This window comes from Pristis pectinata, chromosome 7, assembly GCF_009764475.1.
Source record: "Pristis pectinata isolate sPriPec2 chromosome 7, sPriPec2.1.pri, whole genome shotgun sequence".
NCBI lineage: Eukaryota > Metazoa > Chordata > Chondrichthyes > Rhinopristiformes > Pristidae > Pristis > Pristis pectinata.
Genome location: NC_067411.1, coordinates 45,991,945 through 46,136,123, shown reverse-complemented (window position 1 = coordinate 46,136,123; position 144,179 = coordinate 45,991,945). Strand labels below are relative to the sequence as shown.

The 144,179-nt window shown below is 41.0% G+C and overlaps 1 protein-coding gene across 1 annotated transcript; it reads right to left on the bottom strand.

Annotated features, from left to right (window-relative positions):
* Positions 1-59,819: 59,819 nt before the first annotated feature.
* Positions 59,820-130,772, bottom strand: LOC127572680 (choline transporter-like protein 1). Its single transcript, XM_052020190.1, has 16 exons — positions 130,548-130,772; positions 105,804-105,893; positions 103,128-103,270; positions 99,268-99,404; positions 96,234-96,321; positions 93,138-93,304; positions 88,778-88,867; positions 87,584-87,717; positions 84,256-84,442; positions 82,851-83,016; positions 73,430-73,586; positions 73,235-73,318; positions 70,608-70,745; positions 68,685-68,921; positions 68,072-68,140; positions 59,820-62,972 (listed from the first exon to the last, which is right to left on the bottom strand). The coding sequence occupies exons 1-16, from the start codon at positions 130,569-130,571 to the stop codon at positions 62,949-62,951; spliced, it is 1,935 nt and encodes a 644-aa protein (XP_051876150.1). The 5' UTR covers positions 130,572-130,772; the 3' UTR covers positions 59,820-62,948.
* Between the last annotated feature and the right edge of the window lie 13,407 nt (positions 130,773-144,179).

Below are 144,179 nucleotides of genomic sequence, written 5' to 3'. Positions count from 1 at the left end.
AAAACCTTGGAAGGAGGGAGTAATCTCCCTCAGCAAGCTACCTAGCTAAACTCCTTCCTGGCCTCCTTGCGATTGGGATCTCATGATCATCAACCTCCCACAATGTGTATATTTCCCAATGATGTTCAACCTTCAACAATGCTTAACCCCCCCTCACAATGTCCATTACCCCTGACATACAACTTCCTCCCACATCATTCAGCATAGCTTGCAATATCCAAATGCCACACCTCCCACCTCTGTATCCAACCCCATCCCATGACACCTAATCTTTCCCCCACCAATTACTCAAATTTCACTTCCTGGATAATTTCTACCTAATAGGCAATCCACTGGATGTGCCAACACAGAGAAATAGGTTGTGTAGTTGTCTATCTTTGGAGCTTATTCAGCATCCCCAGGATAGAGAAGGTCACCTCTCCCTGAAGGTGTGGGTCCAGTCACTTAAGGGTTGAAGGTGTCATCAACTTCTGGGAGGGCTGTTGGTGAAATACCTGAGTTTATTTGGTTGGGTGTGAGTGGCATCCAGTACCTACACTGGGTGTCTGATACCTGAGTGGGATCTGATGGGCAGGCACACATAGTGTAGTGGTTAGCGTAACACTATTACAGTGCCAGCGTCCCGGGTTCAATTCCGGCCGCTGTCTGTAAGGAGTTTGTACATTCTCCACGTGTCTGTGTGGGTTCCCTCTGGGTGCTCCAGTTTCCTCCCACATTCCAAAGGTGTATGTGTTAGGAAGTTGTGGGCATGTTATGTTGGCACTGGTAGCGTGGCGACACTTGCAGGCTGCCTCTAGAATATTCTATGCAAAAGATGCATCTCACTGTGTGTTTCAATGTACATGTGACTAATAAAGATATCTTGTCTTATTTTATTGCTGCAAGTTAGAGCCAATATATGTGGGATGGTTACAAGATCCTTTGAGGAAGGGGGTGGAATTGATTGTCCAATAATTGAGGGACTCTGAAACCTGGGTGTCTTGTACGCAAAAAAGGAGTCTAGATATCTGTTAGGAAGTATGGGGCAATCTGGAGGGTCATCCAATATCAATCCTAAGAGGTCCAATCAAAGGGGGACAGGCTATTTGGGTCCTTGATTTGTGGTTGGGCTGGGAAACAGGTTTTCCTGGGAGTGGTGAGGGAGGTGTGGAACACCATAGGTTTCCATGGCCTACAACCAAGCATTTATCTCTTCCACAAATTTGTCCTTATTGGCCAGATTTCACAAGGCCAGGAAAACACAGATAGCCAGATTAAATCTAAGGAACACAATTTGTCATAATATTTAAGTGGCTAACCCATCTCCTGAAAGTGAGTTGGCCTGCCATACTCCCTCACCCACTCATTCTGTTCCATGCCTGATAAACCAGAAGTGGGTGATTTGAAAGTGAGTTTGAGATTGTTAAATAACCCATTAGAAGCCAAACTTCCCACTTTCCTGTGTTAAAACTGTTCCTCTCTCTCTAGACTATTTAACCAGTCAAACAGACTGCCCAGTAACCACATAACAAGGCCTAACCAGAATGGAGGTGACTGGACAATTGCACGGTAAGTGACCAGTACTAATTACTGTACAAAGTTTGAGTTATCTAACCAGCCTCCACTTGTCACACTTGCTGGAGTATTTATCCTATCATACACAGGAGAGGAAACCTGTTTCAGTTAAGAGTCTGGAAACTCCAATAATTTCAAACCATGTGATACTCTTCTCCAATTTATTGGCTGACACAGTTTCACCAATATCCACACTGAATAAGTTAATCTGCTTTCTTACATCTAAGCCAGATGAATTCAAATTGGTCTAAATTAATGAGCCAGGCTTGGCAGTACTCCTTTCAGGTTCCCCTGAATTAAACATTGACTTAAACCATCCAGTAGAACAAGAAAGCTGACATGAAAATTAACAAGAGTAGCTATACTTCTGTTTAAATGTTTCAGCAAAGACAGAGCAAAACACTGCTGGAGCAAAACACTGCTGGAAGAACTCAGTGGGTCAGACAGCATCTGTGGAGGGAAATGGACAGTCGGTGCTTGACCTTGCCTTAACGGGACAATATATCCTAAGATACAACGTGGAAGCAACTCCCATCTGAGTGGTCTAATTCCTTCTCTTGGTAATTGCAGAGCTACTAAACAGGATGCTATGTGAAAGCTTGCGTAAAATGAAAGGAAGGATAGTTGTGAAAAATTTTAAAAGAATTACTTTATTAATGCTGTCTGAGATGTTTTGATAGAAGCCATCATTTTCTCTTCTCTCCTCTTCCATTAAGCAGAAGATACAGGAGCCTGAGGGCACATACCACCAGACTTAAGGTCAGCTTCTACCCCATGTGATAAAACTATTGAACGGTTCCCTTATACGATGAGGTGGACTCTGACCTCACGTTCTACCTTGTTGTGACCTTGCACCTTATTGCACTGCACTTTCTCTGTAGCTGTGACACTTTACTCTGTACTGTTATTGTTTTTACCTGTACTACATCAATGCACTCTGTACTAACCCAATGTAACTGCACTGTGTAATGAATTGACCTGTACAATCGGTATGCAAGACAAGCTTTTCACTGTACCTCGGTACAAGTGACAATAATAAACCAATACCAATACTTGTGGCAGAGACCCTTAAGTTAGAATCCTTGCTGCTAGTGCTAAGCCATTTGACCCATTATGCCTGTACCAGCTCTTTGGAAACGCTATCTAATAAGTCCCACTGCCCTGCTCTTTTCCTATAGTGTTACAATATTTTCTTTTTAGGCTTACATGCAATACTCTTTTAAAAATATTCACTGAATCTTTCAGGCAGTTTATTATGGATTGTATCATTCACTATGTACAGCTAAATTCTTTCTATTTGCTTCCTGAGAAATTACATATTACAACATATGTAATAGAAACTGGACTTCAATGATTAATTAATCTGGGTGTTGATTTTAACACAAAATCATTTAAAACCAATGACTTTAAACATGTTTAAACAAAGTTTTAGCTTCAGTATTTTAAACATCTCTTGACTGTATTACTACTGCAAATGACTTCATGAATAATTTATTGAGAAAGAAACAAAAGATTAAGTAGGGATTTTAAGGATGCTCTGTAATTTTGGACTTCTGTTGAGAGTATATTTTGAAAAACCTGCCATAATGGCAATCCAGTGGCTTCAGCCATGGACCAGAGTAGGGAAATTTACGTTAACTAAATATAAAATCCAGAATGAACAGCTAGTGTTGACAACAGCAAGCATGAAACATCAGATACCTTTAACAGGAAAATAATTTACATTTTACAACCTTGAAAAAGTCCCATGATAATGTAAGTAATGAAGGTGAAATGACCATTGAGTGTATAAACTTAAATATTCTGCCAAAATCAATACAAGGTTCTTATTATGTGCTTTATGCTCCACCATAATTTTCCTCCATTAGCAGCCAACCGTGCCTCTCTGGACCAAGGATGTAATTTGTTAACAGAGACACAAGAAATTCTGCAGATGCTGGAATCTGGAGCAATACATAAAAAGTGCTAGAGGAACTCAGCAGGTTAGGCAGCATCCATTGAGGGAAATAAACAGCTGACGCTTCGGGCTGAGACCCTTCATCAGGACTGGAAAGGAAGAGGGCAGAAGCCAGAATAAGAAGGTGGGGGGGAAGGGGAGGAGCACACACAGGCAGGTGATAGGTGAGTTCAGGTGACAGGCGAGTCCAGGTGAGAGGGGGAAGTTAGTGGGTGGGGGAGGGAGAGAAGATGTAATAAACTGAGAGGTGATAGGTAGAAGAGGCAAAGGGCTGAAGAGGAAGGAATCTGGTAGGAGAGGGCAGTGGACCATGGAATAAAGGATGGGAGAGGGGAGGGAAGGAGATTGGTAGGTCAGCAAGGTGGGGGAAGGGAGCCACAGGAATAAGGGAAGATGAAGGATTGGGGGTGGGGTGGGGGGGGGGGGGGAAGAAAAAGAAGGGGTGGGGTTGCCGGAAGTTGGAGAAATCAATGTTAAGGCTATCAGGTTGGAAACTCCCAAGGCTTTCTCTATTTCCCCTTTTTCGTTGCAGTGTACCTTTCTGTCACTTTCCTGCCCTTGTCATTTGTTCTGGATTTCCCTTTGATGATCTACCCCATAAGCAATCATTTAATCAATTTCATGCTTTGACTTTGATCTAATTGTGCTTTCTGCCCTTTAACGCTTTCCCACTTTCACCTTTTCATATAAAAATTCCTATAGCTCATCATAAATCAACAGGATAATAGAAAAGAGAAGGACATTTATCACATACCTGTGGCAGCTGAGAAACAGCTGTCCAATTACTCCCATTTTCCTATCCTTCACCAAAGTTTCTGAGCAATTATTTACCTAATCCCCTTTTAAATGTTACAATTGAATCTGTTTCCACTACCCTAGTCAGGCAGTTCATTCCAGTTCACACCAATTCCCTCTGTAAAACAAATTCTCATCTCCTCTATGGTTCTCTTGCTAGTCATTTTAAATCTATGTCCTCTGGTTTCTGATTCATCTGCCGTAGAAGTCAGTTTCTCTCTGCAGATTCTATGAAAATCTTTCATGATATTGCATATCTCCTTTCAATCTCCAGTTCTCTGAGGAGAAAAATGTTGGCTTCCTCAGTCATGTGTGGCTCATCATTGACTTAATGGGGATGGTGGCTAGTGGTTGTACAGGACTAGTATTCCGGAGGCCTGAACCAAGAATCTGGAGCTGACATAAGATCAAATCAATTCATTAAAAATAATTACTTTTTTAAAAAAGCTGGTGTTCATAATGGTAACCATTAAACTACCCCATTTTGATGTTTTAAAAATCCTAAGAAGTTCTTTGTTTTTCTTCAGAGATGAAAGTTGCTGCCGTTACTTGATCCCCATTATGAGCAACTCCAGACCCACAGCACTCTTAACAGTATTATGAAATAACCTGCTAATCCACTCAGTTCAAGGACAGATAGGTATGGGTAGTTAATGCTGGTGAGCCTGTGGATGCCCACACATTTTATCTTGATTCTTTTTAAATGCCCTTGGGGATGAGGCACTTGGCAGACTTTCTGAGAGGGACTTGCATCCCTCTATCCCCACTGATGCCAGAGTTCAAGTTCTCCCTCAGTGACACTTGCTTTTTCAAACTTCCATCTTTCTGGCCTTTGGTTCTCCATTCATTAAGTCTCCTCCATAGTTTTCAGTCTTCTCAAGCTATCTCATTTCTGTCATAGATAATCTTGACTGCAGCAAAGTCCTTCCTTTCTCACAATCTGCTTTTTTTCCCTTCATGTGGGAACTATCTTCACTTAGTGAACTCACAGCCGAGACATTAAGCATATCTGGCACTAGACCTGATTTAAAATCAAGCTGGTAGGGTCCAGCATTGCCAGCAAACTCTTCTCACTTTATTCACCCAAGACAAAGGAGATCTTTTCTCCCAGGACTTTACCTAAGGATCAGTTGGCAAGTCTTCCCTTTAAATGAAAAAGTCGTCCATTCAATTATCATTCCAGGTGAGCACTTAATGTTGGTTGACAATGCAGTACCACAGGGGTATGGCATTCTCTGAGGAACCATCTGTCATGTGAGATGTTAAAATACCCTCTTCAGTCCCTACGAGCAAATGCTGTGCCATAGTTTGAAAAAGAGAAGGAAATTCTCAGTGCCTTTGCCAATGCTTATCTTTGAATCATGACGGTTTATTTAGCCGTTAACATTTTGCTGTACATGAGAGATTACAACAGTGACTACAGTTGAAAGAACATAATTAGTTGTAGAGCACTTCAGAATATCCAGTGATTTGAAAGGTGCCACATAAATGCAAGTGTTTTTTACTGTTTCATTTTATAATTTTAAATAGAGACAGTTTATCTTATTCATATTACAAAACTCTCATCTCAAGTGGTGGAGAAGGGAAGGAGGAATATTTCAGATCAGTACACTTTTCATTGCATGTTTTAGGGTTGAATTATCACTTTGAACTCACAATCATTCTGAAATGAACCTAGATTTCTCTGAGATGAGATGGCTGAAAGCACCTACTACTAAAATAATCCACTGTATGTACTGTATACTTGCACTTCTGCATTGAAGTTAAAATTATCAACATTATGTTCAAATCCAGGATGACTTCACCTTTATCTCAACTGTATTCAGCCCTTGGATTCTCTGTGCCAGTTTCTTGCCTCCGCCATTTGCTATTGCCTCCGCCAATCTGACATTTAGTCATTTGTCAGTGACAGAGATGTGTTATTGTTAGTTCCTTATACATAATTTTTTTTATTTTCCTTTACTTTATAGATCTACCTTGCTGACCAGACTTTCAGCTGGTAAGATGGTGCGTCCTTCAGTTCTCCTTCTCCAGTTTTCTTTCATTCTTTAAGATGCTTCTTAATATGACCCCCTTGACCAATCCCCTCCGTATGTAACCTTTTGTAATTTGCTGTCAAATATTTTCTGCTGATCACTTCAGTGACGCACCATGTAATATCCTACTACATTAATGACATTTGATAAATCCAGATTGTTGCTGTTGAGTGTTAACTTGGATACTGGATGCAAATGTTAAACTGGATGCCAGCTATCTGTTGTCGCGAAGAAAGGAAGGCGGACTTCCATTTTTCACACTAGTTTTTACAACCATTTTATGACATGTCCAAGTGTTTTAAGGCCAATAAAGGATTTTAGTTTCAGAGACTGACAGATTTTTGGATATTCAGAAAATCCGGGATATGAGGTTATTGCAGGAAAATAGGTGCTGAGGTAAAAGGTTTCCACTCCCGCTATATTCATGTATTCTATTTGCAGGTAAAGGAAGTGTTCCTCACTTTAGCTGATGATTTTCAAAGACAGAAACTCTTCTTTGTGAATCAGTTTGGGAGAGCAGATTAAATGGGTGACACAGTAACACAGCCAATAGAGATGCTGCATCACAGTGCCACTGACCCAGCTTCAATCCTGAACTCTGGTGCTGTCTGTATGGAGTTAGCATGTTTTCCCTGTGACCACATGGGTTTCCTCTGGGTGCTCCAGTTTCTTTCCACATCCCAAATGCATGCAGGTTGGTAGGTTAACTGGCCACTGTAAATTGCCCTTGGGAGTGTTGATGGGAATGCAGGGAGAATTAAATAGAGGGATGGGGTTGCCCTTTTCAGCTGGCATGGACTCAGTGAGCCAAATAGCTTCCTTTATGTCACAGGGAAATATGGAAACACGAGTCACAAAGAAAATCAGGTCCATGCGCAGGTGAGGGAGAGGGAGCACGCGGTATCTGCGGGCACCCTGGTTGAGTTCAGTGATCGGTGGGCCCCTCAGGCGATCGCGTCTGTTGTGGACAGTGTGAATGGGATTTTCATCTGAAGTAATGTGTGTGCATTTTGCAGTTGTTAGCGTTAGTTTGCTGTAGTTAGACTCTGATTGCATAGTTTTTTCTTCTTTTTGTATTAGTTGTAGTAGTTTTGACAATGGATGTCCTTTTGTAGTGCTTTTAGCGAATAAACATTTGTAAATTTAAAAAAAACAAAGAAAATCGGCAAATCTCCAAGGATCATACTGTTACTATTGGAATTAATCAGGATGCACTCTGTCATGTTTCAGTGGCGCTGTGATTGAGACCATTTCCTATGTTCTTATGTTCTCACTGCTGTTTTGTAAACACTCAGATAGCAGTATTTCTGCAGACGTATTTACATAGTAAGGATGCACCAGGATATAGGAAGTAAAAAGCAGGCATTTGTACCCAACACAATAGAACATTTAGCAAGCACTGCAGACTGAAATATGGTGTCACAAGTTGGCAGACATGCACTGATACCAACACATCAGGAAGCTGGTTTATAATATATTTGTCCTAACCTCCATTTCATGCAGTACCATTCAATACCAAACAATCAAAGGGCTAGCTCCTGGAATACACCATAGTTTAAACTCAGATTTATGCCAGCAATATGGGTTTCCTTCCCAATTCGCTGCAATTTTCTGTCCTCATCACTAAGACCTTCATTCCATCACAATATGGAAGTGTGGAGGTTGGGGGAAGAATTTCTGCATTTCTGATCTCAAGTAATTTTCCACCATGGTAGATTGAGAATGCATAGGCCTGTGATATAAAAGAAAGGGGCGAAAATTGGCAACCATTTTAAAAACAGCTGCAATAAAATTACAGCATAGGAAACCTTTGCTTCCAGTCCAATAGTAACATTGTTATTTCCTGAACATCTGCTGATGCAGCCAATCAAATATCGCTTTCATTGAGCAATTGGGATTATCTGTTCTGTCGACACATACTCAAGGTGGTTTCCTCAGTGTTCATCCTACCCTACCCCATGTTTCCCCACTAACGGGTTCATCTCCTCAGCACAACTGCCTCCCCACAACCATTGGAAAGCCAATAGATCTTCTATCACCTGATTGGATAATTCTTAACATTCAGTCAAGACAATGTTTCCTCCCCATTTCTAATACTGTATTGCAGTGCTCAAAGAGAATGAAAAAAAAATGTTTCTTTTGTTTTAAACATACATGTGATTTTCTCCTTGATTGCTTGAAGCAGTTGTGCTGGATACTGGTGCTCAATCCCTATGGTCCCCAACCTCTTCTGACCCTGACTTAGAACAGGCTGCAGAAGTTGGCTTCAGCAGCACTGCCTCTACTTCAAGGATTAATTTTTAACAACTGCTGTCTTTTTGTTCTACATTTCTAAGATGAGCAGTTGGCTGGAAAAAAAAATACATTTTTTAGCCCCCACCCCCCTCCAGCCTACATTAGAAATCAGTCTGCATCCAGAAGAAGTCCTTTATAAGTTCAGGAATGAAACCACTGTGGGAAATAACCAGTAAAAGTGTTATTTTCTTATCAGCACAGAGCTAGAATGAAATGATTCAATGCCTCAAGGAGTAACATAGAAACTAGAAAGGGAGTTTACAATGTTAAATCCAACTTCCCTTTAAGAACCAGCTTTGTTTGCCTCCTATATGAATTATATCATAATGTGATTGGCTTCAAAAGTACCTGTACCTCCTTGCAGGCTTGTACTAGATCTGCTACAACGGTAGAGTTTGACGGCAGTGAATTATCACATCAACAGAAATGAAAACACCTTTGATTTTAGAACTAACCAAAATATCATTCCCTCTGGTAACCCTTTCTTAGAGTCATAGAGATATACAGCATGGGAAGAGGCCCTTCAGCCCAGCTGGTCCATGCCAACCAAAATGCCCCATCCAATCTATTTGCCAGTGTTTGGCCCATAACCTTCTAAACTTTTCCAGTCCATGTACCTGTCCAACTGTCTTTTAAAAGTTGTTATTGTACCTACCTCAACCGCTTCCTCTGGCAGTTCATTCCATATAGATGAATATTTTGTGTAAAAAAGTTGCCCCTCAAGTTCTTATTAAATTTTTCCCCTCTCATCTTAAATCTATGTCCTCCAGTTCTTGATTTCCCAACCCTATCTATGAACCTCTTGATTTTATACACCTCTATAAAATCACCTCTCAGTCTCCTATGCTCTAAGGAATAAAGTATGAACCTGTCCAACCTCCCCTTATAACTCAGTCCCTCTAGTCCTGGCAACATCCTTGTAACTCTTTTCTGCACTCTTTCCGGTTTAGTAACATCTTTGTTATAGCAGGCTGATTAAATCTGAAAACAATACTCTAAGTGCAGCCTCACTAGCATCCTGTACAACGGTACCATGACCTCCCAACTTTTATACTCAGTGCTCTGACTTATGACAGCCAGCATGCCAAAAGCCTTCTTCACCATCCTGTCTACCTGTGACTCCACTTTCGATGAATCAGGTACTTGTACTCCAAGGTCTCTCTGTTCTAAAACACTCCCCAGGACCCTGCCGTTCAGTGTGGAAGCCCTACCTGGATTTGACTTTCCAAACTGCCACATCTTGCACTTATCCAAATTAAACTCCATTTGCCATTCCTCAGCCCACTTACTCAGCTGATAAATATCCCCCCATAATTTTTGATGACCTTCTTCATTGTCCACTATACCACCTGTTTTAGTGTCATCTGCAAACTTACTAACCATGCCTTGTACATTCTTATCCAAATCATTGATATAGATGATAAACAACAATGGGCCCAGCACCAACCCAGGTACACCACTAGTCATGGGTCTCCAGTCTGAGAAACAACCTTCCACCATCACCCTCTGCTTTCGACCGTCAAGCCAATTATGTATCCAATTAGCCAGCTCTCCCTGGATTCCATGCGATCTAACCTTCCAGAGCAGCCAACCATGTGGAACTTTATCAAAGGCCTTACTGAAGTCCATATAAACCACTTCTACTGCCCTGCCCTCATCGACTTTCTTGATTGCATCATCAAAAAATTCATAAGACATGATCTCCTCCCCACAAAGCCATGCGGACTACCCCTAATCAACCCCTGTCTTTCCAGACGTATGTATATCTTATCCCTCAAAATTCTCTCCAGTAACTTATCACAGATGTTAGACTTACTGGTCTATAGAAAATAGAACATAGAGCACTACAGCACAGCACAGGCCCTTCAGCCCACAATGTTGCGCCGACAGTTTATCCTGCTCCAAGATCTATCTAACCCTTCCCTCCCACATAGCCCCCTATTTTTCTATCACTCGTGTCTATCTAAGAGTCTCTTAAATGCCCCTAATGTATCTGCCCCCACAACCTCTGCAGGCAGTGCATTCCTCACACCCACAACTCTCTGTCTAAAAAAACTTACCCCTGACATCCCCCTTATACCTTCCTCCAATCACCTTAAAATTATGTCCCCTCGTGTTAGCCATTGTCACCCTGGGAAAAAGTCTCTGACTGTCCACTCAATCTATGCCTCTTATCATCTTGTACACCTCTATCAAGTCACCTCTCATCCTCCTCTCCAAAGAGAAAAGCCCTAGTTCGCTCAACCTAGCCTCATAAGACATGTTCTCTAATCCAGGCAACATCCTGGTAAATCTCCTCTGCACCCTCTCTAAACTTCCACATCCTTTCTATAATGAGGCAACCAGAACTGAACACAATACTCCAAGTGTGGTCTGACCAGAGTTCTATAGAGCTGCAACATTACCTCAAGGCTCTTGAACTCAATACCCCGACTAATGAAGGCCAACGCTCCATACGCCTTCTTAATAACCCTATCAACCTGCATGGCAACCTTGAGGGAATCAGTTCCCAGGTTTTTCTTTGCCTCCCCCCCTTCTTCAATAAAGGTACAACATTTGCTACCCTCTAGTCTACTGGCATCTCACCCGTGGCTAATGCTGGTGCAAATAATAGCCAGGACTCCCACAATTTCTCCTCTAGCCTCCCACAGTGGGATATACCTGTTCAGCCCCTGAAGATTTGTCTACCTTCATACCTTTTAAGACATCCAGCACCTCCTCTTCTGTAATGCAAACTATCCCCAAGACCTCCCCATTTACTGTTCCAAGTTCTGAAGTCTTCATGTCTTTCTCCACGGTAAAAACAAGGAGAAATATTCATTAAGGACCTTGCCCACCTGCTGCGGCGCCACACAAAGATGTCCCATTTGGTCTTTGAGGGGCCCTATTCTCTCTCTAGTTACTCTTTTGATAAAATCTCTTATAAAATCTTTTTGGATTTTCCTTAATCTTCCATAGACCTTGCAGCCCGTGCTGCAATTGCATCAAGCATAGATAAACAGGGTACAGAGGTGGTGCACCAGTTAAGTTACCTGACTACATCATTCAGGGTCTTGGACTACAGTCCAAAGGGCTGAGTTTAAAACCCATCACAGTGACTGTGGAATGTCAATTCTGTTAATTATATGGAATCTGGAAAAACAAGTACAACAGTTAGCTTTAGGAAAAAAATCTGAAGAATTACTGGATTGTCATAAACAAAAACATCTATGTCACTAACGGCCTTCAGGGAAGCAAATCTGCCATCTTACATGATCTGGCCTATATGTGACCCCAGACCCACGAATATAGTTAACTATTAAATGCTATTTTGAAAGGACCAGCAAGCCACTCAGTTCAGGGGTGATTAGGGATGGGCAATAAATGTCAGCATCACCAAGATCCCTTCCAAAAACTGAACAAAAAACATCTTCCTCATGAGCGATAAAGAACGTCGGGCAAATCCTCTCAATAACAGAAAACCACTATGAAGGTCCCAGGAGGTTAGTGAGGGTGGGGGTGCAGGAATGAGGAAAGATCTGAGGAGCTGTTAGAGTGAGGTGAGGCACTGAGGGTGGATGCACCACCCAATCCACTACCCTGCCAGCCCACCCCCTCCCAGTCTTCATCCCAACATCCTCCTCTCCAACATCTCGATACTCCCAGTCCCTCCGCTGGTCTTTACATTTCCTCGCCTCACTCCCCCACCTCACAATCCTCCCTCCGCTATCCCCTCTCGGTCTTCGGACCATCACATTATCCCCATCTTCATCCTTATACATTGCATTCATCTCCCTCCATTGCTCCTTCAAAATAGCAACACAGATGGATAGGGTAGTAAAGAAGGTGTTCAGCTTGCTTGCCTTCATAGGCAGGAGCATTGAGTATAAGAGTTGGGACATCGTGCTGCAACTGTTACAAAACATTGGTTAGGTTGCACTTGGAATACTGTGTGCAATTCTGGTCACTGAGCTATAGGAAGAATGCAGAGGCATTCGAAGGAATGCAGAAGAGATTCATCGGGACGTTGCCTGGAATGAAGGGCTTTAGTTAAAAGGACGTCTTGGAAAGTCAGAGTCAAAGTCGAGTTTATTGTCATATGGACAAGTACGTGTATGCACAGGTGCAATGAAAACTTACTTGCAGCAGCATCACAGGCAGATAGGCTGGGATTGTTCTCACTGGAGTGCAGGAGGTTAAGGGGCAACCTTATAGAGGTTTATAAAATTATAAGGGCATAGATAGGGTAAATAGTCACTGTCCAAGGGTAAGGGAGTCCAATGCTAGAGGACATAGATTAAAGGTGAAAGCGGAAATATTTAAAGGAGATCAGCCGAGCAGGCACAGTAGTGTAGCAGTTAGCGTAACGTTATTACAGCACCAGCGACCCAGGTTCAATTCCCGCCACTGTTACGTTCTCCCCATGTCTGCGTGGGTTTCCTCCGGGTGCTCCGGTTTCCTCCCACATTCCAAAGACATAGGGGTTAGGAAGTCGTAGGCATGCTATGTTGGTGCCGGAAGTGTGGCGACACTTGTGGGCTGCGCCCAGAACACTCTACACAAAAGATGCATCTCACTGTGTGTTTCGATGTACATGTGACTAATAAAGAGATCTTATCTCTTATTTTTTCACAGAGGCCGGCAAAGCAGATGGTAGAAGGGGGTACAATTACAGTGTTTAAAAAACATTTGGACAGTTCATGGATAGGAAAGGAATAGAGGGAAATGGGCCAAATTCAGGAAAATGGGATTAGGGTTGATAGGCATCTCAGTTAGTATGGATGAGTTGGGCCCAAGGGCCTGTTTCTGTGCTGTATGACAGGCAGCTCAAACTGGGCGTGTCCTCCACTCCCAGAGGGGAAAAAAGGATAAGAAACAACCAAGCTGAGCCAATCTTACAGATAGAAATCAAATGATCTGAAGTTGTATAAGTCAATACAGAGTCCAGAAGGCTGTAATGTGCCCAGATGGAAGGTGAGCAGCCTATCCTCACGTTTGCATTGGGTCTCACTGTAACAGTGCAGGAGGCCACAGACTGATAGGTCGGGGGTGATGAATTAAAGTAGCAGGTGACAGGAAACCAGGGTTGCACCTGCAAACTGAACACGGGTGTTCTGGTTAAAGTGGAAGAAGTAAATTTTGATGAATTACTGGTAAGGAGAGTTACTTTGTTGATCTCTGTAAGTTTCTAATAAGATGTAGTTAATAATGAGCAGATTTGACTGTATTTTGGATAATGCAACAAGGTCATCTTTCTATTTAATGCCAAATTATGTCACCTATTTCAGGATGATGCCAATTTGTGTTTTGTACATTTTGGGAAAGAAAGTGAATAATTGATGGAGTCTCCATGCCATGCACGAAGGTGACCAACATTACCTTTGAGCCTTGCACACTTCCTCTCTCCTTCACCTGCAGTCTCTTGAGTAAATGTCCTTTTCTTCTTTAACAAGTACCTTCATTGAGAAGCTATAGACTTCACAAGACACCGTTATCAAAAGGGGCTGAGTTAACTGCAGGACATAATGGTGAGAAGGCATCAAGCTGGATCCTTGACAAAGCCCAGTGATATTATGAGGAAAACAAAACATAATTAAAAGACAGTTATAACAGCTTTCAACATTTGTAGAATTATGAAGGTAAATATCCAGAAATAAAAATCTATACAACAATAAACAACCTTGTGTTGAATCTCTGAGCTGGAAAGAGTAAGGGCATGCGGCTAGTTGCAGCTCCAGCAAAGTATCTGGAGTGCCGCATTGGATAGCGGTCTTGCCTTCGAACCAGAAGGTTATAGGTTCAAGTCTCATCCAAAGATCTGATCACAATTATTTAGGCTGTCATTTCAGTGCTATGCTGAGAAAGTGTTGGAAATGCTATCTTTTGAATGAGGTGTTAAACTGAGGCCTTGTATGTCCTCCAGGGTAGGCAAAAAAGATTCCACAGCACTACTTAGAAGAAAAGCAGGGGTCTTCTTTGTAGCATCCTGATCAATGTGAATCTTCCAGTCAACACCATAAAAAGCAATGTGGCTGGTTGTTATTGCTCTGGTGTTTATGGGACCTTGCTGTTCTCAGGTTTGCTGCTGTTTTTCCTATTTCACAACACTTCAGACATGCTTCAATGGCTGTAAAACAGTGAGGTAATGAAAGGTGAAGTGCTAAAATGATAAGAACAGCTAAAGTGCACTGTTCTATATTCTGTGTTCAATGTTTTATTAAAAGTGCCATGTAAATTCAAGTAGTAATTATTGCTGTAAACATAAAATATACAAAGCCAAAGTTAGAAAGCATGGGGATAACTTCAAAACTAATGTAGGAAAAATATCCAATCTCCATTTGGAAACTAACATTTTCCATGTAACCCAGCACCCTATCTTGGTTCTTTAACAAGAATTAAACCAACTGGGGTCCTTTTCTATGATACTTTACAATGTATTAAATGCAATGATTGTGGAGTTCTCTGAGGAACAAACATTTAGTAAAAGTAGGCACATAAAATATTTGGTCCAGTAATTAAGATAAGGTATCTTTATTAGTCACACGTACATTGAAACACACAGTGAAATACATCTTTCGCGTAGAGTGTTCTGGGGGCAGCCCACAAGTGTCGCCACGTTTCCGGCGCCAACATAGCATGCCCACAGATCCTAACCCGTACATCTTTGGAATGTGGGAGGAAACTGGAGCACCTGGAGGAAACCCAAGCAGACACAGGGAGAACATACAAACTCCTTACAGACAGCGGCCAGAATTGAACCCGGGTCGCTGGTGCTGTAATAGTGTCACGCTAACCACTACACTACCTTATACAGTGCTTATACTGTAAATCCTCTGCTTAAGCTCAAACAACTTGATCAGTTAAAAAGCAACAAATATGTAGTCTTACTAACCACCAACGAAAGTGCCAAGCATTCTTTAAAAAAGACTTGCTTTGGGTAACACCTTTATAATTCCTTTCAGATTTTGTAAGGACCATTTCAGACCTCATGACAACCTTTGTCCAAGCAACAACCAAAGAGCTGAATTCCTGGGATGAGATAAGAGTGATTGTCCTTGACATCAAGACAGCATTTAACAAAGTGTGACAGCAAAGAGCCCTGGAAAAATTGAAGTCAATGGGAACCAAAAGGAAGGTACTCCAATAGTTGGAATCATACCTCACACAAAGGAAGATGGTTGTGGTTATGGAGGATAATGATCCCAGGACATCACTGTAGGAGTTCCTCAGAGCAGTATCCTCGGCCCAACCATCCTCAGCTTCTTCATCAATGACCTTCCTTCCTTATAAGGTCAGAAGTGGGGTGTTCATGAAGATTGCACAATATTCATTTCCATTCACAACTCATCAGCAAATGAAGCAGTCCATGTGCGAATACAACAAGACCAAGACAGCATTTGGGTATGGGTAGAGAATGATAAGAAGCATTTGCGTCATAAAAGTGCAAGACAATGACCTATTAGAGAGAATCTAACCATCTACCCCTGACATTACCAAGTCCTGCACCATCAGTATTCTAAGCATCACCAATGTCCGAAACATCAACTGGACCAGAAACCAAAATCAAAACGTATCACAGCTACAAGAACAGAATGAGTATCCTACGTTGTGTGACTCACTTTTTGACACTCCAACGATTTTGCAGAGTGTGATGGAATATTCTTCATGTGTTTTACTGAGTGTGGCTCCAACAGTTCTCAAGAATCCTGACATGATTCAGAGTAAAACAGTCTGCTTGATTGGAATGACATCCACACCCTAAACATTAATTCCCTCCACCACTAGCACACAGCGGATGTGGTGTCTACCATCTACAAAATACACGGCCATTGCTCGTGTTGACCCCTCCAACAGCACCTCCCATCCTGTGAACCCTACCACAAGAGACAAAGGCACTTGGAACACAATCATCGGCAGATTCCCTGAGTGACACACCATCCTGATGTGGAAATATATCACCATTTCTTCCTTGTCACTGGGTCCAAAACCTGGAAATCCCGAGCCAACAATACTATGGGAGCACCTTCACCAGAAAGGCTGCAGCAGTTCAAGATGGCAGCTCATCACCATCTTCTCAGGGGAAATTAAAAATGGGCAATAAATCTGATCCCAATGCAAACACAAGCAAACCCACTCCTTCCCAAAGTCAGTCTCTCTCACTACCCCTGACCCCAATCACCACATGCATGATCTCTCCCCAGCCTTTCATTCACAATATCCTTAACCTTTGATCTTCCACACAGGCTCCCTGATTTTCAGACTTTCATTTACAGCCAGAAAACCAGGAAGTTAAAAGATCTGATTTTAAATAAGTTTTCAATCACATTACAAACACTGCAATACATACACAGATTAAGGTAGAGACTGAAATATCATAAACAAACTTAAAAAACGCAAAATATTTAGAAATCCATGTAATTTTGAAATTATGATTCTGTGGAAAGAGACTCCACAAATACAGATATAGTTTTCAAGGCCACAGAGGTTATTCAGTCGCAATAATAGCTTAATAACACAGTAACAATCTTGGTTACAGTTCATTCAATAAGATTTAACGTTGACATTCTTTTCAATGTGAAAATAGATAGCAAAAAAACTTGAAGGACATCAATTCAATGGTAATACTGTGAGTGAAGACTGCAGCAGTACACCCTAAGCAGGTAAGCAGAAAATCACCAACAGCAACTTCTGGACTTCAACATTTAACAGCCAATGTGCATACTCCTGAAGTCATTGTCACATTTCATTATAAGCCTGGGGCCTAATAGCCTCACCACTATTGTCATTTCAAGTTCTAAGCCACAGCTTCTCAGGGAGAGGGAACAAAGAAGGAAGTACTTCTGATACTCTTGAAGATCAATAACACTGAACCATCTTTGGTGTATCTGTGACAATTTTGTCCAATTTTCAACCAGCTGAGAATGTCAGTGATAAGTACTCATGAAACCCAACAACAACCCAACAAAAGAACCAGCAAATACAACAAACTGCCTTTAAGATGTTGTGCTCTGCCAGCAGTCCACTCAGATAGAACACCTATTATCTAAAATTGGAAAAGTTTAAGCTTGGCAATGGCCACATCCAATTTGTAATAATTATTGGATGTTGCCTGACAAAATTTATTCAACCTGGCAAAATACTTTCCATTAAAGTTTCCCATGGAGCTACAAAGCATTGATATGTTGGGACCATTTTAAAGAAATCACACTAAATGCTTGAACTTGAGGCTGATTAATTTTGATGTAGTGCCCTTATGTGTATAATTGGCACGTGCCATATCTTCCTGATATTAAACAAATTATGTGAAGAGGAAAGTAGGGCGGTGGCCATCTACCATTAAGAGTGATTAGGGACGGTTCTCAAAGGTTGGCTTTGTTGGTGTTGGTCACATCCTGTGAATGCATTTTTAAAGCACTGTGTGTAAGGGGGTCACAGACTCTGAAGCAACCACAGAGGGTGTATCTCCTGCAGTCTCCCTCACAGCAGTTCAGAAATAACCACACAGCTGTTGAGGAAGAGTAAATGAAAACATAATGGCAAATAGTTTACCCAGCTTGTGCCTGCATGAAAAATTGTCTTTGATTACAAGGCAGTCAATGACAAATAAAAATAATTAACAACACTTTAGCACTTGCCAAAAATTGTTTGTTTTTGGACAAGGCAGGGCCAATTTTACACATTAGCTACTCCTATGAACAAGAACGTTACTCTCTGCAAAAGTAACACCAATTCCCACACACCCATCGCCACATTTATTAACGCACCTTATCCCTAAAGACTACCTGCTACCCACTAGCCCTGCATTTGATTATCTATATTGGTAACTGATCCTCTCCACAATACACACTGAGAACTTGTTAATTATCAATGCCAAAATGTTCCAAAATCAAAAACAATATTTTGCTGTTCATTGATATTTTACTCTGGAAGTTGCTCTCACAATGCTGAAGAAAGAAACATTCTGTGCAGTTGAAGAAAGCTGAATTCAAAGTGGAGCCAAATGATGCCCATTTCTGGGTCTCAGGGTGCCCAGGGAGAAATTCCACACAAACCTCTTGTTGGGATTTCTGTTAGTGCTAGAATAGTTCTGATGTAAAATCAGCCCTGGTGATGTCAGACATAGGACAGCACACGTTCTTAGCCTTCCATGTGATTTTCAGCCTCACTGATCTGAAATAAATGACTGTCCTTGTTTACTCACAAACAACCAGCTTTTACTCATCATGTTTTCCTGACATTGCATCATTTAAAGAGCCAACACTCAAACTGTATTCCTTGCTCGACTGTTCCACAGCATGTGGCAGCCTCAGTTACCCCTACACACTGCTCACAATTAACCTTCAGCCTTCCAAGTATCTTCAACAAATTTTCTTCCTTCTACACTTATTTCTAATGGGGATGCGTCTATAGCTAACATTCTTCTTATTGGATGGCATGGACTGAACATAGGACTCTGATGTCTACAGGCACTCTCCTCCACCCCCTCCTGCTTCCTCTCCCCCTCTCCTTCCTCTCCCATTTTCCTCTTCCCCCTCTTCTCTCTAACCCCCTCCTCCTCTTTTTCCCCTCCCTTCCCCTCCAGCCCTTCCCTCTTTCCCATCCTCCTCCCCTGTCCTTTCTCCTTCCCCTACCGTTTGTCCCCTTTCTCCACTCCTCATCTTCACCTTTCCTTTCCTATTTCTTCCTTCCCCTCCCCTAATGGCTGAGCACAAAGATCTTATCCACTCAGGGTCCAGATGGATCTACCCTCATACCTTGGGCTTCTCTGAAGAATGATGTCAAGGAATAACAGAATACAAAGTCCGTCTGCACTGAGGTCAGTGCTGTCTGACGTCAACCATGACATATATATATGTCTAGACTGCTCTCACAGTCAAAGTCACTCTCGACATCATAACCTTAGGATCATTTTAGGATGTTACATCCAAACCTCACAGCATGCTTTGCAGTTCTGCATTAAGGAAGTTACCCAGGCTCTATATTGAAACAGAGAAGACTGCATCTATTTCCCTTTGGGCCAGAGGAGCAGGCAGAGCAAACATGAGGATATACCAGCACTGCAGGCTTCCCTAAGTTGCAGGCACACTGAGACCAAGTAGTGTGGCCGAGTGGTCTAAGGCGCAGGATTAAGCTCCAGTCTCCACGGAGGTGTGTGTTCGAATCCCACGGTTGCCATTGAATGCATACCTATTGGGCAGGCATGGTAGTGTAGCAGTTAGTGTAACACTATTACAGCGCCAGTGACCCAGATTCAATTCCAGCCACTGTCTGCAAGGAGTTTGTACGTTCTCCCCGTGTCTGTGTGGGTTTCCTCTGGGTGCTCCAGTTCCTCCCGCATTCCAAAGATGTACGGGTTAGGAAGTTGTGGGCATGCTATGTTGGCACCGGAAGCATGGCAACACTTGCGGGCTGCTCCCAGAACACTCTATGCAAAAGATGCATTTAACTGTGTGTTTCGATGTACATGTGACTAATAAAGATCTTATCTTATCTTATAAGAGTTTCACCCCCAGCAGAGATTGATCAAGCAACCTTAGAGTCATAGAGTTATACAGCATAGAAACAGGTCCTTCGGCACACCAAGTCCACACTAACAACCAAGCACCTTCCTGTAGTAATCCTATGTTTTATTCTCCCCACAACCCAATCAATTCTCCCAAATTCTACACAAGGCGGCAATTTACAGCTGTCAATTAACCCACCAACCTGCATGTCTTTGAAATTTGGGAGGAAACCGGGCCACCCTGTGGAAACCCACATAGTCATGGGGAGAATATGCAGATTCTACACTGGAGATCAGGACTGAACCCATGTTCCTAGAGCTGTGAGACAGCAGCTCTACTAGCTGAATCACCGTGCCTTCCTTTTGGCAGGACTGCCTGGCCGTTGTCTTGGCTAGCCTCCATGTACCCTGGGCAGACAGAATCTCTCTCCTGTCTATGAAGCCCTCAAATGAAAGTTCCGGGTACCTGTCAGTGAAGGTGGCACACATTGCTTCCCCTTTCCCAACTGTCCATCATTCTCTTGACAGCACCATTTCCACACAGCTGTGGTGCTGTGTGATGCGTAAGTGTGCCCCTTTAACGGTTGACTTGAAGACACCACTGTGCTGCTAAATGCCAGCAGCTGCACCACATTACTATAAAGCATTTCAGCTGCATGTGTTCAAGGTCATAAACTGCATCATTTCACTACCAAACCTGTCAATACATCTTAATAATGTTTGCGCTAGAAGTTCTCAACTGTACTGGCACTTTGGAGAAGAGCATTAATGTACCACAAAGTAACACTCCCAAATTGGAGCAGAAGATTTTTTAGGCCATACTGTTTACCTTTGTTTGTGTTTTGTGCTATGTTGCCTCCTGGACTATCAATACATTGATTTTGAAATTCTTCCCTCATTTTCAAATTGTTTCATCGCCTTGTCTCTCCCTAACTACCTCAAAGTCCTTAAGCTCCTTCTTCCTCAAATTTAATCACTCCACTGTTGGCTTTCATCTGTCTTGGTCCTAAGATCAGGAATTATCTCCCTAAATCCCACTACTCAGGCTTCTTAAAGCCTAATTCTTTGACCAAGTTTTTGACCATCCCCTGGTGTCTCCTAACATAGATTTATGCCAAACCCTTTTGATAGTGCTCCTGCAAAAAACTCTGGGACACTTTCTTTCCCTGAATACTTCATATAAATAGAAGTTACTTTCCTCTAATATTTTTCTGAATAAATATATTTAAGTGAGCCTGTCAAAAATCAAGGGGATGGCTTCCAATTTTTTGGTGTGTGCACCTCCTTACAATGATGAAACACGAACTTGGGAATGCACTTGCTCAGCATTGGCCTCACCTTGAGTTGATTAAATGAATCATTGGCAAAGTTGGTGGGTTTGCATTGACAGCTGTGCCTTTAATGTGGAGGTAGTGTTCCAGCACTACTTAGGTATCAATATGACAACAGCATCCCAGTGACGATCAGACTCTGCTTTGGTAATATTTGTATGCTGATGAGCTACATGATTCCATCACCCCAGTACTTTAATCATCTCTTCACTGCACAATACAGAGTACAAAAAATGGCAACTCCAACCTTAAGGGCTGTTTCAGTTCCTCCTCATAAATAACACTCAAGCTTATTTAATTGCCTTGTACTGAACACATTTTTGGCATTTTCAGAAGCAGGTAATAATGAATAAGCCTCACAAGCTGCTTCTCTTTATATAAATGCCATTCCTTCACATAAATTCCCATTCAATGAATAAAACAGGCTCAAAATAAGACACAATATATTTTTTGATAATGGTCAAATATCTACACAGACAGGTTAGACAATAAGGAGGATATTACTCTTAATATTTTGTAGGGTTATTCTTGTTTCTATCACAAGGATTACAATAAATAAACATACCCTTTTTCTCTTCAGGGTTCCTTCATTAAAACTGAGTTACATCCATAAAAGGGAAACGTACATTTTTCCCATTAACCACTAAGCACATTAATGGCTCCGAAACACATATTTCATTACGTCTCTTATTTATACCAGTGAATCAATCTGATCCAAAGTAAACCTGACATTGTTTCCACAGAATCGCGGGCTGCCCTGAGTAGATGACAACTCTGATTCATCAGATCCCATTTCCCACCCCATCCCCCCCGAAGCGCAAAGACAGATCTGAAAGTGCTCAGCACATGGCATGGGACATGAGAACCCAGCCCTTCAATATTGAAACTTAAGATGTTGCTGTTACAGTTTTTTACACAGATCTGTCAAATAGACCACTCTGGACTTTCACTCATCCTGCCATTAGAAATGCCCCTTATGCAAACCTATTAATCGTGTGCAATCACAGTTTCATGTTGCAGTCTGTCAGATTATAAACAGCTGCCACACTGCAAGCCACAATCAATCCACTATTGTCGGTTTGCTGGCGGTAATTTCATTTGAAATTAAGTGGAGTTAAATAAAGCTGCTTCATTATTGTTCTCCCTTCCTCTGCTCAAGGAGATTGATCCATAGACACGTGGTTCTTCAAGTCAGGCACGGTGAGTGGTTCCAGTCACCTTTCACTGGGACACAAAGAGGAAAGGGAGGGAAGAGAAGGGAGGGGACAGGGGAGGAGGATGGGAAAGAGGGAAGGGCTGGAGGGGAAGGGAGAGGGAAAAAGAGGAGGAGGGGTTAGAGAGAAGAGGGAGCAGGGGAAGATGAGGGAGAGAGAAAAAGGAGAGCGAGGGAGGGAGAGAAGCGGGAAAGGGGAGGGGGAAGAGGAAGGAAGGAAGAGATAGAAGAAGGAAGGGGAGGAGCTAGGAGGGAGAGAGGGAGGGGAAAGGACAGGGAGAGGAAAAAGAGGGAAGAAGGGGAGGGGGAGAGAGAGGAAGGTGAGGGAGAGGGGACGAGGAGGAGAGGGAGGAGTGAGGAAGGGAGAGAGGACCAAGAGAGGCAAAGGGGAGGGGGAGGGACAAATGAGGGAAAGAGAAAAGGGAGGGAGAGGGAATGAGAGGGGAAAGAAGAAGGTGGGTGGGAAGGCAGGGAAGAGGAGGGAGACAGGGGAGGAAGGAAGGAAAGAGAGAGGAAAGGAAGGGGACAAGGAACAGGAGGCAAGGAGGCAGCAAAGGAAGGAGATAGGGGAGGGAGAGAGGGAGGGAGAAGGACAGAGGTGGGGAAGAGAGAAGAGAGAAGAGAGAAGAGAGAAGAGAGAGCTGGAGAGGGAAGGAAATGGAGAGGGAGAGAAGGGAGGGAGAAGGAAAAGAGAGAGAGGGAAAGGAGAAATAACAGAAAAAAAGGATTCAAAAGGAGTTAAAGGGAAACATGGATAGAAGTGTGAAAGGGAAAGGGAGAGAAGGATGGAAGGAGAGTAAGAAAGATGGTAAGAAAGGAGAGAGAAGGAAGGTGAGGTAGTGAAAGTAGGGAGCAAAGGGATAAGAGTGGAGGGGAAGAAGGAGGAATGGGAGGGAGAGGGAGAAGACGCAGGAGAAAGGAAAAGGTGGAAGGCAGCAAGGAAATAAATGAAAGCAAGAAGAAAACACTTGAAATTATTCCTTATCTTTTATAAGCTCTGAATATCCCATGATACTTCCAAACCAATTGCATTGATGCTGATGTTGCCATGTTCCCGCTGCCTGTGTCCTTCCAGATGTTGAAGGGTAGGGGCAAAAAACAATCTGCTGGAGGAACACAGAGGGTCAGGCAGCATCTGTGGAGGTAAATGGACAGTCGATGTTTCAGGTCAAGACTCTTCACCTGGACCAATCACAGATGCAGCCTGACCCACTAAGTTCCTACAACAGATTGTTTTTTGCTCCAGATTCCAGCATCTGCAGTCTCTTGAGTCTCCGTTGAAGAGGAGGTGTTGGGAGGTGCTTTCTGAAAGGCCTTGACAGTTGCTGCAGTACATTTTGTAGATCCCAAATGTAATATATCTTCAGGTATGGACCATGCTGTTTTCTCTCCATCCCTATGTGTATTTATATTATTATCTTATTGGACAGTAAAGTCAACTGGTGTGTCTGGTTCTCAAACAATATGTAACAGTTTCATTGTTAAACAAGCATGTAGTTAAATGTCAACGAATAGAGTCAGTGGTACCTGACCATCAGCATTCACAAAGAGCTCTATGTGTACATAAAATCAGCACTTAGTTCAAAATTTTTCATACCAAGTTGGATTAACTCCTGCAAGGAGTGAACCATTGCTTATGTAACCAAGGTGATCTGTTGATTGCCATGAGTTCACAGGAAGAAAATTTTTTGATTTTGGAGGAGGTGTTCAGGAGATTACAGAAGCGCAATGTGAAAATGAAGCGAAGCAAATGCACCTTCCTACAGTGAGAAGCATTGTGCCTTGGTCTGAAGGCTGATACCTGTGGTCTACAATTAAATAAGGAAAGAAGTAACATCACATTATTCCAATTAGTAACATCTCATTGTCACTACCCACTGTGTTGGCTGAAACTTGAGCTACAAGACCACCCAGAGGATGGTTACAATCAGGACTGCACTGCCTGAGGGGAAGGTGGAGGAGGTACTACGACAACATTTAAGGAGCATCTGAATGAGCACTTGAATTGCCAAGGCATTGGAGGCTATGGACCAAGTGCTGGGAAATGGGATTCTTGTAGATAGGTACTTGATGGTCAGCATGGACATGGTGGGCCAAAGGGCCTATTTCTGTGCTGCGTGACTCTATGACACCATGACCCATAAAACTTCTCTTCAGTCCTGTTGTAGCAGAGCAAAGGGGAGTACTCCTTTTCTATCTGATAAGTGAATCAGATGGATTTTATTTCTATGTTATTGTCATTCAGTTCTCCGGGAAGGACAGCATTTCTCCTTTGCAAATTAAAGGACTTACCTTTACATAGGTCTTTTCAATGCTCTGAATTGCTTTACAGCAAATCAAATAATTTTTGTTGAGATGTAGGAAAGAGAGGGGCCAATTTGCACCCACAAGCTCTCACAAATGATGATGTGCTGACAATCAGATAATCAGTACTAGTGATATTGATTGAGAAATGAATAGTAGCTTCGAAGCCCTTCAATTTTGTCTTCAAAATAACACAGCTGGGTGTTTCCCGCCCACCGAGACAACAGCCCACTGAGGCAGTTTAATGCCTCATCCAAGGATGGCACTTCTGACCATGCAGCACTCCTGCACCACTGCACTGGAGCATCTGCCAACCTGCCGGAAATGGTGGTGGAGGCTGATACGATAGGCTCTTTCAAGAGACTGTTAGATCGGTATATGGAGCTGAGTAAAATAGAGGGCTATGGGTAAGCCTAGTAATTTCTAGGGTAGGGACATGTTCGGCACAGCTTTGTGGACCGAAGGGCCTGAATTGTGTTGTAATTGTTCTATGTTCTATGTTCTATCTTTGTCCTTGGATTGCCTGATACCAACAGGTGCTTCCCTAATCTGTCCCTCCTCATCCTCCCTTCTATTCCAGACGTCCTTCGATTCATGCCTTTGCTTTCCTTCCCCCCATCACTCCACCTCCACATCTTTCCATTTCTTTTGTCTTCTCCATTGTCCATATTTGTACCCTCCCCCCATTAAACATTCATGGCTTTAACTAAACAGAGCCATTCTGCTCAACTGGAAGAGGCATGTGAACTTTTAACCTGTACCACATTGTTTCATTGATAAGGATCACTATCAATCCAAGTGATCTTCTCATCTCCCAGTCAGGAGACAGCCCTGAAAAGCTTAGTAGGAGATCACAGTCAGAAATTTATTTTCTGTGTTGTGGCAAGTTCAAGATTTATTCTCCTCCCTAAATTGCCCTGAACTAAGTGACTTTCTTGATCATTTCAGCAGTCAGTTAAAAGCCATTTACGTTGCGGGGTGCCTGAATTCACAGATAGAATACAGTGGGTAAGGACAGCAGATTTTATTCCTTTAAGGATATGAGTTAACTGACTGGGTTATCTACAACAGTAAAGTACTTTCATGGTCTCCATTGCAGATATAATCCTTTAATTCCAGATTTATTTAATTAACTGAATTTAAATGTCCCAATGAATTGAATATCTCATGCTGTAGATAAGGCTTTAACTAAATAGTGGGAGGAGACTAAGTTAAAGAGAAAGAACAAGATGATAGTGCAGGAAAGCAAAATGGGCAATGATAACCATGGTGTGTCAGAAAAGGACAGTGCATACAACTGTATGAGTATACCTCCAGATAGAGTCAGAGTAGGAAGAAATAGTCAAAGACAAAACTGAATGTACTTTATCTGGATGCAGGTAGCATTTGCAACAAGATAGACTAATTAATGACACATATAGAAATAAATGAGTATAATTTTACTTTATGCTTATGACGCAGAAGGAGGCCATATATCCCATTGAAAAAACTATGATGCTGGAGGAACTCAGCAGGCCAGGCAGCATTTGTGGAGAAAAGCAGGCGGTCAATGTTTCGGGTCAGGATCCTTCTTCAGGACTGAAGATAGGAAAAGGGGAAGCCCAATATATAGGAGGGAAAAGCAGAGCAGTGATAGGTGGACAAAAGAAGGGAGGTGGGGTGGGCACAGGGTGGTGATAGGTAGATGCAGGTAAGAGAGAATGATAGGCAGGTGTGGGGGAGGAGGGGAGAACAGATTCACAGGGGGATGGGTCAAAGGTAAGGAGAGAAAGGAAAAAAAGGGTAGAAAAAAGGAGAGAGAGGCTAGGAAAGGTAAGAAAAGAAGTATGGTGGGGGGGCATTTGTTGGGAAGGTGGGTGAGGATGACTTAAAGTGGGAGAATTCAATGTTCATGCCATTAGGCTGCAAGGTTCCAAGATGGAAAATGAGGTGCTGCTCCTCCAGTTTGTGCTTGGAATTTTCCTGGCAGTGGAGGAGGCCGAGGACTGACATGTCAGTGATAGCGCGGGGGGGGGTGTTGAAGTGACTGGCAACAGGGAGATGCAGATTGTGGTTATGGACAGAGCTCAGGTGTTCTGCAAAACGGTCACCTAGTCTGCGTTAGGTCTCACCAATGTAGAGGAGGCCACACTTGGAGAATCGAAAGTAGATGATATTAAGGGAGGTGCAGGTGAATCTCTGTCTCACCTGAAAGGATTGTTTGGGTCCCTGGATGGAGGTGATGGAGGTGATGTAGGGGCAGGTGTTGCACCAATGGGGGGGGCAGTGGAAAGTAACTGGAGTGGGAGCGAGATGGGTGGGGGGGGAGGAGTGAACTAGGGAGTCACGGAGAGTGTGGTCCCTGCAAAAGGCAGAAAGGGGTGGGGAGGGGAAGATATGCTTGGTGGTGGGGTCCCATTGGAGATGGCGGAAGTGGCGGAGAATGATGTGTTGGATACGTAGGCTGGTGGGATGAAATGTGAGGACAAGCGGAACCCTATCCCTTTTGGGTCTGGGAGGGGTGAGGGGTGAGAGCAGAGTTGCGGGAACTTTCAGAGATATGGGTGTGAGCTCTTTCAACCACAGTCGGGGGGAAGCCTTGGTTAGAAAAGAAGTTGGACATCTTGGATGTCCTGGAGTGGAAGGCCTCATCATGGGAGCAAATGTGGCAGAGGTGGAGAAATTGAGTAAAAGGGATAGCATCCTTGCAAGAGACAGGGTGGGAGGAGCTGTAATCGAGGTAGCTGTGGGCATCAGTGGGTTTATAGATGTCGATGGATAAGGAATCTCCTGAGATGGAGATGGAAAGATCGAAGGAGAGAGTGGTGTCAGAGATAGTCCAAGTGAATTGGAGAGCAGGGTGAAAATTTGTGGCGAAAATTATGAAACTGTTGAGTTCCACACAGGTACAAGAGGTGGCACCAATGCAGTCATTGATATAGTGGAGAAAGAGTTGAAGAATGGGGCCAGAGCAGGCTTGGAACAGAGACTGTTCAATGTAGCCAACGAAGAGGCAGGCATAGCTGGGGCCCATGCGAGTGCCCATAGCTATGCCCTTGGTCTGTAGAAAGTGAGAGGAATTGAAGGTGAAGTTGTTAAGGATGAGGGCAGGTTCAGCCAGGCAGAAGAGAGTGTTAGTGGAAGGGGACTGGTTCTGTCTCTCGTCATGAAAGAAACAGAGGGCAGTGAGGCCATCATGATGGGTAATGGAGGTATGTAGGGACTGGACGTCCATGGTGAAGATGAGGTTGTTCATGCCAGAGAACTTAAAGCAATACAAGAGTTGGAGAGCATGTGATGTGTCATAGACTTAGATGGGAAGGGATTGGACCACAGGAGACAGGATAGTGTTCAGGTACGAGGATATCAGCTCCATGGGGCAAGAACATGCGGAGAAAATGGCTCTGCCAGGACAGTCCTTCTTGTGGATTTTGGGGAGGAGATAGAAGCGGGCAGTCCTTGGTTGTGGGACTATCATGTTGGTAGCTGTGGGAGGGAGACCTCCCGAGGTGATGTATCTCACTGGGCCATTGCATTTACGCCAACTCATGTCAGTCCCATTCTCCCCTTATCTCCCCATAGACTTGAAACTTATTGTCTCTCTCTCATATCCATTAACTCCCCTTTTATTCTTTTGCCACTAACCTACGCAAAGGAGTAACTTACAGCAGCCAATTAACTTACCTGCATGTCTTTGGGATGTGAGAGGAAACCGGGACACTCAGAGGAAACCCACATGGCTGTAGAAAGAATGTGAAAACAGTACATAGACAGCATTGGAGCTCAGGGTTGATCACAAGTTGCTGGAGTGGTAAGTGGCAGCACTAACCACTGCGTTCTATCAAATAGCCATTACAGAGACATGGCTGCGATGTGACCAAGGTTGGGAATTAAATATTCCAGGGCGCTTAACATTTGGAAGAGGTAGGCAAATGTAAAAGGTGGAGAGATTGTCCTGATAACAAAGGATGGGATAAAGGCAGTGGAGAGAAATGATCTTAGCTTGGAAAATCGAGAAGTAGAATCAGTTCAATGGAACTTAAGAAGCAGAAAGGGGCAGAAAACACACAGGAGTTGTCTATTGCCCCTCAAACGACTGTGGTACATAAGAAGCAGGAACAAGTGGAGCCCAACCAGTCCCTTGAGCCTGCTCTGCCATTCAATAATATCATGGCTGATCCAGCCATGGCTTCAACACTACTTCCCTGCTCTCTTCCCAGGCTCGTTGAATCCCTTATCATTCAAATATCTGCCAGTCTGAACATATTCAATGATTTGCCTCCACAACTCTATGAGGTAGAGAAGTCTAGTGATCTGTGATATTTACAGAAGCAATTCCTCCTCGTATCTGCCTTAAATGGCTGACCACTTATTCCGAAACTATGTTCCTGCTTCTGGATAACATCCTCTCCACATCTATCCTGTCTATTGCTCTCAGAGCCATATGTGTTTCAATAAGACTACTTCTCATTCTTCTAGACTCTATTTAGTACACTGGTGCCTCATATGTAGGATGCAACGCTGGGTACAAGAGCACCAATGGCATCAGCACTTAAAGGAATCATTACAGAATTCGATGGAGAGGGATGTGTTACTGACAGCTGTACTGTGGCAGGAACCCAGGGCGAACCCCTGCCTTCCCATTGCTGTGTGCTGCTGTGCTGGGAACCTGGTGTAAATCCAGCAGTGAATCAGGCTTTGGCTTGGTTTCTGTGACGGCTGGTGTTGGGCAAGGCAGAGCAAGTGTTGTGGCCAGTGAGACATTATCAGGCTGGGGAGGGTGTGCAGTGAAATAAAGAGAGTGGGACAAAGCAGGTTCCACTGCCTATTACAGGGGATAATGAGCGAGACCGTAGGATCTGTGTGATCTGTTCACACATGGAGCAAGTGTTGCCGGTTGCCGCAAATGGCCACACTCACTGTACCACCCCTAGTGCAGCCCCACACTGAGTCCCACATCTCAACGTGGAGTGGCCACACCACTTGCCCCTGCCACCCAGCACCACCCCTCAGGGCAGCCTCTCCACATTGAGCCGCAGGGCAATTCATTGCTGCAGGAGTGGCAGCAGAGGGCAAGGATTCACACTGCAGCCACAGCCTGAGCAGAAACCTTTCTTAAATTACCAGGTATGTACCTGTAAGTGTTTGGACTGGAGGACTAAGAGTGTTATAATGGATTGGTGCTTTGTGGGGTAGCACTAAGTGAGGTGCCAGTATATCGGGTAGAAGATACAGGAGCCTGAGGGCACGTACCACCAGACTTAAGAACAGCTTCTACCCTACTGTGATAAGACTATTGAACGGTTCCCTTAGACAATGAAATGGACTATGACCTCATGATTTATCTTGTTGTGACCTTGCACCTTATTGCACTGCACTTTCTCTGTAGCTGTGACATTTTACTCTGTACTGTTATTGTTTTTACTTGTACTACATCAATGCACTCTGTACTAGCTCAATGTAACTGCACTGTGTAATGAATTGACCTGTACGATCGGTTTGTAAGACAAGCTTTTTACTGTACCTCAGTATAAGTGACAATAATAAACCAATACCAATACCAATATAGACCCAACCTGCTCAACGTCCTTTCATATGCCAACCTCTTCCTGCCAGGAATCAACCTGGTGAACCTTCTCTGCACTGCTTCCAAGGCAAGTAAATGCTTTCCTAAATGAGAAAATCAAAACTGTACGCAGCACTCCAGGTGTAGTCTCACCTCTGCCCTGTAAAGTTGCAACAAAACTTCCCTACTTTTATACTCCACATCCCTTATGGTAAAGACTAACATTCCCTTAGCCTTCCCAATTACTCACTGTAACCACATGGCAACTCTTTGTTTCATGTACCAAATCCCTCTGTAAGGCAACATTTCATTTAAATAATAATTTGTTTTTCAAGTGGATTACCTCACATTTTTCCATCTGCAAACCTTTTTTAACCTCAGGAGGTTCATTCCTCTCATTGTGCCTTCCTTTCTCGCTGGAATATATCCTTGCTGAAATTTACAGAATAGTTGCATTCAAATGAAGCCTTTCATGATGTCAAGACATCAAACACTTTCCCCAAAATGCACTCCAGAGTCATAGTTATCATCACAAATCTCATTTTCCTGGACTTGTATTTATGACATTGACTTATACAGAAGCACTTCTCAAACTTCTGAAGACTCAGGATGCCAGTGAACTTGTTCTGTAATTGCCAGGTTTCCCATGTTACAACAGAACTTGGGGTGTAGCTGTATCATAATTAACACACTGAACTACTGATCCAGAGATGGGCATTTGAATCCCACCATGACAGGTTAGGAATTTAAATTTAAGTCATTAAATAATCTTGGAAGTAAAAATTAAATCAGCAATGGAGACTGAAACCCACCAGCTTGTTATAAAAATCAATATCCAGTAATGTCTTTTGAGGAAAGAATTCTGCTGTCCTTATGTGACTCCGGACCTCGTGGAATGTGGTTGACCCTTAACTCCCTACCAAAATGGTCAACAATCAGTTCAAGGGCAGGATTGGGCGTTTAATGGCACCATGGCCAGCAACGTCTGCCCCCACACCCATCACCCCATGAGCAAACACAGAAAAACAATGATGTACTTCAAAATGCTTTGGGACATTCTGCAAGGGATGCAAGAGGTGCTGTAGCAATGCAAGTCTTTCTTGAGGCTGTCAAAATCTCTTGCTAGCTGCACCAAACAGGAACCTAGGGTGAACCCTAGTCTTCCCAGGGCTTCTGTGCAGGGAACCTGGTGTAAATCCAGCAATGAATCATAGCTTGGCTTGGCGTCTGCTCTGGTGGGACATGTGCTTCTGCAAGTTCATCAGTTGAACACCCACATCCAACTACTGGCCCAGTCACGTGGTCCCTCAAACACGTGGAAAGTAATCGAACTCCAGAACCCCAGTGGATGTTTCTTGACTGACAAACAGATTTTCTCATTCATCTCCAACATTAAGACGGAAAGCATAAAACATTTTGCTTTATTTCCTTGATGATATATTTTTTTCCTTTAATTCCTGGAGGGTCATCAGCTTCCGACTGAGGGCCAACATCCCCTCAGTGGATTGCTCCAGTGCAATCCTAGTAGACACAGTTTGAATAAAATGTCTTCAGGTTAATCCCTTTATGGCTGCAGAAGTTGAAAAAGAGAGATGGGCTGAATGGCCAACTCTTACATTGTTAGTTTTCTCTCCTTCTATGAGCTAGACCAGGCTATACATGAACACTGCTCTCATGAATACACCCTGACAGGTTGTGAAATTGGCTTTGACAGTATTAAGCTCTGGTGGGAAACCATCATAACCTAGACAACATCTGGGTTCAATAATTTATGTCATGATCTGCAGCTTGGCAAGGTAACAGCTTCTCAAAGTAGAAAACAATAAAAATTTGAGTCCTTACTTAGGAAGGCTTAATTTTTCCTGGGTGGAAGCCTGTTTCTCACATCACCTTCCCTTGAATAAGTATTCAAAGCAACAATTTTATAAACTTCAGGGCATTCCATCCAGACTAAATAAATGATCAATTTGAGTAACTGCAAGAAGGCTCAGATCAAAACTTTTTGCAACCGAGCTGAGAAGATGACTTGTGGGGTCGAAGTCAAAGCAGTGAGAAGTATAATGGGTGTGACGGATCAACAGTTCGAGGTTTATTTGCATTGGCCCAGAATTTCATTCAATGGCTCACATCCACACTCCTCTCCCCACCCACTCCCCCCTCCCCCTCCCCACCCCACCCACACTCTCCCCTCCCCACACACACACTCTCCATTCACCCACTCTCCTCTTACTTCCCTCACTCCCCCTCCCCACTCACACTCTCCCCTCCACCCCACACACACCCCCACACACTCTCCCCTCCACCCCACACTCCCCTCCCCACACACACTCTCCCCTCCACCCCACACCACCCTCCCCACACACACTGTCCCCTCCACCCCACACTACCTTTCCCCAATCACTCTCTCCCCCCTCCTACCCACACACCCCCTCCCCACCCACAGACCCCTCCACCCCACACTCCCCACAAGAAATCCACTGGACCCCACAAGAAGTCCAACGCCAGAGCCCAGTAGATGTTCTGGACTCTCTGCGTACTGACCCACCCTAGTTGCCCTGAGAAAGTACCTATGCATTTCACAATAGGGGCAGCTAATAGTGATGTGGGGTTGGATTCATAAATCGGCCAGGTATAGACAGATTCTTTCCTTTCCAAACAACATCAGTGAACCAGTTGGGGTTTTTCTGCAACAATCCAGTTGTTTCATGCTCAATATTTTGTTTCAAGTACTTCTTCTTAAACTGAATATAAATTCTCAAACTGGCATGGTGGGTTTGAACATTAACCACCCACACCACCACAGCACAGTGCCTCACAATGGGAATGGGCTGCCTGACCTATAACTGCTGACACTACACAGTCTCCCAACCAATACCTACCCCTTAATTGCAATTCCATATTTTTGTATAATATTGGAGACCATTCAGTTCATTGAGTTTATGCTGGCTCTCAGAACTTCCCCATCTTCTCCAGTTATTAATAAATTACAATGAATAAATTATATGTAATTTATTCCATTTCAAGTGCCCATCACCTCACTCCTACTTCTCTCACCGCCCACCTACATCAGGGCCAATTAATCTATAGCGCATCCGTGGGATGTAGGAGGAAACTGGAGCACCCAGGGGAAACAAACCCACACAGTCACAGGGAGAATGTGTAAACTTTCAGCATCTGAGGTCAGGATCGAAACAGATCACTGGAGCCGTAAAGCAAAAACACTGGCAGCTACCCTGTGGTGCTGCATGAGTTACTGACATCGATCTCGCACTCAACGTCAGCAAGACCAAGGGATTGCTTGTGGACTTCAGGAAGGGAAAGTCGGGAGAACACACACCAGTCCTCATTGAGGGGTCAGTGATGGAAAGGATGAATAGCTTCAAGTTCCTGGGCATCAACATCTTTGAGGATCTATCCTGGGCCCAACACATTGATGCAACCATGAAGAAGACATGGCAGTGCCTCTACTTTGTTCAGAGTTTGAAGAGATTCGTTATGTCACCAAAGACTCTTACAAATTTCCAGAGATGCATGGTGGAAAGCATTCTGACTGGTTGTGTCAAAGCCTGCTATGGAGGCTGCAGTGCAGAGGATCGCAAGGGGTTGCAGAGGGTTGTAGACTCAGCCAGCTCCATCACAGGCACAGCCCTCCCCACCATCAAGGACTTCTTCAAGAGGCGGTGCCTCAAGAAGGCAGCATCCATCACTAAGGACCCTCACCATCCGGGACATGCCTTCTTCTTGTTACTACCATCAGGGAGGAGGTACAGGAGCCTGAAGACCCACACTAAATGATTCAGAAGCAGCTTCTTCCCCTCTGCTATCAGACTTCTGAATGGTCTATGAAACCTCATTATTCCTTTTTTTGCACTGTTTATTTATTTTTGTAATTTATAGTAATTTTATGTCTTTGCACTGTACTGCTGCCGCAAAACAACAAATTTCATGTCATCTAAGTCAGTGATAATAAATCTGATTCTGATTCTGATCCCATCAGTACCCACTGCAATCAAACCCTGGTTGAGAAATGCCCACAGTCTTTCAGTACCATTCAAAGGGTCACCACTTGGGGCCTATGGATGCAGCTGGCTGCTCAGTAGGACATCCTGTCACTTTGCCCAGCTGCCAGGCAGGGCGTATCATGAGCTTCTGCTATTAAATTCAGCAGGTTGGCTGCATCCCAGGATCTTTGGCTCCCCTCACTCCACTCCACACTCCCTACTTATCTGTTAGTATTGAGACCATAGTCTCTGATTACTGGCCTAGTGATATAGCTGCTACACTCTCCATTAGTGGGAATGCAAAGCACTGTTTCTTTCTCCAAGGATGCTGCCTACCCTGCCGAGAAGCTGCAGCATTTCCTGTTTTTATTGCAATCTCCATTAAAATTACTGGAGATGTGCAGGACAGGTTTTTTTTACACAGAGAGTGGTAGGTTCCAGGGACAGGCTGCAGGGGTAGTGGTGGTAGCAGATACAATAGTGGCATTTAAGAGGCTTTTAGATAGATACATGAATATGCAGGGATGCAGGGATATAAATCCTATGCATCATGTTCAGTACAGACATTGTGAATTGAGGGGTCTCTTCCTATGCTGTACTGTTCTATGTTCCATATTCTAATTATTGCCGCACTTGATTGTCAAGTTCATAGCTGCTGAAATAAAATTATTGACAAGACAACATTCTTCTGAAGACTTGTCTCCCCTCCTACCCAATGCCAATTTGCACATCATTGGTGTCATTTGGTGCCTGAAACCATTGTACATTCTGGGAAGGAAGGACAACATCTCAAGTTACTTCCATTGTTGAGGAAATTCCACTCGACAGTTTGAGCAAAACCCAATAGGAAGCTCTTCCTGTTAAACAAAGGTGGCAAAGATTGCAGGAGCAGTATTAAATCAAGGGCCGGCTATGATCTAATAACCTACATATCAATAACATAAGCCATTCAACCCATCACATCAATGCCAGCTGCCAGCAGAACAAACTCATCAGCCCCATTCCCCCTCTCCTTATTTCCCAGTAACCCTGTAACTTTCTCTCACACTTGCCCATCAACTCCTCTTTGATTCTTTTTACAATTTACCTCTATCAAGTGGTAATTTACAGGAGTCAATTAATCTACCAGTCTGTCCAAGGGACCTGGGAGGAAAGCAGAGCACCCAAAGGAAACCCACAAGGTCACAGGTAAAATGTGCAAACTCCACACAGGCAGCACCCAAGGTTAGGATCGATCCTGGCTCCCCGGAGTCATGAGGCAGCAGCACCAACGGCTGCTCCACAATGCAGCGCTGTACAATGTTCACACATGCCTGAGACCCTGAATGGCCAGCTTAAGCTCCATGTCCTATGCTACCATGATCTGCACTCTGGCAGGCAGGTTGCCCTGCGATTCATAGGGGTAGAATTTCTCGCTACAACATAACTGTTCTCTGAGCTACACAGCATTCTGAACTCGACAGATTATGGATGACACTGCTACAGTTACGTTGTGCAGGGGGTTATGAATCTTCAAAACTTGCCCCAGATATCTGTGGGTTCTCAGTTTTTCTCAGTTTTGCTGCGGAACTTTGGCTGTCATTGTACAGTTAAATGATGAAACGCGATATCACCAGCAAACATGGCAAAATGTAATGCTGCAATAGCTCCATGTTTTTGGATTAGGCAGAGAGGATTCTGTAATAAAATCAAAAATTGCTGGACATACTCAGCAGGTCAGGCAGTATCTTTGGAGAAGCAGAGCTAATCTTTCTTATCAGAAAAGTTTTTATTTCATATTTCTAACATCTGTTTTTTTTTGCTTTTCAATGACCTGCTCTATAAACTGCTCCTCATAGTCATACACAGCAGTTTTTATTTTCCATTCATGCATCAAATAAGTCAAAGTTGAGTTTATTGTCACATGCACAAGTGCAATGAAAAACTTACTTGCAGCCGCATCACAGGCACATAGCATTAGAGACACAACATTCGCAAGAAAAATATAAATTAAATATAAATTATACAAAATTATCACAAGATCACAAGATCACAAGATAAGGGAGCAGAAGCAGGCCATTCGGCCCATCGAGTCTGCTCCAAGGAAAAGGGAAAAAGAAATGGGGTGGGAAAAAAGAGAGAGAAAAAAAAAACTATTCTAATCCCATTTGCCAGCCTTATCCCCATATCCCTTGATACCCTGACTATTTAGATATCTGTCTATCTCCTCCTTGAATACCCCCACTGATCTGGCCTCCACTGCTGTGCGTGGCAAGGAGTTCCACAATTTCACCACCCTCTGGGTAAAGAAACTTCTCCTCATCTCTGTCTTGAAACTGTACCCTCTAATTCTAAGATTGTGCCCTCTGGTCCTGGACACGCCCACCAAGGGAAACAGCCTAGCCACATCTACTCTATCCTTACCTGTCAACATTTTAAATGTCGCTACGAGGTCCCCTCTCATCCTTCTGTACTCCAGCGAGTACAGTCCAAGAGCCGACAAACGCTCATCATACTTAAGCCCTTTCATTCCTGGAATCATTCTCGTAAATCTCCTCTGAACCCTCTCCAACGTCAGCACATCCTTCCTAAGATGCGGGGCCCAAAACTGCGCACAGTATTCCAAATGAGGCCTCACTAGCGCCGCGTAGAGCCTCATCAACACGTCCTTACTTTTATACACTATACCTCTCGAGATGAATGCCAACATAGCATTCGCTTTCTTAACCACCGATCCAACCTGGTGGTTAACTTTTAAGGTATCTTGTACGAGTACCCCCAAGTCCCTTTGTACTACCGCACTATCAATCTTCTCTCCTTCTAGATAATAATCTACCCGCTTATTTCTACTTCCAAAGTGTACAACTGCACATTTCTCAACATTGAATCTCATCTGCCATTTCCTTGCCCATTCTCCTAAACTGTCTAGGTCCCTCTGCATTCTTTCTATTTCCTCTATGCTCCCTACTCCTCCACTTATCTTGGTGTCATCCGCAAACTTAGCCACACAACCATTTATTCCATCATCCAAATCATTGATGTACAAGGTAAAAAGGAGAGGCCCCAACACCAACCCTTGCGGCACACCACTAGTAACCGGTAACCAACCAGAACGAGATCCTTTTATTTCCACCCTTTGCTTCCTGCCAACCAGCCAATTCTCCACCCATTTTGCTACCCTTCCCATAATTCCATGACCTCTCATCTTATTAATCAGTCTCTTGTGAGGCACCTTATCGAAGGCCTTTTGAAAGTCTAAATACACAACATCTACCGCCTCTCCCTTATCCACCCTACCTGTGATTTCTTCAAAAAACTCCAATAGGTTGGTCTGACAGGACCTCCCCTTCACAAAACCATGTTGACTAGGTCCTATCTTGCCTTGCGCCTCTAGGTATTCGGTAACCTCCTCCTTGAGGATAGACTCCAATAATTTTCCCACCACTGACGTCAGACTAATAGGTCTGTAATTGCCTTTGTGCTGCCTCCCACCTTTCTTATACAACGGAACTACATTCGCTACCCTCCAGTCCTCCGGAACCATGCCAGAATCTATCGATTCCTGAAAAATAATCGCCAACGCCTCCGCTATCTCCACAGCCACCTCCTTCAGAACCCGGGGATGCACCTCATCCGGTCCGGGAGACTTATCAGCCTTAAGCCCCTTTAGTTTTCCAAGCACCTTCTCCCTATTAATCTCAATTGAACTCAGCTCCAATTCGTGAGACTCCTGACTAATGGGCACATTGCTTATGTCCTCCACGGTGAAGACCGATGCAAAATATTCATTCAATTCCCTTGCCATCTCACTATCATCCATTATAATACCTCCTGCACCGTTATCAATTGGTCCTATGTCAACCCGTGTCTCTCTTTTATTCCTTATGTATTTAAAAAAACTCTTAGAATCCTTCCGAATGTTGTCCGCCAGCTTCCTTTCGTAACTCATCTTTGCTTTCCTAATGACCTTCTTAGTTTCTCTCTGCAGATTTTTAAAATCGTTCCAATCTTCTGTTTTCCCACTAATTTTTGCTACTTTGTACGCCGCCCCTTTTGCTTTTATTTTATCCTTCACCTCCCTCGTTATCCACATCTGTGCCTTTTTTCCATTCAAAACCTTCTTTTTTCTTGGAATATATCTGTCCTGCATTGTCCTTATTTCCTGTAGAAATTTCTTCCATTTTTCCTCTGCCGTCCCTTCAGCTAACTTACTCCTCCAATCAATTTGGGCCAACTCATCTCTCATACCTTTGTAATTTCCCTTATTCCACTGAAATATCGATACACCAGTTATCAGCTTCTCCTTCTCAAACTTGAAACTAAACTCAATCATATTGTGATCACTTGTTCCCAGTGGTTCCTTTACCTTTAGTTCCCTAATCACCTTGGGTTCACTACACAGCACCCAATCCAAAACAGCCGATCCCCTGGTGGGCTCCTCAATAAGTTGCTCCAGAAAAACATCCCTTAGACATTCCACAAACTCACTCTCCTGAGTACTACCACCTTGCTGCATTTCCCAGTCCAAGGAATTATACAAGGAAGAACACAATTAAAACCAAAAAAAAACCCACTGTAGTGCAAAGTGGTCAAAGTAACAAAGTTCATTGTAGTGCAAAGGGGTCAGGGAGGATGCAGTGTTCAATGCAGAAGATCAAAGTAAGGAAATTCAGCATTGGATATTTCATTGGATGCTACTTCACAAATTTTTCCACCAGCACCTCTATTTCCTCAGAAGGCTAAGGAAATTCAGCAGGTCCCCAGCGACCCTCACCAATTTTTACAGATGCACCATAGAAAGCATCTTATCCAGATGCATTACAGGTTGGCATGGCAACTGCCCAAGACTGCAAGAAATTTCAGGAGGTTATGAACACAGCCCAGTCTATCACAAAACCAGCCTCCCCTCCATTGATTCTTTTTTTTACCAAAATAAACTTTATTCATAATAAAAGACAAACCATATACAATTATAAAACAGTGGGAGTCTTCACATTCTTGTACAGATCATTCATTAGTGTTACCTTTTTATATAAAAAAAACAGCACCGATGCTATATGTGTGGCTCCCTGGGGGCTACCCAGTCCCATATTTACAATGTTTAGGGGCTTTCTTGCCTGACCCCGCCCCTCCCTCTCCAGTGGCAGAAGAACCCTAAACTGTAGTCCTTCCCCACCGAGCCCTTGCGTTGGCTGCACCCAGCTTCAGTGTGTCCCTCAGCACATACTCCTGCAGCCTGGAATGTGCCAGATGGCAGCATTCCCCTACGGACATCTCTGGAAGACCAACAAGTTTCAGGCAGACCAAAGGGCGTCTTTCACCGAGTTGATGACCTTCCAGCAGCAGTTGATATCCGTCTCTGTGTGTGTCCCCGGGAACAGCCCGTAGATCAGAGAATCCTCTGCTATGCAGCTGCTGGGGATGAACCATGACTAAGAACCTTGCATCTTTCGCCACACCCTCCTCGCAAACCCACAGCCCGCAAAGAGGTGGGCGACCGTCTCATCCCCAGCGCAGTCCTCCTGGGGGCAGCACGTGCTGGGAGTGAGGTTCCAACCACACAGGAAGGATCTGACTGGGAGGGCCCCTCTCACCGCCAGCCAAGCGAGCTCTTGGTGCTTGTTGGTGAGTTCTGGCGATGAGGCATTCTGCCAGATGGTCCGGACAGTCTGCTCAGGGAACCACCCCACAGTATCCATTGAGTCCTTCTCCAGCAGTGCCTGCAGGATGTTCCATGCTGACCACTGCCTGATGGACTTGTGGTCAAATGTGTTGGTCTGGAAGAACTTTTCCACGAAGGACAGGTAGCGCGGCAGTGTCCAGCTGACTGAGACGTTGTGTGGCCACGGGGCCAGGCCTATCCTTCGCAACAGCAGGGACAGGTAGAACCTTGGTACTTAGTGACACTTGGTGCCCATGTACTTGGGTTCCACTTACAGCCTGATGCAGCCACAGATGAAGGTGGTCATCAGGATGAGGGCGACATTGGGGACACCTTTACCCCCATTGTCCAGGGACTTGTGTATGGTGACCCATCGGACCCACTCCATCTTGGATCCCCAGATGAACCGGAAGACGGCACGGGTGATTTCTAAGCCAGAGGAGTGAGGAACAGGCCACACCTGCGCCAAGTACAGCAGCCCTGAGATCACCTCACACCTGATGACCAAGTTCTTCCCAGTTATCGATAGGGAGCGCCATTCCCACAGTCCCAGTTTCTGCTTCACCTTCCCAATCCGCTCCTGTCTACATTGCTCGCTGTCTCGGGAAAGCAGCCAACATAGTCAAAGACCCCTCCCACCCCTGTCATTCTCTCTTCTCCTCCCTTCCATCGGGCTGAAGATACAAACTCCTGAGAACATGTACCACCATGCTCAAGGACAGCTTCCATCCCACTTTCATAAGACGCTTGAACAGACCTCATGGACGATAAAGAACTCCTGATCTCTCAATCTACCTTGTCATGGCCCTTCAACCTTATTTGACTAGCTGCACTGCACTTTCTCTATAACTGTCACGCCTTATTCTGCAGTCTGCTATTGTTTTTCCTTTTGCGTTTCCTCAGTGTGCTTATGTACGGAATGTGTATGAAAACAAAACATTTTACTGTATCTCAGTACATGTGACAATAATAAACCAATTACCAATTACCATTTGACTTTCCAAGCTTTGTCAGGGTTATTCTGTAAGGACTGAAATGGACAGACTTTTGTCACATGCAATTAGGGGGTATAGGGATTGTGTGGGAAAACAGAGAAGCCACTGAATTACATATGATCTCTCTGCTCAAGGGCCAGTAGTGCCTTCCCCTCCTTCATGTGCCCTAACACTGGCAAAATACAAATGAGTACAAAGGCTGTATGGCCAAGTAGGAAGGGTTAAATTCTGCGCAGACACTCTTTGAACAAGATAGACTGCATGGAGATGAACTGAAGAATGTGTATTAAAAATGGAAGCAGGAGTGGGCCATTCAGCCTCTCGAACCTGCTCTGTCATTCATTATGATCATGGCTGACCTTCTACCTCAGCCCTACTTTCCTGCACTAATTCTGTAACCTTTTATTGCCAAAATATACAACCATCTATCAAGCTGTGTCTTGAATATACTCAGCGACTGGGTCTCCACAGCCCCCTTGGGTAGAGAATTCCAAGGATTCTCCACACCTCTGGGTGGGGAAATTTCTTCTTACGTGGCCCTTTTTTTGTTAGAAATAAACTGCATAAAGAGAATCAACCTCACTCTTAGGACCCAAATGCAATGTTATCCAAGGCTGCTTGGGAAATGCACAAGCACTGATTGATTTGAATTCACATGGATATGTGCACTGACACCACGAGAGGGCAGAAGAGCATCCCTACCATTTGTCAAGCACATTATTCTGAAGAGACATATGATATGATTTCAATTATAGCGGTTCAATGGCTTTTCTATGACTTGCATTATACCATAATTTACGCCCTTATAGGAATGAAATACTAGGTAAATTCATCTATTATTGTCATACTTTGAATGTTCTTTTCCTTTGTGTTGCTGCACTATTAAGTAGAAACTGCATGCTCACTGACTGCTCTGATAACACCAGTTTGGCAACATCCTTGGCTGTTCTCCTATCAGCTGCTTTCTTGTGGTGTCTAGCTTTGGAAGACAATGGAGCCAGTCATTTGTTACTTCAAAGCTGATGCATGCCAATAAATACCACTCAGAGCTGGGAGCGGGCTAACGCCTTCTAAGGCAAGCACTATCAAAAACTTTCTCATCAAACAGCACTGACATGTTTTCATTTCGTTGATTGATGACTGAAGAAAACTGTGCCTGTGGTGAACAAAGCTCTATTCTGGCAGGGAGAAGGTGATGTGCTCAAAATGACCAGGTTCCCTGCCCTGTGTTGCCTTCCCCATTCAGGGAAATGAGTAATTTTCTGAAGCTTTTCAAGAAAATAACTGTGCAGTCATGGAGAGTGGCAAAGGGACAGGAATGGAGCAATGCACCATGCTGAGAGTCTTTAAGTTAATAATTACAGCCCATTATCAGGTCTGTCCATGTTATTGCTTCATAGAGAATCCCTCCCACCACGATTCACCCCACCCTTTCATTACATTCGCCTTCACCTGCATCTCCATAAATCCATCAATGCTTGGTGAATCAACTAGTCCATGAGGTAGTATGTTCCATGTTCTATCCGATCTCCACGTAAAGAAGATTCTTTGGAGTTTCTTGCTAGATTTATTAATGATTTATTTATGTGTCTGGCTTTAGATTCTGCGCATCCAAACATTCCCCACCCCTTCTCCCGCCATCTGCATGGAAATATCTTTCTCCATCGTCCCAGGTGGTCCCACAAGATTGAGGATGATTTGCTTCCACTCCAGTTCTGTGGGATCTATGGTGACTGTTGAGGTCAATAAAGAAATTGCAGACTCTTCCATAGATGGGGTAGGAGAATTTGTGAGTTGATGTGCTCTTTCCATAAGGCCTCTGTGTACTCCCATTGGATGGCCTCAAGGTTCTCAATACCATCCCAAGTGCTCCTTCACTTTGAACAGTTATGGGCCAGGGATTCCCAGGAGTCAGAGGGAATGATGTAATTTTTTTCAAGACACTTTGAGCAATCCTTGCTCTTTGCATCCGTCCTCACACAGCTTTCCCTAATTCTAAATGGCAATTGGATCACCCTTCCTGAGAGTTATTCCATTGTTATGATCCATTAGAACCCTTTTTGTACTCTCCAGTGCTTCTACATCTTTGCAATATTGAAACTGGAACTGTGCACGATTCCATTCCCAGTCTGTTATAAAATGCAGCTAGGAAGGAAACCTTGTGTCTGTAGTTCTGGATACCCCAGTCCATCTTGCCAGTCACTACTTAATTGGCAAAACAAAAACTTGTATAATTTGTAAAAATAGCTCCTCATGAACTCCACCCATGTGTGTGGTATACAGAGGCAGTGGCAGGGTCTTGATTCAGCTGAGTGGAAAGGAAACATAGATAACCAACTTGTGCCTTGTTCCAGCTGTTGATGACATTATTGCCACCCCAGGAGTAACCATTTTGCAACACCTCCCAGTCCATGCGTTAATCTGAGCACATTTGACAGCATGGAACGCACCAAAAACATTAACCCACTTTGTGCAGAATGATAGGACAGTTGAACCATTGTAACCATTCAGGCTCTGTAGAAGAGTTGCTCTTTCCATGTCCCTCCCTTGTCCTTTCATCCATTGTCCTGCTGGCCTTTCCTGCTAAACTTTCACCACTTCCAGAGATTTATTTCAGAAACTTTGGCCTAACATCAACAAAAGTGAATTATTGCTGCCCTCCAGTGGATTGTTGAAGCCATATAGAAATACTATTTTAATAAATTTGTTCCAACAAGATAGAAAATATCTACAGCCAATTGTACACAAACAAAACAATGAATAATTTCAGCCATTCAGAAATTTACCCAAAAGCCCAAACCTGGTTTTCTTATTGGAAAGTTCCTGAGAGATTTCGTAGAACATAGACATAGAACATAGAACAGTACAGTGCAGGAACAGGCCCTTTGGCCCACAATGTCTGTGCGGAACACGATGCTGCATTAAACTAATTCTCTTCTGCTTCTACACAATTCATATCCATCCATTCCCTACATATTCATGTGTCTATCTAACAGCATTGGAAACGCCATTATAGTGTCTGGTTCCACCACTCCTGTTGTGAGTGAGAAAACAGATTCGATGGGTCTCAAAAGCAAGGACTCTGAACACAGTCTGGCAGTAAATTATTTTATTTACAAAAGACGAGCATGGGAAAATGATAACGGGAATAACACACACATTTTATAGCAAGCATGGGAAAATCGCACTGGGAATAAAATGCACACACACATACACAACGAACTAGGTACATACAATCAAGGATAAACAATACGATACCTGCCACCCCTTGATTCAGTGCAGGCATGGCTCTATGCTACTAGGGACACTAACTAAAACGCTCCCAAACCTTTAACTGTGCACACCTCACCAATGATTTCTCCAGTGCCGTTCCACAGTACTCGGCCTGGAGTGAAGCAGGGTGGTCCCTCGAAGATGTCAAAAAAGAGTGAGCCGAGCACACGTGGTGCCCTTTATAGTGCTGGAGGGCTGGGGGATCCAGCCCAGGTAATTTACAGAGGGCCACTGGTTCGGTGCCAGCAAGGACTAATTGAATACAAAGGCCAGTGGTCCAAGGCCAAGTACAAAGGTACCTAAAGGGGCCAATGGTCAGGTGTGTGCTGATGGGTGGGGTGGGGCCAAACCTTGATTGACAGTGGTGCGTCTTCCGACCAGGTAATGGGCAGTGCTGTCACGTGACAGCCACGACCCTCCACAATACAACTCCCTACTATGCTCTGTGTAAAAACATTTGCCCCACACATCTTCTTTAAACTTTCCCCCTCTTACCTTAAGTGCATGCCCTCTAGTACTTGACATTTCTCTCCTGGGAAAAAAAGCCTATCTACCCTATCTAAACTTTTATAATCTTATAAAGTTCTATCAGGTCTTCCCTCAACCTCTGATGCTTCAGAGTAAACAACCAAAGTTTGTCCAACCTCTCCTTATACGCTCTAATCCAGGCAGCAGCCCGGTAAAACCCTTCTGCACCCTTTCCAAAGCTTCCACATCCTTCCTGTAATGAGGCGACCAGAATTGCACACAATACTCCAAGTGCAGTCTAACCCAAAGTTTCATAAAGCTGCAATATAAAGAGCCATTGTTTCTTCTCTCTTAGACTGTCCTGTGAGGTTGAGGATGACTTGCTCCCACTCTGGTTCTGTTGATTCTAAATTGACTTAATGTGGGGTGTGGGGCAAGGGGAAGGAGATTGTAGGACATGTGGTGAGAATAGGTTACGAGCAAAATTAGTTGGGGATTGGAATTCCCCTGAGAGCTGGCATAGACTCAATGGCTGAATAGCCTTCTATGTTATATGTTGACACCTCTTCGGCTTCACATAGTACCTTGACCTGCTCCATAAGATGAACATATTTCTGTGCCTTTTCTATGTGAGCTTTTTCCAAGTAACCATTGTTATCTTCAAACCTCATTGACAATCACAGTGATTTCACCCATTTTAAAAAGAATGCTGGGGATCCAACAACTGTCAAAAGGAAATATGACTACTGAGATCTGGGTGATATTGTTTCTGAAGTATAGACTTCATGGTTGAAGTTTTCCATTAGTTCTGGAAATTAGCTTCAGTCTAGCAGGAGGTCTTTGGAGGTGATGCAACACTGTGGCAAGAAAGATTGACAAAAGTGTTGTGGTGATGATGGAGCCTTGCTTGGCACTGGTCTTCACTGAGATTAGCTCTGCTGTGGACCTGTTGGTTAAGATCTTGGGTCTGCATGGCATTACATACAAAATGAAAGGTGCAGATGAATTTCCACACTCAGCAAAATTTGAGGAGAGTGCTCAGAGGGACAAAGTCATTAATGCGGTTGAAAAGCACCATGTATAGTGGTTGGTGCTGCTTCCTGCATTTCTCTTGGGGTCATTGCAATGGTGAAGGTTGCACTCATAGATGAGATTTTGTGCATTAACAGTGCATTTTAAAGAGACAGATGGGTGGAAAATTTTAGGGAGGGAGTTCCAGAAGCTACGACCTGAACGGCTGAAGACCAGTAATAGGGCAAAGGAAATGGAGGTGTGCAGGAAGTCAAAGCTAAGAGAATCAAAAGTTATATCACTGACAGGTTACAGAAATAGAGGGGCAAAGACATGATGGGAATTGAAAAGAAGAGTAAGGGTTTTTGAATTGCACGAGAGAGCATAATTTAATTGACCCTGTAACTTCCAGTATAAATCCTTAGTTTTCACATTACCAGTCAATACCCTGCACCTTTGATTTACTGGACAAAATGAGATCAGTTTTAAATTATTCACTGATGAACATTTCTTTTTATTTTGGAACAAAATCACCTATGAGTGGTAAGACCACAAAGTTCATGTTCATGCATCTGGACTCCATCCCTTTGAGACCATGAAGTTCTAGTTATGTCAACCAATAAAAGTTGGCTCACGAATTCGAACATACTCTTTCCTGTTATAAAGTCAATTATTTCAGCATGCTAACACAAGACTTTACAGTTTAAAAAACTCATCAGCAGTAACATCAATTCCCTCGTCATGTTTCCTTGTCGTGCTTCTTGTTCCATGTCATTTTAACTCTCCTTCCCTCTCCCTCACTGGCTTGTCTGTCCTCAGCCTTCTCCATTGCTGCAGAGTGGCCAATGCAGATTGGAAGAACAACATCTCATAATTCCAATGATACAAGAGACTGCAGATGCTGAAATCTGGAGCAAAAAACACTCTGCTGGAGGAACTTAGCGGGTCAGGCAGCATCGGTGGAGGGAAATGTTTTGGGTTGAGACCTTTCATCTGGACTGAAAGATAGAGGGGAGACAACCAGTGTAAAGAGGTGAGGAGAAGGGTTGGAGCAAGAGCTGGCAGGTGATAGGTAAATCCAGGTGAGGAGGGGTGATGGGCAGGCAGAGGAAGGAATAGAAATGAAAGGTCTGGACCTGAAACATCGACTGTCCATCTCCCTTCACAGATACTATACTGCCTGACTCACTGAGTTCCTCCAGCAGTTATTATTATCTCATATTCCACTTGTAGCTTACAAACCAATGGTATGAACATTGAGTTTTCCAATTTCAGGTAACCCACACCCCCAGTGTTCTTCTCTCTCACACACTCATCTGTCCATCTAGTTTTCCTCACCTTACCCATCTCCTCCCCCTACTTGGTTTCATCTGCCCATTATCCCCTCCCCATCTGGTTCCACCTATCATCTATCAGCCTCTATCCCACTCCCCCTCATACTGCTATGTACTGGCAATCTTTCCTCTTCCCTTTTACTCCTGATGCAGGGTCTCAACCCAAAACATTGACATACCTTTTTTCTTCCACAGATGCTACTTGATCTGCTGAGTTCCTCCAGTGTTCTGTTTTTTCTTCCTTGTCACGTCCCTTCTGTATGGTTATCAGTGCAGTGCTGATTGAGGGCTCCACTACTGGCAGTGCTGTCTTTTGGATGAAACATTCAAATGAGGCCCCAGGTTGCTCCATCAGATGGATGCAAAAAATTCATGACACTATTTCAAAGAACACCAGGGGAGTCCTAAACATCAAACCTTAGGACAAATGGCCATTGTCTCAACACTATCCATGGGACCAACCTGGGCATACATTGATTGCCATATTTCAATGGCAAAAAACATGACTAAACCTCAAATTTACTTCATTAGCTTTTGGATATCCTCAGATCAGCAAAGCTGCCAACTACCAGCAGTTTTTTTGTTGTTGAATGTTTAGGTGAGTAATGATGCTAAAAAGTAAGATAACTATTTCAGTGAAGTAGGTACATTACCTTCTCCCTAAAACACTTAAATAGACTGCATGCAGAATCATACAGTTTTGCACAATTTGACAGTGACCAACTTCGATCTCTTCCTTCACAGAGCAGTAGTAATCTTCTCCTTGCATCAACAAGTGCTACAAACCCCCTATTTGCTTTAATTTTGAAGCACATTGCAATAAACGTACAGTACCAACATCTCGCTGAGACTTGCGGATGAATGAATTGGAGGTGTGGGCTCTCAGCTCTTTGAAAGACCTTAAGTCTTGGACTACTATGCTTGTGCTTTCAAGCACCGAGGTCCAGCAATGGCACAGAGGGTACTGCATCAGTCACAAGCAAAAACAGAAAATACTGGAAGCACTAAGCAGATCGGGCAGCATCAGTGAAGAGAAATAAAACAAAGCTAATGTTAGGTAAAATACCCTCCAACTAAAACCTGCCACAGGATTTCATTAGCCCCCTGATTTCAGTTGGTATTGCAGATCTGTACATTACAAGGCAAAGGGGTACGCAATTTATTATTTTGCTTCAGTTTAATGTTCTGATTACATCTATGGGTTTCATATGTTTAGTAAACTTTAATAATGTATTTTTTAAATTATTTACTTTAAAGGGCCAGAAAGTGACAACCTTCAGCCCACGGCTCTGTAAAGAACCGTTTGCAGTCTGCAGTGGATGGGTCCGTCTGTTCTGAACTTCCTCACCAACACAATGCATCCTTATCAGCAGAAATGAGCAGGAGGCCAAATGCCAGTGCACCTGACCTTCCATCCACCACCCAGCTCAACAGAGAGTCCGCGGGCAGTGCACAAGTACCTAGATTTGAAGGGCAGGACGCAATGCACAAAGGGTTACTTAGCTTCCTACCAGGATGGCTGGTGTGTGTAGTGTGACTGGCCTTTGTCTGAAAAGGAAAGCACAAGTGAGTGGTTTGTTTTTGTCCTTTTTTAATGTAATGTTTCTAATGAGTTATTATTACTTAAGTTTATTGAAAAAAACATCTTTATTTGTTCATCTTTAATTATTTTTCATTGTTTTATTTAAATACCTTTGAGCTTTTCACATGCCTATGATAATCAGAATATTTTAAAAGTACTTCAAAGGCCTTTGAAAACATTGAAGTGCCAACAGGTCCCGAAGATGATCACGGTGTGCGAGAGGTGGGGGGATGCACGGAAACAAGGCCTCGGGATCCTCCTACTGAGGCCTAGTTGCTGCTTAAAGGACTGCTTGGCCTTGCAAGATGACCACAAGAACGATGCCTTCAAATCAACCGGCTCAGCAGGGCAAATGGCAGGTGAGATTGAATAAGATCAGGGCAAACAATTTTTATGTGTCTCTGAAGGTGGGAACCATTTTAAAACCACTAAGCTCATTTACAGCTTTCATGATAGGTAGACCCTGGACTTCTTTCAGGACAATTTGAGGATGGGGATTTCACACCACACCCAGCCATTTTCCCATTCAGACCCCACTGCTAATCTCAAGGGTGCAAACCTGCAGTGACTCTGAGTGGCAGTTCTGAGCAACAGGCTGAAACTAGCCCACTTGCTTGTATTTCCAAACCAATGCCAAGTAGAACATAATCCATTTAATAATTAAGTCGGAACCCAGTGTGAATTTATCCCACTTGTGAGCTGAATGTGCAAAGTTTTATTTGCATATGCAAATTAAAACAACCCTTTTATTAGAGAATACATTCTTACTCTGATGTAAAGCAGAAGCAGGTGTACTTGCAGCATTCAACTGCACTAAGAGAACAGCACAGAGGCCTGCAATGTATAGTCCCATTGGGCTGAGAACCAGTCTGCTATTTTTTGGGCACATGTCACCTTGCTTGCCAATTCTGTCTTTCATTCCAGTTAGTTTCATTTTCTTTTGACAGAATAAGAAGCCTTCAATTTTTTTTTGTTATTTTAGCACATGTCACAGTGACAAATTTCTACTGAGCATGAACAATAATGTTCAGTTGCAGCGTGAATAACTGCTGTAACATTCATTCTGATATGAGTTTGACAGATACTTGCCCATTCATGGGAATTAGTTACAGTGAAGGCATAGAACTATGCCAAGTGTAATTTGATTTTTATATAGCAAGCGGGGTCCTTTATATGACAAACAAAACTGCCAATGTGTTTCCTTTAAATTGAATATATATCAATAACAAAAAATCAATGGCGATGATATTTGCACTGTCTCCAGTAGTCTTCATGAAATTATACAGTTTGTTGAGCAGGAGCAGTCTCTTTGACCCAATTGTCCATGCTGCTTATCTTCCAGGCAGTTTAGATTCCAGGCAAGCCTCCTTCCAACCCTACATCTCCTCCTGTCCACTTACCATTCCAGTCCTTTCTCCCTCACTTGCTTTTGCATTTTCCCCTTGTGGTGGCACTTCTACATATTCTCTGGGGAAAGCAGCGTCTCCTGAACTCTTTACTGGACATACTTACATTTAAGAGTCCTACTTTTGAATGCCCTCAAGTGCCCATTATCATCTGCATGCTCAACCTATAAAATCCAGTTTTCTTATCTTTTCCAGGTCACTACTCAGCCATCCTTTCCAGAGCCCATTCAGACTTGCATAGTAGCCTCTAACTTAGTACCATTGATGCAGAACTTTTTTTTTGCAACTTTTCCAATATCTCAACAGCTTTATTATAATATTGATACTGCTGGAGTGAAAGATATTCTTCAGTGTGATCTATCCAAGATTCCTTGAAAGTTTACATGATTTCTGGATTTTTTCTTCTCTTGTTGGATGACCAGCTATTCTGACTCATACCTGCTCCACCATTTAACAAGATCATGGCTGATGTGACTGTAACTCCAACACCACATTCCTGCCTACCTCTAGAACTTTCATCCCTTTATCAAGTACGCATCTCTCTCTTCAAGGTGAAGCTGCTGCAAAATTCAGTAGCCTGTGAGGACCAAGGCATGGTTGATCAGTTGTCAATGGGTTTGAGTTTAGGGGAGGGGTAGTCAGGCAGCAACACAGTGGAGGGGTGAGAGAGACAAAAGAAAACATGGTTAACCAGCAGTGGGGATAATCAGCTGGCAGATCATGGGAAGAGGAGGTTCAGACAAGGGTCACAGACTATAGCAGGCTGCAACTGGTAGGAAGCCTGAGGGAGTGCAGTACAAGGGGTAAGTTTAATGCTTGAGAATCTACCAGTAGTGGATTCTCAGCCCTCAAGCCCATGGGTTGGACTCAGCATGGGACGAAGGCAGCCTCTCAAATATTGTTGAAGTCAGTTTTCAGGGGCAGCCTACACCATCTGAGGGCTATAGACACATGGTCCAAAATCATGGCCATGTTTTTCAGGCATGTATTGGAAGCCATTACTTGTCTCGAATCCTCCTTGGATTAACTGCTCAGATGCAGGGAGAAAGGTAAACTGATAAACTGGGAATTGCAGATCTTGGGAATCCTTGCAAATGTTACAAATACGCAGGTCAGACAGCAACTGTGGAGAGGGAAACAGCATTAATGTTACAGGTTGCTGAACATCCAACCCACAGAAGTTCTGTTGAAAGGTCGTCAACCCAGAACACTAATTCTGATGCAGATGCTGCCTGGCCTGCTGAGTATCACTTCCATCACTTTTCATCCACCTCGAAATGGACACTTCGCAGGATTTATTGATCTCGCACGTGTTTGCAATGATTTGCTTATTAAATTGAATCACGTAGTGCACAATGTGTGATGTTGGGTGATCTATTTTCTAAACACTTACCTTTCTATCCAGATAAAATTAAAAACTAGCAACAATAAAGTGCAATAAAAGAATAAACTTGCCTTAAGAATGACCTCATTACATCCTCAGGTTAGTCCACCACAACTTAATTGCAGTTCCACGTGAAGGTAAAAGGGCTGCTAATTATTGCACATCAAACATCCCACAATTGATTGGTATAGCTGACCAATTGACCAGCAATTTCTTTTGTAGGATGATTACAGACAAAGGAAGATTGTAGACACCACCCCAAGGAAACTCCCCCATCCACATCTTTGACCACTGGCTTTAGGTCTTCCATTTGATTGCAGATTGAATCTAATTTTGATATTATTTGAAAAAGGATTCTCTTGGGATTCACTGAAGCACTTACATAGATTATGTGCTTGGATCCTCATGTGATGGCTAAATTCATACATTTCTGTAATCAAAAGCAGAAGTCCTATAGGCTAATCCCCAATCCAAAATCACATTAACAATAGTTTGAATTTCATTGAGCAACATACTTCTGGCTTGCTGTTGTTAACTAATTTGCATGCATAACAGTTACAAAATATTTCATTTTTAGGACAAATAAAAGCCCTCTTAGCTGTAAAGAATACATTAGATATATGCACTTACTTTGACTGAATGAAAATCATTCTTCCCAAAGCTATAACGTCTCCAGAGCATAGCTTAGAGGGAAACTATTCAGTCATTGAGTGTGTGTGATCTTGCTGTGCATAATTGGGCTACCAAAATTACAACAATTACTCCCTTTCTTTATCAGCTGTGGATCACTTACAAAAGACTGAAGTTTGGCTTTCTTTAACAGCGTAACAACACAAGATCAACTATATACTCTACAACATCCTGCAGGCCGCATACAGTTTCACAATTTTGTGTTGATTGTGGTCCCAACAAGAGATGGTACAACAATGCTCACTTCAAATCTTGTTGGAACATCACACAATCATTCAACTGTCCTGTGACTTTCTGTAAAGAATCAGTTGCAAACTTCACAGACCTGGTCCCCAATGCTCTCTAAAGAATGATGTATGTGGGAGATGGTGCTGACCAATGCCAAATGTTAGCTAATAAAACTGTCTCTATAACTGGCAGCTGTGGGGAATGAAACCTCTCAACAGCTGAGCTTCAGATAATTTGCACTAACCATTATCTACCTAAAAATAAACTTTAAAAAGTTCTTTTGGTCAAAAAGCACATTTTGTTTGAAATATAATCAGCATTATAATGCAGCAAAAAGTAGCAATCAGATGATGCTTGACAAGGTATTCGGCACCAAGTCTAGAAAAATAGTCCAGTTCTTTGAATTGAATTGATGCATGATATTAAGGCATCTAGGTTTTAGCTCAGCTTTAAAACATAGTTGGCAATGGACTCTGCGCTAATCACAAGGATACCTAAAATCTGAGTTTTAAGATCTGAAATTCAAACAATGATTCCTTCAATTTTATTCGTTGATAACTGTGTCCTTCATAACGACGAACAGTAATGATGAATGAGTGCAAAAATGTATCCTTGATTAATTTGTTTCTGTTAACAAAAAATCTTTTAATACTTTTTATTCAAAATACCAGTGTAGCTGGTTCTGCTATCAACTGATCTTGGACATACAGTATAATTGAGGTATGTAGTTTGCACTATTTGCATATTTATGATTCCTGGAAAATGGAACTTCTCTCTTCAAAAATAGTCTGCAATGGAGCATGTGCCTTTTCATTCTTTCTGGCACCCGATATAGAGCTGTGATTCTCTTTCCTCTTCTGTTCTAAGCAACTCAACTGGTACAATTGATCAGTCTTCTCTCTTTGCAATGGTTGGCTGATGGCCTGTATAATCTTGGCACTTCCAAATCTTAATATATCCAGTAGTCCCATTCCTGTAAGCAAACCTGTGTTGCTTGGTGCAAGGAAGCAAAGGACTTGGAGGTGACAGATAAATGTGAAGAATATATTTTCTGCACAGATAGTAAATTCAAAAAACATTCATAAGTGAATTGAATCTTCATTACCCCCAACCATTATACCATTGCCCCCCTACCCATCCACCTTCCATTTTGACTTGCTTGTATTATGAGCCAGTGACATTAATTTGAGGTTGGGTGGGTAGAATGGTGAAAGAGCAAGACAAGCTTCACTAGAGATTTCATCACTTGTTTGAAACAGGATTTGAAAAAATATAAGTTCTACATATTTTCTTCTATTTTCATCTCATATTGGACTGAGATAGTGGGGAGGTGGAGGGGGGTGTTGTTCCATTAGAAGCTTCCCAGAAGAAAAAACACAAAACCAACAAGCTAGATTCTAAGTGGAGATGCAGCTATCAAGACCTACAAGTGTAGGCAAGAACACTCCCCAATTTCACAATACAAAACGGAATTGGTGCATGCCTAGACTTGGATGTATGATCCCATTTATTTAGACATCTGTGGAGTGTGTGAGATGACAGTGTGTGCAGGCTAATATTATTCTCTCCTCAAAGAGAAACTCCTCCCCCAGGCATCAAGCCAACTTCAAGAGAGCGTTACTAAAATACTATCAGCACATCTCCTGACCCACCAAGGGCTCAAACACCCTTGACTATTGCTACACAACCATCAAAGGCATCCAGTGAGCCATCCCCCACCCACATTTTGGTAAATCAGACCACCAAGCTGTGCTACTTCTCTCTGCGAACAGACACTGAAACGCAAGGATCCAGTATAGGAAGTCATATAGTGCTGGTCTGAGGAAATAGATGAGCTTCTAGGTGACTACTATGAGTAGGTAGACTGATCCATGTTCAAAGACTCAGCTGCCAGCCTAGATGAGTATGTCACCACCATCACAGACTTTATCAGTAAGTATGTTGAGGACTGTGTACCAGGCTCAAGGACACCTTCTATAGTTCTGTTGTAAGACTATTGAACAGTTCCCTAGTATGATAAAATGGGCTCTTGACCTCACAATCTGCCTCATTATGACTTAGCACCTTATTGTCTACCTGCACTTTCTCCGTAACTGTAAATCTTTATTCTGCATTCTGTTAATGTACTGCCTCAATGCACTGTTGCAATGAATTGATCTGTATGAATAGTATGCAAGATAGGTTTTTCACTCTGCCTCAGTACATATGACAATCATAAACCAATTTACTAATCCAGTGAACAGACATTGCACCAACTCCAAGATAAATATACGCTTCCTTAAGTTTGGAGATCAAAACTGTACATAGCTCAGAGGTAAACTAACTAAATTCTTGTCTAACTGCAACAAGATTCCTTTCCAGTTCCTTTGCGTCATAAATTAACAAGTAGTGGAGAGGGCTGGTTTCTGTAAAGTGGACACAGCTCAGCAGTTTCTTGTGCTCATGCGCACAGCGGTTGCCATATCAAGCCATGATACATCCAGATAGGATGCTTTCTGTGGAGTATTGATTAAAAACTGGTAAGGGTCAAAGGGGACATGCCAAATTTCTTTATCCTTCTGAGGAAGCAGAGGTGCTGGTGAGCTTTCTTGGCCATGGCATCTGTGTGGTTGGACAGGACAGGCCATCGGTGACATTCACTCCTCGAAATTTGAAGCTCTCAACCCTCTTGACCTCAGCACCATTGATGTAAATGGGAGCATGTGCACCGCCCCCTTCCTAAAGTCAATGACCAGCTCTTTTATTTTGCTGACATTGAGGGAAAGGTTGTCCATAATGCGTGCAAAGCTGAGGGCTCACTACTAATCCATGTAGCAGCTAACCTCATACTGTACTGCTGCATATGGGATCTTACTTAACAGTAACTGCCACATTTCCATTAAGATAATGACATTTTTAACAAAATACTGCAAAGATTATGAAGGGGTTGGTGATGCAGTGACATTGTGCAAGGCACTACATAAAGTCTTTCATTTGTAAATACACAGGCACACTGGGCAATAGCCATTTGCAATAGCAGGAGCATGGGACAGACCTGCCACTCCACTGCTAGTGACTATATCAGGGCTTGGTAGCACTTCTCAGGGGAAGTCCAGCACTGGCATGGTCTTAAACCAACAGTGATATCTTCTGCATTGCTACATGCTACCCCACCATTGCTGCAAACTTCACAATTCTCAGACAGGGCAATCTGCCCATTGGGCCTATGCTGGGTTAAACCAAACAATGCCAGTTCCATTCAAAGCAACAGCCCAAAGAGGAGAGTTTTTTTTGTAGTTTAGTTTGAACATTTTCAGTTATTTTAATAATTTTTAAGCTATTTTTAGCCCCAAATGATCACGTCTATCTGCATGTCAAATATGTTTACATTAACGCTAACAACTTTGACAGCTGGTGAGCCGAGGGAAGGTCCTCAGTGACTGTCAAAGTCATTCCAAGTCCAGCTGTCCGACAGTGTGATGAGACAGCTCCTGTGCAGCACTCAACTATGCTGAAGACTATGCCCAATGCCACACCAGAAGAAACCACTTGGCTCAATGACGGGTAGACTCCTCCCAGGGCAATGAAGGATCTATCCCATTAGCTGGACAAAAGGAAATGGAACCCATCATGGAGACTGAATGCTGCTGTTCAAGACCAAGAAAAAGCAGCAAATTCATCCAGAGAACTTCTAATGGTAGTCACATCTACAATCATCAAAGATCCCCATCATCCGGGCCATGCATCTTCTCACAGTTACCATTGGGCAGGAGGTATAGAAGCCTGAAGGCCCACACCACCAAGTTCAAGAACAGCTACTTCCCTTCAACCATTCAGTTTTTGAATCACCCTTCAAAACCCTAATTACTACCTTAGTGTAGCAACACTATGACCACTTCGCTCTACGGTGGACTTGTTTTTTGTTCTAATTGTGTTCTTTCTTGTATAATTTTTGTATAATTTGTTTTTTTTTCTTCTGAATGTTCTGTAACTGATGCTGTGTGCTGGTGATGCTGCTACAAACAAGTTTTCCATTGCACCTGTGCATAAGACAATAAACTTGACAGTGACAATATGTTGGCAAACATGGCTTATTCATTGCATTAATTCTGCTTCATAAAGATAAAAGTATATTGGAACAAGGTTGCTTCATTATTTAAGAGACCACCTAAGTTTATAAGTAAGGAACATGTCTTCCCTGAAACAAATAGTAGTAATTAAGAAATAAGGAAAGCAATTCCATATAATGGATAATATTTACTGATATAACCAGGCACACCAAAATCTGGGGAAAAAAGTTATTTCATGGTCCATACAAGACAGCAGCTCTATTTAATGGAAAATTAAAAATACATACAGAGGGTTCCATTTATGAGACATCTTTCACAACCCCAGTGTGCCCCAAAGTAATTTTCAGCTGTGTAAATATTGAAATATAAGAAACATCTTGACCAATTTGTGCACTGCAAGCTCCCACAAGTAGGGTGATGACCAAATATTTAATTTTTAGGTATCTTCAGGGAAAAATGTTGTCCAGTACATCAGGTGGAAATACCCTGTTAAATCTTTAGAACAGGGTCATGGGATCATCTATGCTTGTACAGTGATTGTACAGTGTGCTGAATTGAAGCCTCATCCAAAAGAGACTTTTGCTTCTCCCACAATACTATCATGTGTGCCAGTTTTTATCTTTGTGCTCTAGCTTTGGGGCATTTTAGCCTTTTATACTATCCACAGCCATTTTAAAATTGATGTGCAAACTTTAGCAATGTTTCAATACTTCTAACTCCAGTTAGACCAAAAGAATGATGTTTGTAATGATACTGAAGAAATAATTGAAGCCCATCTTCAGTGTGGGATATTGAAAATGCAACCCTCAAAATACATTAATAGTGGACAACTTCTTGGGCATTTTGGGAAGTTTTGTTTTGGAAAGTGAACCAACATATACATAGGTTGAATTGTACACTAGGATATCCATCTGACAAAGTTAAGCTTGATTGAATTTGATTCTTCATGCTTCTTCATATTTTAATGAATTTGATTCATGACATTGCAGAACATATTAATGGAAAGAACAGGGATTTAAAACTTGAATGGGTATTTTTCATTATTAATCCAAAATTTTAAAATTTTATTTACAGCGTGGTAACAGGTCTTTCCAGCCCAACGAGTCTGCGCCGCCCATTTTAAACCGAAATTAACCTACCCGTAGGTCCTTGCAACGTGGGAGGAAACCAGAACACCCAGAGGAAACCCACGCAGACACGGGAGAATGTACAAACTCCTTACTGACGGCGACGGGAATCGAACCCCGATCGCTGCTGCTGTAATAGCGTCGCGCTAACTGCTACGCTACTGTGCCGCCCCAAAGCTTTAGGGAAAAGCTAAATGTATTTTAGTACCCAAGAGTCTTCCTAAAATTAAAGCCCCCTCCAAAATAGAGAGGCAGGGGAGGGGGAAAGAAACCAATGAGTGAAACTTATAAATGACTATAAAAATGGTGAATATCAGTTACAGTAAAAACTACAAGTCAACTTTTTAAATCATGCAATTTGAATTTCAAGACCTGCAGCAACCAAACCTGTTTAATGTTAGTGAAGAGATGCTATACCCATTTGAAAATCAAAAAAAAAATTGCAGATGCTGGAAATCTGACAAAGGGTCTTGACCTGAAATTCTCCCGTGTCTGCGTGGGTTTCCTCTGGGTGCTCTGGTTTCCTCCCACGTTGCAAGGACCTACGGGTAGGTTAATTTCGGTTTAAAATGGGCGGCGCAGACTCGTTGTTTCTCTTCCCAGTATTTCCAGCATTTTCTGCTTTTGTTTTGTTATTCCCTTTTACTCACTTCTGTCATTAGCACTGAGTGTTGAGGCTGGTAAATTTTGCACTTCCAATCAGGTACATTGGCTGGGAAAACTCTGGCAAATCTGATTTATAGGCAGCTTGAGCCGAGCACCATATTTTCCTGAGGCACATGATCATATTTAACTTCAGACTTTAACTATCACTGCTCTAAGCACATGAACAAGATAAACATGCATAGAATTATTTGACTCCTAAAATAAGTTGATGCACAAGGTATAGGCAAACCAACATGATCTAAGCTTCTATAGTTATCTCTGCAATAAGCATTCAGATATTCAATGTGCTTAAGTTTTAAAGGGCAATAATTTTATTGCAAAAGCAATTGTTAGGTTTGGGATTTTCTCTTAAGCAAGTGATTGAAGTGGCTGGGTATTGGTAAATTTTGCTTGGATCAGCCAAAGTTGACAGAATGAATTAGATAATGCTCCAATTCATCTTTGCTCCATCCTCAACACTGAAAACTATGGCTAAACACAATGCTTCATTAAGACTCACTTCTAGATGCCTGAACATCATTTTGATCTACAGTCACATAACAGAGACAAAACTGAATTATAAACCTATGGCTGTTTGGCCAAAACATACCGTTAAACCATTTGGGGATCAGTATTGGCAAAATATCTCAAGTGATGGTGAACTTTAGCTTTTGACATGCTTTATTTCCAAGAGATAACTGAAATTAAACACAGTACTTAAAAGTAGATATCCAAACTTGAAATGATCACAATAATGTTGACTATTAATGCAAATAGAGGTTTCCATGAATTCAGAGCAGCAAATAGCCTCCAAATGCTTATTGCAGAGATAACTATAGAAGCTTAGATCATGTTGGTTCAGAAAGTTATCCTGCAAAGCAGCATCAAAAGAGGTGAACAGCATAACAGCATCAGATAAAAATGAAACAAACGAGAAGCCAATTAGTGAGGACAACGTCCAAAAAGAGATTTTGAGAACAAGTTTATGAACTGCTGACAGATGAGAAGACCAGTTACACAAGAAGAAATTCTTTCACTTTCATAGTGACCATTCTCCTGTGATCTACACTGCATCAATGCTAAAAGATGGTGGAATACAGAAAGACATCAGAACTATGTTTGAATTCCCCTTTACCTCCAGACCCTTATTTTGTATGCATTTTTGTTCAAAATAACTATTAAATTATCAACCAAATAATAGAACTGTGGAGGTAATTGCTTTGTTTGGGATAAATGACAAAGTTAAAACAAAAAGTTTGAAAGGATAATAATCTACTGGGATCCAATTTTCTTGGTTTTTTTAAAATATTGTTTTTTTATAAATATTGGGGTTAAATTTGCCAATTTTCAAATGCCTTGCACTTCTCCAGTACAACCCATTACGCTTTGTAAATAAAAAAGGATCCTACATCAATAAACAAACCATTGTCAAAACTAGACAAACATTTTACTCAAAATAATGCACGAGCCAAGTCACTTTTAATTAAAATTTTAATATACAAATATTAAAAAATGCATCAGGAATTAAACTACATGGTAATTGAAAAAATCAGTTAGTGGAGTACATAGCCAATGACAGAGGACAACTTCACAGCCAATACAAGAAATAATACACCACACACAATTCTCTGTAGGATTTGCCAATGGCACATTGAAGAGAACTTTCACCCTGAGCAATTTCCAACTATTTGGTCAATAGCATATTCCAGATGTTTTAAACACATGACAGACTTCGAATCACATTCAAGCTCATGTCATTACAATTGCAAGAGCCAATGAAAGTAGACCAGACAGCTTAAAAGAGTACAAAATATTTCACTGGATCCAGGTGCTGGTCAAGCACCCTCCAAATTCTCACCTTCCACAGATATTATTTGACTCCAGACACTGCCATATGAAACATGAAAAGTCAGCAAGTCTTGAGATGTAAAAAACCAAAAATTTAGCATGAAAATCGATTCAGTTTGGTCCCTTAAAAAGTAATCTTGGAGCTTCCTTTAGACTAAAAATTTCTATCACCAGTGAAATAAATCCCAATTTTATAATGGGTACACTAATTAGGAACTGACTGTACACCTGATTTCACAAAAGATGGATGAATACTACAGATAAGTAATTTAGTTTTTACACATTATTCTCACTTTTCAGCTTTTGCTTCAGAAGTGCTGCAACAATCAATGGTTTAATATGGCAACAAGTGATGCCAATGCCCAGCAATACAACTGAAGGGAAATCAAGACTGGAGTGTAACATTAAGCCAGATATTACAAACTCACTTTGGAAATGCATTAATAAACTGTAGCAGTTGTTGCACCTCTTCCTTTTTAAAAAAGTTTTTACAGTACAACTCTGGAATCCCAAGCAAATGAATAAAAATTAACTGAACTTTTATAGTGTCCCTTCCCTAGTACATTTGATAACATAGGATATGCAGAATGGAAGCAGGCCATGAGGTTCAAAAATTAATGCTTCACTCAAGCTCCTTCCTATCTATCAGTGTAGCCTCTAGTCCCTTCTTTCTCTCATGCCTAACCAGCTTCTCCCTAAGATAATTTATTTATTCACCTTAACCACTCGAGGGGAGTAAGCTCTACATTCCCCCACTCTTTTGAAAGCTTCTTTTGGATTCCCTTTCAGATTTCTATCTTATAATAATGGCCTCTAGTTTTGCTTTTCTCTATAAGAGGAAATGTGTTATCAAAACTAATTTAAAAAAACCTTTACGTGATCATCCCTCACCATATTTATTGAGCAGTTATTGGTTTTCTAATGATCACATTTATTGTACAATTCTGGTAAAAACAAAGTTGTAGATTCTGAATATATTTAATAAAGCCATCATAATGTCCTTAACTTCACTAAGCTCATAATTCCACTGCACCACATTATTTGACTACCACTCTAAGATGCTTGATTCAAGAGGAAATAAAACAGACAAAGCACTGGAGGGACTAACTATTGATTCCTTGAAGGCAAAAATAAGAAGTGAAAGTAGAGGGTAAATCAATAGGGTCGGAGGGGAGGACGGGACTGAACAGAGAATAGAAATGCCAATGATGTACGTGATCTCATGGATTTCCCACCACCCATCCTAACTAAAGCTTTAAAATACATCATTGGTGCTGGCTAAACTTAAAGGCGGTAGCGAAATAATAATTTTACTCAAAACGCAGAGACAGGGATGGGGTTCTGCACAAGCAAGCTATACAGATTCCTTTTCTGGCAATCTCAAACTCCAGAGCCCTGGATTGATTAATCAGCAGAGCTATATGAGTAATATCAAGAAACCAAGAACTGAAGGTCCTGATCATTTAAAGCAGGGTTATGGCAGTTGTATCATACTTTGTTTTCTTCTACGTGACTTTTCTGCATTATTTTTGGAAACTAAGAGGGAATAAATAAAGCAAGATACTTCAGATGACATGGTACATGGCATTTAACGTTAATAACATCTGGTTCTAAACCCTCTTTCCACAGATGCTGCCTAATCTTAATATCTCTATTATTTCCCATTTTTATTCCAAATGTTGTGGTTTCCAACAACTGTTAAACATTACCATTCCACCTCCAAGCACATCCAACTCAGTTGTCCCAAGCTTCCAGATCTTCCCAAACTCCATCTCACTGGTTTCACCAAGTGGCAATACAAGTAAAATTTGAAAATTAGGCACTTCCACAAATGGAACTTCCTCCTGCATTTAAATTTAAAAAAAGCTTTTGGCCAACATACATAAGCCCCTCCCTCAGAACCTCTGGGTAATAACCAGGAATCAGAAGACTATTTACATTCTCCCCATCTCTAAACCAGTGGCACTAATGATGAATACAGGTCCCATCTACTTTCTTAGCGATGGTCAGTTAACTCAGTTGAAGTCAAATAATGAACCACAAGAGATTGCTTATCTATAGTGTTCATCTTCCTGTTGAATGATCCCTGCTCTAGCGGAGTGATATTTCAAGTCTATATGTTTTCTGAACAATCTTTCATCCTACATGCAAAACTTCCCCATGTGCTATATTTAGTCGCTTGTCCATTTATAGAAACCCAAGGTTCTGACAGTTTCCCTGACAAAGAGTTACTGAAAAGGTGACAGTTTTATCCTGAGTTTTTAGTATAGCAATTTCATTAGGAATGTCGCAACAGAACTGCAGTGTACTGCAAAAGCCACAAAAAGCAAAGATTTTAAATATCATTATGCCATTCTAAAAAGTACTACAGCACTGCTGTCATATAAAATATTCTGCAGGTTCTGCATACAAAATGAGTGCATGATAATATCTACAGAGCAAAATATAGCATTACAAAAATGGTCACAATTTTAAAATTTGCACAGTAAATGCTTATACAATTTCCCCCTAAAATGTTAGTATACATTTTCATTTATTTAGTTAAAACCAAAGTGTTCTGCTTTGAATAGGTTTCATGTTACTGCAAACTGGCAACATTCCAGTTAGAAAAGTAACAAAAATTTATCCTCCAAACACACTTTTAAACAACACATTTATGAACCATTATACACCCTTGTCTTTTTGTGGGTTAAAAGGAATGCACACAAAAGTACAAAAGTGATGTATTGCCTGTGCTCCTTAGATATCCTGAAATCAAGCGTTACCAGCTTCGGAGGCCTAGAAAAGACAAACAGCAGTGCAGTGCAAACTTAGACTAATTAGAAGAATAACATTTTACTGAAGAAAAAAAATCGTTCTCCCCCCACCACCACCCCCGTTTTTATTTTAAACATTCAAATCTTTTGCTCAAAAATGGACACGTCAAAAAATACTTAAAACCTATTTTCCATCCAAGTTTTGAAAATACTTTTTGAAACATTTTTGAAGCTCTCACAGCTGATGGGATAACTGTTGAGTAAAGGAGGACTCCTGGCTCATATTTAGCCATACACCCACATTTTATTAACCAAAATATCACCAAGCCGCAACGATGGCAGGTACTATTAAGGAAAGAGCCTTGCAATTATCTAGTTTCTTTCACATCAGGATGTCCAAAGCTCCTTACAGACAATGAGATATTTTTGAAATGCAGTCACTGATGTAATGTAAGAACACAGAAGCCAACTTGTGCATGACAAACTTTGCAAACAACAATGGGCTGGATTGTACTTGCTTTTGGCCAGAGATTTGTAACAGAGCTACTGGCTGTGTCCTTCCTGAGGGTCAGTGGCAAGCTGTACCAAATGTGCTGGAGATTAGGATGCCTGCTGTCTCACTCCACCAGTGGACTCACCATTGAGTTTAGGAGCAATTCCAGATTATGGCTGGCATATCTAACATGATCTCATTTACTTGAAAGGGGTCACCATCCTTCACGAAAAGATTTTTTGAAAGTTCAATTTATAATTTATAGTTGAATTAATTTAACTAAAATCCTATTTTTTGATCTTTAGATTTTAATTTGATCTTTCATTGCATTATAAAAGTTTCAAAGCGTCTCTGAGACACATTTGGTTTCAATATAAAGCAGAAGCTGACAAAAGGCCATCAGAACACTACAGACATGGAGTGTCAGGTTCTGCCTCTTGAAGCCCAGCTGTCATTCTGTGAGATGGGATAATGACAGCAGGGAGACCTTGATGAAGCTGGAGCCAGAGGGCCACAAGTTCTCATTCAAGCTTGGTATTTCAGACACAAGTCACAAGTATGATTTGGGTCAATGTCATAATTGCAGATTATCTGCTTTAAGCAACATTCAAATAGGGGATAAATTCCTTGCTTCTTGGCAATTCCTACAATTAAGATAATATGTCCTATTAATGCTTTGGATGAGTGTAGAAAAAACACACAAGAGCAATGCCTTATGCATGCTTTCCCTTATTATCCATTCTTTGTTTTAAAGGATCTTTCAGAATCAAAATACATTCTCAAAAGTTTCATTGACAGGATAAAGAAACAATGTTGAAACAATCAACATTAAAAATCATTTGGAATTTTAGTTACAGTTGTTGGTGGTGATGTCTCACCTTTTGTCATCTTTTTGCATAAACCATCTATGCAATAAGTCAGTTTGTCAGTAATTAGATTATTTGTTTACTTAGCTTCTGAAGTATTTAAAGAGGATTAACTGAAGGAACCATTGGCCCAATGATACCAGCTTTTCACTCAACTCAGAGGATGCTTTTCATCAGGCAGGAATTTATGAAGTGTTCACACATACTTTTTGCTTTAGAAATGTAATCCACATTGAATTATGGGGCCTTAATATTATACTTAAAACTCTGTGACTAAGATTTGCTTTTTTGCTGATTATAAGTTTCTCTCAACATTTTGCCAATTTTAAGATGTGTAAGATTCCAATACCAAGAAGTTACCAACAGGTGCAGTACTTTCATGCACTTCACATCACAAAGTTTTAAGCCAAGATAAAATTTCAACTAGGGGTCTGTGGGAAACATACTTGAAGTCAAAAAGGTGTGTTCAATTTTTACTCGAGTTGAGATCCAGGCTGATACATCATTAAAATACTGATTGCGGCCTCATGTGCATATGACACTATTCTGAAAAGATATCCTTGTTTAGGCCCATGCCTTGAATTTAACAGTTTATATCTCTGGTTCAGTTTGACTGAAGAGGGGATGTTTTGTGGTTTTTATTAGTGTTTATCAAAATTAGTTAATTTCAATTATCAAAAAACTTCAGATGCATCAGCATTTGGGCTCCAAGGGTGACCAAAATGTGACAGGTCTGTGCCATGATTATGCAAATGACAAGCCACTTACCAGTTACCCTGATTTTGGATGAAACCAGTGTGGGACCCAAGCTACTTGTTAGACATTGTGATAAAGGCTAGCCTTGTGCTGTTTCTTTTAAGACAGCATGTTTCTTCATTTATCATGGTGTTTTATTTAAACAGGTGTTGAAACAAGTCTGCTCAGCAATCCATCAGAAAACATGTTTATCACCAGAAGTAATCCCATTAGTCACAACTTGTTGGCTTCCTAAAAACCATGGCCACAAGCTGCTTGGGTTTTAATACTGGAGCTCATTCATAAATTTCTGTTAGGTCAAACAGCCTCTGGAGCAAAACCCCCAACTTAGATTTTAACAGAATCTTTATTTCTCTATAGCAATTGTGCACATAATTTGTGTCAGTGCTTTTACTCTTCTGTTTCTTAACTGCAAAGCTACTGAGCAGCTCATCCCATCCCAGAGATAAATGGGAGTGATGTGTATTGAAAAATCACATGCAGCATTCTGAAAGCAAAATCTAAACTCAGCACAGCTGCCATTGGCACACAGCTGTTGGCATGGAGTTAATTTTTTTAATGTTCAATTGAAAATGAAAAATAAAGTACTATTTACACCCTGTAGGTAATATATTTTAATGCCATTGACTATCATATTGTTGGATCTTGTTCCATGAATTACCAGCCATGTTTCCTACATTAGTGACCCATATCAATAGCACGCCATTGGTCCAATATGAATTCGTCCCTTTTGTTAGAGAAAGCATTTACCAAAGATCTCAAGCTGACAAGCTTCACAATTCCCAAAATGGTTATTTCTTTTAAATTAGCTTTTTAAAAGACAGCCAGCAGAAAAAAAAGAATGTTCACTTACTTCAAATATAGATGACAAAAATATTACATGTTAACAGTGACATGTTAAAGAAAAATTTAAGGCTGAAAGCAATTTAGAAATTAGTTTCATATGCAACACAAAAAAGTTTAAAAGAATTAGCAAAACACAGAAAATGGAATAATTCAGCTATTGCACAATTTTATAACATATCCATCATCCTACTGCAGTACCCAAGACTAGAGAAGTGAAGACAATGCTAAGTTTTGAATAACATAGTTTTCCTGAATAAAGTGAAAATATTTTTAAAAAGGTAATAGAATCTCAAGTGTTTCACTAGTTTATCAATAAAGACTTTTGAAACTTGGGATGCCCATGTAGTGAATCTATCATCTTCAGAAAATGTTACAAAATGAAACAAAACCAGATTGTACTACTGCAATCTTTGAGCAAGGGACTCCTATCTTCAATACTGCAACTACCTTACCGTCAAAACAATGCTGGACATTAAATACACAAATGAGAAAGTAATTTACAAAATGATCACCCCATAAACTGATTGAACTAATTTGCATTTTTCTAAACCCAAGTGCAGCATTCTCAACTCAATGTCTCAATCTGCACAGTTGCCATTTATTGTTCCTTACTAATTCTTTAAAAAAATTGCTTAAAAGGAAAAGCTTTAGGTTTAAAAAGCCAAACTTTTATGTTGTGGTGTGATCTGGGTGTACATAATGCTGAATTTTCCAGTCTTAACAACTTAACTAATGCTAAAAACAGGGAAAACCCTGAAAAAGTGCAACATGTGGAACAGCATAGAGAAAAAGGACTGCACATGCTGGAATCTAGATGAAAAACAATATGATGCTGGAGGAACTCAGCAGGCCAGGCAGCATCCGTGGAGAAAAGCAGATGGAGCACTGAATGCAGTAGATGATATTAAGGGAGGTGCAGGTGAATCTCTACATTGGTGAGACCAAACACAGACTAGGTGACTGTTTTGTAGAACACCTGCACTCTGTCCGTAGCCGTGATCTGCAGCTCCCCATTGCCAATCACTTCAGCGCCCTCCCCCCCCCCCAACCCCTGCCCCCCCACACTGTCACAGATATGTCAATCCTCAGCCTCCTCCATTGCCAGGAGAATTACAAGGGCAAACTGGAGGAACAGCACCTCATTTTCCATCTCGGAACCTTGCAGCCTAATGGCATGAACACTGAATTCTCCCACCAAGTAATCCCCGCATATCCCTCGCACCCAACCATGCTGCTTCTTTTCTTCCCTTTCCTAGCCTCTTTTCTCCCTCATCTTACCTTTGCCCATCCCCCGGTGGATCTGCTCTCCCCTCCTCCCCCACATCTGCCTATCACAATCTCTTACCTGCATCTACTTATCACCACCCTGTGCCCACCCCACCTCCCCTCTTTTGTCCACCTATCACTGCTCTGCTTTTCCCTCCTATAGCTTGGGCTTCCCCTTTTTCTATCTTCAGTCCTGAAGAAGGGTCCTGACCCAAAACGTTGACCGCCTGCTTTTCTCCATGGATGCTGCCTAGCCTGCTGAGTTCCTCCAGCATCAATGTGTTTTTCATGTGTAACAGCATACGACTTGCTGCAAGGTTTCAAATCCCAGCCCTGACACTTCCAAATACATATGCTGTCAAGTGCAATCTCTACCTAGTTTCAATGGGCTCACCAATGGGCATCTCAGCAGGGAAATAAAGCTAACAGGGCAAGCCTGACCTTGCAAAAATGTCATCATTCACTAGCTGATCATGGCAACAGTCAATGAGGCACAACAGTACAGAACAAGCCAAAATAGTCAAGAATACTTATCCATATTGTTGCCAATATAAGTAATAATTTTATAAAAGTATGTTGGGTGGATATTGGACTTCAATTCTTTACCATATGCCAAGATCAAAAAGACACAAACATGGGGCTTTGTATATTTTAAAAGATAAAATTGCGACCGTGTCCCCAGTTTCAGCTAACTGCTACAGGAGGGGAACGAAATAAGGAAAAAAACTCTCCCATCGAGCTGATTGGTAAATAGATAAAGAGGAAGAGCAGGAGATCCTGAGTAATGCACAAAGCAAAGACTTGACCTGAGTGAGACCAGTCAACAAAGACAGAGACACACAAGTAGTAACAGTGAAACTCCTGGAGGATGGCAGATTCCTCACTATCACCTACCATTGATTTCATTTCAGCCCCACTACCAGTGGCTGATCGCATTGCTTTCCTGCTCCCCTCCATGAATTCCTGAAACAAATAATACCCATAATGTTAAAAGTGTGTTGATCACCATTCACATTAGACCTTAATCATGAAAAATAATTGATTTCTGCATGCAAATAACAGAAATCCATTAGCAAATTTATTATTTAAAACCAAAGTCAGAACTTCTAGCCTGATCAATGCAATATTGAATAATTCGAGACTCAAGTCTGTCAAATTGGATACAACACTGTAAATGAACTTTTAAAAAGGGAAGTGATTCTATGAAATCGGCCTTGTTTCAACTTGTTTTAGGTGGGTGGAGGGGCAGATATATTAGCACTGAGAAATAAAAGTACAGAAATTACAAAAATTATACAAAAAGTACAAAATAAAGGTACATTGAAAAATGAAGTTAGTTCAACTTGTTATTCATTGGGAGATCAAGTCCAACATGAGAAATAATTTAAGATTCTCCAAACTCAAGATCCTGATCGTAATCCTGCATAAAGTTTGACAATTATTCCAACACAAGTCTCTAGGAATAACTTTCATCAAGCCATACACAAGAACTTTCTCTATAACTCACCATTAAACTTTTATCCATATAATACTCTCGACCAGGACTCCCATCATTATGTTTGCAGTCAACAGCAAAGCAGAGGAAAAGGACATCCACAACCATCTCATAAATGGACAAGAAGCAGTGCGACACAAAGAAGGCAAACAGGCAAATGATGATGAGTGGCAGGACCCACACGGTATAATCACGCTGGTAGTTGAGCAGTACTATCCCAATAAAACCTGTGACTAACACTACAAGCAGCTGAAAGTAGAAGAAAATGGCAATAGATTAACCAATGGGATCACAAGATTAGAAATATTTTACAGCAGTTTATCTGTCTGCATGCCTTTGAATGTAGAAATTGTTGCATATGTATAGGAAAATAAAATCTTTAATTTTTGTTTGCAAAGCTCCTAAATCTTGGAATGGTTCACAAGCAATTCAATAAAATGGAGGAGGTTTCAACAATTCATTCTTAAATTCAAACAACATGCCAAATGTCATGTGTGCGCAACCTGTATTTGTTAAGCATATATAATAAAGCAAATGGACCCCCAGTGTTTCACAGAAGCACTTAACACCAAGCCCTGGAAGAATGTAACAAGGCAGATGACCAATGTTATATTTGGTTAAGAGGCTCCCCAAATCTTCCTCTTTAACAGAGGAAAAAAAATGAGGTGTGGGGTGGTGAAGCAGGAAACTCCAGCGTTGAGAGTCTAAGCCATCAATTGTGGGGCAAATTGACAGTTATTGAGGCTAGAACTGGAGGGGCAAAATATCTTAGGAAGGCCGTACAGTTGGAGGAGATGAGAGAAACAGGGAAGGCCACAGTCATGAAAGGAAGTTCATGATTGAAATGGATTTCTTCTGCACATTTAGGAGATTGGCACCTTTCCAGAGACATGACTGGACAATCAAGGCCATACCTGGCTATTTAAAGAGAACAACATCATCCTATTTTTAGTGTTACAATCTCCAGAAATTCCAGGTTTTCAATCTCTCCACAGGCTACTGTTATCTCACCAGTTTTAACTGAAATGTAGCAAATTTAAGTAAACAATAAAAGATCTTCGTGGCTTCTTTGGTAGAAGTGCTACAAATCAACTTCAATGCTCAAAATAAAATGGTGAGATGGGTAAAAACAGTAATTGTGAGGGTCAAATGTAATAGACCCAAATGCTACCTTCATCTTGTCCTCACCTTAATTCAAACAAGAGATCAGGAGTGCTGAACTGGCTCTTCACAGTAACATTGCATTAACCTTGGTTAACCAGTAACAGATCTTACTTAGATCCTCCATGTGCCAGAACAGTGGGACTGCTATTTTACAAAGTAGTATAAATATTAATGAAGTATGGAAAATAAATTGACAAATTATCAGGGCATTTTATACAGGGCCAGCTGCAGAAACATGGTGTGCATTTCTTGGCATAAAGGATTTGATGAGTCAGACACAAAAAAATAATTTCCTCTAGTGGAAGGAATCAAGAACAAGGAGACAACCATAAATTATACTAATCAAGAATGAAATCACAGGAAGCACATTTTCCATATCAAGATAGCAGAAGTGTGCAGCATAATGATTCCACTATCTTCATTTGTTCCTTCTCTAGGCTCATCATTCCTTTGTTTCTTTACATATCATGCTACTACCCTAGTTTGCTTTGCACTGTAACTTATCTCTACTACATTCCATTAGTTACACAAATCCCTTTGCGCTCTGTATTTTCCTCCCCTCCTCTAATTCCTTGTATTTTGGTCATCATCTTTTAAATTTTTCCCCGTTCTGATGAAATATCATTGGCTAATGTTAATTGCTTCTCTCCACTGATACTGCCTGACCTTCTGATTAAGGACTAAAACTGCATAAGATGCTGCAGTCTGTACAGATTAGGATTGCTCTTAAATTGTTAGATGTAAAAAAAAAGCCAACATAATTGTACAAACCTTTCCCAGTAACAGCACAAAATCACCAACTGTGTTTATTGCGGCCACTCTCATAGCATTCTCCACCAGAATCACAATGGCATCCTTGGCAGATGTGCAAAAGCTGGTACCATTTATGGCGGTTGCTATATATGCATTCTATAAATATAAAACATTCAAAACCATCAACACCTGCACTTCAAGTGGAAATATTTTAACTTCATGAAATATTCCTTTAATAGAATAATTTGTCTGTGTTAACTTGAAAGAGTCCATCACAATGTAGCTTTGAGATTGGAATGTTCAAGTATACATGGTTGACATTCTGGAAAAAAAAACTGGTGTACTTTATATTTTACACCACACTACATGCTTACTTTCTAAGCAGCCAATTGTTCCCATGACTATTGTCCTAGTGGTAAATGTTCCACATCACCCTTGATATATTTTGTTAATTACTTCCTTTTTCATCACAGTGGTCTCTTGTAATTTTCTTGTTTGTCATTTGCTTTGGCTTTCACTTTCAAGATCTACCCCCCCAAGAATAACTTTTTCACTTTCCAATTTGAGGTCTATAGAGCCTACCCTTTAGTGGGCTCCTATATTCTCACTGGAATGTACTCTGTACACTTTCTATTGATACTATCCAATTACTCATCATAGAGTTAGAGCAATAAAGACCATTTCTCCATTATATCGATGTCAGCTCTATGTAAGAGCGGTCCAATTATTCTCATTCCCCTTTCGTTCAAATATAGCCCAGTCATTTTTCCACGAGTATTTTTTTCAATTTCCTTCTGAAAAGTTACTACAGCAAATTCACCCATCACCTGGGATTACAGTCCTTGCTATGTAACTGATCTGATCCTCCACAACCTGGAGGCATACTGAGCAGATGGTGCGGTACCAATGAGGCCGCAGAGTACCCTGATGAGCTTTCAAAGGAGGTAGAGTTGGGTCTGGGGGCGGGGGGGCGCTTAGTCTCCTGTCAAACCCAGGTGTGCAATTTAGAAGATTTTTAAATGTCTCTGACAGTCAAAGACAATTAAAACCTTAAGATTGCTGTTTTAAAAAAAAATTACAAAAATTAAAAGCAACATTAAAACACAAATATTTAAGAACAAAATAAGTAACCTGTCCTTTTCTTCCTACCTCCAGGCTTGGAATCTCCATCCAAAATGAATGAAGTCTCTAATCCTTTGGCAGGTCTGACTGGTTGAGAATTGGTGGTGCTGGTGGTGAGGTATCTGTGGGGATGGTGAGATAGGAGGAGGGTGGGCAGGGAGGTGGATTCCTCAATGTAGTGCTACAGAATCCTAGCAGAACAAAATTCTGTTGTTGGACTCCCTGTGAAATGCATTCATCACAAGCTGGACCTGGTGGATTCGCACAAGTTTGAGACTTGCTTAACTTCAGAACCACCAGCACAAACTGGCCTACTCTTGAATAGGCTTCCCCAATTTTTTTCAGGCAGTCCATTCTACAACACATGAATTCACAAAAATTCTCTTCAGCTCACTTATGGCTCTATAACCAATCAACTTATCTGACTTCTCTGGTTGCCAACACTTCTGCCACTGGAAATAGGTTCTCCTCAATGACCTTTCATCGGAATAAACTGGGAAAGACAAAAGAACTGAAAAATTAACTGTTTCTCACTCCACACTTAGAGTCTGACCTGAGTATTTCCAGCTATTTTTAGTTCAGATTCCCAGCATTCAAGTTAATAAACAGGGATCAAATAAAAATTCCATAGATCAAAAGAAAAACTCCCTCTTGGAAAGTATTCAAAGAAATCCCTGAAACGTGGAACATTGAAGAATGGAATAATCAGCTTGGTGATCACAAGTTTCTCTTGGCAGGAATGACTGATCTGACAGTCATTAAAGGAGATTCTACACCTGAAAATGAAGCAATAAACAGCCACAGAAAACAAGTTGATTCAGAGGCAGGAAAGGAGAAGGGGTTTTCTCATGTCAGTGCAAGAGCTACTACAGGAACAGCAGTGGTGGTTGTATGCATCAGCTTTTTAGCCAGACAAAAGACAATCATTGGCAAAAACAACAGGCTTCTTGAAGAGGGATAATACTCCTATTTAATCTGAGTCCCTGTTTCTGGGCCATCAATAGGAACTGCAGAGTCGAAAGAAAACATCAATTGACTTGAATTCATAAAAGGACATCAGAAAATCAAGCTATTAGAAGACACATTTCATAGGAATCAAACAAACATCTTAGCTCTTATGAAAAATAAATTAGCCCTAAACTAATTCAGTGAGCAATCTGGTAAAGGATGAAATAGAAATTTTTACAGAGAACTTTGATCAAAGATGAGAAATGGGATGAATGATGAAGCCACATAATAGATGCATACAATTCACATCATATCAAATAAACTGTATATTAAACAGCTTAATGCCTTTTTCAGAACTGTGATGGAGACACAACTAAATCATGACAACAACAATAAGTAATCTGCACAATAGGCAGAAGGATATACATTTCGTTATCAAATTCCCAGGATAATTTTTTCTTAAACTCATAACTTCTTCACACCCCTGATCATAACTTGTTCAAAAGCCACCAAAAAAAGTCAATTGGACCAGTTCAAAACTGAATTAAAGGAAAATTGAAATGAGAAAAACTTACCCGATTGAGATAGAGCAGGCACTTTTCTAAACACCACAGGCAGCACATGCATGCTTTCAGCATGCATTTTGCACAAGCATTTTCCTAGATTTTAAACAAAGGTGTTAAAGAAGCTTCAAATATGACAAAACTTGGTTTCAGTTTTACCAGTGTGATATTGAATGTGAAGGTTTGCAAGAGGACATGAATTTTTACCTTGCCTTTGAGTTGGCTGTGTATGTACACAAGGATCATTCGTGGGATCTTTATTAAAGTGATGATGAAGGAACCCTTGGCTACTGTTCCCAGATGGTATTTAATCAGTCGACACATAGAAGAAAGGATTGGAGTTGCTGGCAAGTCATGCTTGTCCCTGAGTAAATTAGGAATAAAAGTAGTAATTGGAATATAATCAAATTAGGAGGGCAGGCACTTTATTATATCAAGAATTCTAATACACAGCAATATATGCCCACCTGAGCAGAAATTTACCTGGGAACTTTTGTAGCAAAATTCAACAATTAAAATTACTTCACTGAAGTCACTTGCTGTCAGCAAATTTTAATTAAATAGTCCAAAATTTAGTTCAAGTAACTGGGAGAATATAATGGGTAGATTACACTGATGGCTAGCTCACTAGTTTCAGTGTAGGTCAGTGCAAGTCAGACTTTTGCTTCACCTCAGTGCAGCGTAGAACGTGCTAAATGTCAGAAGTGAGCACATTCAGCCTCCCGCAACACCTCTGGGCACAATGAGGCCTGGGCCAACTCCATAATGTACTAAACTGAAGGGCGAGATAAAGGTGGCAATGTGTCTCTTAGCTTTACAACAGCCAAAGGTGGCACACTTAATACAGCCCCATTATTGCAATGGGATCATCAACTTGGATTGAAAAGTTAAATCAGGTGGTTTTGAATTTTAATTAAAATTTATGCTTTCAATTCATTTACATCAGTTACATATTTTTAAAAATATCAGACCCACAATTGCTTGAAACACTGAATGAGATAAGGCTGAATTTTTTGCAATTCCCCAGTAGTCTAGAACTCGTCACTTTAGCACGTGTGCTGTGAATTGTAGATTCAGAAAAACAAATCTGTCAGTTCACTCCACCGCTGGAGACCTCAGGGAATTCAACAACTTTGAATTTTTGGAAATCAATGTCAACAAACCTGTATGCATTACTTGCATCAAGAATTGCATTTATTCCCAAATAACAATTTTACAAAATGGAAGCACCAGGGCTGGTTTGATAAAACTAGTTTTGCAAGAGGGTTGGTTTGACGGCTTGTCTGCCAAACAATCTAGAATTATGCAACTGTCTACAAGATCAATCTTTCCAAACCCAAAGGCAAAACATTTTTTCCCACCCACATAAGTCCAGGATAAGTGGCAGAAGACATCAGGACTGAATATATAAAATTTGCAAATTAGTAAGATTGCAAAACCTGTGTCTCAGAAATTACCAGACCTACTAAAGATGCAAAATGTTGATAAATAACTCATTTCTACCAAAGGTGTTCCAACTGGTGCTAGGCTGTCACAAGATGTATACAAATGTATGAGGAGCAGTCGCAGTGACTCAGCAGATAATGCCACTGCCTTACAGCTCCCGTGGCTCAGGTTCAATCCTGACCACCAGTACTGCCTCTGGAGTTTGCATGTTCTTCCTATGACTGTATGGGTTTCCCCACAGATGATCCAGTTTCCTCCCACATCCCAAAGACATATTGATTAATAGGATAACTGACTAGTGTAAATTATCCTAGTGTTGGTGGGTGGTAGGAGAATCTGGGTAGAGATGAGCAGTGGGAGAGAGTAGGTTAATGGAATAAGTGGGGGAAATGGGATTCTGGAGTTCTTTCAAGAGCTGGCATGGTCAATGCACTGAATGGCCTCCTCGTATGTCATTGGAAATATATTCAGAATACAAAATGTTTTAATCACATTTTCACCCAAACCTAAATTTGGGAGAAGACATCCATTCCAGCTGATTTCCAAGACTATGATACACAGAAAAGAAAATCTAATCTTGGATCAATAATGTACCCTGATTTTACAAAACAAAACAATTGTACTAAATTGTCAGACCTTGGAGGCTTCTGTTTGAACAAGTCCTTCACAACCCAGGAATACAGAAGTTCCTGGAACAACCAAAAGCTTCATATACACCACACGACTCCTCAATAACCACACAGATTGTTTTAACTTTGCTGAAAAAAATGCTACTGAACTTTAAAACAGCTTTAATGAAAATAGAAAAAAGGACAGTAGAAGTCAGACAGCCAGCAAATGGTCATGCTGACAAGCATGAATTTGCAAATATCTGTGCAATCGATTCCACAGACTACGGTTGAAATCTTGAGTGTCTAGAATCATAGAAAGCCCAGAAAGCAAGCTGAAAGTGAGAAAGGGCTCAGGAAATGAATTTTACATTGCAGCTCATCTTGCTGTTGATGACTCAAGGTGCTCATCCAGTTAAGTTTTAAATATGATAACTCCACCATCCTTTGAGATCACAAGTTCCACGCCCCACCACCTTCTGGGTGAACTATTCTTTTCTTCAACTTGCCTCTAATCCTTCTGCATATCATAAAATCTATTTAGGCACCCATCCCTCTTCCCATTACAATCCCATCTCCCCCAATTACCAGCTTCTTTACTAAGTGAAATAGAAATGTTGATTAATGCTTGAACAAGCAAATTTGTGTCACGTTTGTGTTATGGTCATAATGTTTTATTGATCTGAAAATTACAACTCATGTGATATCAAATTTAGTTGTAATTTTTGTGGTACTCAGTGTTAAGATAATGCATTGAATCATCAAATGATCAAGTTTAAAAGATAAATTCAATGACATGAGCACACAACAGGTAAGATATACAGCCAGGGTTAACAGTCCTGAAAGCTGTGATTGTCAGTGTTTGCATTTAATGATTGGGTACTTTGGAAAATGGGGACCTCCCCCCTTGTTTAGCCACAAATGTCAGGTTGATGTTAAAAGAGGCACTGCATATACAATGTCCAGATCCAAATTTGCACATGACAAAACACTACTGTATTGATATAATTAGAACAAGACACACTATTTCAAATGTGTCAAAACTTTATGGGGAAAATACAAACTTAGTGTTAAAAAATGTTATCTGTTATGAACGTTTCTTGTATTAACACTACAACATTTCATGTGGCATCTCAGGAATTTACTTTGTAAAAACCAATTAGCAATGTAACAAACTGTATCACTGATTGTGAGAGCCTGTACCAAGCGACCATAGGATACAGATCGGAGCTTGTGAGGTGGAACATAAAATACCAAATACACTTTAAATTGTAAAACTGTAAAATGACCAAGGTATTCTGCAGGAAATCTAGAAAGGATTAAACTGCATGATACTAGTTTTAACCATAGAACCATACAGCACAATACAGGCCCTTCGGCCCACCATGTTGTGCCAACCTTCAAACCACACCTAAGACTATCTAACCCCTTCCTCCCACATATCCCTCTATCTTAAATTCCTCCATATGCTTATTTAACAATCTACTAAACTTGACCAATGTATCAGCCTCCACCACCACCCCAGGCAGCACATTCCATGCACCAACCACTCTCTGGGTGAAAAACCTCCCTCTGACATCTCCCTTGAACTTCCCACCCATTACCTTAAAGCCATGCCCTCTTGCATTGAGCATTGGTGCCCTGGCGAAGAGGTGCTGGCTGTCCACTCTATCTATTCCTCTTAATATTTTGTATACCTCTATCATGTCTCCCCTCATCCTCCTCCTCTCCAATGAGTAAAGCCCTAGCTCCTTTAGTCTCTCCTCATAATCCATACTCTCTAATCCAGGCAGCATCCTGGTAAATCTCTTCTGCACCCTCTCCAATGCCTCCACATCCTTCCTATAATGAGGCGACCAGAACTGGACACAATACTCTAAGTGTGGTCTAACTAGAGTTTTGTAAAGCTGCAACATTACTTTGCAGCTCTTAAACTCAATCCCATGATTTATGAAAGCTAACATCCCATAAACTTTCTTAACTACCCTATCCACCTGTGAGGCAACTTTCAGTGATCTGTGGATATGAACCCCCAGATCCCTCTGCTCCTCCACACTGCCCAGAATCCTGCCATTAACCTTGTACTCCGCCTTGGAGTTTGTCCTTCCAAAGTGTACCACCTCACACTTCTCTGGATTGAACTCCATCTGCCACTTCTCAGCCCAGCTCTGCATCCTATCAGGTACATTCCTGAAATAAAATTGCAGTCTCGGTGATCACAGAGTCTCTGTGATCACTTCTAAAGCAATTTTAGAAAAGAAAATAATACATAAAATTGTATCAAAGTTATTATACTTGATTTCAAATACATCAGCCAACTGTAGTTCAAAGTGATGCTCTCTTAAAGTACATTTCTATGAAAACTGGCGATCTAATGAATTCTTCTGAGACAGTAAAATCAGCTGTACAGCTTCAGAAATAAGAAACTCGAGGGGCTTGTTGTATCACAAACGAGAGAAGCACAGGATTTGCAAGGATGGTATCAGAATTAAAAAGGTTAATCTAAGAAAAGGCCAAGGGGTGACCCAGTAATGGTCTTTAAAATTAACAGCACATTTTGAGCTAGAAGGGGAGAAGGGGACAGCAAGTATCAAAAGCAAAGGGCAGTAAACACAAAAGGTTGTAGTTAAATTTAACAAAGAACTCTACAGGAATTTCTCCACTTGGTGATCACATGGCATAGTCCAGTTGCTTAACATAGGTGCAAGGTGAAGGCAAAGACTCGGGGAAACCAGTAGAAAAGCAGGATGAAGTGGAGTGGAAGACTCCTCTAGGCATAAACCATTAGGCAGAACTGCTCAGTATGAGCTGCAAATTCTAGAGATCCCCAGATTTTTAAATTTGTATAAGAAAATAAGCCCAGGCTAGTGGCAATAGGGAGAAGATAAGCTGCAGTACACCAAGAACTGAACAATACCAGTAGGTGCAAGTCATTTCAACCATGGTGTAACATAAATAATACATTGCTGAAACCATAAAAATGTGGAGTTTTGGAGTTTTAATTTTAAAAATACATTCTTGTTTTCTCCCACTTTGACTAATGAGGAAAAAGTTGCAGTTTAGAACATAGAACAATACAGCACAATAACAGGCCCTTCGGCCTACAATGTTTTGTCAAACTAATTAAGCTAATGATACCTAATTAAACAAATCCCCTCTGCCTGCACATGGTCCCTATGCCTCCATTCTCTGCATATTCAGGTGCCTATCCAAGACCCTCTTAAACACCTCTATCATATCCATCTCCACCACCACCCCTGGCAGTGCATTCAAGGAACCCACCACCCTAAAAAAAGAACTTGCCCCACACATCTCATTTGAACTTACCCCCTCTCACTTTCAAGGCATGATCTCTAGTATTAGACATTTTGACCCTGGGAAAATGACAGTCGATATCTTCTCTATCTACGCTCTCATAATTTTATAAACTTCTAACAGGTCTACTCTCAGCCTCCACTGCTCCAGAGACAACAACCTTAGTTTGTATAACCTCTCCTTAAAGTTCATACCCTCTAATCCAGGCAGCATCCTGATAAACCCCTTCTGCACCCTCTCCAAAGCCTCCACATCTTTCCTGTAATGGGATGACCAGAACAGAATTCAGTATTCCAGATGCAGCGTAACCAGAGTTTTATAAAGCTGCAACATAGCTTCTTGACTCTTGAACTCAGTGCCTCAAGTAATAAAGGCAAGCATGCCGTATGCCTTCTTTACCACCCTATCGACTTGTGCAGCCACTTTCTGAGAGCTGTGGACTTGGATTTACTTGAAGCCGCCACTTGTTCTATTTGGTGTAATGAACCGGAGGTGATTAGGGAACTAAAGGTAAAGGGACCACTGGGAACCAGTGATCACAATATGATTGAGTTCAGTTTCAAGTTTGAGAAGGAGAAGCTGATAACTGGTGTATCGATATTTCAGTGGAACAAAGGAAATTACAATGGTATGAGAGAAGAGTTGGCCCAAATTGATTGGAAGAGTAAGCTAGCTGGAGGGACGGCGGAGGAGAAATGGAAGGAATTTCTACGGGAAATAAGGAAAATGCAGGATAGATATATTCCAAGAAAAAAGGTTTTGAATGGAAAAAAGGCACAAATATGGATAACGAGAGAGGTGAAGGCTAAAATAAAAGTAAAAGGGGCGGCGTACAAAGAAGCAAAAATTAGTGGGAAAACAGAAGACTGGGAAGCTTTTAAAAACCTGCAGAGAGAAACTAAGAAGGTCATTAGGAAAGAAAAGATGAATTATGAAAGGAAGTTGGCGGATAACATTCGAAAGGATACTAAGAGTTTTTTTAAATACATAAGGAGTAAAAGAGAGATACTGGTTGATATAGGACCAATTGATAATGGTGCAGGAGGTATTGTAATGGACGATAGAGAAATGGCAGTGGAATTGAATGAATATTTTGCATCGGTCTTCACCATGGAGGACATCAGCAATGTGCCGGTTAGTCAGGAGTCTCACGAAATGGAACTGAGTTCAGTTAAGATTACTAGGGAGAAGGTGCTAGGAAAACTAAATGGGCTAAAGACTGATAAGTCTCCCGGACTGGATGAGGTGCATCCCCGGGTTCTGAAGGAGGTGGCTTTAGAGATAGCGGAGGCATTGGCGATAATTTTCCAGGAATCGATAGATTCCGGCATGGTTCCGGAGGACTGGAGGGTCGCAAATGTAGTTCCGTTGTAATAAGAAAGGTGGGAGGCAGCATAAAGGAAATTACAGACCTATTAGTCTGATGTCAGTGGTGGGAAAATTATTGGAATCTATCCTCAAGGATGGGGTTACGGAATACCTAGAGGTGCAAGGCAAGATAGGTCCTAGCCAACATGGTTTTGTGAAGGGAAGATCCTGCCTGACCAACCTATTGGAGTTTTTTGAAGAAATCACAGGTAGGGTGGATAAGGGAGGGGCAGTGGATGTTGTGTATTTAGACTTTCAAAAGGCCTTCGATAAGGCGCCTCACAAGAGACTGATTAATAAGATGAGAGGTCATGGAATTATGGGTAGGATAGCAGAATGGGTGGAGCATTGGCTGGTTGGCAGGAAGCAAAGAGTGGAAATAAAAGGATCTCGTTCTGGTTGGTTACCGGTTACTAGTGGTGTGCCACAGGGGTCGGTGTTGGGACCGCTCCTTTTTACCTTGTACATCAACGATTTGGATAATGGAATATATGGTTTTGTGGCTAAGTTTGCGAATGACACCAAGATAGGTGGAGGAGTAGGGAGTATTGAGGAGATAGGAAGGTTGCAGAGGGAGCTAGACAGTTTAGGAGAATGGGCAAGGAAATGGCAGATGAGATTCAATGTTGAGAAATGTGCAGTTGTACACTTTGGAAGCAGAAATAAGCGGGCAGATTATTATCTAGAAGGAGAGAAAATTCAAAGTACGGAAGTACAAAGGGACTTGGGGGTACTCGTGCAGGATACCTTAAAGGTTAACCACCAGGTCGGGTCGGTGGTAAAGAAAGCGAATGCTATGTTGGCATTCATTTCGAGAGGTATAGTGTATAAAAGTAAGGAAGTGTTGATGAGGCTCTACGGGGCACTAGTGAGGCCTCATTTGGAATACTGTGTGCAGTTTTGGGCCCCACATCTTAGGAAGGATGTGCTGACGTTGGAGAGGGTTCAGAGGAGAATTACGAGGATGATTCCAGGAATGAAAGGGCTTACGTATGATGAGCATTTGTCGGCTCTTGGACTGTACTCACTGGAGTACAGAAGAATGAGAGGGGACCTCATAGCGACATTTAAAATGTTGATAGGAAAGGACAGAGTAGATGTGGCTAGGCTGTTTCCCTTGGTGGGTGAGTCCAGGACCAGAGGGCACAATCTTAGAATTAGAGGGCACAGTTTCAAAACAGAGATGAGGAGAAATTTCTTTAGCCAGAGGATGGTGAATTTGTGGAACTCCTTGCCACGTACAGCAGTGGAGGCCAGATCAGTGGGGGCGTTCAAAGAGGAGATAGATAGATATCTAAATAGTCAGGGTATCAAGGGATATGGGGATAAGGCCAGAAATTGGGATTAGAATAGGCTTTTTTTCTCCCCATTCCCCATTTCTTTTTCCCTTTTCCTTGGAGCAGACTCGATGGGCCGAATGGCCTGCTTCTACTCCCTTGTCTTGTGATCTTGTGATTTGTGGACCTGCCAGAATAACTGGAGTTCTGTACTCCTGGATGGTTCCAAAATGTGTTCCGACAAGTCCAGGCAATGCTCAGTAACAGCAATATTGTCCAGAAAGTGATAAGTACAAATAAAATCTACAAATAATTCAAGACAGTTCAGTAAATAGATCATTTTTAAGAGTGCTCTCTGCACTCTCTCCAAAGCTTCCACATTCTTCCTGTAATGGGGCAGGCAGAACTCCACACAATACTTCAAATGTGACTTTACCAAAGTTTTGTACTATTGTAACATGACTTCCTGACTCAACACCCTAACTGATGGAGGCAAGTATGCCATACACCTTCTTTACCACCCTATCCTCTTGCATTGGCACTTTCAGGGAACTTTGGACTTGCACCCCAAAATTCACAATGTTTGGAAATGTTCAGTGTGCAAACAACTTTAAAAAAAATTGAGTCGTCATCTTGGTATTCATGCTAACTATTGGAATGAGAGACCAAGGGCATGAGAAACTGTGCAATACCTGGTGTTAACAACTAGAGAATGCATTCAATTATAACAATGCACTCTTTAAATTTTGTTCTCACAATGCATGTCATGCTAATAGGTTAACATCCATTGCTCATTACCAGGTAAGAAAGATTCCAAAATAAAGACACTGAAGTTTAGCATAAGAATGCTTCAGCCACTGCTAAGTTTGCAGCACTCCAGGTTGAGTCAGGTGGCTTTTGGTTCAAACCCCCATTTTTTCAGTTCTTCCTTTCCAAAGTTAGTTCCTATTAGTCAGCTTTCTGGTGAATATCATACACAGTTACTTTATATTCTACAGGAAGGTACCAGGTGGAAAAAAGAAATCATAATACTGTAATTAATTGCTGAAAACTATACCAAAACAATCACTTCAAAATAATCTAAACTATCTCTAACATGTAGGCAATGAATAGACTTTTGTACTGCTGTTATCCAGGGCACCAGCAAATCCAAACCTGAGGAGGAGGAGGAAAAATGTTGCCAGGATGAGCAGGACAGATGCGTGTGCTGTTTGTGTGTAGGGGAAGGATGGTGGGGGTGGGGGGCATTTTTCATAGGATAAATTAAACCAAGCTTCTATACTTCCTCTCTGGTAGAAATAAGAACAAGGAAGCTCTGTGTTCTGTCCATAATGTGGCCCTCAGATGTTAACACTAATCATTAAGTGATTACTTGTGCACAAGCTGCTTGTAGGAGCTTGCTCTGCAGTAATTGGCTGCTGCATTTTCCTACTCTTCATTGCGAGCTTGAGAGTCATGGAAAACTAATGGTGTTGAAACATATGTAGAAATTCGCAAATGAAAAATTAAACTTACAAATGGGGGATCAATAATGTCACGGTATGCCTTGAAAACTCAAAGTAAAATATGGTCAAATATAACCATAAACATTTTAAATTCCCATCAATCTCTTACCGGGTAAAATAGTAAGTTACTACAGCTCCAGCTATAGTCATCTGTTGGCAGGCCAGTATGAACTCACTGATCCAAATGAGACCAACTAGATGATAAATCCAAGTATACTGTAGAGGACCAGAAACTTTAAACTCAACATAGTCATTGTCTTTCTTTTCAGGATAGCCTATAATAGAAGAGAGGGTGGGGGGAGGGGGGGGGAGCAACATAAACAAATTGTGGTTTCAAGTTCTGTTGCACATTTTAAAAATGAATCAAATGTACTAAGGTTAAGTAAAATACTGCCAAGTGCATATATAAATTGAGAACAATGAAATAAAAAGGTTATGTACAAGTTGAGTGAATGATGATTTTTGTTTTTATAAACATAAGAACAGCATAGTTATAGTACTTGTCAAACCAATGTGAAGACTTCAGCACTTTCTTTCTTCTAAAGTCATGGTCTAAACATTAAGCTGAAGAAACCAAACTGCGTAGTCTTGAATTACCATTGATCACAAGCATGTAAAGAATATTTGAAGGGATAAAATTCCATCCACATATCAGAAAATAAATAATGCCTATTTTAAAAAATAATTATTTAAATCTATTGGATGACAAATAGCATGCAAGTAAACCATTTATGTTTCGCGCAGAGTTAGGCTGAGGAAAGTAGAGTTTTCAGCAAGTTAACTCAATCTACTGCAGTACCAACTTGATCAAAAATAGCTTTCATCCTCTAAACTGCGTCATGAAAGAGTGGAAGTACATTCAATTTTGTCCATCTTGACTGCTGCAAACAGTAGGATGCTGTCTGATTTTTGTGCTTGGAGGACAAGGTTCTATCTTGTGCTTTACACATTCACTCCAACTTACTAGTTATGGCTTGAAATCAGTGCATATTGGAGGCTTGGAAACAAGTGGAGCATCAGAATAACTATTTCCCAGGCTACAGAATTCAATTATTAGCCACCCATTAAGCATGCAAAAGGCTCAGGCTTTCCTATATTCTTTTCTCTCCATACAGCTGCATGGCGAAAAAAATCCAACAGTATAATGTGAAGTTAGTTATCTCAAAGGACGAAAGATTGATGTAAAATCATATCCACTGTACACAAGTCTTCTTAACTGTGCAAGTAATTTTTGTCATACAAGTTTCATTATTCGGGACATTCACTCTCCCTATGTAACAAAAATGCACAATTATTATTCACAATTTCTTAACCATGATCTTTAAATACTTTTTTTTACAAACAGAAATCCCTTCATTTCTACTAGGAGTAAATACAAAGACATATTTAGAATATGTTTAATGTGTGCAAAGGTTCTCTGATGCTCTACACAGGAATGGGTAGAATTGATGAAAATAACCAAAGTATGTCAAATTAAGGATACAGAAATAAATTCTGAATAGGTATAACCCTACCTGCCGTGGCCAATAATAGGAGCACTGCAATCCAATAGACCCAGAAAAATGCCAAGGCAATAAAGGTCCAGAGTGATTGAAAGATGAGAAGTGGAATGTGAGTGAACACTTTTCCTGCCACATGGAACAAGGCAATTGTGAGGGCCACACGCTTCCTCATTATTAGCATCAACAACAGTAAAATGACCTAAAAAATAATAGATTATATATTAGTTTCCTTTCATCATCCATACTTCTGTTAGCATGAACAACAGTGGAAGAGCAGCATTACACTGAGGTGCAATTTATCAGTATTCTGAAAGGTGAGACACTATCCTGCAATATTGTTTAAACTTTGCAATGGATGCAAGAATTTGGACAGACTTCCAGGGCAGGATGAAAGCTATAATGACCCAAGGCCTATACTGGACTTGCAAGCCTCCAAAGACTTGGAGGGACTTTAAAGCCCCTCTGTCCACCAACTGAGGATTAGTCCAAGATGTTTGGGGGCAGAAGAAAGGAGAAATTATGTTAATTACTTACCAGAAACTAAAGGGACTTGCCACAACACTAAAAATCAATGCAGGGAATCTACAGCTTATTGGTTACAAAAGAAGGTTGGTTGTTGCACTGATGTCAAAACCAGTTTCACACAAGGCATCTTGATGGGACTTACGAGGTGATTGCACATGAGAATGTGTGGCAAGTCATATCTGCTATTATAAGGAAAAAGATGGCAGTCACTGGAAGGAATGTTTTTCTGCTGCTGAAGGTTTGCATTCTACTGCATCCAGCACGGTGGTCCAGCAAAACACATTCCCTGAAAAGGTGGCTCCTAATGCCCAGCACAAAAGTTTTGTGACCTCCACCATTCTCCCTTTGTTACACTGTCACTGATGGCCGTGGGAAGTGTGATAACAAACATGATTCTGTTATCAGCACCAGCAACCCAATGCCAACCATCTGCTTCACCAGTATTAAAGATAGACTTTGTCAAAACACAGAAGCAGCCAACCTACTTGTTTAAAGCTCAATACCCCCACTCCCTTCTTGATAGCTTCCCAAGAGTAAACCGGACATTGCATTAATTCATAACCCATTTTGCATTAAACCACATAACAATGGTGTCCAAGTTGATTTCTTTCCAGCTATGGATCAGTTCACTCCACAGCTACTGAGTTACCTCCAGACTCAATTAGCGACAGAAAAGACTGCAGATCCTGGAAACTGGAGCAAAAAAAACAAACTGCTGGAGGAACTGAGCAGGTCAGCACCATCTGTGGAGGCAGAGAGATGGTTGACATTTTGGTCATCCTGATGCAGGGTCTTGACTGAAAACGTCAACTATCCCTCTGCCTCCACAGGTGCTCCCTGACCCGCTGAGCTCCTCCAGCAGTTTGTTTTTGCTCTAGACTCATTTACAGCAACTCCCTGGAGGTTCCCACCCATCTAGCTTTCCTATCCCACATGAATCTATTCCTTTGCAACCCCCCTCTATGCTCAGGATTTACTTCAATATTATTGATATTGCTGACAAGTCCCTCACAGTCTACTCTCTGTAACCAACAAATGATCGAGCAATGTTATAGATGGCAACATATGGAATATTCATCCATGATTATTCACAATTATGCCATAGAAAAATGCAACAGAAAAATGCAACCCTGTAGTATCTCAAATGGAGAGATTTCTAACATGAGGAACGCACTTGGAAGATGCATTGTGCTAGATTACATCATACCAATCCTGGTGCCCACAGTCTACCCACTCCTGTACCTATTACGGATGGATGTGGAGAATCCCATCTCCCCTCCTCTCATCTTGGAATCTGATAACGTAATCTGGAAAGCCATTCAGCTCCAGGATTCTGAGGAAATCCCACCCTTAAAGTAGCCCTTGCAACCAGGTAGGACTTTGACAGTTACCAAAGCCATTTGTCATTTTTGCTGCTTTTATATGTCACTAATAGAAATGTTTAATCAAAGCCAAGTAAAAATCAACACTAATAAAATTAGTTATTTATGCTTTTTTATGATAAATCAAGATTAATTTTGACAGCAACCTACTTCCTCCTTTACCTTCTAAATCTTTGCCTGACAACCCCTAGCAAAATCAGTGCCATTTCAGAGTGGTGAGTGCCACAGCGAGAGTCCACGTGGAAATTAATGGGAGCACTGAACTAGCAGATTCAGTTATCCGAATCTGTCAACCAGTTCTGGACTTCTGCTTGTCACAAGCATGCATGGAACTCAAGGCTCAATACCTGGATACGGTAGTTCCACGCAACAATCAACATGATCCAGCTCATTATGCTGATGACACAATCAGGTTTGGTGATTGCAATAAACCAAAATCTGAGATCACTTAAGTATTGCGGCAAAGGGCAGTAAATATGCCGGCAGCACATGTTAATAATGAATTAAAGTTCCTTTTGCCAAAGTTATTATTAAGATCTTTATTAGTCACGTGTACATCGAAACACAGTGATATGCATCTTTGCGTAAAGTGTTCTGGGGCAGCCCAAACATAGGATGGCCACAACTTCCTAATCTGTACATCTTTGGAATGTGGGAGGAAACCAGAACACCCGGGGGAAACCCACACAGTCACAGGAAGAACCTACAAACTCCTTACAGACAGTGGGTGGAATTGAACCCGGGTCGCTATCTATAAATATTTCTGTAAATAAAACAGCTTTGATTCCGAAGTACTGAGTTCGATAAATGCTCCATTTACTCTGGCCAGAAAGCTCTTTTCTGGACTGGGAGTTAAAATGATAAACACAAATGAAAAAGACAAACAATACCATTTGTGAAGCAAGGCAATTCTGTGGTTGAATGACATAGATAGGTTCAGATAATTAGTTTCAGGCCAAACCCCCTGACTGTTAGCTAAAGAGCATTAAAGGACATTTCACATTTCCAAAAAAAAATGACTAACAGGCTCATGTCAACATTAGTGCTTTACATAAACCTCTTAACATCTCGCTTTATTCAAGCCGATATTTGTCTATATATCTTATGTGCTTACCTGGATTCAAAGCATCCATCCAATTTAACTACTCCACATCATCACAATTTCCATATTCTTAGTACTGTCTGGGTAAACAAGTTTCTCATTAATAAGTTATGGGATTTGGTAATTCTAGCCTTGCCCAAAAGTGAAAAAATATTCTCCATATTTAGTCTATCCAACCTTTTCATAGCTTAGTGAATCTCTGGGAGGTTATACATCAGACTCGTCTTTTCCAAAGTAATCCATTCCATCTTTCCTCCTAGGTAAAGACTCTCAATTCTGAAGTCATTCTAGTATTTCTTCTAAATCAGTCACAATTAAATGAAAAACTCACAGTGATTACTGTTGCAGCAATGGCATACACCAATAAGGCTTTAACATTATCTGCTGCCACATCATCTTGACCCGACTCCAGTTTGAGTGCCTTTTTATGATCGACATACAAATACCAAAGGACAGCTGTACCACCTGAAACGAGAGGTGGGGACATGGAGGGGTGGGGGTGGAGAAGTGTTGGAGTTAACATCAGCAGCTTTATTTAAAAAGAATAACAGTTTAAAAAGGGTTTGAAAGGTTACTGAGCTGAGACCAGGACCGTGGATGAATTTCAAAACAAGCGCAAGAACTTCAAATCCAATAGCATTCTAGATTAGAACGATATTTAGTGTCAGTGAACAAATGATTAATGTGTGAATTGGGTTGTGTTCAATTTATGTAATATTCTTGGATGAGCTTGTTGACGGTGTCAAAAAGGGAGAATTGACCAAGACAATATTGGAATTGAGTCAGGAGTTGGCATGGCCCAGGTTAGAGATTAAAGTTAAACAGTTTTTCTGATAGAGGTACTGATTTTAAAGCTTTGCATGAAGTCAATTTATATGCAGAGATTTTGGGTGGTCTGCTTTAACCTGAGACAAGTGGCTTGATGAAGGTGGTGGAGCTTATGGCACAAGAGTGCTTTGAGTGGAAACTGAAAATGATGGCTTTTATTATTCCAATGTTTGATGGGAAGACATTGTAGCTCAATAAGTTCTTTTAAATGAGGATGCAATGGATGAGTTGAGGTGGATAGTGTTGAAGTAAAGCTAGGTGTCATCACTATATTATAACCCCATCTTTGACTGAAATCACATATGGTATAACATTAAGCTGGGAAATGGCCAAAAATATATTCCAGAAGTTGACGAGAGGAAGCAGAAAGCAAAGTCAATGTTGACAAATATCTGGGAGATGAAAGAGGATGGCATGAACGACCCTGTTAAAGAAGTAGTACACCAAGGTAAAGGATAATGAAGATGAAATTTGTGCCTTAAATTAGAACTATGGCATACCCTGACACCACAATAAGAGATATATCAGTTTTTATCTTCAACTTCTGTGTGAGTTCTTTCCAGTAACAATAAGATATAAAGAATCATGTATCGGAATGATCCCTCAAAATGGTTAATTGAAAATACAAATATACAGAAATCAAATATTCAGAACAGATTAAATGAATATTTTTAGTTACTTACTGAAATCAACTTACCAATTGAACCAATGATTGTGAGAATTGCAAGGATCCAAACTAGCACTTTGGAGATGTATCTGATTATAACCATTAACAACATCGACAAAACTGAAAAACATGAATACAAACACTAAAGAATTGAACTACGATGGAACAGCAACATTGATGAGCAGATTGCAAAGAACTTGTATAGCTACGTACTCATAAATTCTAGAACAAACAATGAAACAAGAATTGGCAGTGAAAGCTGTTCAGCTGTATTTACTGACTCAAACGATAAAGCATTTCAGGGACAAGCAAAATGGATATGCCTAATTATTGATTATAGGTCCCTTTCAGATAAGGTCCACTTACCTTATTAAACAATTGTACAAAGATTCAGGTGTAAATCAGTCCTCCTTTTTTTAAAATGGTCTCCCATTTCCTCTGTTATTCTTCTACTGTTTGCCTGATACTCTCTCTGCCTTTCTTTCTCTATCAATGTTTCCCTATTTCATCCCATTCTGTCATGTTCCCTGAGTGCTGAAACCAACCGTAGCAAGCACTATAATTTCAAAGAACTGTTTTACAACAAATCTCAACTGCATATCATAGTTGGAGCCTCTTACTTATAGTGCAAATATTCTACATTATTGTACAGGCATTCACCATCAACTTCACTATGAAAATATTCAGTGCTAAAAAATGTTATAAAAAATGTTCAGCATTCAGTTGAAGGTGCTGATGTCATCACAGGTTTCAGGTTTTCAATACAATGGATAGCAATCCTGATAATGAAGCAACGAGAGAGAAAAAAAACGAATGGCGAGTGAACAGTATCCCTCAACTGGCAAATCATCCAACCCTGATGAGTAAGAGCTTCTTTTCATTTCTTCATGTAATTTTTTTTTACTGAGAATACTTTGACAAATGCACATCAGATACACACATGCTTGGGAATATTTTTGACTGGATACAGAACATCTACCTTTCAAGCAATCTCAAATTTTTAAGGCAGACATTAACAATACTTAATGACTTTTCTTGTGAGTAACATTAAACACACTGTCACTGAATAAGTTGAAGTGTTTCAGTGAGATGTCAGGAGTCCCAATTCTCCAGCACAAAGTTTACAGAATATTAACTGGAGAACATTCCATTCAAATGAAACAAGGGACCAAGGTACTTCCCTCCCTTCCAGGTGTTGCCTTTGATCTCTAGTCAGCACTGCTAGGATTGATGAATGAGGGGGAAAGGAAAATACGAGCTGGAAAACTGTGCTTTATGAAGAGCTCTACATTCCAGCTCAGCATCAGATGTGGCGTGCAGTGAATCAGAACTGGAACTGAAGTTGCCTAGAGTGTTGAGCTTCTAAAATGAAAATCTTGTTAAGCTTGTCATACCCGTCACTGCTGACATGGCTTCGAAGATCTGCCTCATTATACAACAATCTATTCATACTGGTATTACGCAATGTAATCCCTGAGCTTCCGTTCCTTGCAAAAGTTACATTTATGTCAAGCAATTCAATACAATGTTTCTCTGGGTACAGTTACAAGATAAATTTCTATTCCCATAGTTCCATCAAGATTGAGATTCCCACAGCCTCTGACAGCTGAATGACTTTGATTACACTCACTGTACAAATGCAAAAAGGTTGACCAGAAAATTGTAAAACTAAAATACTTAAAGGAACAAGACTTGAGTGCAAATCCAAATCAGATTTTCATATAGTTAATTTTTAGTGTTTAATTTGTTTGAAGCTATTTTTGCATGACAAATCAGAGTTGCAGAAAATATTGTGCACAAATGTATAATTTTAGGAGTGATTTAATTTGTTCACCTGAATGGTATCCAAGGTAAGCTGTTATACTTCTGTACTCATGACTCCACATTCTCAGAACTTTCATTTAGATTTGCACCAAACAAGGCACAACTGGAACTGCACACGTTTTTTGGAAGTGGAAGCCAAACAAGACAGTGGACCCAAAATCCCACTTAAAAGGCAAATCTGCTTAAATCTTAGCTTTTAAGTATTTAACTGAATGACTGCTCATGATCCCAAACATTGGTTGAAGTGCAACCTTCCACTCTAGTTAAACGCTGGCCTAAGGAAACTTGCCCTGTGCCAGGAGTCCAATGGCACAACCCCACTGAAATCATTGGGAACAAATGACTATGGCCAGAACAATGTAACCCTCTTTACCTGATCCAAGTCAGCCAGTTTAAATATGTTTGATCTTAAGTATGCAATATTTTTTTTTAAGAACAAAAATACTAAATTGCATTTTTAGTTTAAGTCATATTCAATGTCACATTCAATGACAGATTTTATAACCAATAAACCTGAGGTCACCACCTGAAAAGGCCATAATGGGAGAGCAGCCACCACTTCCAATCAAAGAGCTGGTGCTACACTGCACTGAGCCTCTTGGATCCCTTGACAGCCTGCATCCTATAGGATAGATTTCCTCCTAGGCAGGTGGAAACAAGCGTGAAAGCAAGGAACAGCAATGCTTCCACCCAGTCAGAAACTAAGTGATGCAGCTTGGCAGTGATTGTATGGGTCGAAAAAAAGAGGAACTAAGCAACACCATATCTGTTAACCTTCTTTAGATATCCGTGGATCTTCAGAAACAGACCCACGATCCCTTGGCCAAACAGCACTATGAAATATGGTACAATCTAATTCATAAATGCAAGTAAAATAAGTACAAGCACAGTCTTAAACAAAATAGAGATTTGCATTGTTCATTTGCCTCAAGACAACTATATAATTTCTATTTTATGCATAGACCTTTAATAATCCCAAATTGCAAGACCCTTCAGGCCTCCACAGTACCACAACATCCTGAGGGTAACCCACATTTATCCCCCTTGTTTTCAGGTACAAGACTGACAACCGATGGTCTTGGGTTCTAGCACCAAAGCTTTCCCTAAATTATCAGTTCAACCACTGTTTCTGAAGACTGAACTCCCAAGCGGCATAATTATCAGAACAACAACAACCATATATCAACCAACCTCTCCATATTCCCAAATCCAGGAACAGCGAGAGGGTGATTGAATTTCATTGAACTGTCTCCCATCCATCCTGTTGAGGTTAAATTCAATCTTTAGCCGTCCAGTGCTAGAAATTATTCAAAATCACTTATTCTGCCTCCTAACTGTGAGCTGGCTTGTGACATTAATAGTTATTTAATAGAAGAGTTGGGAGACCAAAGGACTGCCGCGAACTCTAGTGCGAGTTCAACACTTCTTGCGAAGTCAATAAATGAAGTTTGATCCTTGAGAGTTTGGCTCTGGCAGAAGCTCATTCCTTTCAGAATAAGAGAAAATAAATATGAAAGTAGGAAACATTTGTAATATGCATGAAGTATAATAAGTGGGCCATCAAAAAGATGCATATTCTGAGGCACTTAAGCAAATGCAGGGGCAATGGAAAACCAAATGGGAAAGCTTGACCCAAGTACATTTAGAGGGGCTCTATCTTTCTCTTACAACAAAATCTTTAATCTCAATCTATAATTTCCTAGTTTTAATTAGTGTGCTGCAATGTTATACATGAACATGCTTTAATTTCAACTAGTCCTCCAAAGTACAAATAAAACTGGCATTCATTGAAAACAAAGGAAGGAGAGCTCTCTCTGGTATTCTGGCCTTAATCAAAACAGACTGTATGATCATTATCACACTACTTGTGGAAGTTAAAATTGACAGCAATATTCCCAACATGACCAGTTCAAATTTATTAGATGTTGATTACTATGAGACAATGAGGTTACAAAAGGCACTTTATAAATGCAAGCAGTCATTGTTTAACAAAACTCCTCTATCCTATCTTTCTCTAACACTAATTCTAATAATGCAAATCAGCATTAACAACAACCCCTTCATACTAGTTAAATAAATGGAAATGCAGCCTCGAAAGTAACAAATCCACTCTTGATTCTTTCTGCACAGTTCTAAAGGATTTTAACATCACGCTGAACCATCCTACTCTACGCCTACTCATCAAATAGGACTGAAATAGACTTTTCTACAACATATCAAAATATTTGCAGATTCTACATTTCCAATTTAAGTGTAACAGGGAACACAAAATCATTTGTGGTGAACAAACAAAAACCAAAGAAAGTGGCTTTTGAATTGGAGATCTAAAGAGAGAATACATGAAAACAAAATGTCAGTGGCGACTCAAAATTTCCCATTATTTAAGACTTTTTAAATATCTAGTTTGCTTTTTCAAGAAATAAAGAAGATTGTGCATTATCCACGGGCAAAATAATTTGTTAAACATACCAAAGCACATGCTCAAATTACATTACTCAATAACATAACACCACCTACTTCATAACGTTTAACCTTTAAGAAAATGTATAGATTCAAGAATCATTACCTAGTGACATTAAGCAAAGTCCCACTATAATTTCTTTGCTGGTCATTACTCCAGTAATCACTCTCTGCAAGACACTATTGTAACTGACGAAGGTGGCCAGGGCCTTAAAATTGATTTTGCAGCCACTATCCACTGGGACACAACGATGGAAGAATGGTATAGGTTTACTAGTGTAAAACAAAAAGACAGGAAAAATGGAATGTCAAATTAATATCAATAATGGAGATGACAACAATGATAACTATGATTATATTTTTAATATATTAATTTCCAAATGTCAAACCAAATTGACTATCAACTGTGCCTACACATTTCACATTAATAATGCATTATGCAAAGTAAACTAGCCAATTCAAAGTTTATTAAATTGTGCTTTTATTGCACAGGGAGATAGTAGAATATAAGAACATTTTAAAAACAGCTTATAAATCTGTCAAAAACACATTAAAATCTATAAAATAAGATATTACATTTTCACGTCCACTCTTGGCTACATTGTTTCACAAATTTGTTTTATTTTCACACCTCTATTCAATTCACTTATTTATCCTACAGGTTCATTAGAAGCCAAATGCAGGCACTCTGCATTGCAGGTTTTATTTGCAATTGGTGTACTTCCAGAACAAGTTAACAGAGAACATGGTCCCGAAACAGTTTTGTACCCTGCCCTCACCTCAAAAAAACAAAATCCCTCATCTTCTCTTTTCTCCACTACTAGAGTTAGAGAAGATCCACTAAGGAACCATGCTTTGATTCAACACCAATGTGCCTACCTGCGTATCATTATTTAGTTTTTAGAGCAACTGAGCTACTGCCAAAGCTCAGAAGGGAAGCAGTTTGCATGCACGGACATTGCTAATGCAATGTTAAAAAGGCAAAGCAGAAAACAACTCAAAATATCCCATTTTTATAGATTAAATTCATTAAGTGACTGCTACAACGTTCAATGGCCATGAGCCCTTTCCAACAGAAGCAAAAACAATGTTATTGAAATAATAATGGTGTTTCTTCTTTAGTTGGATCCCAACGAACAAGACTCAACATCATATTGATAGATTCAGACAGCTGATTTGCAACTTGCCACTGTACCTCCCCACATACTAGAAGCTTTGCAATATTTTGGTACTGCCTGAAACCACATTAAGATTCAATATAATTTTGGAAAACTTATGACTTAATCAGGATAAGTTTTCTGTTCTACTTCACACAGATTTATTATGGCAAGGTGGTAGACAGAAGCCATTAGAATGCCAAGTAAAAGAAGTGCCAAAAATGTTCTAAAGGAGCCAGGTTGTATACAGTACCAAAACATGTTAATATATTATTAATACCTTTGATGAAATATTAAAAATGATAACAGTCACCACCACTGAAGTGAACATAATCAGTTTACATTATCCAAATGATAGAGCAGCTCAATCCCAGGATCCTTGTTTCATAATGCTAACACCACACGAAGCAGCTAATAGAGATTCAAAAAGCCACTCAAAATTTAGCTTGCTAATTACAAAATTCCCAGTTGCCTGCTTTTATAACAAAATCCTTCATAATTGAGCATTGTGCTACTACACTATTCCCACATGGTATTTAACTAACATGCAATAAACCTGAGACCAAACATTTAGTCCTTTTGTATTGCATTTACTATATTTAATATGATGGGAACCTTGCAGTCGCAGAACAAACAAGCATAAATAGCAGGAGTAGGCCTCTCATGTCTACTCTGCCATTCTGTAAGATCATAGCTGCTCTTTGACCTCAGAACCACTTCCCTGCACTAACACTGTACTCCTCTTGTATCCAAAAACCTACAAATCTGTTTTGAATATACTCACTGACTGAGCCTTCACAGATTAAGAGATTCATTACTCTCTTGGTGAGCAAATGCCTTCTCATCTATTCCGAATAGTCTACCATTACTTTGACAGCTCAGCCAGGAGGAATATCAACTCTGCATCTAGCCTGCCAAGATCCCAAAAGAACTTTGTATGTTTGAATGTGATCACTCCTTTCTGATGAAAGTAGATCCATTCTGCTTAATCTCTCCTCAGACAAATTAAATGACATCCCAGGAATCAATTAAGAGGAAACTGGAGGTCCTCTGGCATCTTATTTCACTTACTACATACTAAAGGATGCATGTTTCTTTTTACAGAAGAATCAGTTTACTTATGACAGCTATCCTTTGCCAATAGCACAATTTGATTCAATTGACTTCAATTCAGCAAACTAAGAGTAACTGGAAAATTGAAGTTGTAACAAGGATGGAAAGTCATCGAATTGATGAACACACTTAAGTATACAATAGAGTAATGCTCACCAACAGTCAAACATCATATTGAAAACTGAAGAAAAGCAAGAGTGGTTTTTTGAGATTGTGTATAGAACTGTTCCCAACCAAGATCATACAAGGATGGAAAAAGTACAGAGCTTAAAAATATCAATTTTCTTTTCAAAGAATAAAATCGCAGCAATTAAACATCAAGCGGGAGATTGGAAAACACACACACAAAGCCCTGGCACTGGTCCAGAAGGAGTGGCTGTGATAATATAGCAAAACAACACGTGCAAGGCAGCTAATCTCACCCCCAACATATTATATGCTCAGGCAACAGTTTTATCATGTGTGTCTTAAAGTAGGCTATCAAATTTCTAGACCAAGGTAATCTACATTTAGCAGCAGCAATAACCCTGTTCAGAGAAGAGAAAAATAACAGAATCATAAAAACTAAGCATTAATACCTTAACAAAACAGGAGAACCCAAGATATATCCAGATATTTCAACTATTATAAAGAAAACCATTTACAACTCAGGCCAGGCATTGAAAAGGCAAGGCATAGAAGGATGTGGTCCTAACGTAGGCAAGTGGGATTGGCATAGATTGGCAAAAGGGTCGGCATGGACATGGTGAGCTGAAGGGCCAGTTTCGGTGCTGTACGACTCTATGGCTCTATGACATATGAAATATAATTGCTCGAATTAAGAACTTTATACTGAATATAAAGCACCACTAAATACACAATTCACAGCTTGTTGAAAAGCCCCATAGTGACCATAACACAAATTTTCTCCAGATTACTCTGAATTTTCTCACCTTGATTTAACAGGAAGTTTAGGGCAGTACTTCAAGTTTTTTGATGTATACTGATTGAGATCCAGATCGTACATACAAAGGCGAGATCCTGTAACAAAAACAAAACACTGTTTTCTAATAAAAAAAACTTTGACCCAAGTTCAAGCTGATTTGACAAATCAATATTAAAATCTTAAGGAAAAATATTAAGGATACAGGCTTCAGACACAAAGGTAGCATTTGAACTTGTTTCAGCTGAAGAATACTGCAAAGTAGAAAAACCAATACGTTCAGGACAAACATTACATGGTACTGCATCATGCCTGACCAATACTGCATTATGCTAAATCATCTAAATAATAGACATCTCAACATTTACGATACATACACCCAATACCCCTTTGTTCCAATTTCTCTTGGTTTTCAGATTTTCTCCAGAGCATTGCCAAGCATCAATAATTCTATCACATCACTATCACAGCCCAAGGAACCTCCAGATCTAATTCCACTGTGTTCCAAGACCATCATCCATCACTGTTCTGAGATTCACACTTTTCCATACTCCCTCATTGCTGGTTATTACCTTGCTTCACTCTGGTTACAACTTTGTATACCATCTCCTCAGTCTTAGCTTCTCTTTCAGTACACAGCATTAAAGCACTGCTTGCACCTATAGCCAGATAGCTCACTGCATCCATGCAAACCTTAAACATTGTTTTAAAAAGAGCCAAGACAGATAATAGGCAAAGGAATGTATGAAAACCATGCGAAAGTAAAATGAGAAAAGACAGAGGTGATTAAAAGAGAAATGAATGCTCCTTTGAAAAATTATATAAAGAATGAGGCAAAATAAGGAAGCACCTCACCGAAAATCTGCAAGTTTATCAAGATCAGAACTGACAACAGAAGATATTATGACATATGAGTAAAGCATTCACTCCTCAGTCATAAATTTAATACTGATCTTTTACCTCAGTGCCATTTCCTAAACTAACAACATAACTCTTGATTCCTTTAATTTTCAGGAATGCAAGGCAAGTAGTTGAGCAATCAATTGATCAAGTGATATAATTAGAACATCTTAGTAGGAACTAACTATTATATATTTAGATTATTGGAAAATCAAAGCTTCTGCAAAGTTAATAGTTCAGGTAAAGAATCATATACAAATTGGAGCAAGGGTAGACCACTTAGCCCTTTGAGCCTGGTCTGCCATTTAACAATGACCACGGCTAATCTGACTACAAACTCATCTCTGCATTACAACTACCCAGAATCTCTCACCCCCTTGCTTATTAGACATAGAACATTACAGCACAGTACAGGCCCTTCGGCCCACGATGTTGTGCTGACATTTTATTCTGCTGTAAGATCTACCTAACCCTTCTCTCCCACATAGCCCTCCCATTTGTCTATCATTCATGTGTCTATCTAAGAGTCCCTTAAATGTCCCTAATGTATCTGCCCCCACAACCTCTGCCAACAGTGCGTTCCATACACCCACCACTCTCTGTGGGGGAAAAAAAAAACTTACCCCTGACATCCCCCTTATACTTTCCTCCAATCACCCTTGTGTTAGCCATTGTTGCCCCAGGAAAAATTTAGTCCAGGCTACAGGCAGAAAACAGAAGTCAAAGCAAAGATCTGAGTGGCAATGATTTTAATGAATGGTGGAATTGGCTCATGTAGCATGTGGCCTATTATTGCTCCTATTTTTATGTTGTGTATTAAGCACATTTTCAAACTAAGAAAATCTTCAAGGAATGTAGCTTGTGAAATCAAGCATTTAATGTAAAAATTGAAACTTGGGTACATCAGATCATGAAAACATGGTTTGGAGAGATTGCAGGGACAACAGCATCTAGAAAAATACACTGGGAAGAAAAATTAACGTAATTATTTGCAGGTCAGTGACTATATAAATCATTGTTATTCATGAATATTTACATCTGCCTTTAAAGTATTCAAAGATTCTGCTTTCAGCATTCTAGGAGGAAGAGTTACAAAGACTCAAGACCCAAGACAAGAAAAGGTACCTCACTTTAAATCTTAAATTAGTGACTCCTTATTTTTAAACAACAACTCCATTTTAAGAAACATCACATCCATCCTGTCAAGATCCCCAAGATCCACATCTTTCAACCAAGCCCCCTCTCATTCTTTTAAACTCTTGCATACAAGCCTAGCTTATCCAACTTTTGCTCATAACACAACCCATCAATTCCAGGCATTCATCCCATAAACCTTCAAAGAACTGCTTCCAACACGTTTATCAATAGAGTACTCCAGATGTGGTCTCACCATTGCCCATATAACCAAAGTATAAATTTCATACCGTTGCATTCAATTCATTTTGTAATAAACTATGACATCCCAATTATTTGCTGTACCTATTATTAGCCTTTGTCAAATCATGCAACAGAACACTCAGACCCCTTTGCATCTCCGAACTATGGAATCTCTCAAATATTTAGATAATATGCTAATTTAGCAGCCTTACTTTTGGTGTCTTCATGCAAGACATCTATATAACTTGTAAAAAGCTGAGGTCCCAGCACCAAATCCTGTGGTATATTTGTTACATCTTTCCCTACCACTTATGCTTCCTGTCTTTTCTGTAAATTAGCCAATCTTCAATTCACATTGTAACTTCCTACACCACCCATTTTTATTTACTACAATAACCTTATCAAATGCCTTCTGGAAATCGAAGTATAGTGCCTGCTTTGCTTCCCTTTTATCGTCATCACATATACTTGTTCAAATAGTTCACAGAACAGGAGATAACATGCCATGCTGGAGGGAAATAGATTACATAACAAAACACAGGACAGCCAGAAATGGTAAATACTCAGACTGGAAATTAGTATGTAGCCCAAGACCTGGTCATGCAACCCTTGTCATATTTAAATACATATTTTACTTTAAATTGATATCCACTTATTCTAGGCTATTTGAATGCCAAAGCAATGATGAGACCATAAATGAAAATAAATCCTAATCCCCTAATCTGTCCTTGTTCCTGTCCCACCCATTACCAACATTTTGGACTTACCATTATTTTTTGCAAAATTTCGAACATCCTCAAGTGTGTTAAGATCCTTATCCGGACACTTGGTCACACACAACGCTACTGAGCGGATTTTAAGCTGCACCACATCCCAATCACATGGTTCGAAGAAAAAGACGTATCTGCATTTCGTTTTTTTTTGGGGGAGGGTGTGGGGGCAAGCATGAAAGAAAGTAAGAAACATTGAAGCACAAAGTACATTTGCAACTTTTTCTTTTCAATTCCTCCTTTTAACCAAGGTTGAATATCAGAATAATGAATGTTAAGTAGATACGAGTTCCTTTTGAATTATTTCTAGCAACTTCAATATAGGGTTATTAAAAGAAATCAAATAGTTTGGCAAATACTTTGGACGCAAATTACACCAGAAGATCAAGAGGTCATCAAGAATGTTGGGGGAATAAATTTTAGTTGGGGGAAATAAAAGTTTACAGTTCAACTAGTACCATAGCAAACTTATCTACACCCAAAGAGAATGTCATTCTTCAAAAATTAAGGCAAACTATTTTGAAAATCCCACAAACATTTGATAAACTTAAAACATTTCAAGCATAATTTTGATTTCCAAGATCCTTTCAAAACACTTGTTTTGAAACTTTTGTGGACAAAGTTATTATACTGCAAAGTGAAGTGCTTTTGAAATTTTTGACATCAGCCAAGTGGTCAGCTTAACATTAAGTATTAATTGGAAGGGGAAAAGGAGAGGGAAGAAATAAAGAATGTAAAATAGATAGGAGTTCCTTTTGAATTATTTCTCGCAACTTAAAGGTAGAGTTATTAAAGAGAATCAAATAGATTGGCAAATACTTTGGGCCCAAATTACACCAGAAGGTCAAGTGGTCATCAAGAATGGTCAATTCAGTTGGGGGAAAAAAGTGGCATGGGCCCAGGGCCTTGGGCTACATACTAGTGGTGTGCAACAGGAGTCAATGTTGGGACCCTCATTATTTGTTATCTATATAAATGAATTGGATGCCAATGCACAAGGCTTGATCAGTAAGTTTGCAGATGACACAAAATTAGGAGGTGTTGGTGATAATGAAGAAGGTTATCGTAGATTATAGGGGAATTTTGATCAATTAGGGAAGTGGGCCGAGGAGAGGCAAATGGATTTCAATACAGATAAGTGTGAGGTGATGCATTTTGGAAAGTCAAACGAGCGTAGGACTTATACAATGAATGATAGGGCACTAGGGACTAATGGAATAGAGGGACCTAGGAGTACAAGTGCATAATTCATAGAGAGCGGTGTCACAGGTAGACAGGGTGGTGAAAAAGGCATTTAGCATGAGGGCCTTCATCAGTCAGTGCATTGAGTATAGGAGCTGGGACATTACACTGCAGTTGAACAAGTCGTTGGAAAGGCCGCCCTTGGAGCGCTGTGTACAGTTTTGCTTACCCTGTTATTGGAAAGTTGTGGTTAAACTGGAAAGAGCGCAGAAAAGATTTACGAGGATGTTGCCAGGATTAGAGAGCCTGAGTTATAGGGAGAGGTTGGCCAGGCTAGGTCTTTATTTCGTGGAATGTAGGAGAATGAGGGGCAACCTTATAGAAGTGTTTAAAATTATGAGAGGCATAGGTAAGGCAGATGGTAACAGTCATTTCCCCAGGGTAGGGGGGTCCAAAACTTGGGGCATAGATTTAGGGCGGGAGGGGAAGGATTTTAAAGGAACCTGAGGGGCAACTTTTTCCCCACAGAGGATAGTGAGTACATGGAATGAGCTGCCAGAGGAAATGGTTGAGGCAGTGTCACGTACCAGCAACAAAAGAAATACAGCGAGTCATGTATAAGTGTTAAAACTATTTTATTAATAACTACTTACGATAATAAGAAAAATAAAAGTAAAAGTGTTAGAATGTTTGAAGTAAAAATGTTAGATCTTAAACATTATCCCCAAAAACTAAACTCAAAGTGTGTGTGTGGCAAATTCCCAAGCTCCAAGTCCAGGAATATTTCTCAAAGTTCAGTTCAGCAAGCCATAAGGTGAAACGTGAGCAAAGGCTTCTGCAAAGCCACCGTTGACTGAAGAGGAAGTGTAGAGAGAAAATAGAGAGTGATTACGAAATCTAAATGTTCCACTTTGGAACTCATATGACACCTCAATCACTGATGATCTCCATTCCTTTGTTCCTAAGTATCTGCACACCGAAAGGCATCAGAGATGTTGTCATCCACACAAATACCCGTTTCCTTCTACAGGCTAATGACAAAGTGGACTCCACTGGATTATTCCAAAAATTCATACATGGATTGTAGTGACAGACACAGTTATTGTTTTTCATCCATCGATACAGACACCAGCAGGCTGGTGTCTCTCTCTCTCTTTGACTGACTGACTGCTCCAAAAATGTCATTACGTCCTCATCTTCTGCTGACATAATCACGCCACACACACACTACTGTACTATGTCTTAAAGGGACATTCCCCAATAGTAACCTAATTCATAACAGGCAGGTACAATAATATCATTTAAGCAGCACTTGGATAGGTACATGAAGGAGCAGGGCTTAGAGGGACATGGGCCAAACGCAGGAAATTGGGACTAGCAGGGTGGGCACAGTGGTTGGCATGGACTTGTTGGGTCGAAGGGCCTGTATCTATGTTATATTGCTCTATGACTCTAAATGAAAGAGGAGAAGATCAGAATAAATGTCCACACTTTCCTCCTCAGGCATCAACAGAAGAGATTAATAAAGCATTAATTTTATTTATATTTTCATATATTTTATATATTTCCATGATTTATGATATATATGATATAGGAAAATAAAAATTATATATAATTATATAATTACATTTATAAAAAAAATTAATAAAACATAGATAATGGCTTTGACATTGTGTGATATCACAATGAATATAGCAGAACAATGGAAAGATTATGGCAAGGTGGAAAGATTTGGGCAAAGAATTGCCAAAAGCAGGAAGAGAAATAACTTGCACCTGTGGAAAAGCAGACACTAATACACACCTTGCACAAGATCCAAACAGTAATTCTGAAAGCCAGCAGTTTAGAAAAGACAATAGCTACTGGCAAGTACAAGGTGGGACATGGGGCAAAAATTTTGACCAGTTCAGATGATTGTGCTGAATGAGGCTCTGCAACTCAATAATGGGAGCTGGGAAACTGTCCAAACAGGAGATTACTAAAGACACGAAGGAATCTGAAATGTGACGTCAAGGTTCAATCAGAGACCAGGAATATTTAAAAGTTGGAACCACAAAGCATTTCTAATGGAAAGGAACAAAGCTCTTAACTTCCATACATGATACCAAAAGTGCTCCCCTGCTTTGGTCCAAGACTGCAGCCAGCATGGCTAATGGAGTTGGTCTGTAAAGTCTGAAATTTCTGGGGGAAAATGAAAAGGTTTAGAGCTTGTCTGTTTTAAATACAAAAAAAAATCACCACATCTCCCCAACAGCTTGAAGATCACATCCCCCCCACAAAAAAGTGACTTTTTCATGTTTTGTCCCCACCTCTGAAGACAGGCCAAGTACTGTTTGAAGCCAAGGCCACAAGTGATCCTCAGGTGGGAATGGAGACCCCATTGCCAAGATACACCTTAAAAATGTATTTTTTCCCTCCAAAAAAGAAACCAGCTTGCAGCATCTGAAAGTCACTTTGAATTAATAATATGAAAGAAACAAAGGTGCACTTAGCTTACACAGTTCAAGCATCTCAACTTTTAAAACCTGAGAATGAAACTTCCTATAATTCCCATTGCCAGATGAGATGTTAACACAATATATCCCAGGTACAAAGTAAAACCTGCTTAAAATATCTGGCATTATCTATGATTCAACATATTGCACATAATTCTGAAATATCAATAATGTACTTACTTTCTGTCTGTAAGATCAAGACCACTCATTGCAACATCTTTGATTTGTGTGTTCTTATGACCACAAATATTTCCATAACTATCATAACCAAATACCAGCCTCTGTGCAGCTCCAGAAGCTATTGCAAAGCCACAAATGATAGCCTGCAAGAGAACATTTCACAAGTTCAATTTTAAGTACTTTCCTTCAGCAATAACAACTTATGGTGAACTAAAAAAACTGACTGAAATTCCTATCCCAATGTATTACGGGAATGCAGTTTCGGTGATGAACTTTTCAAAGAGGGTGCAAGCTGGAAAAGAAATCCTGAAGTATTCGTTTATGCAAACACAAGTCTTTCTTCCAGACTTTTGTGGTATGACAATGTCACCAAGGTAACAAATCATCACATAAATAGCAACCCAGACCCAATGTGCTTGCTGTGTCCTCAACAGGCCTTTCCAGATGAAAACATCAGGGAAAATATTCATCAGGTTGCTAATAAACTCAAAACTCAAACTTTTCTCCAAAGTAGTTAATGGTTGAAATCAAACATTCCTATATCAAATAAACAGGATAGAGATGATGCAATCAAAAGGGAAAGTTGCTTCAATCAAATTGTCACAGATGTGATCTTTTAATTATATAGAGCACTGTATACACTTCTGGCTGTCATATAAGAGGAATGCTGTGATGGCACTTGGGTACAGAAGACAGATTATCTCCTCACTGCTGTGCCAGAAACTGGAGCAATTTCCTGCCTCCCCACTGTGCCAAGAACCTGGAGTGAACCCCTACTTACCAAACTACCATGCTAGAAACTGGCCCCAAACTCTACCTCTCCACTTCTGTGCTAGCAACCTGGAGTGAACCTCCCACTGCTGCATGCTGCAGTGTCAAGGAGCTGGTCCAAATCCTTGGTCTCGGCCAGTGCTCTTGCAGCAAAGAATTGTCTTCTGTTCAGTGTGGAGACACTACCTGTGAGGGCTGGTGTTGAGCAGGCAGGCAAGTGCTTTGGTCTCTCAGTACTGAAACGTGGGGCTTCAGGCTGCACCCTGGCCAGCACTGTGAGGGTCAGTGTTGGCAACCAGTAGCACCTCATCCATGTATTGGCAGACTATTTGGATCCTATAGTCTCTATCATCATCTCCTGGTGGATGTAATCTCAGACACTCTGCATAACTAAATCTTCAACCATGACAACAAACATCTTCTGCACCTGAGTGCCATCACAGTATTCCTCCCATGTGACAACCAGAACTGTACACCGTGCTCTAGCTGTGACCTTGTGTTTTATACCTCCCCACTCCTGTATTTATGCCTCAGCCAATAAAGACAAGTGCATATCATGCACATTTTGACCACCTTATCTACCCATTCTGCTACTTTCAGGGATCTGTGAACATGCATTCCAAGATCCTTCAGCTACTCTAGACCAGTCTTACAATTTTGCCTGGTTTGACTTCTGCAAACGCATTTCCTCATTTCTCTAGACTGAAATCCATTTGTCACTTGTGTCCACCTAACCAGTTCAATAATATTTTCCTGCAATCAAATACTTTCCACTTCATCACCAATCAGACTGCTAAATTTGGTATGATCAGCAAATTTCTTAATTCTGGTTCCTGCAGTTAAGTTGAATCATTCACATGCCATAAAAAGCACCAGGCTTATACGGAGACCTGCAGAACCCCTTTACATACAATTCTGTAAATCTCAACTATTACCCTGTGCACTTGCCCACTGAACCAAGTTTTAAATCAACTTCCTATTTTCTCTTGGATCACAGAGACTTTTACTTAATCTGCCAGGTGAGAATTTTAGTACAGAACTTGATACCTAATGCTGTATTGTTCATTGAACCTCTTCATTACCTCAGAAGAAAATCAATTCAGACAAACTATCTTTTTAACAAATCTATGCTTAATGCCCTCAATTAACCTGTGCCTCTCCAAATTCTCATATACCATACCTTAATGTTTCCAACAATTTGCCCACTTTTGATATTAGACTTACTGGCTTGCCAATACTTTATCACTCTTCATAGAATATTTCAGCAACCTTCTGGTTCTGCAGCACCATTCTTGTAGACAAAGTGCACTGGAAAATGATAATCAGAGCTTGTGGTATTTTCTCCCTAGCTTCTATTAGGAAACTGGGATACATTTTTTCCAGATTCAGTGATTTATTCCATGTTTTAACATTTAAATTTTCAACAAATCATTAAGTCATAATTATTGACAGACACCATCCCTGGTCCTAAAAAAATCTTTATAAATGCAGAGTCTGATTTCATTGTTTGGGAAAAGGGCAAAAGGTTTTTTTTAAGTTTTACTCTAATCTGTCCAAATCCCATCGTTTTTCATCCCATTATAATGCTTTCTGCATGTGTTTACACTGAATTAAAGATATTAATTTATACTTTCTGGTTTGGATGCTTGCATGTGTCAGTTTAGATTTTTCAATCTGCATAATTGGGGAAATATATTGTAGCTTGCTCTTCTCACATTAACCTCAGGTCTGTAATACTGCCCCTCTATAAAACGAGTAACTGGTAATTATTTTGCTGGTTAAGAGCCCTGGAACTCTCTACATGCAGATGCAACTTATATATTCAGCACTTTGCACAAAATATGGGCCCACTAAATAGTAACCTTGATGAACAAAACCTTACAGCAAAAATGAAGGTGAACTTACCATACCAACACAGAACAGTATGAATATCAGCAGCCACAAGACATCTGTACAGCTGCGCTGTTCCAATGGTTTCCATTGTCGAACTGAGCCCTAAAAAATAAGCCAATCTGAACAGGACTGTTCTCTTGATGAAGAACATCACAAACCATTTAAGTTTAACAAAGCTGCAATCATTTAAATGGCAGAAGTCACATTAATATCTTCTCTGTTGTAGGACTTTAGCTGTGGTGAATTTTAGATCAAAAACTGTTGCTAATCTGAAATAGAGAGGTCCAGAAATGTAAAACTTAATTATAGCTTAGTCCTATTATTCTTCAGCACTTTCTCAGTAAAAGGAATGCTTGTAGTTTCACTCAGCTAAGGGTGCTAGCTGGAGGCAGTAAACATTTTCTCTTGTGCTCAAGTAGGATTAAAATTAACATGGTAGGGCATACTTCTAAACAGTAGTCATCTTCAAAAAACCTAGCTCCAAAATTCTGGAAAACAATGCAACACAAAAGAAAAGCTACAGTTCCCAAAAGATCTCCTCCCCTACATTGGGAAACATCTGCAGTTACATAGTTCCTCATTGCATCTTGCATAAAATGCCTCCGATTAGTCATGACAAGATCTAACCACCAAAGAAGTGGAAAAATATTTTGTTGTACACCATCTACAGTCATCATTTTCTAGGATATGACCCCAACTAGAATTGTTAAGTGCCATTTAGTTATTGAGGTAGGTGCAGGGATAATGGTAGTTTCACACCTGTTGACTTCTCTACTTCAAGTCAGAATCTATTGTTTGTTGTGCAAGTTGGTTGCTCTTTCAGGATATTTATGGAAAAGTCAAGTCATTAAGCGTGGTTTGGTTTGCCCGCGTGTTCTAGGATGTCACATTGTGGGACACAGAAGTATAATTAACTCTTCCATTTCTAGATTTCTTTACTTCAGGTCAGTGACACTTTCTGTACTATTGCACTCAGGATGACGAACAGCATTTACAAATCCAGTCTTCTACTCATTAGATCCCAATTTCCTGATCAGTTATTCCAAACAAGGCTCAATCCTTATAGATTCAGATTGCAGAGTCATTCAAAAAACCAAGGCATCTAAAGGAACAGATCAAGGGTAATGCAGAAACCACAATTGGAAATTCACTAAAAAAGCTTCAGTAGAATTCACCAGCACATGGAAAGTTTGAGATAAAAATGCAGAGGCATAAAGGGAATATCCATAAGCACAAGGAAGGAAATAGATTATGCTGGCAAAACAAGATGAGTTATTCACGTGGAGCCTAAATGGCCTCGGTGCTATGCAAATTATAGTCAAACCAATAAGCAACAGCTATTACACAAGATCTCACAAACTATGCAAAGTGAACAAACAGTTAATTTCTTTTTGACATTTTTCAAGGCAGATTCATTATCTCAAGGATTCCCTGCTCTTCAGTCTCCATTACTGAAACCTTCAAAGCCTTCCCAAATCAATGGAACAGGTAAGTTAGGGCCTTGGTTTAAGATGGCAATGGTGATATGTAGTATATTAACCTAGTTCATTGTCACATGGAATGTCATGACTCAAAGTCAAATGTGCTACTTCTTTAGTCTTTCTGACATGTTCCATGACTTATAACACAACACATCATGAGCTGATGCTGTACCATCATTCCAGAGTGTGAAAAATGTAAACATACATTATCACCGTCTCTGACTATCTCCACCCTCTAACATACACCCCACCAAGGCAGAAATTCTACAAAACCAGAGGAATGGGAGGGTTTAGGGTAAACTTCATCAACTTGCAAGTTAACTGCAGACTGGATTGATCCCCAATAAACATGGAACAAAGACCCCAAAGTGACAGCAGGGCAAGTTGAATGGTTAACAAAACAATCTAGGGTTAAAGAAAACTTTACATAAAGTTAAAACGTACAGTACACTAAATGGAACAGCAGATTAGTACCTGTAAACAATAATTTACTAAAAGAATGCAGAGTTGGGTTTGGATTAGCTTAAGTCAGTTTTAATGCTCTCTGAAGTTTTCTGACAGAAATTAGAGGCAGTAAGGAGCCAAGTGTCATCGACTTACATTCGTGTGTGCTGAACAGTGGTGATGTGCAAACCAAAAATCACCCAACCGATGATTAATTTTCCCCGATGTAGAGGAAACCACATTGTGATTCCTAAATGGTCAGAGTCATACAGCACAGAAACAGGCCCTTCAGCCCAAAGTGTCTGCGGTGGCCATCACGTACATAGGTATACTAATCCCATTTTGCAGCACTCAGCCTATAGCCTGTCTTCAAACGCTTATCTAAACAGCTCTTAAATGTTGTGCGAGCCTCCACTACCCCCCAAGAAAGGTTTCAACCACCCTCTTCATAAAAGCTTTCTTCCTCAAATTTTCACTAACTCTCCAAACTCTTAAATCTATGTCTTCTGGTTATAGACACTCATAACAAGGGAAAAGTTTTTCACAATCTAGTCGAAGTCCCCCATAATTTTATACATCTCAGTCAGATACCCCTCAGCCCTCACTGTTCCAAGGAAAACAAATCCAGCCTATTGCATTCTCCTTATAGTTGAAGTGCTCCGTCTCAGGCAACACTCCTGGTGAATCTCCTCTGTACCCTCTCCAGCGCAAATACATCCTTCCAATAGTGTGGTGACCAAAACTGCACATAGTACTCAGGCTGTGACCAAACTAATGTTTTATAACGTTGTACCATAACCTCCCTGTTCTTGTATCCCATGTCCCAAATAATAAAAATAAGTATTGTGTATGCCTTGCTTCTGCTAGGGCAGGCACAGTAGTGTAGCGGTTTAGCGCAATGCTATTGCAGCACTAGCAACCTGGGTTCAATTCCGGCCGCTGTCTGTAAGGAGGTTGTACGTTCTCCCCGTGTCTGCGTGGGTTTCCTCTGGGTGCTCCGGTTTCCTCCTACGTTCCAAAGACGTATGGGTCAGGAGCTGTGGGCATGCGATGTTGGCGCCGGAAGTGTGGCGACACTTGTGGGCTGCCTCCAGAACACTCTACACAAAAGAGGCATTTCACTGTGTGTTTCCATGTACATGTGACTAATAAAAGATATCTTATCTTGAATATGAACAACAAGGTCCTCCATAAGTATTTCCTAATGTGGTATCATTCACTGCTTCTATCCTAGCCTTATTAGGCCTCTCAAAATGCATCACCTCATTTTTCAGGATTAAATTTCATCTGCCATTACTCTGTATATTTTACCAACTCAATGTTGTTCTGTAGTCCAGCACTTACACCACCACCAATCTTCATGTCAGCTCTAATTTTACTAATCATACCTCTAACATTCACATCATTAATGTATATAACAAACAGCAAGGATCCCTGGCATACTTCACTGGCCACAGACTTTCAATTGCAATCCTCAACCAGCATCAACTCCCTCCCATCACCAAGCCAACTTCGGATTCAATTTGCCAAATTATCCTGGAACCCATGGGATATTACCTTTTGGACTTGTCTCCCACATGGGACCTTGATAAAGGTCTACTGAAGTCCATGTTGTCTATTTCAATTGCATTTCCTTAGTTTCACATTTCGATCAGATAGGATCTCCCCATAAAGCCATGATAACTATACTTGATCAATCTATGCCTCTCCAAGAGCAGATTAATCCTGACCCTTAGAATTTTTTTCAATTTCACTATGACAGTTGTTCGACACATCCGATCCTAGCTGTTTAGATCATATGACATAGGAGCAGAATTAGGCCATTCAGCCCATCGAGTGTGCTCTGTCATTCTATCATGGCTGATTTATTTTTCCCTCTCAAACCCATTCTCCTGCCTTCTCCCTGTAACCTTTGACACCCTTACTAATCAAGAACCTATCTACCTCCGCTTCAAATATACCCAATGACTTGGCCTCCACAGCTGCCTGTGGCAATGAATTCTACAGATTCACCACCCTCTGGCTAAAGGAATTCCTCTTCATCTCTGTTCTAAAGGGATGCCCTTCTATTCTGAGGCTGTGCCCTCTGGTCCTAGATTCTCCAACTACTGGAAGCATCCTCTCCACATCCACTCTATCCAGGCCCTTCGATATTCGGTAGGTTTCAATGAGATCTCCCCTCATCCTTCTAAACTCCAGCGAGTACAGGCCCAGAGACACCAAACTCTCCTCATACATTAACCCTTTCATTCCCAGGATAATTCTTGTAAACCTCCTCTGGACCCTCTCCAACACCAGCATATCCTTCCTTGAATGAATGCTAACATTGCATTTGCCTTCCTTACCAACAACTCCACCTGCAAGTTTATCTTCAGGGAATCCTGCACTAGGACTCCCAAGTCCCTTTGCACATCTGATTTCTGAATTCACTCCCTGTTTAGAAAATAATTTACACCTTCATTCCATCTACCAAAGTGCATGACCATACATTTCCCTACACTGCATTTCATCTGTCACTTCTTTACCCTTTCTCCCAACCTGTCCAAGTCCTTCTGCAGACCCCTGCTTCCTCAACACTACTGCCCCTCCACCTATCTTTGTATCATCTGCAAACTTGGCCACAAAGCCATCAATTCCATCATCCAGATCATTAACAGAAAACGTGAAAAGTAGCAGACCCAACACTGACCCCTGCAGAACACCACTAGTCACCGGCAGCCAACCAGAAAAGGCCCCCTTTATTCCCACTCTTTGCATTCTGCCTGTCAGCCAATCTTCTATTCATGCTCGAACATTTCCTGTAATACCATGGGCTCCTATCTGGTTTAGCAGCCTCATGTATGGCACCTCGTCAAAGGCCTTCTGAAAATCCAAGTAAACAACATCCACTGACTCTCCTTTGTCTATCCTGCCTGTTACTTCCTCAAAGAATTCCAACAGATTTGTCGGGCAAGATCTCCCCTTAAGGAAACCATGCTGACTTTGGTCTATTTTATCATGTGCTTCCAAGTACCCCAAAACCTCATCCTTAATAATGGACTCTAACATCTTGCCAACCACTGAAGTCAGGCTAACTGTTCTGTCTTTTCCCTCCCTCCCTTCTTAAAGAGTGCAGTGACATTTGCAATTTTCCAGTCCTCTAGAAACATTCCAAAAGATCATTACTAATGCCCCCACAATCTCTTCAGCTACCTCTTTCAGACCCTAGGGTGTAGTCCAACCAGTCCAGGTGACTTATCTACAGTGGCATGCAAAAGTTTGGGCACCACTGGTCAAAATTTCTGTTACTATGAATAGCTAAACAAGTAAAAGATGACCTGATTTCCAAAAGGCATAAAGTTAAAATATTAAAGAAATGTGTCATCTTTAAGATTACTTTTTTATTTCCATCTTTTACAGTTTCAAAATAACAAAAAAGGAAAAAGGGCCTGAAGCAAAAGTCTGGGCACCCTGCATGGTCAATACTTAGTAACACCCACTTTGGCATTATCACAGCTTGTAAATGCTTTCTGTAGCCAGCTAAGAGTCTTTCAATTCTTGTTTGGGGGATATTTGCCCATTCTTCCTTGCAAAAGGCTTCTAGTTCTGTGAGATTCTTGGGCCGTCTTGGTCTTTTGGTCTATCCACAGATTTTTGATGATGTTTAGGTCGGGGGACTGTGAGGGTCATGGCAAAACCTTCAGCTTGTGCCTCTTGAGGTAGTCCATTGTGGATTTTGAGATGTGTTTAGGATCATTATTCTATTGTAGAAGCCATCCTCTTTTCATCTTCAGCTTTTTTTTTACATACAGTATGATGTTTGCTTCCAGAATTTGCTGGTATTTTCTTTTCTTTACAATATTTTTATTGAATCCATGAAAAAAAAGACTACATGCATCAAGAAAGAAAATAAAAATACTACTAAATACGTTGTATTAAATCGTACTTAGATTACAATACTCTAAATTAAAATATTTTATTATAAAAAAAATCTACTCCCACTACCAAAACCCGAAGCTGTTAGATGGAAAAATCAACAAGGAAAAACTTTTAAAAATGTAACCATGTCAGCCAATATCTGCATTGTAGTCCCCAAATTAGAGATTTTGAAAGTAATTCAAAAAAGGTCCCCACAGGGTTTGAAAGTCTAGGTTAGGTTCAAAAACTGAACAGTGAATCTTCTCTACATTCAAATATAACATAACATCCCGTAACCATTGAGCATGAGTAGGCGGAGTAACTTCCTTCCATTTTAGCAATACAGCTCTCCTGGCTATAAGAGAAATAAAAGCCAGAATATGTAAATCAGAAGCCTTCAACGTTATATCTTTTTCTCCAACAATTCCAAATCGTGCAGTCAAAGGATTAAGTTTAAAATTTATTTTGAAAAATACAGAAAAAGTATGAAAGACCTCTGTCCAATATTTCTTAAGACTCTGACACTTCCAAAACATATGAATTAAGGAAGCCACTCCATTAGCTGGTATTTAATTGAATTCATTCTTCCCTCTACCAGAGGAATGTTCCCTGTGCCACTGGCTGCAACACAAGCCCAAAGCATGATCGATCCACCCCCGTGCTTAACAGTTGGAAAGGTGTTCTTTTCATGAAATTCTGCACCTTTTTTCTCCAAACATCTCTTTGCTCATTGAGGCCAAAAAGTTCTATTTTAACTTCATCAGTCCATAGGACTTGTTTCCAAAATGCATCAGTCTTGTTTAGATGTTCCTTTGCAAACTTCTGACACTGAATTTTGTGGTGAGGATGCAGGAAAGGTTTTCTTCTGATGACTCTTCCATGAAGGTCCTGTTAACTGCCATTTCTTAACTACATTACAGACTGAGGAAACGGCTACCTAAAAACGCTTTGCTATCTTCTTATAGCCTTCTCCTGCTTTGTGGGCATCATTTATTTTAATTTTCAGAGTGCTAGGCAGCTGCTTAGAGGAGCCCATGGCTGCTGATTGTTGGGACAAGGTTTGAGGAGTCAGGGCATTTACAAAGCTTTGAAATTTGCATCACCTGGCCTTTCTTAACGATGACTGTGAACAAGTCATAGCCCTAACAAGCTAATGAAGGTCTGAGGCCTTGGTGAAAGTTATGAGAGCTCAAATCTTTTGGGGTGCCCAAACTTTTGCATGGTGCTCCTTTCCTTTTATCACTCTAAAATTGTACAAAACAAAAATAATACACTAATCTTGCTTAAAAATGTTGAAAAGAATGTTTCATCTTTGACTTTATGACTTTTGGAGATCAGTTCAGCTTCTACTCACTTAACTATTCTCAGTAACAGAAACTTTGACCAGGGGTGCCCAAACTTTTGCATGCCACTGTACCTTCAGACCTTTCAGCTTCCCAAGCACCTTCTCCTTAGTAATAGCGACTATATTCACTTCTGCCCTGACTCTCCCAAATTTCTGGCATGTTGCTGGTGTCTTCCACAGTGAAGACTGACACGAAATACTTATTCAGTCCATCCATCATTTCTTTGTTCCCCATTACTACCTCTCCAGCATCATTTTCCAGCAGTCCAATGTTCACTTTGCCTCTTTTTTACTCTTTATATATCTGAAAAATCTTTTGGTATCCTCTTTGATATTATTGGCTAGCTTACCTACATATTTTATTTTTCTCCCCTTATTGCTTTAGTTGCCTTCTGTTGGTTTTTAAATGATCTAAACTTTGTCTTATTCTTTATTCTGGAGACTTTAGTAATGTCTCCTGCACTTTCCTTCCCTTTTACTTTATCCATACTTTTCCAATCTTTGGAACCCACCCCTCTATTTAGTTTAAAGCCCTAACCACAGCCCCAGTTACGCGATTCGCCTGGACCCTGCTCCCAGCATGGTTCAGGTGGCGCTCATCCCATTGGAACAGCTCCCTCTTGCTCCAATACTGGTGCTAATGTCCCACAAATTCAAACCCACTTCTCCCACAATCCTTCAGCCACGTATTTAACTCTCTGATCTTATTAACCTTGTGCCAATTTGCATGTGGCTCGGGTAGCAATCCAGAGATTATTACCTTCAGTACGTAGTACTACAGAGTATAAACATACTCTTTAGAATGAAGTCAAGCTTTCATTTAAATGTGATATAATTTGAATGTTATTTTGTCCAATGAGAGATTCAACACTCTCTTATGACCACATTTATCTCTTACAGCTCCTGGTGTGGATAGTACAGTAATGATGTAGACCAGTTAGAAGGCTTCCTCGTGGCTAGTTAATATGGCCATCCACATGTACAGGTGGGTTGCGGCTGTGGAAATGGTCATTTTGCCTTTCTTCTGCCATCTTATCTGTGCCTGGGTTGCCTGCTGGCACTGAAGGTCATATTAGATACTAGAAGCAATACCAGTTCACTTTATAGGCTTCCTTTCATTCGTGGTTCAGTTCCTTATTAGAACTGAAACTCTTAAAAAAAGAAGGCACACTTTTATTTAATAGAGACAGAAGAGACTGCAGATGTTGGAAATCGGGAACAACACATGAAGCAATGGAGGAACTTAGTGGGTCGGGCAACATCTATGGAGGGAACTGGACAGTCGACGTTTCGGGTCAAACCCTTCGTCCTTTTAACAAACTTTTTTTAGGACAGATCTACAGAATGTCAAAACAAAGTAAAAAAAAATCACAGACACTAAGTCTTAAAACACAGAAATTGCTAGATATTCTCAGCAGGTCAAGGAGTGTCTACAAAGAAAGAAATAAAGCTAATGTTTTAGATTAATGACCTTTCATTGGAATTAAGAATTTCAGTTGCTGCCACAGTGAATCATTTTCAGTCACTTAAATTTGTATTTCATTTGCCAACACCAAATGCTTATCTTTGCAATATTACACATCATCTTCTACGTTCATTTATTCATTTTTCAGGATCTGGGCATTGCTGGCAAGGCCAGCATTTATTGTCCATTCCTTATCAGCTGGGAAGTGTTGGTGAGCAGCTTTATTGAACCGCTGCGGTCCTTCTGGTCAATATGCTCCCAGTGTTTTTGGGATGGCAACTCCAGATTCTAGACCCAACAAAGGAACAGCAATATATTTCGATATCAAATAGTGTGACACTTAGAAGGGAACCTGCAGTTGGTGGAGTTTCCGTGTACCTGAAGTTCTTGTCCTACTTGGTAGCAGAGATTGAGAGTTTGAGAGTTGCTGTCAGAGTTGCCTATGTGTGTAACTGCATCATCGATGCACTGTAGCCACCATGCAGCAGTGGTGGAGAAAATAAATATTTAGGGTGGTGGATGGGGTACCAATCAAATAGGCTGCCTTGTCCTGGACAACATCAAGTTCCGTTGTTTTAAGATGTATGTATACTAATTCCAAATCCTCTGACTCAAAAGTTTGACTACAACTTACATAATCAAAACAAGATAATAAACAAAAGGACTTCTTGGCCCCACCAGTCACTGCTGAGGAGTATCCAATACAAATGGAAATTTAATACAATGCACCCATACTTTTCACAAAACCTTTTTTCCTATTTCCACATTTATCTTTTTTTTAAATGACACGACAAACCACCAATTCCAGTAACATTCTCTGGAGGCTTAATAATGAGAATAACATTCAAGGCTTCTTCTGTTCTCCACCCTAAACCATTTACAACTCCTCTTGAATCAACATTCTTCCATTCTAGAGCCCTCAAACCCTGGAAACGGTCTTTTTCATTTTGCCCCACCCATAGTTATTAGTAGCTCTTCAGTTTTCATGGAACCAGCAGTAGTATTTTCCAAGCCTCTTTGTATTACCACATACTAGACCGTATCCAGTGTATCAGCCCTTAACCTCTCAAACACCCTTTCAACAGTGCACAAACACAATGTGCATACTCCACTAGGGGGTGAGGTGGCTTAGATTCACAATTGGATCTTAATTTTCATCTTCTAATCTTCTGTTCTGTAAAATACTTAGCACCTCACCCACTAGAGACAGTCCTAATAAAATTTGTATGAATCAAAATGCTCAAATCCCTTTTGACTCTCAGGTTACTAAACTTTACCCATTCAAAACAGACATTGGATTGACAACTTTTTTCTTTAACCAGTCTGTTTTACCAGATTTACTAGCATTGAATTATCCAACATTTTTTTGCCCAATTTATCATCTTAATTTTGCCTTGTAATCAGTTGATTTCCTATTTATAATAGTCTGTAAACCATTTCCTCCGGCCTTTTGTATAAAGCACTGGTATACAGTCATACAACACAAACAAGCAATCCCAGAACAATCCCCTCAGAAACACATTAAGACATTCTAATAAACCACCTTTACTTATTCCATCTCCGCCATTCAAACCACCTTAATCCAAATATAAAAACTTCAAATCTTCATAATCATCAATAGCCTTGTGTCAAAAATCCATTTGAAGCTCATCCTCTGCACTTTCCACCCCTTCTCCATCGTATTTGCCACACTCTCAGAACTCCCAAGTTTGTCTGGAGTGGATTTTCCTTTCAAAAATCCATGTTTACTATTCTTAATTTTTCCCCTCCCCACCCCCCAATCTTAACTGAAGGCAGAATACAAGGTTAATGGCCAGAACTCCTAGCAGTGTGGAGGAACAGAGGGATTTTGGGGTCCACATCCACAGATCCCTCAAGTTGCCACGCAGGTCGATAGGGTTGTTAAGAAGGTGTATGGAGTGTTGGCCTTCATTAGTCGGGGTAGAGAGTTCAAGAGCCGCGAGGTGAGGTTGCAGCTCTATAGAACTCTAGTCAGATCACACTTGGAGTATTGTGTTCAGCTCTGGTTGCCTCATTATAGGAAGGATATGGAAGCTTTAGGGAGGATGCAGAGGAGATTTACCAGGATGTTGGCTGGATTGGAGAGCATGTCTTATGAGGATAAGTTGAGTGAGCTAGGGCTTTTCTCTTTGGAGAGAAGGAGGATGAGAGGTGACTTGATAGAGGTGTACAAGATGATAAGAGGCATCAGTCAAGTGGACAGTCAGAGACTTTTTCCCAGTGCAACAATGGCTAACACAAGAGGACATAATTTTAAGGTGACTGGAGGAAGGTATAAGGGGGATATCAGGGGTAAGTTTTTTTTTTAAAAACACAGAGAATGGTGGGTGCATGGAATGCACTGCCTGCAGAGGTTGTGGGGGCAGATGCATTAGGGATATTTAAGAGACTCTTAGATAGACACATGAATGATAGAAAAATAGGTGGCTATGTGGGAGGGAAGGGTTAGACAGGATATAATGTCGGCACAACATTGTGGGCTGAAGGGCCTGTGCTGTGCTATAGCGTTCTATGTTCTAATTTTGTTAATGATTCCTATATCTCCCCACCTGCAGACGTTAAACCACATTGACATAATCAACCAAGTTATTTTGGCCCCTCAAGTACCTATCCCCTTCCCAGTAGTGTCTCTATTGCCCAATAGTTATTTCTTCTCCATTTCCTTCTGAATCCCACCACCTCTTAAAATAACCTGGAATAACAATGATTTTATTTTTGTTTCTTTAACCTATTGAAATGTAGGAGAAATTATCAAGATTAAGTTCTCAAATTACTCCAGACAGTACAAAAGTGCAGTGAGTAATTCCTTAACACAAAGACTATGTCATAGGAGAACACCTTTAGAAATCTTTTTTTTTGGAAGTTAATTAACCAGAGAGTGCAGTTGTGGGGTGAACTACACAAATGGAAACCAGGTACATTTTAATTCTAACCATCAAAATTATTTGTAATTCACATTGTCAAAGCATCTATAACTCAGTACGAGACCTATCCAGGCAATTTTGTTTTTTTTCTAAATTCACAATTAGTTTTGTTTAAAGGAAGAACATAAATTGATTACTTTGAGAGCCAAAGTGTGGACTCAAGTGTACAAAAATGATGTGCAAGAAAGATGAAGGATACACTAAGCAGGAAAATCCACAACTCTTGGCTTGGTCTTTGCTCAATGCTTAAGAATAGTCATTAGGTTTTAGAATAGGCCTTTGGTGAAGGAAGGTGCAGAAGTGTTGGGGGGGGGGGGGGGAGGAAGAAATAAATTAAAATAATACAAATTAAAAGATAAAAATAAGTTGTGAAATGGACATGAGGCTACAAAGGCAGATAACTAGGTTGTGTGAGCGAGCAAAGGATCTGGCAAATGGAGTATAATATACAATGGATCTGAGTGAACGAGTGCATGATTTGCAGAATGCGAGTGTGCATGTACAGTAAACGTTACAACTAACAAAATATAAATGTTTATTGCAAGGGAAACAATGCAAACATATGGAGTTTATTCTTTAGCCACGTGGGACTTGATGAAAAGACATCTGGAAATTCAAACTGGAAATACTGCAATAAGATACTTAATTTAAGTTATGCATTTTAAACCATCAGAACCTTCCAAAAACTTGCATTCGTTTGGCATCCTCAATGTCATGAAAACTGCATGAAAGAGAACATTCTTTACACATCATTTTGTAGCACAGTATTGCTGACTTCATTAGTTGTGAAGAACTTTGAAATATCTTAAAGTTGTGAAATGCTTATTTTTCTTTAAGAGTGGCATTAAAATGGAATAATGAATAATGAAGAAATGGTGAAGTGGAGAACAAGTAGATGAACAATCCAAGATAATGGAAATAAATAACATAAGAATCAGAATGAGAAACAAGGTTGACTAATTATAATTGAGAAGCTTAAGGGTTTTGAAAGGCTCTGGTGGGGTACGGTGCAGGGCTGCGAGAAGTATCCAAATTAAGCATCACAAGCACTACTTCTGATGGCATTCCTTAGTGTGAAGAGGAACACATCTTTAACAGAAATCTTATACCTCACAATGCACAATAATTGAGGCCAGTGGTTTATTCAACCTTATCCAGTGGTTTAGTTGACCTTATCCTAATGGTCTTCTGGCCAACCTCACCCAACGTAACCTTGAGATCATCCAAAACTCTGCTTCCCACATCCTAACTTGCATTAAAATTCATTCACCCATCATCCAGTGCTTGCTGACTACATACTAATGTGCCCAATTATGTTCTCAAATCCCTTTATGGCTTTGCCCTTCCCACCTCTGCAATCTCCTTTTGCAACACAGTCAGTTTTCACCACTTCAATCCTGACCACCTGTACAATCTCTATACTAACAATGGAATAACTAAGAATGCTCTTGTAAAGTGCCTTACACATACTACTAACTCTTCACTTTATTCATGCTTTCCTCTTTTATCCTATCTTTCACACTGCAATACATTTCTCACTGCAGAAGTCTCACAATCATCAGTTTCTCCCTATCCACTCAATCACTTGTAATGGCATTCTTTAAAAAATTATCCAGTGAGGCAAGGGAACAAAATATTTTCTGCAGCATGTCAAGTGCAGTGTGGAAAAAGGACAAGAGATCAGAAGACCATGTTATGAGAAGAAAACAAATGGAAAAAGGGATAGGGGAGTGGCCACATGGAAGATAATATAAGCATCTACAGGAAAATAAAGTATTACACATGCAGCATAACAATCCAACTAACGAACAGGAAAAAATTAAGATGCAATCAAGTGATCTTAATTGTTTTTACACTTCCCCATCCAAAAGGACTCTGAGAAATCTATTTTCGATCAGTTTCAATTTAAAGCTGTCAACCTCTAAATAAAATGCATTTGGACTGTTTCCTAATGCAGATTTTTCTAGTCAATCAAACTTCAAAATTGCATCTCAAACCAACTACAAAACATTTGAAGCAATGAGGTCACTTGTGCAGTGCTTTTGCCAGTTGGAATTAGTGGCAATCAAAACAGTCAGAGATTTGCACTGCTAACTCCGTCTCTATCATCAGTTTTTCTGGTGGCTTCCTCACTTCTGACCTGTGTAGAGTTTTGATGTTTTAGAAGAGAAAAGGAGGGGAGGGGTTGCGTTATTTGTCAGGGACAATATCACAGCTGCACTCAGAGGGGCTCGTTGACTGAATTTACATGGGTAGGACTCAAAAATAAGAAAGGTGCCATCAATCTGATGGGTTTATACTATAGAACCCCAAATAGCCACTGGGATATTGAGAAACAGATATGCAGACAGATTATGGAAAGGAGCAAGGACAACAAGGTTATCATTGTGGGTGACTTCAACTTCCCCAACATAGACTGGGAACTCCTTAATGCAAAAGGTTTAGAATGGGGCAGAATTTGTTAGGTGTGTCCAGGAGGGTTTCTTGAAGCAGTATGTGAATAGTCTAATGAGAGGGGAGGTTGTACTTGATCTTGTACTGGGGAAATGAGCCTGGCAAGTAAACACTCGGGAAACAGTGATCACAACTCCTCAAGATTTAAGACAGCTATAAATAAGGATAAGTGTGGAGCTTGCAGGGCAGCACGGTAGCGTAGTGGTTAGCGTGACACTATTACAGCATCAGCGATCGGGGTTCGATTCCCGTTGCTGTCTGTAAGGAGTTTGTACTTTCTCCCCGTGTCTGCGTGGGTTTCCTCCGGGTGCTCCGATTTCCTCCCACATTCCAAAGACGTACGGGTAGGTCAATTTGGGCTTTAAAAAAATGGGCGGCGCGGACTCGTTGGGCCGTAAGGGCCTGTTACCATGCTGTAAATAAAATTAAATTATTAAGAAAGCATTAAATTGAGGAAAGGGTAAATTGTGAGGGCATCAGACAGGAGCTAGGGAGAGTTAATTGGGAAGAATTGTTTTCAGGCAAATCCACATCACAAGATGAATGCATAGCTGAGTGACTGGGGCAGGGCTTCAAATTTCTGGATCATTGGGACCTTTTTTGGGGGAGGTATGACCTATTCACTAAGGATGGGTTACACCTAAACTCCAAGGGGTCCAATATCCTAGTGGGAATATTTAATTTCGTTGTTGGGGAGGGTTTAAACTAATCTGGCAGGGGGATGGAAACCAGGATATTAGGATACAAGATGTTAGGGTAGAGGAGGAGGTTTATAGAAACAAGTCCAAGATAGTGTGCAGTGAGGATGGTAAGAAGGACAGGCAGGTGAAAAGTCAGGATAATTTGCTGAACAATAGATGTACAACAAAATCAGTAGCAGATACCGGCCTAAATGTACTATATTTAAATGCATGTAGCATTAGGAATAAAGTAGTTGACCTAGTGGCACAACTACAGATTAATAAATACGACATTGTGGCAATCACCAAGTCATGGCTTTATGACGGATGTGATTAGGAACTGAATGTCCAGGGGTACACAGTGTATAGGAAGGATAGGTGGGTAGGCAGAGGGGGTGGTGTGGCCCTGATGGTTAGTAATGATATAAAATCAATATCCTTATAAAAATCCTTATGGGTGGAGCTAAGAAATAGCAAGGGTAAAAGGGCAATAATAGCAGTTAGATATAGGCTCCCTAATAGCAGTCAGTTAGAAATAGAAAAAGCATGTCAGAGTGACAAAATTAAGATAATTATGGGGGATTTTAACATGATGGTGGATTGGGAAATCCAGCAAGGCAGTAGATCTCAGGGAGAGAGTTTGTAGAATGTCTATGGGACGGCTTTTTGGAGAAACTTGTTGATGAGCCCACCAGGGGATCGGCTGTTTTGGATTGGGTGCTGTGTAACGAACTGGAGGTGATTAGGGAACTAAAGGTAAAGGAACCATTGGGAACTAGTGATCACAATATGATTGAGTTCCGTTTCAAATTTGAGAAGCTGATAACTGGTGTATCAATATTTCAGTGGAACAAAGGAAATTACAGTGGCATGAGAGAAGAGCTGGCCCAAATTGATTGGAAGAGTAAGCTAGCTGGAGGGACGGCAGAGCAGAAATGGATAGAATTTCTACAAGAAATAAGGAAAATGCAGGATAGATATATTCCAAGGATAAAAAAGGTTTTGAATGGAAAAAAAGCACAAATATGGATAATGAGAGAGGTTAAGGCTAAAATAAGAGCAAAAGGGAGGGCATACAAGGAAGTAAGAATTAGTGGGAAAACAGAAGACTGGGAAACTTTTAAAAACCTGCAGAAAGAAACTAAGAAGGTCATTAGGAAAGAAAAGATGAATTATGAAAGGAAGTTGGCAGATAACATTCGAAAGGATACTAAGAGTTTTTTTTTTAAATATATGAAGAGTAAAACAGAGACACTGGTTGATATAGGACCAATCGATAACAGTGCAGGAGAAATTATAATGGATGATAAAGAGATGGCAGAGGAATTAAATGAGTATTTTGCATCGGTCTTCACTGTGGAGGACATCAGCAATATACCAGATAGTCAGGGGTCTCAAGGAATGGAACTGAGTTCAGTTAAGATTACTAGAGAGAAGGTGCTTGGAAAGCTAAATGGACTAAATACAGATAAGTCTCCCAGACCGGATGAGGTGCATCCCTGGGTTCTGAAGGAGGTGGCTTTAGAGATTGCAGAAGCACTGGTGATAATTTTCCAGGAATCGATGGACCCTGGCATGGTTCCGGAGGACTGGAGGGTCGCAAATGTAGTTCCGCTGTTTAAGAAAGGTGGGAGGCAGCATAAAGGAAATTACAGACCTATTAGTCTGACATCAGTGGTGGGAAAGTTATTAGAATCGATCCTCAAGGATGAGGTTATGGAATACCTAGAGGTGCAAGGCAAGATAGGTCCAAGCCAGCATGGTTTCGTGAAGGGAAGATCCTGCCTGACCAACCTATTAGAGTTTTTTGAGGAAATCTCAGGTAGGGTGGATAAGGGAGAAGCTGTAGATGTTGTGTATTTAGACTTTCAAAAGGCCTTCAACAAGGTGCCGCACAAGAGGCTGATTAATAAGATGAGAGCTCATGGAATTACAGGTAGGATATTGGAATAGGTGGAGCATTGGCTGGTAGGCAGAAAGCAAAGGGTAGGAATAAAAGGATCCTGTTCTAGTTGGCTATCAGTTACTAGTGGTGTTCCGCAAGGGTCGGTGTTCGGACCACTTCTTCTTACTTTGTACATTAACGATTTGGATGATGGAGTAAGTGGTTTTGTGGCTAAGTTTGCAGATGACACCAAGATAGGTGGAGGAGTAGGGAGCATTGAGGAGACAGGAAGGTTGCAGAGAGACCTAGATAGTTTAGGAGAATGGGCAAGGAAATGGCAGATGAGATTCAATGTTGAGAAATGTGCCATTGTACACTTTGGAAACAGAAATAAATGGGCAGATTATTATCTAGAAGGGGAGAAAATTCAAAGTACAGAAGTAAAGGGACTTGGGGGTACTCGTGCAGGATACCCTAAAGGTTAACCACCAGGTCGGATCGGCAGTAAGGAAAGCGAAGGCTATGTTGGCATTCATTTCGAGAGGTATAGTGTATAAAAGTAGGGAGGTGTTGGTGAGGCTCTATGGGGCACTGGTGAGGCCTCATTTGGAATACTGTGTGCAGTTTTGGGCCCCATATCTTAGAAAGGATGTGCTGATGTTGGAGAGGGTTCAGAGGAGATTTACGAGGATGATTCCTGGAAAAGGGCTTACATATGATGAGCGTTTGTCGGCTCTTGGACTGTACGCACTGGAGTACAGAAGAATGAGAGGGGACCTCATAGAAACATTTAGAATGTTGAAAGGACTGGACGGCACAGTAGCGTAGTGGTTAGCGCGACGCTATTACAGCGCCAGCGATCGGGGTTCGATTCCTGTCGCTGTCTGTAAGGAGTTTGTATGTTCTCCCATGTCTGTGTGGGTTTCCTCCAGGTGCTCCAGTTTCCTCCCACATTGCAAAGACGTACGGGTAGGTTAGTTTGGGTTTAAAATAGGCGGCGCAGACTCGTTGGGCCAGAAGGGCCTGTTACCACGCTGTAAATAAAACTTAAAAATTTTAAAAAAAGAGTAGATGTGGCCAAGCTGTTTCCCTTGGTGGGTGAGTCCAGGACCAGAGGGCACAATCTTAGAATTAGAGGGTACAGGTTTAAAACAGAGTTGAGGAGAAATTGCTTTAGCCAGAGGGTAGTGAATTTTTTGAATTCTTTGCCAGGTATAGCAGTGGAGGCCCAATCATTGGGGGCGTTTAAAGAGAAGATAGATAGTCATCTAATTAGTCAAGGTATCAAGGGATATGGTGATAAGACCGGAAATTGGGGCTAGAAAGGAATAACTTTTTTTTCCTTTAGCTCTTGGAGCAGACTTTTCTCCCCCATTTCTCATTTCTTTTTTCTTTTTCCCTTTCTTTTCTTTGCAGCAGACTCGATGGGCCAAATGGCCTACTTCTGCTCCTTTGTCTTGTGATCTTATGATAGACTGGTGAGTCTCATGTCAGTGATGGGGAATGGAGGGGATTCTTAGGGATAGCATTTATGAGGATTTGGAGAAGTGTGGTGTAATTAAGGATGGCTTTATGCAGAGCAGGTCATGTCTGACTAATCTAATTGCATTTTACAAGGTGGCAGCGAAGGGGATTGAAGGTAGAGCAGGGATGTTGCAGACATGGATTTTAGTAAGGCATTCAACAAGGTCCTGCAGGGTCAGCTCATCCAGAAGATTAGGACGCATGGGATCCATGATGACTTGGCTGATTGAATCCAAAATTGGCTTGCCCACAGAAAACAGAGGGTAGTGGTGGATGGGCCTTATTCTGAATGGAGGTCTGTGACTAGTGGTGTTCCACAGGGATCTGTACTAGGACCTCTGCTGTTTGTTGTACATCTGTGGTAGGGTGGGTGAGTAAGGTTGCAGACAACAAAGATTGGTGGTGTTGTAGATTGCATTGAAGATTTCCAAAGGATATAGTGGGATATAGATCAGTTGCAGATATGAGTAGAGAAGTGGCAGATGGAGCAAGTGTGAGGTGCTACAGTTTGGGAGATCCAACATAAAGGGAGGGTACACAGTTACTGGCAGGATCCTTATCGGCATTGATGAACAGAGGGTTCTTGGGGTCCAGGTACATGGCTCCCTAAAAATGGCTATACAGTTTGATAGGGTGGTAAAGAAGGCATATGGCATGCTTGCCTTCATTAGTCAAAGAACTGAGTTCAAGAGCCAGGAAGTTAAGTTACAACTTTAAGGCTCTGGTTAGGCCACATTTAGAGTATTATGTTCAATTCTGGTCACCTCTTCATAGGAAGGCTTTGGAGAAGGTGCAGAGGATGTTTACCAGGATGCTGCCTGGTTCGGAGAACATGTGCTGTGAACAGAGGTTGGACAAGCTAGGGCTGTTTTCACTGGAGCAATGGAGGCTGAGGGGAGATCTGATAGAAGTTTATAAAAGTATGCAAGGCATAGATAGAGTAAACAGCTGGTATGCTTTTCCCAGGATTGAAGTGTCTAGTACAAGAGAGCATGCATTTAAGGTGAGAGGGGGAAAGTACAAAGGAAGAGATGTGCAAGGCAAGTTTTTTTTAAATACACAGAGAGTGGCGGGGGCCTGGAATGCACTGCCAGGGGTGGTGGTGGAGGCAGATAGCAGAGGAGCATTTAAAAGACTCTTAGGCACATGAGTATGGAGAGAAAGGAGGGATATGGACAGTATGCAGGGAAAAGGGATTAGATTAGTTAGGAGTCATTGGTTTAATTAGTTAGGCACAACATTGTGGACCAAAGGGCCTGTCCTGTTCTATGTTCTATGTACATCCTCACTCTTCAATAGTAGAAAATAAATTTAAGCTGAAGAAAGTTTCAAAAAGAACTCTTTTACTCATAAGATAAAATGCAAGTAAACATACAAGGACTGTTAAAAGTGCACTCTGATTACATGATGGGACTTTTTCCCATCAATGGATCAAGTGATCTCGTTATAAACTATCAAATTCTATCGGAGTAACCTTGCGTTGATCAGATTAGATAATGATGTAGATAGATGATGATTAGAGTAACTAGCTGGTATCCTTTTCCCAGGCTTGAAGTGTCTAATACAAGAGAGCATGCATTTAAGGTGAGAGGAGGAAAGTACAAAGGAGCAGATTAGATAGATGATGTAGATAATGTAGAAGGATCCTCCATAGAGTCAATATGGGTGGCAGTTAGGAACAAGAAAGGAGCAGTTACCCTCCTGGGAGCAGTAGGGATACTGAAGAGCAGATAGGGAGGCAGTTTTTGGAAAGATGTGAAAATAACAGGGTTATTATAATGGGAGACTTCAACTTTCCAAATATTGATTGGCACCTACTTAGTGCCAAAGGTTTAGACAGGGCAGAGTTTGTTAATGTGTCCAGGATGGATTCCTGACACAGTATGTTGACAGACCAACTAGAGGGAATGCCATATTAGATCTAGTTTTAGGTAATGAACAGGGATAGGTGACAGATCTATCAGTGGGTGAGCATTTGGGGGACAGTGACCATTGCTCCATAACCTTTAGAATTGTCATGGACAGGGATAGGAGCAAAGAGGACGGGAAGATATTTAATTGGGGAAAGGCAAAATATGAGGCTATAAGGCGAGGACTTGGGAGTGTAAATTAGGATGACATTTTTGAAGGGAAATGTACTATGGAGATATGGTCGGTGTTCGGGGATCTCTTGCAGGATGTTAGGGATAAATTTGTCCCCGTGAGGCAATGGCAGGGTGAAGGAACCATGGGTGATGAGAGAGGTGGAACAACTAGTTAGGAAAAAGGCAGCAGCATACATAAGGTGTAAGCAGCAAGGATCAGACAGGGCTCGTGAGGAATATAGAGTAGCAAGGAAGGAACTTAAGAAAGGGCTGAGGACAGCGAGAAGGGGGCATGAAAAGGCTTTGGCAAGTAGGGTTAAGGAGAATCCCAAGGCTTTTTTCTCGTATGTGAAGAGCAGAAGGATGGCTAGAGTAAAGGTAGGTCCAATTAAAGACAAAGGTGGGAGGATGTGCCTGGAAGCTGTGGAAGTGGGTGAGATTCTCAATGAATACTTCTCTTCAGTATTCACCAAGGAGACGGGTCTTGATGACGCTGAGGACAGTGTTGGTAAGGGTAATATTCTAGAGTATGTAGATATCAAGAGGATGTGTTGGAGTTGTTAGAAAATATTAGGGCAGATAAGTCCCCAGGGCCTGACGGAATATTCCCCAGGCTGTTTCATGAGGCAAGGGAGGCGATTGCTGAACCGTTGGTTAGCATCTTCGACTCCTTGTTGTCCATGGGGATGGTGCTGGAGGATGGCGAATGTTGTCCCCTTATTCAAAAAAGGTTGTAGGGATAGTTCAGGGAATTACAGACCAGTGAGTCTTATGTCTGTGGTGGGTAAGCTGTTAGAAAGGATTCTAAGAGAAAGGATCTATGAGCATTTAGAGAATTATGGACTGATTAGGGACAGCCAGCATGGATTTGTGAAGGGAAGATCTTGCCTCACAAGCCTGATGGGGTTCTTTGAGGAGGTGACCAGGAAGATTGATGAGGGTAGTGCAGTGGATGTGGCCTACATGGATTTTAGTAAGGCATTTGACAAGGTTCTGCACGGTAGGCTTCTTCAGAAGGTCAGAGGCCAAGGGATCCAGGGAGGCTCGGCAGTGTGGATTCAGAATTGGCTTGCTTGTAGAAAGCAGAGGGTTGTGGTGGAGGGAGTGCATTCGGATTGGAGGGCTGTGACTAGTGGTGTCCCACAGGGATCAGTTCCGGGGGCCTCTACTTTTTGTGATATTTATTAATGACTTAGATGAAGGGCTGGAAGGGTGGGTTAGCAAGTTTACAGATGACACAAAGGTCGGTGGTGTTGTGGATAGTGTGGAGGGCTGTCGAAGCTTACAGAGGGATATTGATAGGATGCAGAGCTGGGCTGACAAGTGGCAGATGGAGTTCAATCCGGAGAAGTGAGGTAGTACACTTTGGAAGGACAAACTCCAAGGCGGAGTACAAGGTAAATGGCAGGATTCTGGGCAGTGTAGAGGAGCAGAGGGATCTGGGGGTTCATATCCACAGATCACTGAAAATCACCTCACAGGTAGGTAAGGTAGTTAAGAAAGTTTATGGGATGTTAGCTTTCATAAGTCATGGGATCGAGTTTATGGGATGTTAGCTTTCATAAGTCATGGGATCGAGTTTAAGGGCCACAAAGTAATGATACAGCTTTACAAAACTCTGGTTAGACCACACTTAGAGTACTGTGTCAAGTCCTGGTCGCCTCATTATAGGAAGGATGTGGAAGCATTGGGAAGGAGACTTACCAGGGTGCTGCCTGGATTAGAGAGTATGGATTATGAGGAGAGACTAAAGGAGTTAGGGCTTTACTCATTGGAGGAGGAGGATGAGGGAAGACATGATAGAGGTATACAAGATATTAAGAGGAATAGATAAGAGTGGACAGCCAGCACCTCTTTCGCAGGGCACCAATGCTCAATGCAAGAGGGCATGGCTTTCAGGTAATGGGTGGGAAGTTCAAGGGAGATGTCAGAGGGAGGTTTTTCACCCAGGGAGTGGTTGGTGCATAGAATGCACTGCCTGGGGTGGTGGTGGAGGCTGAGACGTTGATCAAGTTCGAGAGAATGTTAGATAGGCATATGGAGGAACTTAAGATAGAGGGATATGTGGGAGAAAGGGGTTAGATAGTCTTAGGCGTGGTTTGAAGGGCGGCACAACATGGTGGGCCGAAGGGCCTGTATCGTGCTGTATTATTTTATGGTTCTATAGAACAGAGATTGTATGTTTTTTTTGGGGGGGGGGGTGGGTATGTCGAGGGAAAAGAAAGAAGACAGGAAGAGAGGTTAGAATTGTCAAAATCTGCTTTCCCCAGTTGATCCAGATTTTTAAATCAGTATGCTTACTCACTTCTCAGTTAACATATTTTGAAATGGGATGGAGAACATTATTATAAAACACAAAGTATTACAGTTATGTTTTGAACAAATCAGATAGATTAGCAAATTGTTCTGGGACCATCACTGCAATATTTCCTCTGCTAGGGAGGAGTTCAAAAAGATCTTCCTTCTACCCAAAGCAATGCTTATCCTCTACCATAACAGAATCATTGACAACATCTTATCTATTCCCCACATCTCTGCACCCACACCCTTTCCTCCTGGATGGAGCAAAAACAGAGTCCCCCATTTCTCATCTTCCATTCCACCAATCTCTGCATTCAACAGATCATTCTTTGCGACTTCCACCAGCCCCAACAAGATTCCACCACCAGACAAATAATTCCTTCCCCTTCCAGCATTTCAAAAGGATCATTAGCTTCACGACCCTGTGCTCTGCTCTTCAATCCCCACCAACCAGGCCCCATCTTATGGCACTTTTCCCTGCAACCACAGGAGAAGTAAAACTATCCTTTCACTTCTTCCCACCAAACAGTCTTTCTAGGTGAAGCAGTGTGGTGTTCATAATGAGTTCTCCTCTCTATTGGAGAAACTAAATGCAGATTGGGTGATCACTTTGTGGAACACCTGCGCTCAGTTGGCACGAGTGCCCCTGAACTCCTGCCATTTTAATTCCCTCATCTGACTTTCACTCCAACCTGTCTTTGGCTCCCTACAGTGTTAAAGTGAGGCAAGAGAAACAAAGGACTGCAGATGCTGGAATCTAGATGAATAACATGATGCTGGAGGAACTCAGCAGGCCAGGCAGCATCCGTGGAGAAAAACAGGTGGTCAATGTTTCAGGTCAGGACCCTTCTTCAGAACTGAAGATAGGAAAAGCAAGGCAAAATGCAAGCTTAAAGAGCAACACCTCATCTTTCATCAGGGCACATCGAAATCTTCTGGACGTAATGCTGAATTCTCCAACGTTAGGTAACTTTGTTTCCTTCTGTCAGTAATATTAACTCACTTGGTCTCACCTTACCAGAGGTATCCCCTTTGTTCCACCAATCTCTCCCATCTTTTCTGCTACAGCAACTAATTTGTTTTATCTTAGTCTGAGGAAGGGTCTCAGATCTGAAATGTTAACCGTTTCTTTTTCCATAGATGCTGTATGACCTGCTGCGCATTTCCTGCAGTTTTTGTTTTAGTTAAAATGACAATTTAAAAAATGCTGCACTCAGAATCTACTTCACAAATAGCATACCTTAAGTACCATTTTAAAATGGTGGTTTTTAGAAGTACACAATGTCTGCCTACATGTTAAAGCTGCAATTCTGAGTGCTCATCACACCTCACCATACTAATGAGTGTGCAAATGCAATAATAAATCAGCTTTCTATTCAGTAGCTTTACCACAAAACTTCTTCCACAAATACAAAACTCACACTATAAATCAGCCAGAAATAAAAAAAGCCTAAAAGCTAACTTCATTGAATCAAAGAATGCCATTCTCATTGATCAACCAATGAGCCTTGTATAATCGTTGATGCATGCATAAGAGAAAGAACAATACGAACATTTAAACAAAACTCAAGTATACATAGCTTACATAATAAACCTGGCATCCTCGTTCTTTCCAATAGCGCCTCTCCAACACAATGGCCTCTATATGCCTTTTGCTGGCAAAATCAAAATGAAATGCCCTTTTTATCCAATGAAACACACTATTCAAATCACTCTCAACAAAACCAACCCTTACACCATCAGGTATTAAGCTCTATTTGTTTTGGTGAGTTTCTGAAGCAACAGCCCATTCTTTGAATAAATCAGAACACATGCATTTATAAAGTAATACTGAAGAATTTTGCCTTCGTTTTTTTTAAGTTATAACTTCACTGAATTTAATTAGACTTTGAGAAAAGGCAGCACATCCAGAGAAAACAACCGCCCACAAATTAAGTGGAATGAAATCATTACGGGCCCAAAGTGTAAGTGAAAACCACAAATGGAGATGAAATCACATAAGTATAATCCACACGGAGACGCATTTATCTCCTCTGTAATTAAAGGCTCGGGGGAGGAGGGGGGGGGGGGTTCTTAGTCAATGCAGGTGCCTGACAAGTGAAATTAAAGCTTTCCAAAGCTGCCCCTGGTACATTATCACCCGGATTGTTAAACAAAAGGAAACGTATCGAGGATGTAAAGGAATGGGCTTCAGATATTAAACAAAATGCAAGCATAAGAGTAGAAACATACAACACACTCTCTCTCTCACCTCCTCGCAGCCGCAGCAACCCATCACCGGACCGGGACCCACAGACCAGAGCCCGAGGACAGGACCAGAGCCGCCGCTGATCCCGGCTCCTCCCGCTGCCGCACACAGCGCTCAGGGAGGGGGTGGCCGCTCTCACCCTCTAACCACTCCCCCTCCCCTCCACCGGTGTCAACCTCAAACCACTCCTCCTCCCCCTCCACCGGTGTCACACACTAACCACTCCCCCTCCCCTCCACTGGTGTCAACCTCAAACCACTCCCCCTCCACCGGTGTCACACTCTAACCACTCCCCCACCCCTCCATCGGTGTCACACTCTAACCACTCCCCCTCCCCTCCACCGGTGTCACACTCTAACCATTCCCCCCTTTCCTGGTGTCACCCTCTAACCACTCCCCATTCCCGAGGACGTTGACTGGATAATCTGCTGTCGGTGATGTTTTTGTTGAACTGTTACCCACTTCCCTTGGGGAAGAAAAGAACAGAAATACTGAGTATTGTGCAGAGAGGCCGGTGACCTTGAACATGAAACACTGAAAGTTAAGAAGCAGATACAGGAGGCAGTTAATGGCGCTGTGATTATAAAAGGCCCTGGAGAGAGCAGATCCAAACGCCAGTAGATTAGTCAAACATGATTTCTGTTTCATAAACCATGTTGACTTTAATTGATCATATTTTTATGATTAAGTGTCGTACTGTCACATCCTTTATTGCAGATTCCAATACTTTTCCAACTACCAGTATCAGGCTAATATGTCTCTTTGGAGTCCTGATGCAGGTTCTCAACCCGAAACGTTGACCATCCCTCTGCCTTCACAGATGCTGCCTGACGTGCTAAATTCCTCCGGCGGTTTTTGTAACAGATCTATTTCCCTTCTTTCTTATAAAGAAGGGTCACATTTATTTCCATCCAACCTGGCAGGGACCATTTCAGAATCTATAGCATTTTAGCAGATGTTAATCAGAGCATACAATATTTCCAAACCCATCTCTTTGAAAAGTATATCATGTAATTCATCAGGTCACTGGGACTTATAAGTGTCCAGGCCCACAAACTTTTCTGGTAGTATTTCCTTACTAATACTTTTTTTTTGCTTTCTCGTTTGCACTGATCCCCTGGTTCCCCAGTATTTCTGAGAAGTTTTTTGTACCTCTGTCTTTGAAGACAGATACAAACCTTTTGTTTGGTTCTTCTGTCATTTTCCTATTCCCTGTTATAGATTCTTCTATTTCTTCTGTAAGGGATCCACAATGGCTCTCACTTTTTGCATACCAGTAGAAGCTCTCATCATCTGTTTTTCATGTTTCTTGCTAGTTTATTCAACTATCCTATTTTCCTTTTCTGTATCATTTTCTTGGTCCTACTTTGCTGAATTCTAAAATGCTCCTAATCCTTATGCCTTTTGTAGCTTTTGGCAACTTCATAAACTTTTTACTTAGATTTAATACTATCTTCAATTTCTCCCATAACTCATGGTTGGACTACTTCTCCTGTCGTCGTCGTGGCTATCCCTCAAGCTTCTCCACCACAACAAGGTGACAATCCACGGAGAAGACTTCTCCCGTTGCCTCAGAGGAATGTACTTTAATTGCAAATCAGGAATTATTTCTTTAAGCATCAGCCATTGGCAGTCTACTGCCAAACCTTTAATGTAGTTTCCCAATCTACCCCAACCAACCTGCCCCTTACACCTTCATAGTTTTCTTTAATTAGCTTGAAAGACCTCCTGTCAGATTGAGCTACGTCCCTTGCAAACAATGTAAATTTCTATCATATTATGGTCACTCATTCCTTGAGGCCAGTTTACAACATGATTCTTAACTGGTCCTTGCTCGTTACAGAGTACTGAGTCTAAAATAGCCTTTTCCCTCGCTATCTTTCAACATACTGATTGAGAAATTTATTCCATATTCCAGTACTAATTTGAATTGCCCCATTTCCCATGACTACTGTATTACCCCTGTTACACACACTTCCAGTTTCCTCATCACAACTACTGTTCAGAGGCCTATAAACAATTCCCACTAATGTTTTCTTAACTTTACCGAAACCAATTCTAACTCTACATCACAATCTGCCAAGATTCTTTCTCCCTACTGCATCACTGTCGTGATCTTGTTGAATAATGGAACAGGCTCAGGGAGACAAATAGCTTATTCGTACTCCTATTTCTTACATTTTACATGTTTTTAGATCACTGATTTTAATTATGCAGGCAACTCTCGGGATTTTGAGGGAACCAGCCTGAGCCAAATCCACAATGACACCGACCAGCAGTTCACACAGACAGACCAATGGTGGTCCCCAGTTTAAATGACTTGTGTTATCTCTCCCTTTCTGAAATTGCCGGAGCTCATCCTTGGAGAACTCCCGGGTACATCAATGCATTGGGGATAACTTCCCAGCTCCTACTGGGAAAGAGTGCCATGAGATCTTGTTTAAGCACCCAAGAGAACAGATCAGGTTCAGTGCTTCATCAGAACATCAGCAAAACTCACAGAGGAGCCATCCCTCGGTATTGCAAGTGGAGTGCGACTTGAACCAGGAAACTTGCCAGGATGTTTTTTACTTACTATGACAGAAGAGGAGGCTATTTGGCCCATCAGGTCTGTGCCAGCTCCCAGCCAAGCTATTTCATCAGTCCTATTCCGTCTCTTCTTATTTCCCTGTTATTCTCTCTCACACAAGACCATTAACTCCCATCTTATTCTTTTACCACATACCTATACTGGGGGGAAATTTACAGCAGCTGTTTAACCTACCAGCGGGCAGACCAGCAACACCCGTGGAATGATACCGCCAGACCCAGTGAGTGTTTGCAGCATTTTCTGTTTTTATTTCAGATTTCCAGCATCTGCAATTTTTTAGACTTCCATTAACCTACCAACCAGCATGGGCTTTGTCACATGGGAGGAAGCTGGACCAAACTGTTGCAGAGACTGCTGATGCTGGGATCTAGAGTTAAAAAACAAGCTGCTGAAGGAACTCAGCAGGTTAGGCATTATCTGTGGAGGCAACGTCCTGATGCAGGGCCTCAACCTGAAATGTTGACTATCCCTGTGAAGAGCCGTGAGGTGATGTTGCAGCTCTATAGAACTCGGGTCAGACCACACTTGGAGTTTTCTGTTCAGCTCTGGTCGCCTCATTATAGGAAGGATGTGGAAGCTTTAGAGAGGGCGCAGAGGAGGTTTACTAGGATGTTGCCTGGATTGGAGAGCATGTCTTATGAGGATAGGTTGAGTGAACTAGGACTTTTCTCTTTGGAGAGAAGGAGGATGAGAGGTGACTTGATAGAGGTGTACAAGATGATAAGAGGCATAGATCAAGTGGACAGTCAGAGAATTTTTCCCAGGGCGACAATGGCTAACACTAGGGGACATAATTTTAAGGTGATTGGAGGAAGGTATAAGGGGGATGTCAGGTGTAAATTTTTTTTACACAGAGAGTGGTGGGTGCGTGGAACGCACTGCCAGCAGAGGTTGTGGGGGCAGATACATTAGGGACATTTAAGAGACTCTTAGATAGACACATGAATGATAGAAAAATAGGGGGCTATGTGGGAGGGAAGGGTTAGATAGATCTTGGAGCAGGATAAAATGTCAGCACAACATTGTGGGCTGAAGGGCCTGTACTGTGCTGTAATGTTCTATGCCTCCACAGATGCTGTTTGACCCACTGAATTCCTCCAGCAGCTTGTTTTTTGCTCCACATAACCGGGGTTAGAATCAAACCTGCTCCACTATGCTACTGTTACATAAGAGTACAAAAAATGGACATGTGATTTCGACAATTAGAAACTAAGGAGCCAATTGGGAATCCTTCACTGGAACACAAAGCTTCATAAATGTTTTTGGGCTGTATTGAAATCTAGTGACATGGGAGTAGTGTAATGAAGTATAGTCGAGGTAGAAGATCTTCTGACTGAATGAAAGAGTGAGGGCTGAATGGCTACTCTTGCTATTTTTTTTCTCTTCACCAGGCAGAACAATGAAAGCAAAGTTATCTTCATTTAACAGTCAGCAGCATAAGGACAGAAGTGTCTGGGAAACATGATGGGGATAATCTTATCTAATTTCCCAGAAAACTAAATACAGGCTACTCCACATAATGGCTGTTCGGGTAATGGAAATTCACCCTTACGGAATTCACAAATCCCTACCAAAAAATCTGAGATATGGAATAAAAATTCGATCTTATGAAATTCATGTGAAAAAGAACCCTTATCCTAACTCTAAATAAATAAACACAAAGCTATTTTTTCATCTCGCGTTTCCCGATACATGTATCGATGATGCGGGTTCACGTTACGGAAAATTGTGATATGGAATGTTTTCTAGGAACACAAGTCCCCTGTAACATGGGGTTCGCCTGTACGCTGAAAATGCTCAGCAATGTCTGTGGACGGAGTTAAAGTTTCAGATTGATGTGCTTTCATGAATGTGATTTCCAGCATCTGCAGTCTTTTGTTTTTGGTTTACCTAATTTTCTATTTGTTTTGGTTTATTATGATTTTAGTTTTCCAAGCATGGTACATCACACAGAAAAGGATTTATTTGTGCCAGCACTCATGCCCATTCCCTCCCACACCGACCATCTCCCCTCCCTGACTGACTTGCACAATGGCTACATCCTACCTCAATCCCATTTTCCCACATTTTCCTCCCACACACCCCTGCATTCCTCTATCTACCAAGACAATTCTTCCTCTATTCTCCACCCCCCCCCAACCCCACAATCATTCCTCACTCAGAACCTCTCTCCCACCTTTCAACATTCACTGTGGTGTATTTCTACAATGGCAACCAATGGATGATGGGGGCCTCCCACTGCAGCAGGTCCCAAATTGAAGTCTGAGACCAGTTTTGACACTATTATGAGTCAGAGGTTACCTGTTCCACTGACATGGAGTCTTGCCTTTAAACACATCCACTGTCAGGCCCAAGACATGCATTTGCAGTGCCCATGTTACACCACAATCAACTAATGTGCCCAAAATGGACACTGCACCCCATGATGTAAAAGTGTGAAATTGCATGGAATTACAGATTGATGCCTCTCCTCCACTGCATTCATTCAGATTTGGAGGGAGTGCAAACACTGATTGTTCTGTTGAAAGAGATCCATTACTTTCATCCCTAATTGTGATTGTGCTGAAGAAGAAAGTTAAAAATAGGTCTGCACAAACACCAATGCGTAGTCTGCTGCCTCCCTGTTGTGGTTATTTTGGACTCCAGAGAGCAATGCTGGGATTTGTGTCAAACCCTGGTCTGAACTAGTGTGTCGCCATGCAGCCTTGCAGAAGAATAGGAGACAGACATTCAGCTACTGAAGCATTTAGATCACGACCCAACTTAATTATACTTCCTGCTTTCGCTCCATCCTCCTTCATAAACCTACTACAACCATGTGCACAGCTCAGACCACAACGGTGCATAGCACTCAGCACGAGGACAGATACTAAAAGCAGAGCTCGGACCTTAACTGTGCTCAGCGCTGGCTCCTAAACCATACTCAGGGCTGGGACCAGAACCACATACGGTACATGATAATTGGCCTAAATGTCCTTGGACCCACTTTGGAAAACAGCAGCTCAGTGGTGCAGAAGCTCTATGCATATTTGTGATATCCATGCATTCCAGTGATTCAGGTTCCTTGCACGTCATAAGATCCTGATTTCTTATGCAGGGTAAATGGAGAGAAGCTGTTTCTACCAGTGGTTCAAGGATCAGAGGATTCAGATTTAATATTTTGGGCAAAACCTAGAGGGAGATGCAAGGTAATTTTTTAAATCGAGAGTGCAGTTTTGATCTAGAAACCCCTAGCACTTGGGATGGTGGAAACTGAATCAGTGCTTTCCAAAGGGAATTGGAAGAGAATACTTTGAGGATTGTGGGCAAATGGGACATATTCCCCAACTAGGAGCAGGCACAAATTTAATGGGCTGAATGGCCCATGTGCCATAACAATTCTGTGATTCTACGAAGAGCAGGCCATTTACTCAGTAGGGCTAATGCCAGTGTATTCACTCCAAACCTACTTCCTCTGCCCTATTTCAACCTTCTCTTGAATGTTATTTTATTCCTTTCTTATTGGTTTGTACCTTAAATAGGCAAGATGCATTTCATCCAAACTCCCCATGGGATTAAGCAGTAACTATCATGTACATTTGTCCTCTAGTTTTGGTCTCTACCCCAATTAGAGTCATCTTTCTTGCCCTACTGTTGGTACATTTATACAACCAAATATCTTTCTAATTGTAAAGAGCTGTCATATCAGCAATACATCAAACATATAGAGGGAATTATAGAAATGACTGGAAAGTAGAAATGAAAAGCACCCATCAAGGAACTGAACAAATCAAAAATCAATGACCAATGAAACAAGATGAATTATTATCAGTTTAAAGTCTTCACTAGATCTTCTCTCAGTTCCAGCATTGTGACACACCATCGAAAGTGATTTATCTTCCTCCACAACATCTGGTCCCACACATGCATGGCTCAGGTCTTACAATGGAAATTTCTTATCCAGAATGAATCGTTTAACCTTCTTCAAATCCAACACAACCAATAAACACCTAAAAACATAATTTCAGTCACAAAAAAAATGATGGGAGTATTTACAAATAGAAGCACAGAATGACAGCAGATAATGAAGTCATTTGTTCAAATTACTTCTTCTAGCCCTTTGGTGGAGCTATCCATTAACTCACTCCTCTGTCCTTTTACTCCCTTATTCTTTCCAACTTGCCCTTCATATATCCAGTTTGTGTTTTATATTGGTAACTAGCATTATACATTAGTATAGAATCTGCTTTCACCACCTCTTAACGCAGAGTGATGGAGATCACTACAACAAACTGTATATAAGGCATTTTCTATTTTTTTCCTAATGTCACTAGTCTGTAACATTATATCTGTTTCTTTCTCCACTACTGGTGTGCGACCTCCTGAATAGCTCCAGGATATTTCATGCTTTCAGCATTGAAATGAACATGAATGAGGAGGAAAAGTCATACCTGGCACAGAGGAAGAGGTTTGTGTCTGTTGGAGGAATTCCCAGAGGCAAAGGCTCAAGTCCACTTGTCCAGGATGAGGCCTTTAAATAATAAGTAACATCTGTGCCACATGAGTGCTATGAAGAACCATCTCCAACAAGCGACAGTCTAGCCTCCTCTTGATATTCAATGACATTATCATCACTGAGTACCCCAACATGGACCTTATGGGGTTCATCACTGACCTCCAAAGGAGCTCAACAGGACCGTGACATAAATGCCACATTGTGTTGCTCATGGAGAAAGTGGAGATCTTCTGGCATACAATTACACTGTGTATGGACATTGATCTTCCCTCTTTGTTGATGAAGTAATTTGATAGTTAATCCAACTAGGCATAATTTATTGTAAGGATTATTTGGGGAGTAGAATTTTCCTGAGTATCTTCGCAGTACTGATATATTGGAGCTTGAAGACTTCCCCTCCATTGACTCTGTCTACACTTCCCGCTGCTTCAGGAAAGCAGCTAACATAATCAAAGAGCCCTCCCACCCTGGTCATTCCCTCTTGTCCCCTCTCCCATTGGGTAGAAGATACAAAATCCTGAAGCAGGAACCACCAGGCTCAAGAACAGCTTCTATCCCACTGTTATCAGACTCTTGAACATACCTCTCATATGCTAAAAGATGAACTCTTGATCTCCCACTTTACCTTGCCGTGGCCCTTGCACTTTATTTGTCTACCTGCACTGCACTTTCTCCGTAACTGCAACACTGTATTCTGCATTCTTTTTCTTTTTTCACTACTTCGATGCAATAATGTACAGCATGACCTGTCTGGATGGCATACAAAACAAAGCTTTTCACTGTATCTCGGTACACATGAGCATAATAAACAAATAGCAATACCAATACCAAGGAGTAAGTCTTATTCAGCCAGAAGCAGGCCCTTTGGCCCACCATGTACATGTGTCAACCATCAAGTACCTATCCACATTAATCCTATTTACCAGCACTTGATCCTTTGCCTTCTATACATTAGCAGTTCAAGTGCATGTCCAGATGCTTCCCCCCCCCCCCCCCCCCCCCCAAGTAAGGTTTAGAACTGAAAGTGCATGTGAATAAAAAGAAATGATTCAGTTAATGTAGAGGTGAGTTTGTGAGAGGGAGTTAGCAACAACATTGCGGTATTCTCTTAAGATCTCCTAATTTAGTGCTCCAGCTTTCAGCAAATCAGAGAAACATGCTCCAGATAATGATGCAAAGCTCCTCTGTAGCTGGAGGTTTTCCAAACCAATTTACCCTGTCAGTGAAACTGCACTGGACTGGCCTTTGCAGACATGGCACAGGTAGCTGGAAATTTAGGACTCTAGCCCCAATACTGGAACCTATTGCAATGCACATAGAGTGCTGGAGGAACTCAGCAGGTCAGGCAGCATCCATGGAGGGAAACAAACAATCGATGTTTCGGGCCGAGAGCATTCATCAGGACTGGAAAGGAAGAAGGCAGAAGCCAGAATAAGAAGGTGGGGGGAGGGGGTGGAGTACGCACAGGCTGGAGATAGGTGAGTCCAGGTGGTAGGCAAGTCCAGGTGAGGGGGGAAGTACTGGGGGAGGGGGAGAAGATGTAATAAGCTGAAAAGTATAGGTAGAAGAGGCCTATTTTGTGTATTGCTCCAGATTCCAGCATCTGCAGAATTTCTTGTGCCAGTGGAACCTATTGGTTGAGCTCTGCCCGTGATCTTCTCATTCCTCTCCATTGCTGGACCCACAAGGAGCAGCAGCTTGCTGAGTTTCCCAAGTAGAATCTGCAAGGCCATTCATTTCCAATATTTTTAACTATTTGAAAGTGTTTTTTAGGCAACATTTAATTAATTTTAATTGTTTATTTATTTTCAATTGCCACCTGTCACTGCTTCCTCAAGGTGTTGGTGGGTTAGGATTTGTTCTGACCCATGGACATCACTTGAGGCCCTGTGTCACACAAGGCTTTGCCACTCAGCCATAGGGCCATCTCAGCCAACTATACGGATTTGGTACACCAATATAATGGTGAAGTTCTCAATTATTTATCCAGGGACATGAGTTGGAATCCCACCATGGCAGTTGGGGAATTTAAATTCTAATAAGTAGTAAATCTGGAATTTAAAAGAACATCTATTTTCAGTTAAAGCTGTCTTGTTCACAAGTATCCTTCAGGGAAAGAAATCTGCTGTCCTTACCCAGTCTGGCCTCTTTGTGACTCCAGAGCTGTCCATGTGGTTGAGGGAGGGTCCCAGACCCAAAACATTGACTGGTTTCTCTATCCACAGGTATTGCTTGACTGGCTGAATTCTTCCAGCATTTCTGTTTTTGACCTGCTTATTGGCTGATTTTTAGATGAGACAAAATCCAGGGGCATAACAAAAAGTCATCCATATGTAATAACTTGCATAGAAAACTGGTGAATATTGGTGGCCCAGAGATGAGTAAAACCTTTGTCTCTTGAATGGGAATGATAGTGTAATACACTAGTGTGCTGTGTGCCATGGGCAAGCAAGGACAGAAGCCCATGTGTCACTGGGGAGAACATGCAAACTCCACACGACCGCACCGTTGGTAAGGATTGAACCCTGGTATTTGGAGCTTTGAGGCAGCAGCTGGCTCAATTTTCCACTTGGTGGTCTATATGTAAAGATTAAACCAGCAGAGGGAGATGTTGTATGGCAATCTGAGAGGAAAGAAAAGCTGAAGAATTAATTATCCCAAGATGCATTTATACCTTCTAATGGCCAACATTAATTGAGGCCTGACGATCGATTTGTTGTTGTTCTTCCCAGTTGGAAGGAAAGTTGATTTTAAGTACTATTGTTTTGTTAGAAGGTTGATTTACTCAGTTGGTGCACAATAATAAAATGGTTATATTACTCGACTATATCCAGACATATCTTAGCACCCTATCACAGCAGCTGGGAAGTTTAAACTCTTTTCTGAAATAGACATGAATTGTAGATGTAGTTTTATTTATAGTGGCCATGAAACTGCTGGATTATCGTAAAACCCATCTGGTTTAGTCATGTCCTTCATTGAAGGAAATCCACCTTCCTTAACCCAGTCTGGTCAATATGTGATTCCAGAGACACTGCAGTGGGTTGATTCTAAACGGACCCTGAAATAGCCCAGGAAAGCACCCATTGCAAGGAACAGTTTGAGAGAGCAATAAAATATTGACTTAGCCAACAATCCTCACATAACATGCATGACTACATTTTAACAGAATTAAAATTTCTCAAAAGAGCCATTGGATGCAGGGCTCACTTCAATAATGCAAACAGATGCGATACTAACCCACAGTTGCACAGCTAGTAGAGATGCTGCCTCAAAGCTCCAGAGACCCGGGTTCAATCCTCACCTACGATGCCGTCATGTGGAGTCAGCACATTCTCCCCGTGACACATGGGCTCCCCTAGGTGCTCCAGTTTCCTCCCACATCCCAAAGAAGTGCACATTGTAGGTTAAATGGCCACTGTAAACTGCCCTCAGTGTGTAGATGAGTTTTAGAATCTGGAGGGAGTTTATGGGAATGTGGGGAAGATAAACTGGATTAGCACAGGATTAGTGTAAATGGGTGTTTGGTGATCAAAGCAAATAAGTATTGGAGACTTGCATTGTATTTCTTGGTTTTGGTTATTTGCTCTTAAGATCAAAGATAAATGTGATATGCTAAACCAGGATTTCTTAAAGGATGACTGCCTAATGTTCCTTGTAAACTAGTCACAGAAATGTGTGTGATTTGGTAGTCTGTGATGCTCATAAGAGTTGGAGCTAATATAGTGACCTATAATCAATGCTTTAACACTACATTAACATCCAAAAGGACCTACAGGTTAAAAAGGCATGAATGACATGGTCATGCAGAAGTATGATCAATAACAGTAAAGTTACTTTAATGTTGTAAACATCCCAAGACACATTAGAGGAGCTTTACCAAAAAGTAATTGATATTAAGCTACATGATCTATCAGGGGAAGTGACCGAAAGCTTAGTCAGTCAGAGAATAGCTTTTAATGAGAATTTTAAAGGAGGGAAAAGGGATAAAGTAATACAAGTTTAGAGAAGGACGTCTGGAGCTTTGAGCGTTGGTAGTGAACACGTGGCCGCCAAAGAAGTGATGAAATTGTGTTGAAATTGAAAGATGTGGGAATCTCACAGAGTAACAGTGTTTGAGGGAGTAAGAAAGATAGGGAGTGGCAAGAATATGGAAAACAAAAAACAGATGATTCTGCTACATGGGATCAATAATACAATAATAAATATATTCCTGATATTATTGTTACATTAATCTTGGGATTTGTTTCAGTGCTGTAGTCTGTAAGCTGAAAGTGTTTCAAAAATGGCTGGTACTTGGAATCTAACATTTTCTGAAACTGCTGTTATCTAAAATTACAATTTTATCTTCATGTTTGTCATATGGTATAAATTTAATAATGAGTGTGTAGAGGGAGAATTAAAAGATATTGCATTGATAGATAACATGTTAACTAATAACAGAAAATGCTGGAAACTCTCAGCAGGTGATTTCTGATGTAGGGACCTTGACCTGAAATGATAACTCTTCTCCTACCTGACCAGCTGAGAGTTTCCAGCATTTTCAGATTTTATTTCAGATTTCTATTATCCGCCATTTTTTTGATTTTCAGTTACAGGTAATATTTTATGTTTTCCAACATATAATGTCATTATTATTCACAGCCAGAGTGAAGATGATTGAATATTTCTTCTGTCAGCCACAGCTGCCAACAGTCACTGAGATTGATTTTATGTGCATTCTTTGTTTGTAACTACCAACCCTTCACTGACACAGTTTTGTTTTGCTTTTATTGGGAGACATTGCTGTGGTTTCTCCCATAACTTCTTTTCCTTCACTTTTTAGATTGTTTAATGAGTGTTTGCTGTGACCCAAGACATTCTCCTCATCCCAGCTCCAATTCAATAGACATTCTGTTTATACTTTAACATTAGCTGAGTTCTTAAAATGTCTACACTTTGGTTGTTGACTTTTGAAAGATCCAAATGTCAAATGATCCCATTCCTTATGATTGAGCATTCATAACACCAAAGTGATCTCTAAATGACACTGTTCAGGAAAGAATGATGAAGAATTGAATGAATATTAAAACTTATAATATTGGAAAAAAAGGGGAGGAAAACAGATTTAGAGCATAAGTTTATCACAAGTCACTAAATACTGGTTTTCATACAATCATAAACAGAATGGAAACATTAGGTCCAATGGACTGTTTCTCATTTGCATATTTTACATAATTTTAGAATAAAAGCAAAAATTATACAAAAGGCACAGCAGGTCTATCAGCATCTTTAAAGGGGATAGAGGGGAGATATTTCTGATCTTGTGTGCTGCTACTTTGAACAAATTCCACTGCTGTACACTAATCAAGTAATCTGACAAGTTCTGCTGTAGATTGGACTGCCAAAGGGAGCTGATACACACAAGGTCATTTAAAGTACTGTTGTAACTGATCAAAAGGCTGCAGCACACACAACTCAGAGGCGGTCTGACAGAGGTCCTTTTGAATGCAGAAGGGTTTAATAGTATATTTATGAAACTATTTCCACTCTTAGGAGAAAACAAAACCATGTATTATAGGATAGAAACTAGGAAACCAAAAAGGGATTTTTAAAGAAAACTCCTAACCTAAATTCCTACAGAAAGTACTGAACACTGAAAACTCTAGCAGTGAAGCAAAACTGGTTTGTGGTGGTGTGCTCCTTTTATTAGGGAATGGAAGGGAAGAGAAATTACTGTGTCTTGTTCAATACAATACCAATCGTATGACTAGTCTGCATGCTCAAAATTGGCTGAAACTGCAGATGCTCTCTGCTGTAGACCGAATAGATGACACAAGGGAAAAAAATTAAGCCAAATGAGTTGCAGAAATCAAGGATGACCCTGGAAGCAGTGCAGAGGTATTAACTAATTGAATCATCTCAAATGCAACTTTTCAATCTCAGATTGTATCATTGCCATCATTATGGCATCCATAGTGACTTGTTTTTCAACAGAAAAGGTGTGTGTTTTTCATAAACCACATAACTCTTATCTTCGTAAGTACAATTTAAGTTTCTGCTTAGGCCCAGGGGTGCCGTACAATTTGCAACTAACACGGTTGCACAAATTGTGGTAGCAGTTCCATGTGTTACTGTCAGGAAAGGTCAGATTATAAAGAATGGTACAGCACCCAAGGTAAACACACCTGATGGTGGCAAGTTCAATCTTTTTTGACCAGGAATGCAGTACAGCTGCCAAACAAGTGACAAATTCTTTTAGTATCCATTCGCAAATAAATAGAATGCTATTATTTATATGTCCTGTTGAGTACATAGTACAGCTTTAATCTTTGCCCATGGCCTTTGGTAGATTGGTCCTGCAACACTGCCGCCTTCCTCATGGAATTATTACTTCTCTGTGCAAATGCTGTGAGGAGAACAAGTCTCAGAGGCATGCAGGCCAGCTTCTCCACTGATGCAGAGACCAAGGTTCTTCCTATCAGTGCTCAATAGAAAGATAGACATCACAGTACCTGAGTGTGGCCAGTGAGTGGAGCTACTGCCTCACAGCTCCGTTGACCCAGGTTCA

Bases quoted from the DNA above. Each gene is read 5' to 3' on its own strand.
- LOC127572680 (XM_052020190.1), bottom strand. From the start codon at position 130,571: ATGGGTTGCTGCGGCTGCGAGGAG. The intron at 103,271-105,803 runs GTAAGTTCACCT...GTTCTCTTGCAG, and splicing joins TACTGTTCTGTGTTGGTATG to GCTATCATTTGTGGCTTTGC. The intron at 84,443-87,583 runs GTGAGTTTTTCA...ATTATTTTTTAG, and splicing joins TTGCTGCAACAGTAATCACT to GTCATTTTACTGTTGTTGAT.